Raw genomic sequence first — 109,950 nt, 5'->3', positions numbered from 1 at the left:
TCGCATCTGGGAAGGCGCCGCAGACCAGGGTGGGGGCAGAGGGCCCTCATGGAAAGCCCCACAGTTCCTTTTGTAACAGTGGGAGGCTTTCCTCCAAGTCGCCGATCCTCTGCTTCACTGGGACTAGGCGAGACAGCAACCCTGCCCCGATGGCCTCCTCCTCCGAAAAGTCCTCACCCACTAGCCCCAACTCAGGGGCCTCAGCCCTTGCACACACACAGCCCAGGTCTGACCCAGCCTCTTTCCGCCCAGCCTTTCCTCTGGCTGGGGTCAAAGTCTGTCTTCCTGGCTGTGAGTCTGTCTCCCACGGCCCCTGCTTGACTCACTGCTGTTTTCCTTTTCCCGCAGGCCTAGCTCAGCTGGGGACTTGGGAACCAGGCAATCCATGTTTGTGGCATTCAGGAATTAAATATGTGAGTTCAAGGCAGGGCTGGGTAGGGTCCCTGGTGGCGACTTCGGGAATGGCACTCTTGTCCCATTCCTGAAGTCTGAATTCCCAAGCCTGCCAGACAGATAGAGACCGGGGGCCCAACCCCCATGGTTCTGCCGGTTTTACTGTAGAAGGAAGCAAGTAAGGTCTGGGTGGGGAGGGAAGCAATGCCATGCCCAGGGGTTGAAAGGAAGCCAGTTTCCTGGTACAAGGGAGCAAACCCTGCAAGGTTGGGTTGAGACATGGAACCAGGGACTGCTGAGGGTCACCTTCAAATGAATAACCTGGGGCTTCAAAGGCATCCTACCTCAAGGTTAGAAGTTGTCATTTCTGTCTTTTGAATGGTTTCACTCAGTCGTGTCTGACTCTTTGCAACCCCATGGACTATACAGTCCATGAAATTCTCCAGGCCAGAATACAGGAGTGGGTAGCCTTTCCCTTCTCCAGGGGATCTTCCCAACCCAGGGATCAAACCCAGGTCTCCCACATTGTAAGTGGATTATTTACCAGCTGAGCCACAGAGAAGCCCAAGAACACTGGAGTGGGTAGCCTATCCCTTCTCAGCGGATCTTCCTGACCCAGGAATGGAACCGGGATCTCCTGCATTGCAGGCAGATTCTTTATCAACTGAGCTATCAGAGAAGCCCGTATTCTGTCCTTTAAGGAGGAAGAAACTAACTCTTTACCCCTCTTTACAGGACTAACTTTCCTCACCAGCTCTCACCTTACACCCACTCTTTGGGGTGCTCCATCCCCGGGAAGGCTGACTCAGCACCATGCCCTGGGAGGAGTTGTCTGTCTCCTTTTCCCTGGGGTTAGCCTCCTAGCCTCCTTCCCCACTGGGATTTTCTTTCAGTTGTCCCCGTCTTAGTCCTGGCCTTCTAGCTAGCTGCACTCTTTCCTCTACAAATCTTCCCCTAATGACATGCACACATCTGAGTGGCTCCTCCCAGCTCTCCCCAAGCCTCTCTACAATGATGCCTGAAGTGATGAGGCTGAGATACCCCTGCAGAGGAAGCCTGGAGCTCTTTGGGGCTAGCACAGCCTTTCCCCAGTTCCTGAGCAAGTTTATTATCCCTCCTGTCCCCGACCTGATCACAAGTGCTATGGGCAGCTCCTCAGTCACACTGGCAAACACTGAAATCTCAGAAGAGGTGACAATGTATTTTCAGTGTCTCCTTTTAAAAAAGAAAAATTATTTTTATTTATTTGGCTGCACTGGATCAAACTTAGTTGCAGCACGTGAATCTTTACTCTTCATTGTGGCAGGCAGGATGTTTAGTTGTGACACGTGAACTCTTGGTTGCAGCATGTGGGATCTAGTTCCCGACCAGGGATTGAACCTGGGGCCTGTGCATTGAGAGCTTGAAGTCTTAGCCACTGGACCACCAGGGAAGCACCAGTTTTTCTCTCCTTTTGCCAGAAACTCTTGGCTGCAGGTCAGCAGGTCTGATGCCAAGCCGGGTTTAGTCATGAACTTTGTTAGAATATGTGGCATAAATCGTATTCCCTAATATCTTACAGAAAAAAAAGCTTAATGAAATTTTTGGCCAACCCAATATGACATACAGGTGTGAGTGTGACCCTGGTTGCAGTTTATAACCACGTGGTGAGCTTTCAATGTTTCCTGATTTCCAAGTCCCACCCCAGTCCAGTCACGTCAGAACCTCCAGCAACAGGGACCTGCGTATCAGGTATCAGTATTGTTGTAAAAGTCCCAGGTAATTTCTAAAGAGCAGGCATGACTGAGCATTGCCGGTCTAGAGGTAGTCATGAGGGTGAGGTGGTCAGAGTTTTATCAGAAAGGTCACATTCCTGAGGACACTCAGCTATCCAGTGGTATGTAGGTCAATGTTAAATAACTAGCTGTCTGGTGGGGGGTGGGGAGGGGGACTCTGTTGCCACTTTCCATAGTGTAAATACTCCCACCATGTCTGAGATGTACACAGTCACACCCAATCAGCTCAACACAGCCCCACAGCTTTCCTTATCTCAATACTTATTAGCATAGAGAGCACCATAATGAATGCATCAGTGAAATTCATGGCTTATTAATTAGCACAACAAGTATTAGAAATGAGCTATCCTTTGATGAAGTTACTGCCATCGTACCTCAGAGAGATTTTAGGTTGGGGGTTCCAATATTGCAATAAAGTGAGTGACATGAATTTCTGTTTCTTAGTGCATATAAAAGATAGGTTTATACTATACCATTGTGTATTGAGTGTGCAATAGCATTATGTCTAAAAATGCAATGTCTATGCCTAATTTAAAAATACTTTATTGCTAAAGAATGCTAATCATCACCTGAACCTTCATCAAGTTGTAATCTTTTTGCAATAGTAACATCAAAGATCACTGATCACCATAACAAATAATGAAAAAATGTGAACTACTGTGACAATCACCACAGTCTGACACGGAGACACGTATGGAGCAAACGCTGTTGGACTTGACACAGGGCTCCGACCAGCCAGTCTGTAAAACATGCGTTATCTTCCAAGTGCAATAAAGGGAAGTGCAACAAAATAAGGTGTGCCTGTGGCATCTGACTTAAGGGTGATGCACTGGGCTAAATCCTTGAGGCATCCCAAATCCTGAGGGATTCTGGTCGCCTGATGTGACCCTCTACCTAACTGAATCCTGCCTCTAGAATATTGTATTTTTTTTAAGAGATTGAATCTTCTTTTACATTTTAAATTTTATTTATTTAGGCTGTACTGGGTCTTCATTGCGGCATGCCGGCTGTTTGTCGCAGGCTTCTCTTACTTGTGGTACGAGTGCTTAGTTGCAGCATGTGGGATCTAGTTCCCTGACCAGGGATCGAACCCAGGCCCCCTGCATTGGGAGCATGGAGTCTTAGCCACTGGACCACCAGAGAAGTCCCTGTTGTATCTGTCTTGAGTGGACCCTTGAGGCAAGAACACCTAAAAATACAGGGAGCTGGGGCTTGACTGACTTCACATAATGGATGAACTGGTTTTGCGGCTCCTTGCTAGTAAATGCTTGCTGTATAGGTGCTTACCTGGGTAGCAGGATTTGTTCTGATATCTAATTCATGATAACCTGGCAGGGAGATTGTAGGAGGAAATAACTAACCTCACCTTTAGTGGCTACTGCTGCCTATGAAAAAGAAACCTACCGATCATGCACAACCAACCTGGCTTGCATAAGTTGGCATCCATTCCTCTGTTTCCCCCTCTGTGAAACCATCAGTCTGGATTGTTTCTCTTCTAGTTCTAACAATCTTAGCTATAGTCCTCACAGACAAATCAGTCAGCAAATCAACACTGAGCTTCTCCTGTGACTCAGGCCCTGCCCAGGGCTCTGGGGATACAGCTGTAAAGAAGATAGACAAGACCGGCTATTCTCTTCTACTGGGGCATTGGAGGGGTGGGGGGGTGGGGATATGCAACATGTATGACCACTAATACAAGATAAAGATAATTTCAGGTACTGACAGTGCTAAAGATGCAGGAGAAGAGCTTCTGAGTGGAAGAAGCAACAGGTACAAAGGCCATGAGAGAAGCTGCAGCTTTGAGAGGGTCCATATGGCTTGTGCAAGGACCTCAGGAGAATATAATAGAATGGGGAGAGATCAGAGGCGTGGGAAGAAGCCTCACAACTTTTATAAACAGTTTAGATTTATTTCCAGGTTTAGTGAGGGCCACCGGTACTGTGTTAAGCAGGGACGTGATACTGAATCTGATTTAAGCTTTAGAAGGTTGCAGCTGGGACTTTCCTGGCAGTCCAGTGGTTGAACCTCCAAGTTTCCATTGCAGGGGGCACAGGTTTGATCCTTGGTCAGGGAACTAAGATCCCACATGCCACACAACCAAAAAAAATGAAGACAGTTTCAGCATAGAGGACAGACAGGAGGGGGCCAGGCCTGGGGGTGAGGAAGGCTGGTTAGGAAGCCTTTGCACAGGGTCAGTGTGAAAGGCTGTGGACTAGTGGTACACACTGGGAATGGTGACAGGTAGCTGCACTGGGGATGTATCTTGGAGACAGAGCCAGCAGGGTTTACGGACAGATTGGGTGTGGAATGTGAGGAAGAGAGAAATCAAGATACTCCCAAGTGTTTTTGCTTTGAGCAACCAGGTAAAGTTTGCTCCTATTTACAAATGTGAGGGATGTTATGAAGAATGCTGCTGGGGGGAAAGTGGGTCAAAAATCAATTACTTTGGCCATTTAATTTTTTTAGATACCTTTTCAAAACCCAGGTAGAGTTGTCCAGAGAACTCAAAAATGAGGTTTAAGTTAGATGATATAAGCTTGAGAGTCATCAGATCAATTTAAATCATTCCTCCAGTTCTTCCCCTAAAGTACTGCACATTTGAGTCTATTTATTTCTTCTGGAGGAGGGACTTTTGTTGTCCTTCAGGTTTTCCTTGACTCTTTTGGGGGCCATCTCATGGCTCAGAATTTAGGTCATTTCTCCTTCCCATCCCATCTTAACTCTCAAGGATCTCCATTTATTCCTGACCAGTTATTTATTAAGCATCAGGCCCTGAGCTGTGGGCTTTCACATAACTACCTCTTAATTTCTCACCACCTGTTATAGATATTGTTTCTCTCCAGGAAGAAAGAGGGGGATGCAGCTTTTCTCAGCTATACGTGACTGCACAACTCTATCTTCCCCCACACACCAGCGGTTAACATCTCAAACACTAGTATCTGTCAGTGGCTTATGGGACTTTTAAAACTGGGACAGTCCCAAGAAACCATAATAGTCCACCTGGGACTGGAGGGGTTTGGGTGCTAAAACTAGGAAGGACCAGTACAAAAGCAGGACAAGTGGTCATCCTATTTCTTTCCATCCTTTCCATCATCTCACAGATGTTCAGAGGGGTGTAGCCAGTGCGAGAGCTTCAGACTGTGCCCCCCAAAGTCAGAGAAGGAGGAAGGGAACGCTCAGGGGACAGGACCAGTGTCTTCAGGTTCTGAAGGCTGTCATGAGAGGAAAGGGAAAAGTTCGTTCTAAGGGATCCCTTGGGATAGGGACCAAGGAGACATGCTGAGTGTGAGTCAAGCTCCCTGAAGCAGCACAGCTTTGAGAAAAACACTGTGATTCAGGATTAGGGGGTTGGGGGTGGGGGCAGCCCTACCACATGCCAATCAACTCTGAATGAGGCACTGGGAACCTGAGTTATCCTCTTAGGACACCAATGCCATCTGTGAAATGGGACCCTTCAAGGTAACCAAATGAAATTATCAAGCACTGTACTTAGAACAAAGCTGGTCCTAAAGAACTGAGTCAGATCTGCCCACAGCTGGCCCAGTCCACTGGGGACAAGTAGACATGGTGGGGGGATGGGACCGACTTCACAGACCAGAACCCCTTCCCTTCCCTCACTGCCCGGGTGCTGACCCTGTGCCTGGTGTTCATCCTCCCAGGGCATTTATCCTCTGGCTGGTTTTCTCCTTCAAATTTTTTGGCGCCACCTGCCAGCACCGGGAGGCAAGCTGATTCCGTGTTTGTGTGCCTGATTACAAATGAGAAAAGAGGGCAGTTAGGACATCAATCCCATCCCCACCCACCACAGAGGAAATTAGCAGCAAATCAAGTCTGACAGTCATGATTCAAGGAGTGGCCAAGCTGGGAGGATCTTCAGATATCATCCGGTCCACCCCCCTCATAAATGAACAGAGGAACTCAAGCTAAAACAAGCTAGCATCCTGCTCACAGTTGTCTATTTACATCTAATGCCCTTTTCTATGTGTGTTATATTGCACAATAAAAGAAAAATGTTTTTTGAAAAGAAAACAGTTTTTAAATTTGAATATCCCCTATGACTAGTGAAGTCAAGTGTATTTTTACATGTTGATCAGTCATTTGTTGTTTTACAAATTTTCTGATTTTATCCTCTGTACACTTTTTCTTTGGCTGCGCTGTGAAGCATGTGGGACCTCACTTCTCATACCAGGGATCCAACCCACGCCTCCTGCAATGGGAGCACAGAGTCTTAATCACTGGACCACCAGGTAAGTCCCCTTTCCCCCTTTGTACATTTTAAAATTAAGTAATAGGTTCCTTTAAGTGGGCAACGCCAAGGGCTGACAGACTGGGGAAATGGCATTCCCACCTCTTCTTCCATAGGGGAGGGGCCCTTCCGGAGAAGACTCCAGGTTGGCCTCTCAGACAGAGGAAGGGTCTTGGAGCCGGCCACCTTCAGGGGCTGGCCTCACCGGGGCCCGGCCGGGCATTCTGGGAAAGCAGCCTGGGCACACTGGTGCTGGGCCAGGCCTGTGTGACTCACTGGGAGTGGCGGGCACCCGGGCATCAAGGCTGCAGCAGCGGTTCCACCTGTCATGCGGAAGAGCGGGGCAGCTGCTTCTGGAAGGCTGGGTGCTGCTGGGGGAGGGGAGCCTCAGAGGAGGTGGCTGGGCCTCCGGTGCAGTCAGAAGGTACCAAGACTGGGCCTTGGGGAACACAGAACTGGGGTCCGGACCTGATCCTGTAGCTACTGAGGAAGGGATGCAAGGCTTTTACACTCAGAAAACATTCATGGACCTGCTGATCTGTGTCAGGAAGGTTTACAAGCCACAGCATCCTGCCCTGTGCTGGTTGCTAGGGGACCCCCAGCAAGGGTAGACCACCCAGTTTACAGCTGACAAAGTGCTTTCACCCACATATTAGAGCCCTCACCACTCCTAGATTTACTTGGCTATTGCCTTCCTTCTGCACGGTTGTTGGCACCATGAAGCAAGGACCATCTCACCAACTGGTATCTGAGGGCCTGGTGGGGTGTTGGGCACATAGCTGCTCATTAAACATGGCAGCCGCGGATTGACTGTCCCTGGTCACCCGAGCCGGCTCTGCCTGCAGCTTCATTCAGATTGCAGGTTCCATCCTCCCTTGGGGCTTCCACCAGAAACCTAGTCCCACAGACATTTGATGTAAAACTTGTCCGGGGAGGAGCCAGTTCCCTTCTCCCAGACTTGCCGACTCCTAAGGGCTACATTTCCCTGTAGGCCATTTCAACTTCCTCTTTCCTGTTTGCTAAGCAATTTGCATCAGCCACAGCTCCTACTCTCCGTCTTACATTCCCAAGTCCCTCTCTGTCTGGCTCAGAGAAAATAGAAGGCTTTCCATTAGCAAAATGCCATTTTCTGTTACAAACATGTGTTGACTGAGGGATTTTTTTTTTCTTTTCCATGGGTCATCAGAATAGCCTTGTGTGCGAAACTAGACAGGGAGGATAATTCTTGCTTTATTCATGAGCAGTGTGCACCCAAAGGCACCAGCCCTACAGGGTCCACGCAGGCTAGGGCTGGTTTCTGCCTCCTGCTCAGCCTCCTCAATCGTCCCCCCAAACACTGGAGCAAAGTGGGCTCCCTCTCTGCCCCCAGCAAATGACCCCAAACCTTCACAAGAACTGCAGAGGAAGCAGGCTAGTCTGACTTCTGGAGAGTCAAGTGGGGGCTGGGGAAAAAGAACACTGAGAATTTAGGCTGCTAAATACTAGTTAGTTCGTATGTCGTAGGAACCTGTGTTTAAAATCAGCTGGGGTAAATGTTCATTGCAGCACTGTTTATAATAGCCAGGACATGGAAGCAACCTAGATGCCCATCAGCAGATGAATGGATAAGGAAGCTGTGGTACATATACACCATGGAATATTACTCAGCTGTCAAAAAGAATTCATTTGAATCAGTCCTAATGAGATGGATGAAACTGGAGCCCATTATACAGAGTGAAGTAAGCCAGAAAGATAAAGAACATTACAGCATACTAACACATATATATGGAATTTAGAAAGATGGTAATGATAACCCTATATGCAAAACAGAAAAAGAGACACAGAAATACAGAACAGACTTTTGAACTCTGTGGGAGAATGTGAGGGTGGGATGTTTCAAAAGAACAGCATGTATACTATCTATGGTGAAACAGATCACCAGCCCAGGTGGGATGCATGAGACAAGTGCTCGGGCCTGGTGCACTGGGAAGACCCAGAGGAGTCGGGTGAAGAGGGAGGTGGGAGGGGGGATCGGGATGGGGAATAAGTGTAAATCTATGGCTGATTCATATCAATGTATGACAAAACCCACTGAAATGTTGTGAAGTAATTAGCCTCCAACTAATAAAAAAATTAAAAAAAAAAAAAATCAGCTGGGGTGGAGGGAGTCATGGAATTCTTCTAGTAAAGGATCTCATCCTCTTCTATTTTTATTTTCATGTGAAGCCAAAACAACTGCCCCTAGAACATCCTCCAATTCAACACCGCTTATAATTTTTTTGGGCCACACCCAGTGGCTTGTGGGATCTTAGTTCCCCAACCAGGGATTGAACTCCAACTGTGGCAGTGAAAGCACCGAGTCCTAATCACTGGACGGCCAGGGAATTCCCCTGCTTAAACAACTTTTTATAACATGATGCAGAGCCGTATTTTACGTTACAGTCCAGTGTACAAAACACACAACCCAGCAAAAGCTGCGTGAGACAAAGGAACATTTGCCACAGGATGCATTCCTATATTTTCTATGGTCTCCCTTTAAACAGTAGTCATCACCCACTGTTTGAAATCACTAATTCAAACTGCCGACCAAATGCCTACAGAGAAGCCCTACCAGGCCTGTTTCAGCAAACAGGTAAGTTACACCTGGATTTATTATAACATTTGTTTATACAGAGACTACCCTGGTATTAAGCAAAAGCAAAACCCTTACAAACTTGGCTCAAGTGAATCCTGAGATTGCCTTGATTGAGCACTGAGTGCATATCCTCTCCCCCTACCTGCCACTCACTCTCTGGGTGACATAACAGGAAGCCAGGGAAGAGCATCTAAGGCCAGAGGGAGCCCCTACATCTCCAAGGACAAGAGAAGGTCTGGGGCCCTACCCTCCGGAGCCACAGTTCAAGGACCAGTGGTGGGAAAAAAGGCAGAGCTCCTTTTGGCACCATGTAGAAAGGAACTCCTGGTTCCCAGAGGTGAACCCCCACACGGTGGAACCCTAACTCTTCTCAGGGAGGGGGCTGCTTCTGCCCTCCAGCTGTGTGTGGTCCTGGGGGCCTGCTCCACCCAGCTGACCACCATGGACCAAAGGGAACTGCACTGGAGGACTGATGGATCCCAGGTGGCCAGTGAACATCTGAGGATGCCTCGGGTGGAGAACGGTGAAGGAATGACTGTTTGCCAGACCCTTGCTTTGCCAAAGGCCCAGGAAAGCAGAAAGGGCTGTGTCTTCCACCACTTATTGGCTTGGCACCACTCTGGACATGTCGACAGCCCGACCCCTAGGGGGACCAAGGGGAAAAAAATATGAGCAAGTAAAGAAAAATCACACTTGCTTAAAAGGACTCAGTAACAAAGGCAGGAAGCCCTAGGTGAACATGTAAATTAGAACTAGCAGGACAGACAGAAGAGAACTTCAAAGAAAGAAAAAAGGGTCATGGAAAGATATAGTTGGAGCACACACAAAAAGATTCCTGCAAACTAAAAAGTGTGACTTTCAAATATAACAATCCAATAGAGACAGTCCATGCTGCAAATTGAGTCAGTGGTCTAAAAGACAAACAGAGAGAAATATCTCAGAATTCAGAGGAAAAACACAAAGAGGTGGATCAGAAGAAAAAGATAAGAGATGTGGAGGCCAGGTCCAGGATGAAATGTGGTAGATGCTGCTGCTGACTAATTCAACGCTGTTCCCAACCTCCTCCTTCCTACTCTGACTTCACTGTGGAGGCTAGATATGTGAAATATACTTATTACCAGCTTCCCTTGTTGGAGACTGTTCTGGTTCATGGGCCATAGACATCCAGAAAGATTGTTTGTCTTTTCTGATATAATTAGTGTCGCAGTTTTTTCTCCTTTCTTCCTACGTAGAATGCAAACACAATGCCTGGAGCTGCAGCAGCCATCTTGTAACCACAAAAAAGAGGCCAAGAGAACCGAGGAGATACCAGTCGAAACCCTGATGCTGTCCAACAACAGAACCCAAGTCAGCAGCTGCCTACGCAGAGCCCTGTGAAGTGAGGAAAATAAGTACCTATTTATTCAAGTCATTCTTTACTCAACTGTTCTGCTACATTCTTACATAATATGAGAAGAAATTAAGAAATTATAGAAGAAAATTTCCCTGTGAAGAAAAATTTGTTTTCAAACTGAAAGGGCTAAGTATCATATTTAAAACCAATACCCAAAAAAAAAAATAAATAAAACCAATACCCTTATACACCTGATATAAATTTGTCAATTTATACCTGAATTACACAGAAAAAAGAGAAAAAGCTACAGAGAGCAGCTTTCTTAAAAGAGAAACAAACATCAAACAAACATTAGAGTTTTCATTTTTAGCTCTTGAATCTGGACACCAGAGAAGCAATGTCAACAGATATCGACAGGAAATAACAAATCAGTTTTAAATACAGGGTATTTTCCCCAGTCTCAAGTTCTCTGGGTAATTATTAGCCACAGCTGGGAATTTCAAATAGAAAACAGATAAAAACTGGCTTGAAGCCACCTAGGAAGCCCCCTTTATATCTATATTCAATTTAAAGAAGAAAATGGTTTTCTTCACGCTTCAAACACTGTAAACAGATAAACAGCAAAAATAAAAATCTGGGGCAATGTTCAAAATCATAAGGTGAATAAAACTTGCCTCTTGTTGTGACGATTAGTTGCATGCATGTTTCCACTCAGTGGGGAAGGAGGTGGTGGTAAGGGGGGTAAGGCAGACATTTGAAAAAGAAATAACAACACAGTGTGCTAAGTATCAACATTGGGAAGGAGCAGTTGCTTAGATCTGTGTGTGCAGGAAGGGTTCCAGGAGGCAGCAATGTTAAAGAGAGGCCTGCCAGATTAAGTGGATATTGCCCCAGTGAAAGGATGTATAAGAGGGTCTCAGAACAAGGGGAGAGTGGTTCCCAAACTTGACTGCAAACTGGAACCACCTGGGGATCTCTAAAAACTACTGAGGCCTGGCTCCCACCCCCATGCCCTCCCACCCCCCATGCTGTGCTTAGTCTCTCAGTCGTGTCAGACTCTTTGAGACTCCATGGACTATATAGCCCACCAGGCTCCTCTGTCCATGGGGATTCTCCAGGCAAGAATACTGGAGTATTCTGGGTTGCCATGCCCTCCTCCAGGGGATCTTCCCAACCCAGGAATCGAACCCAGGTCTCCTGCATTGCGGGCAGATTCTTTACTGTCTGAACCACCAGGGAAACCCAAGAATACTGGAGTGGGTAGCCCAGCCCTTCTCCAGGGGATCTCCCCAACCCAGAAGTTGAACTGGGATCTCCTGCATTGTAGGCAGATTCTTTACCAGCTGAGCTATCAGGGAGGCACCCATGCCCCCTACCTTCTGCCTTAACTTATCTGAGGTGTGATGTGGCAGCAAGCATTTTCAAAGCTCCCCAGGTGATTCTAATGAGCAGCAAAGTTTGGGAACCACAGGCCTACACCATGCTTGAGGCCAGAGCCTGTGGCTCTCTGTAGATGCAACAAGGAATTGGAGGCAGAGGACCAACAGTGGGAATGGAGAGAAGTGGATGGGTTAAGATTTAGGATGTAGAATGGACAGGAGTAAGTGATCCTGGGGAGGGAGCAAGTGAAGAAGCTGCTGACTGTGATGCCCAGGTTTCAGGCTTGGGTAACTGGGTGCATGTGGTCCATTTTCTGAGATGCAGAACAGCAGGAGAAAGGGGGTGCGTGCAGCAAGACCTTCTGATTAGAGGTGATGCATGCTTATTTCAAAGAGGTTTGGCTTAAAATATCTTAACCCTGGCCGTGTTTATCATCATCACCATCTTCCTCTTCATCTGAGTCTGAGAGGCTGCTTGAAGCCCTTGTGCTCACACGGATTAAAGTAATGATGTCGCCCTCTGGTGTCACTATCTGTGTATCAGTTGACACATGCAGGAGATGAACCCAGGACCTGGACCCAGGTAGGAACAGGGGCTGGAGGTGAGCAATCAGAGATGATCTCTTTTAGTGCTCAGGCCACAGTCTCCCAGGGAGCCCCATGCTTGGCCCGACTTGAATAAGGTCTCCTTTGGATAAGCCGCTGTCCCTGCAAAGTGCTCACCTCATGGAAGGAGCCCTGAGCAGAGGAAAGACCACTGAATGGCGCGTTTGCTGGTGGGGGCTACAGGCACAGCTCGGCCAGTACTGGCTCTCCACCCTGCAGTGAGCGCCTTACCTGGGCATCAGTGTCCTTAACAGGACGAGGTGCTCCTGGAGGACTAACACTGTATCTGTGTCAATGATCACAACAGTGGGCAAGACTGACCTTCTCTGCCTCCAAGGAAGAGACAAGGGGCAGTTCTCACATTCTCCAGAAAGGCTGCCACATGCCAGTGAGGAATAGAGAGCAAGTCTCCAGGCAGGCTTCTGGAAGAAGGTGGCATTCCATCTGGGCCCTGAAGTGTCTGTGGCCAGACACCCCACCCTTGGGACATTCAGGAGAAACTTGTCATCTCAGAGAAGGCCTGGGGTCGGAGAAGAAAGGGTATGGGCTCTGGAGTCAGACAGATCAGGCTTGACTGATGGTTCTCCCAGCTGCATGACCTTGGGCAAGTTCTTTAACCTTTCTGAGCATATAATCTCATGTATGAAATTGGGATATAATGAAATTGTTGTAGGAAGGGGGAGAGAAAGAGAAAAAAAGGGGTGGCCTTACAGACGTCTCCTGCCACCTGCAGACACCCAGGCGTTACGAGACTTTTCCCTGGGCTTCCAGAGAAGGGAGGACTGGAACTCGGCCCTACCAGAACCAGAATTCGAGTTCTCTGCCAAGAGGAGGTGATCAGTCTCCAATCCTCAGCTTAAGCTGAGGCCCTTCGACCAGATTCCTGCGTCCAGGACCGGGGGACTAGAAAAATAGGATAGGTTGAAAAGAGGGGTGAGAAAAGAGGGGTCAACAAAATCTCTTGTTCCTTACCCGGTTGGGGCACCCTGGCCAGTTGTCTGCGTCAGGAGAAGACCAGGGACAAACGAGTCCCAGTTGCGGCCGCTGGGTCAGATCCGTCGGCAGGCGAGCTGGTCCTGGAGTACCCCGAGCGGTCTGGATGTCAGCCCCAGTAGAAATGGGGGTGTCCCTTCATGGTCGCCAGTTGTTGTAGGAAGGGGGACCCCCTTCCAGGGCCCGAAGTTGGGCTCTTGTCTAACACTCGGAAATGAACTGTCTGAGGAGACACATGCTGACAAAGCAAGAGATTTTATTGGAAAGGGCACCCGGGTGGAGAGCAGTAGGTAAGGGAACCCAGGAGAACTGCTCTGCCGCGTGGCTCGCAGTCTTGGGTTTTATGGTGATGGGATTAGTTTCCGGGTGGTCTTTGGCCAATCATTCTAATTCAGAGTCTTTCCTGGTGGCGCACGCATCGCTCAGCCAAGATGGATGCTAGCGAGAGGGATTCTGGGAAGTGGACGGACAGGTAGTGTCTCCTCTCGATCTTTCCCAAACTCTTCCGGCTGGTGGTGGCTTATTAGATCTGTATTCCTTATCAGGATCTCCTGCCATAAAACAACTCATGCAAATGGTTACTATGGTGCCTGGCCAGGGTGGGCGGTTTCAATCAGTGTGCTTCCCCTAACAAAATGACAACAGGAAACTCTTATTTAGCCCTGTGCGCCGGGTACTGTTCTAAGCACTTTGCAGGTATTAACTAATTTAATCCTCACAACAATCCTATGAGATAACTAGCCCCATCTGACAAACAAGGAGGAGGAGGCACAAGGAGCTTACTTATTTCACTGGTTCAGGCCCCAGGCACACAGGCACGTGGTTGGTGGACAGTTACTGCTGTGACCACAGCGATGATAATCAATGGATTTTACTGGAACAGGTAAGCTTGTTGGCAGAGTTCAGTCTCCTGGGTAGGTCAGTGTCTAGGAAAGAATTTCAAGAGACAGAAAGTGACATTCTCCAGCAAGCATTAAGCACAATGCATGATCCTTTTATTTGTGACCACATCCCTGGGACTTCCTGAATGGGGACCATTGGGTAAGGAAAGGCATGGGCTCTTAGATCTGGCTTCTTCCTACCAGCCTCAGTGAGCCCCACAGTACCAAAACCCAGCTGGGTCTTAAAAAAGGAAAACATTTCCTCTCCCAACTGCCCATGTAGTTAACAGTGGTCATGTGACCTTGTTCTGGTCACATTATATAAGGGACATCTGCTGGGAGGGTCCTGAATAAAGATTTCCCTCCCTAACAAAGGAGAAATACCTGGAAGGGGAATTCTTTTCCTTCCTGCTCCCTTCCTGGAATGGGAATGCTGTCATGTAAGAAACTGCTACTTGGAGATGCTGCAGCCATCTAACAGCCAAGAGGCAAAGGTCAAGAAAAAAAAAAATCCTAAAGAACTTTGAAACCGTTGCACTGTTTAGCATGGAATCACTGACCTCCAGACTTCCGGTTATGTGAGAAAATAAGCCCCCATTTGTTTAAGTCACTATTGCTTACAGCAAAAAGTTTTCTACTATTACACCCAAGCTGTTTCAATATATTCATTTGTTTGCCCAATAATTCAGTTATTTAACCAACAAATACCATCTAGCACACACTGTGTGTCAATCATAATGGAGGGAAAGGAAGATATGACCATAATCAAGACAGATGGGATTCCTGGCCTCATGATTTCTTAGCATGGGTCAGGGTATTAACAAGAAGGAAAGCACAGAAATGCTACTGGAATGTAGAACAAAGATAGTCAACCTGTGTAATTATCAAGGAAATTCTTAAAGGATAGTGTATCATGAAGGGTTAAGTGCTGTAATAGAGCCTAACATGCAATGCCTTAAATAAGAGAGAAGTTTGTTTTGCTTTGTTTTTCTTTTTCATGCAACAACCCTGGGTTTTGCCAGCCATAACACAGGGCTGCCCTCTCTGGATTCAAAATGTCAGCTCCCGTTGTTACCATTTCCCATCCAGCAGGAAGAGGGGCGTGGAAGTGGAAAGCAGCCAACTGCTTCTCTAAAGATGAGAACTTCAGAATGGCCATCATCAAAAAGTCTACAAATAACAAATACTGGAGAGAGTATGGAGAAAAGGGAACCCTCCTAAACTGCTGGTGGGAATGTAAATTGGTGCAGTCACTATGGAAAATAGTATAGAGATTCTATTTAGAAAACTAAAAATTGAACTACCATATTATCCAGCAATCCTACTCCTGGGCATATATCCAGACAAAACTATAATTCAAAAAGATACATGCACTCCTATGTTCATAGCAGCACTATTCACAATAGCCAAGACATGAAAACAGCCTAAATGTCCATCAACAAATGAATGGATAAAGATGTTGTACAATATATAATGAAATACTACTCAGTCATAAAAAAGAATGAAATAATGCCATTTGCAGCAATATGGATGGACCTAGAGATGATCATACTAAGTGAAGTAAGGAAGACAGACAAATACCATATGACATCACTTCTAAGTAGAACCTAAAATATGACACAAATGAACCTATATATGAAAGAGAAATAGAATCAGGGACATAGAGAACAGACCAGTGGTTGGCAAGGCAGAGACAGGTGGGAGAGGGTTGGATTGGGAGTTTGGGATTAGCAGATGCAAACTAGTGTATATAGAATGAATAAATGACAGAAGTCTTATTGTACAGCACAGGGAATTAAATTAAATATCCTATGATAAACCGTAATATAAATATATGAAAAAGAATGTTCATATATGTATAATGAGTCACTTTGCAGTAGAGCAGTAATGAGCACAACATTGCAATTCAACTATACCTCAATAAAAAATAAATTAAAAAAAAAGATGAGGACTTACCTGGTGGTGCTATGGACAGAAATCTGCCTGCTAGTGCAGGGGGCACAGGTTTAATCACTGGTCCGGGAAGATTCCACATGCCCTGGAGTAACTAAGTCCATGGGCCCCAACCACTGAGCCTGTGGGCCACAGCTGTTGAAGCCCACCCACCTAGAGCCTGTGCTCTGCAACAAGAGAAGCCACGGCAGTGAGAAGCCCACATACCACAACTAGAGGAGCCTCCACTCGCCATAACTAGAGAAAGCCTGTACGCAGCACTGAAGGCCCAGGACAACCAAAAATTAATCAATTAATTAATTAAATTTTTTAAAAAGCGAGCTGTTTGTTTTAAAAAAAACAGATGAGACTTTGAAGTTGTCTGTAGACACATATAAATTGCTCCTGCCACATCCTATTGGCCAGATCTTAATCATGTGACCACATCTGGCTTGGAAGGGAGGCTTGGAAATACAGTCATAAGCTGGGAAGCCAGGTGACAATAGGTAACAACAGGGGAGGCTTTATTGCTAAAAGAAGCAAGGGGAAAGTGGTCCTTCAAAAGAATTAGCAGTAAAGGAATGAGGCTATTTTCTTCAACCCAGAGAGCAATGGGAATTCATTGAGGGTTTCAAGCAGGAAGTGCATGGTTAGTGTTTTTAAGAGATCACTGTGGCAGAGGATGGAGTGGAGAGGGACAGATAATACAGGGGGTGGTAAGTTCTCTCTGCTCTTCCAGGATTTGGCTCTCCATCTTGGCTGAAAGCTTCATGAAGGTAGAGACATGACGCTTTCTCCTAACTCCGGGATGACTGCAGGGAGTTTCTCAACTCCCAGTCCAGTTGAGAGACCCCCTGCAGGGCCCAGGACTCAGGCTTTTCAGCAGAAACCCTGACCCTCTGTCCCCCCCTTTTCCTCACTCATTCCCCCCTTCCTCACCACAGCACAATTGCCAGCACCAGGGTAGACACCAAGTCCCCTCTGTCTACAACAGCCAGGCTGCCTCTGGGATGACCCCAATCATTGAACTAGCAACCGGGTGTTGGGGGGCCCCCTCCTAGGCAAGCCTCGCCCACTTCCTCCTCGGCCTGCCATAAATGGGCAGATTTTGCAGAAGCCTGATGTTGGGAAATGAACCCGTTTGGTGTTAAGAGCTTCTGAGCTCTGTGTACACCAGCACCACGGCAGATGTAAACACTCACGGCCTCTCTTCTCTGGCTAGATAAACTTCAGGCTTTTAGGGGGAGGCACCACCCCATCACACTCACAGTGTTTAAAAAAGGTGTCAGCTGCAGCGCGTCCTCTTGGCAGACTGCAACTCTCCCTCTCCCAGCTGAAGTCCCAGATTCTGGGCCACTGATGCACAGGCCAGAGGGGTGGGGGGGCCAGAGTTCATCTTCTAAAGGGGCCAGCCTGGGACCCTCTGGTTTGTGGACAAGGCAGGGCGAACTGTGAGGAATAAATCCTGAGATGCTGTGGAAACCCTCAGCATCCTCCAAAAGCTCTGCCTGACCTACACAGGCATGTTTTTTTTAGTTTAAGCTTTAGATTCTGTGAAAATAAGAATGCTACTCCCATTATCCCTGACTGGGTTAAGTTCTAAACTTTATTCGTAATTTGTTATTCATGTATTCATCTGAGATTTATTGAGCACCTACTGTGTGCCAATGTGCCAGGTTTTACACTGCCCTGCCCACTCAAAGTTCCCTAAAATCCCATCACGGCCAATCCCATTAGTTAAAGGTTTTCACATCTACCTATATCTGTCAAGCATCTATCTCTCTATTAGATATGTATCTACTTATTATAGATAGATGCTTCCATGATGGCTCAGATGGTAAAGAATCTGCCTGCAATGTGGGACACTCGGGTTTGACATCTGAGTTGGGAAAATCCTCTGGAGAAGGGAGGGGAACTCACTCCAGTACTCTTGCCTGGAAAACTCTATGGACAGAGGAGCCTGGTAGGCTATAGTCCACAGGGTCACAAAGAGTCAGACACAACTCAGCCACCAAGCCACAGCATTATAGACAGATAGATAAACAGATGATATATGCAATATATACAATCTACCGTCCCTCACCCCTGAGTCATTTTAAATTTGATTCATCATTTTCATTCAGTCCACCTTTAGAGGGTACCTGTGATACGCTCGCTACTCTCCTGGACAAAAGACATAAACAAGACAAAGACACTACCCAGGCCCTGAGGAACGCCCCCGCCTATGTGACAAGGAGGTGACCAAGAAGCGGCTTCGTGAGACCTGCGGCCGACAGGCCGGTGCAGACTGTGCGGGACGAGGGAAGCCATCAGGAAGTGGCCCCCTGCACAGGCCAGAGGACCTGGGGCCAGCCTCCTCCTCTCGGGGGCTCCCCCTCCTCTTCTCCAAAGGAGGAACTAGATCAGGGTTCCTGTGTCTTTGAATTTCATGGACCAATAAAGCATCAAAACACCTAATTGAAGGAACCATACAGCTCATCAGCATGGTATTCCACTGAGTAAGAAACATTAAAGGAAAAGAAAAATCACGGAGGCAACTACCATCTGCCATCACCATTATTTCATGAAACAAAGGATATTTTAACCCCCAAAGCAAGAAGCGCATAGTTTCAGAATGAAGGCTGATTTTTCAAATGGGATTCATTTACCCAAATAAACAACTCCCCGTGCTGTCCTCGACCTCGTTTTGCCCAGCCCAGGTGAACTTCGCGGTGACCAGATGACCTGCAGCCACATGTGACCTGCTGAAGCCATGACCAGGCGACATGGCATCTCTGGGATGCTGTTGAGGGGCACCTGGGCCACAGCGCTTCCTGGAACCCCTTTCTTTCTCCCGTCCCTTACCACTGCAGCAGCTCCCACCGTCGCCTCCAAACACCCTGATATACAACTCCTCTTCCATTCTAGTCTTCAGGACTCCAGCTTCAGAACCACAATAGCACAAACCGTGAGGGTGACTCTAATGGGTCCTTCTAGCTCACAGTGACCCGACCTGGGGCTGTCCAAGGCCACTGTCTCACCATCACTGCTCAGCCACCCTCTTTGCCCACACCCGCTCCTCTCCCCTCCCTTCCCCAGGGGTTGATCCCACGGGCTCCTTAATAAGGAGCACTCTAAAGTCGGAACCAGAGTAGCCTCCCAGGAGTACCCAACCTGCGCCGCCACTCAGCCCATCCAAACAGAACCGGTGGGCAGCATTCTCCTCCACTTCCTGGTGGAGGGAACTTCCCATACAAATCCTCGAAGACCAAACTGGAGTCTGGACGTGTGCAGAGGAGCTAAAGGAATTCAGAATGTTTTCCTGTTTTGAGAAAGACCAGCCTTCATGTCCATTGTTTAGTGATGGACTTCACAGGCCAGCTCCGCACGCTCCTCTGTCCAGGGTGGCCCCACCCTCTCCTTCTACAAGGCACACCAGTACATAGTTGGAAAGCTACAAGAGCAGATGATTTAAGGGGGAAATAAAACTCTTAGATTTAACAGCTCCAAAACATAATCCTCGTGTAAATACTGGAGGTGGTGGGATGCTGGCGGGGAGGAGAAACGGGTACTATTTGGGGCTTCTCTGATGGGTGATACGCTCTCTGGTGTCCTATCCTTGCACTCTGCCTGTACCTGAAACTCAAATTCTCACAGCCTGAAGGAGGAGGCAGAACCACCAACAGAGGAGGTTGCCCCAGCTTACATCCTTATTTCTACACATTCTGCCTCCAAAACCCTGGTCAGTGGAGCATGAGACAAATAAGCCCTGAAACTGGAGTGTCTGTTGCTCTCCCGCCAAAAAACATCAGAGGCAGAGGTCATTCAGCAAAAGACAGTTGTCCAAACAGAGGCTGGTGGCCCAGTCCAGACAGGGAACAGGCCTCCCTCTGCCCCATGGCTTGGCCATGGGGTGGGAGCCATTGTGTCCTAAGCTGACTCTGGGAGGGCAGGAGGCCCAGGGTCCTACAGTATACACACCCACGGGAGGAGTAGGGGTCCCCGGAGGCTGGATGGAGTCCAAGGAGATGAAGCACACTTGAACCCTCCAGGCTTTAAGGAGGGACATGCCCTGCCCTTCTGAGGCTGCCGGGTCTTGATGGTCTACACCCCCACGGGTGTGCACAGGTACACAAATGTTCATGTGCTTACACATGCCTGTCACATACACGTATAGTCACTCAGACACAGCAGCTTCAGGCAGTGCCCGACACATCACACAGTCGGGGCGGAAGAGTGGAGTCTGCGGGCTGCCCCTCGGGGTTTTCTGGAGCTCACAGGAGAGGCAGTGAGCCCTGTCCTTGTCCTAAGACAGTGGTTCTCAAAGTGAGGCCCCTGGGCCAGCAGCATTAGCATCACCTGAGAATGCGTTGGACATGCTTTGCATTCCATCTTGGCCACAGAGCCCTGAGCAGGCCCCAAGGCTTCCCATGGGGCTGCGACTCCTTGTCACGCCTTTTATGCGTCAGCTCCCGTGCTAAGCAGACTTAACATACACTATCTCATTTAAAACTCACCAATGCACTGTGAGATGCACACTGTATCGTTCCTATTTTTTTTTTCAGGTGGGGAAACTGAAGTTCGAAAAGGCTTAGGAGTCCTTGCCTAGAGTCCCCGAGGCTCCCAAGCCTGTGCCCCTAGTCACATTCTAGATGTAGCTGCGGCCCTGCTGAATGTAAACACCCTACTGAGGACTGTGCCCTCCATGCCAGGCCCCACCTCTGCCACCCCCCACTTTCCCTGGGTCTCTCCCTGCCTCAGCAGCCAGTCCTAAATCTTTCCTAAGAGACGAAGCCGGGCCATCCACGCAGGAGGTGGGATGAAGGGTGGAGGCAAAGCCCCAGCTCGTGAGAAGACAGCACCTCTGCCAAGGCCCTTGCCGCCCCGCGCCGCACGGCCCCGCCCAGAGAGCAGCGGGAAGACCGCCCCGCCTGCACCCCAGCGCCTGGAGAGACCGCCTGCTGCACAACTGACCTGCCCGATCCAGACAGCTGCTTTGAACACCTCTGAGCCCTAATGGTCCCTGAACCACATCAGGAGGGACCTGGGTTCGAGTTTATCACCAACTTACTACATGACCTGGGCTGGTCCCCACTTGGAAACTGTTTTTCCATTTCTGCAGTGAAGACACAGGCTGATGATTTATGAGGATGCTTCTTACTCTGAGACCACGTCTTGGATTCTAGATATCCACGTGACATTGGAGAAGGCTGGCCAGGACATGGGAATCTGAAGTGCCTAGGGCTCTGGACCCGGCTCTCTGCTCAGCCTAACTCATCTCTGTTTCAGACTTGGGAGTGACCCCCCGGCTCCCTGGACGCTCCTGGCTCGGCACCCACTCCTTCTGCTCCCTGCACTCAGAGAGGATTTGTGTGCTCCCACAGGGCACCAGGGCCTGGAGGGAGCCAAGGAGCCTTACCCCTTGTCCCCAGACCCAGAGGCAGCCATGGGGGCCTGTGTCGTGACGACCGATATCAATATCTCATCTGGCCTTGACAGCAACGCCACGGGCATCACAGCCTTCTCCATGCCCGGCTGGCAGCTGGCACTGTGGACCGCAGCCTACCTGGCCCTGGTGCTGGTGGCTGTGATGGGTAATGCCACAGTCATCTGGATCATTCTGGCCCATCAGAGGATGCGCACGGTCACCAACTACTTCATCGTCAACCTGGCCCTGGCCGACCTCTGCATGGCTGCCTTCAACGCTGCCTTCAACTTCGTCTATGCCAGCCACAACATCTGGTACTTTGGCCGTGCCTTCTGCTACTTCCAGAACCTCTTCCCCATCACAGCCATGTTCGTCAGTATCTACTCCATGACTGCCATTGCTGCTGACAGGCAAGAAGGGGCAGCGGGGCAGTGGGGCAGCTGGGGGGAGCCGGCTCACTGTGTTGGCTTCAGAGAGGGCTGATAACACACCCCAGTCACACAGCAAGTAAGGGTAGAACCCAGGGAATTAACTGCCTCCTAACCTGTTCATGATCCTAAGCTATGCACCTGCAATAGTCTCACAGAGGACTGCGCAACTGAGACGAGAAAGGGTAAGGTTAGACATGAGAAAGAACTTTGCCCTAGATGGCTGTTCAAGGCTATAGGGGAAAAGCAACAGTGTTTCAGGGACCTTCTGGAGTGATCTTCTCTGGAGTTGATTTTTGTTTTCGTTTCTTTCTTTTACAAGGAAATTGCTTATATTGTTTCCTATTCCTAGATAGATTATATGAGGGGGGAAATTAAACACTGCATGCAGTTACCACATAATTACGATGGGGCCAATTACCTCCTGGGTGCTGATCTCTGGGGCTGCAGACTGAGCCTCTGCAGGGGATGGGGGCAGGAGGGTGGAGGAGTGATCAGTCGGCAGATCTTAAAGTCACCTAAGACTTTTTCATTCACCCGATAAGTATTTGAGGCACTGTTTCAGGCACTGGGGAACATACACCAGTGGGAAAAGCATAGTCTCATGGAACTTCCACCTTAAAGGTCAGGTGGGGGGTGGGTAGTATGGACTGTAGAGGGCAGGATGGAAGCCAGAAGTCCAGACAGGCAGGAGGCGGTTGACTAGTAACTCAGGGGAAGGAAGAGGGCGGCTCAGGTCCGGATGGTAATAATGGAGACTCGTCCACTCATTTCTTCATTCATTCTTACTTTCAGTGCCCACTATATACAGATACTGTTCTGCACATTCAGGTAAAAACAGATAAAGATGCCTGCCCTGGTGAAAATTTAAATAGAAACACAAGACTAAATAAATTATATATTGTATTTTGAGGTCATGAGGGCTATGGGAAAATATTAGGAAGGGGATAGGGGATTTGAGGCGCTAGGGTTTGTGTTTCAGGATGGGGCAGATAGTATATCAGATATCGTATCAGGATCAGCTAAAGGGTGGGATTTGAGCATTGTCTTATTGTCCTGGCCATTTCTCAAGATTCAGCTTAATCCCAGGGAGGAAGACTCAGAGGCTCATCTAGGACCAAGGTCATTTCTGCATATGTAGAGCACTTCCTCCACTTCAGAGAGCTGGTGGGCAGCTGCTTTGGGCTTTGTGCAGAAGACCTTTGGGCTCTGTTAAAGTGTCTGAACAGAAGAGAGGCTGTGTTGCTGAGGAACTCAGCAGGGCAGAGCTGCAGGACAATGCCCCAGACGGACTTCTGGTGTGGGCACACTGCCCTCTTGTGGCCTTCCGAGAGCATGTCCACGCTCAGAAGGAGGTGACGTGGTGGACAGAGGTTTAGGGCACTAGTGTGCCACGTGTCTACAAGACAGTCACCAGCCCGGCAGCTCTCTGCAGGTCACCATCTGGGTGCGGGGAATAGGACTGGAGAGTGTGGGCCTGGAGTGGGAAGAGGAGATGCAGGCTGGTCTGATGGGAGTGCACCCCCCACTCACACCGCCCTCTGCTCACAGGTACATGGCCATCGTCCACCCCTTCCAGCCCCGGCTCTCAGCTCCTGGCACCAGAGCGGTCATTGCCGGCATCTGGCTGGTGGCCCTGGCGCTCGCCTTCCCCCAGTGCTTCTACTCCACCGTCACCACGGATGAGGGCGCCACCAAGTGCGTGGTGGCCTGGCCTGAAGACAGCGGTGGCAAGATGCTCCTTTTGTAAGGCCTGGGAGTGGGGGAACATGGTGTGTGTGCATGTGTCTGTGTGTGCATGCATGCACATTCATGGGGTACACATGTGCAGTGTGTGAGTGCACTGGTATCTGTGAGTGAACTGGGGGTAATGTGAGCACAGTATCAACTAAAAGTGACACTTAGCACTCAGTAAATGTCTGGTCTGGTCTAAGCACTTTACATACATGAACCCATTTAATTCTCATAACAGGATGGGGATGTGTTATTATTATTCCCATTTCTCAGATGAGGAAACCAAAGCACTAAAAAAACTAAGGGCCTGGACCACACAGCTGCTAAGTGGTAAATCAAGGATTTAAATCCAGGCAGCCCTGCTTCAGAGCCCAGTCTCAACACTCTTGCTTAAATAAGGGGCGTATCAGGGTGGCAGAAACAAAGGGCAGATGGTGGAGTCTGGGATGTTTTCAGGAGGAGCCTGGAGACAGCCTTGAGTTGAGGCAGGCTAGGGGGACCATGGGCTAGGGGATGGGGCAGAAAGCAGAAGTCAGACACGGTGCCACCGCTGTGTGACCCTGGGTAAGTCCTTTCCTTTTCTGGGCCTCAGTTCGCCTACTTTTCACGTGCCTCTGTCATCCCCACGCACCCTGGAAGTTCAAAATAGAGGATAAAGAATTGGTTGAGGTTCTGGGGACAGTATTTGGGTTGGAATCCTGCTCTGTCCCCTGCTGGCTCAAGGATCCTTTGAGTCACTTAACCTCTCTGAGCCTTTGGCTCTTTCTCTTTCCAAGGAGATTCGCAGGAGCATCGTACTCAGGGGTTGTTGTGAGGCACTTGGTACCAAGCCTGCAGCAGAACCTGCGCCCAGTATGTGGTCGTTTAAACGGGAACAAACGAAAACAAACCTGCCAGACTTAGTCCAAGAAAAGCCTGGCTGCCGCAAGCACAAGGCTGCGCAGGCTCTGAGCCCAGAGCCGCCGAATCACGGCGACAATTCAGGCCCCGCCCCGCCCCCCGTGACAGCCCTCTCCCCACGCCGGCCCCCACCGCTCCCCAGTCCCGAGCACCGGCCAGAAGGCGCCATTCCTCTGAGAAGCCTGTTCCTGGGGACTGTTGTGTTTCGAGGGCAGGCCCTGCCATGGGTCTTTGACTTCACCCTGTACCCCACGTTCTCGGGACTCAATGCTCCCTGGGCGGTGTCCATGTAGGGACGCGCCCCTCTTCCTGGTTCAGGGAAGGGATGGGAGCAGGACATTTCGAGACTGGCCACTGGGCGGCGATGTTTCTCCACCTCAACATGGAGCTTTTCTCCTGGACGCACGGAGTGGTGAGAATTCAGGGTACCACCCACCAGTTTTCTGGGGTTGGTGATTTCTGACCCTGATTCAGACAACGGCAGAAAGCAAGAGGGCAGAGGTGGGCTAGGAGGGTATACTTTGGTGATACTTCGAATTCTGAGAAGATTTGGACGAAAGTTTGGTTTCTTGTGTGTGAGAATTTCTTATTCATTCTTGGGTTAGGGAGCTTCTGAGATTTAGATTGGGGGCTCCATCCTTACAGGCTCACATTCTGTGTGTATGAATCTGATAAAATGACAGATGCCCTCTCCAGGAAAATGCGCATACACTTGCAAAATCAAAATGCAAAAAAAGGCAGTCTCAGCTGTGAGAGAAGCCATTCCTGATTCTGGCAGGCCCTAGAAGGTGGTCCCCAAAGCTCCTTGGCACTCCCTTCTGGTGGGAACTTAGCCCAGAGTGAATCCCTATCCTGCACCGACCCCAAAAAAAGAATGAGACAATAAAGGGGGATCACTCATACTTGGGAAGCATGGTGGAGATTATCTCCATGTTTTACAAACGGGGAAACTGAGACTGAAGGAGAGATCTGATTGCCCAAGGTCATGCTTTAAACTAGAGGTTGGACAAGAACCCAGGTCTTCTGACTCCACAGGGCTGATTCTCAGTGAAAGGGAAATCATTTAGGTGTTAAGTCTGTAGAGCTGTTTCACATGACACAGACTTCCTGTGCCTCTCTGAGCCTCGGTTCCTGGATCTGGACACTGAGGCAGATGGCTCAGCTGATCCTCAAGGCCTATCTGTGACCTCACAATCAAAGGTGACAGGGGCCTGGCATTCACTGCTCCTCCTCTCCTTACCTGCTCCACAGTAGGATAGATGGGGATCAGGGTGTCTAGGAGGCCCCAGACATTTTGTTATTAGAAAGTCAAATTCTAAACTCAGGTTTTAGGGGAGATATTTAGGGAAGAACCCACCTGCTCTCCTCCCTCCAGGTGGCAGCACCTCTTGAAAGGGGCCCAGAAAGGCTGGCACATGTGGAGGAGAGAGGTGGCTTGGGAACACCTCAGTTTTCCTAGAAGAAGGTCACATGACAGAGCCAGGGGTCTGGGGTCCATTCACCAAATGCTCCTGCCGGGGTCTTGTCAGAGCATGACTGCAGCATCACTCAGAAACCAGAAGGGGCAGCATGCATGTCCTTTACCCCAAAGGAAATAAAAGGACCTCAACACAGCCCCGGGTGTCCTCCATGGGGACTGGATGAGCACCATCAGTGGTGTTCCAGGCCACTTGCTCACAGCAGAAAGTGTGTCTGCTGATGTGAGCCACGTTCCCAACAATGCTCACGGACAGGAAGAAGTGATCCGATAGCTTGAACAGTGTGGCCCGTCTTCACTCCCCATTTCCTGGTAGGGATGCTGGTGCAGGATAGAAACATCTACTCCAGGAAATCTATCTAGACAGACAGATGCAGATATAGACGATATACATAATCTATCTAATACATGTGTATATACACACATACAATGCATGATTCTGGAAGAAAATATTCCAAATCGTTAATAGCGGTGGGGGTGGGATATGTAATTTTACTTCCTCCTTTGTGCTTAATGGGGCTTCCCTGATAGCTCAGCTGGTGAAGAATCTGCCTGCAATGCAGGAGACTCCGGTTCGATTCCTGGGTTGGGAAGATCCCCTGGAGAAGGGAAATACTCCAGTATTCTAGGCTAGAGAATTCCATGGACTATACAGTCCATGGGGTCGCAAAGAGTCGGACACGACTGAGCCACTTTCACTTGTGCTTAATGTCATAAGTTTTTAACAAATGTATTGGTTAACTTTTTCATTCCTCTTTATTTCCTCATTTGATAACTTGTCTGCCACTTGGAAGGACTCAGAGCTTACACTGGTGTCCCCTTTGCGGAAGGGGAAGCCCTCACTGGGCACATATGCTAGTCGGTTTGCCTTAAATAAAAAAAAAAAAAAAAAAAATTAAACCAAGGTCTTGGGAGGTGGCCCCGGGGTAGCCTGCCAGGAAAACTCAGGGGCACCGCAAAGTCCTGGGAACTGAGCTCTGGCGGTCGCCAGGTGCCCAGGCCCTTGACTCTCCCTCCAGGTACCACCTCGTAGTGATCGCCCTCATTTACTTCCTGCCTCTCGTGGTGATGTTCGTCGCCTACAGCGTCATCGGGCTCACGCTTTGGAGACGCTCTGTCCCGGGGCACCAAGCTCATGGTGCCAACTTGCGCCACCTGCAGGCCAAGAAGAAGGTGAACTCCGGGGGCGGGGGACGGGGTCAGGGAGGGGTCGGAAGTCTGGCCCCGCTTCGGCATCGGCCGTTCCAGGCCCACCCCCGAAAGGGCGCCGCGGAGGATGGACTCCGCGTGTACCTTGCGTTTGTCCCAAGTCTCTGGCCAGAGCCTTCCTTCCTGCTTCCCCAGGCCGGTCGACTTGCCTTTGGTCTTTCTGTCGTGACAGGCACAGATTGCAGCGAGTGGGGGTCTTGCGGACCCATAGCTGGCAGGGTCTCTCCTAAGGATGGGGTTAGGAGCGAGAGCTCATCCACTCTCCAGGGAGGGGAGCTGCTTTGCTCAAAGAAGGATCCAGGACGCCTTTTTGAGAAGGTGGCCTTGAACTGGGCTTTGAGGAGTGAGGACTAAGAAGGAAAGACAGCAGTGTGAGCCTAGAGACCAGCCTGAGCAAAAGCCCTCAGGTAGAGGGCCCAGGAGTGCCTGGGTAGCAGGTGTTCTGGGGGTCTGAGGCTGTGGACGCAGAGGGGACCTGATTATTGAGGGCTTCTCAGGCTGGCATGAGGGGTGCCCCACCCCCATCCTCAGGAAGACTGGGGCTTGGGGCGTCCGGGCTGAGGAGTGACCCAAGTGTCTCCTGGACCAGTTCGTGAAGACCATGGTGCTGGTGGTGGTGACGTTTGCTATCTGCTGGCTGCCCTACCACCTCTACTTCATCCTGGGCACCTTCCAGGAGGACATCTACTGCCACAAGTTCATCCAGCAGGTCTACCTGGCGCTCTTCTGGCTGGCCATGAGCTCCACCATGTACAATCCCATCATCTACTGCTGCCTCAACCACAGGTGAGCCCTCACCCCAGCCCCTCTCCTCAGCCTGGCTCCGTCTGGACCCCCCTGCACAGCTTCACCCACCCCCATGGGATTGCCATCCTCACAGGGATCCCCCAGCATAATCCTCCCTCTTGTCTGGGCCTCACTCGAGCCCCACCCCCTCCCCAAAGCTTTGCCCAATGCCCAGGCCACAGCTTTCACGTCCGCCTGCTCCTGCTCTTTCTTCTGGGGGCTGCACCTGGGACAAGGAGAAGAGAGAAGCGGGGAGAGAGAGATGGAGGGAGGGGCAGAGAGGCAAAAGGACAGTCAGAGAGGGAGGAAGGAAGGAGCCAGGTAAAGGAGGGAGGGACTTCGCTACTTCCCTAGTGGTCCAGTGGTTAAGACTTTGCCTACCAATGCAGGGGGTGTGGGTTTGATCCCTGGCTGGGGAGCTAAGATCACACGTGCCTATCAGCCAAAAAAACCAAAACGTAAAAAAACAATATTGTAAGAAATTCAATAAAGACAGAAAAAAAAAAAAAAAAAACCAAGGAGGGAGGTACTGATGTTTTTAAGAGCTTTCTACATTGAGGACGCACTGAGGACTATCAGTGGGCGAGAACAGTGCCAGCCGCAGCAGAATGAAGCACTCAACCTGAGGCCTGGGGCCAAGGCTGGAGGGGAAACGGGTTGCTCCCTGGAAGATCACAGGAGGGGCTTTCAGGGGCGCTAGGAAATGACCTTGGCAGAGACTGCCAGGGAAGAAGGAGCCCAATTCTCACTCCCCGCCACTCTCGTACCTCTAGAGAAGTGGAGTCTCACTGAGGGACTGGCATTTGCTCTGGAGCACATGCACAGGCGGGAGATGCTGGGCCAAGCAGGAGCCTAGAACGGTGGGGCCAGGGAAGAGTCGGTGAGAGGTGAACACTGAGTCCTGGCCTTAACAGGGCAGTGATGTGAGTGACATTGACCCTGGGCCTTTTTTATTACCTCTCTGCACAGATATCCAGGTCATTCATAAGGCCAGTAGAGCCTTTGTTGCTCAGACATCCTACCCACCTGGGGCAGGCCAGAAGGAAGTGAGAGACTGACTTTTATCTTTTGAATGTTTAATAGGCATCAGAACCCCCCATTGTCTCCTGACAGGCAAGTATACCCCATGGACTGTAGCCCACCAGGCTCCTCTGTCCATGGAATTCTCCAGGCAAGAATACTGGAGTGGGTTGCCATTCCCTTCTCCAGGGAGAAACCTGCCTCTCCTGCATTGCAGGCAGATTCTTCACCATCTGAGCCACCAGGGCTACCCGTGTAATCAGATGGGGGTGTTATCCCCATTTTACAGGTAAAGAAACTGAGTCTCAGAAAGGAAGACTCTCCTAAACTCGTACACCAAGAATTCCATGTGTTTCCAAGGTCTGTAATCTCATCCCTACATCACACATTTTTCTCTAATGCAGTTGTAGAAGTGAGAACTTAGAGACAGGGACTGTCACATCAAGGAGGGCCCCCAGCCTTCTGTGTCTATGCACGGGTACCCAATGACACCGTCTGTGGGAGTCTGAACACGCCACGGCTCTATGAGTTGCTGAAACAACCTCTAATCGTTCAGTATTTGAAGACACCAGCCCTGCAGTAGGACTGTTCCTCCTGGTGCAATCTCCTCTTCTCCAGAAAATAATCTCCAGTGGCTGTGCGTGCCCAGGACTTTTCCAGGCCCTTTGGGATACCCTGGTGAACAAAAACAGTGATCCCTTTCCTCAGGGAGCTGACCTTCTAGGGGGAGCAGGTGGAAATAGACAATAAGAAAACCTAATGAGTCAATAAGTCACAGTGTGTATTAGGTGATAAATCCTATAGCAAAAAAAGAAAAACGAGAACTGGGTAAGGGAGGACAGGAAGTAATGGGGGAAGTAATGGGCATAAAGGTTGCAATTTTACAGGATGGTCAGGGTAGGCCTTACTGAGGGGCCTTTTGAGCAGACTTGAGGCCTGAGTGGGCCCTGGTAGCTATCTGGATAAGAGTTCCAGGCAGAGGGAACATGGCAAGGGGGAGAAGCAGGGAGAAGATTAGGCAGTTGCAGTAATCCCACCAGGCAAGAGATGGTGGGTTTAGATGCATGAGAAGTGGTCAGTCTGGAGATTGCTAAGGTAGAGTCAACAGAATTTGATGGAGAGGAAGTCAAGGATGACTCCAGGTTCTTGGTGGTCAGTTATCAGGAGCTGAGATGAGGATGACTGTCAGGGGCATGGGGGGAAGAGGATAGGGAGCTCAGGTTGGGACATGCTGAGTGCAGGTATAATGGACAATGGCCATGAAGCTCCCATAATAAAGGCATTTATTGGGCTGCACCATGGAATCTCTAGAGCTACAGGGGGGAGAACCAACGTCAGGTCCACGCTTCTGAAACACAGGACCTTGCATCTCCTGGGAACAGACCACTCAGTTGTTTGCCTCTGTCTGCACCACACAGGGCCTCATCTATTTCTGTTCCTGACAGGACAGTGTCTACCTTCTGCCAGCTCCATCTCACTTCTCCCACTCACTTTCTCCTTCCTCTGATCTCTCATTTACATGGGGACCCTCATGCTGCCATGGGGAAAGCTCACTTATTTTTTAAGCAAATGTCCCCAAACTTAGTAGTTCAATGTGCATATTTCCTTTCAAAGCAGTCCCCTTGGAGAGCATCCTCATTCCAGCCAACATTGCCAAAGCCCCAATTTCTTAAGATTCCTCTTTGCATACTCCTTTAGAAGCCAATTAACAAATCAAACAAGAAAATCTGTTGTGTTATAATTGTACTTGGTTTGTTTTTGTTTGTTTGTAATAACAAATGGTCTTGTCCAGCTTAATCACCCACTTCAAACTTGGACTTGGCTCCAGATTACTTCTGGCTGCTTCCAAAACCCCAGTCCTCTAAAGAACGTGTCTCTGAGCTTTTTTCTTTAATTTTTTATTTATTATTCTTTATTTATTTTGGCTGCCCTGGGTCTTTTTTGCTGCACACCAGCTTTTCTCTAGATGCGGTGAACAGGGACTGCTATCTAGTTGCGGTGCGCAGGTGTCTCATTTCAGTGGGTTCTCTTGTTGTGGAGCACAGGCTCTAGGGCGCTTGGGATTCAGTAGTTGTGGTCATGGGCTTAGCTGCACAGGCATGTGGGGTCTTAGTTCCCAGACCAGGGATCGAATCCTTGTCCCCTGCATCGGCAGGAGGCTTCTTAACCACTGGACCACCAGGGAAGTCCTCCAGAGACCCTGAACTCTTAGGAGTGAACTTCCGAAGCAACTTTCCTCCGAAGGGGAGATCGGCTCCTGGAGGTGGGGCAGCCACAGGGCAGTTTCCATACTGTTTCCCTCACTCCATTTCTCAAGATGACCCTCCACCCCTCAGGTTTCGCTCTGGATTCCGGCTTGCTTTCCGTTGCTGTCCATGGGTCACGCCAACCGAGGAGGACAAGATGGAGCTGACCCACACTCCATCCCTCTCCACGAGGGTCAACAGGTGTCACACTAAAGAGATTTTTTTCATGTCTGGGGATGTGGCCCCCTATGAGGCTGTCAACGGGCAGGCTGAAAGCCCCCAGGCTGGAGTGTCTACTGAACCGTAAAGCCTAGTGCCTGGCTGCAGGGGGAAGCTCGGCAACTTTGAGAAGTAGACAGTCGAAAGGACCACATCTGAAAGTTTGGCCCATGATTCATCCTTGAGTATATCAATGGAGAGACGAGATGGGGCCAGGAACTCTGCAGTGGGTACTACCTTTCCCAGCTAGCCCTTCAAACAGTGCTTCAGGGGATCCAATAATTCAAAGAAGACAGGGTGAGCTAACACTTGTCTAATCCAGGAGTTGCAAGGTCAAATGCCTTCCTGGGGCATACAACAAAATGAGTAAATTGAACCCAGTATAAAAGAAAAGTTGTAGATATATTGATAAAAGATAACTGACTTCCAGTGGTGGGGCAATAGGGAATGGCGGGGACTGTGGCAAACTGGAGGGCATAGGAATCCAAAGGGGACAGTAGCTGATCAGTTCTGGGCAAATGCTGCCATGTGACTGATCCTCTACATCTTTCAAGAAAAGCCCGAAATCCAAATTTGTGAAACTTCCAGAATTGTTAAATTTGGCTCACATTTTTATAAATGTTGTGTGAACCAAACAAAACACACCCGTGGACAGTACTCAACCATGGCAGTGATTTATTATCAGGATAAAGACACAAGGAAAGAAGCTTCTGAATTTTGCAAAGCCCCTAACCTGTGAGCCAATTCAGGGCTTCTCTGCTTTAGCATCTAAGAACCCAGATCCACCCCAGGGGAGGTGGTGGTTAAGGGGTCAAAAGGAGGCTCAGCTGGGTGGTCTCAAGACAAAGACCTTCACATTGCCTTCTTCTTTCAGTTGCAAAACTACTTTGCAGGGAGGCTGTGAGGATGATGGGAGGGATGCCCATAAATCATCAAGTCCAATACATGTTAAGTGCTTCATAAACAGCGTGTGTGCTCAGTCACTATGTCACGTCCAACTCTTTGCGACCCCATGGACTGTAGCCCACCAGGCTCCTGTCTGTGGGATTCTCCAGGCAAGAATACTGGAGTGGGTTGCCGTGTCTTCCTCCAGGGGATCTTCCCGACCCAGGGACCAAACCTGTGTCTCCTGCATTGACAGGCAGATTCTTTACCACTGAGTCACCTGGGAAGCCCTCATAAACAGCAGCCGTGACTTTCATTACTACCATGGCAGCCGTCTGACATGAATGCCTCTGCAAGTCAGCAACACAGCCATCGCCCTTACTTCTGCTCGAGAGGCTGGCAGGTAGAGAACACCAACTGTCCTATCCCCTAGAAAGCTCCAGGCCCAGCCGGGTCCACACCTCACCCCGCCTGCTGACTCACCTTCCGTGCCTCGGGCCCTTCCAGAAGAACCACGTAATGCTGTAAACGCACACCTAGAGTTTGATGTTACCTGTGTTCGCCACAAAATCACTGTGCCGTAGGCGCTGGCAGTGCCAATAAAGGGACCCTGGTCTCACCAACCAAGTGAACATGCAGTCAGTCCTGGGGTGACCATGGTCATGCAGAGGGGTGACCATGGCCGGGGAGGCTCACACGGCAGTGCAGTCACAGGTACCAGAATGTGGACGGATGTGGGGTCCACTGACAGCTTGGGGGAGGAATCCAAAATGGCAGCCACAGAGTGGAACAGCACCCTCGAGGCTGAGGTGGGGCAGGGATGGAAGGGTTGGACAAGGGCCAGTTTCCCATAGAAGGGGTTAGTTTTCGATGGCTGGGGGGGCGGGGGGCGGCGGGGGGAGAGCACCACAACCCTGCTACCCAGGGCTGCTGCAAGGCTTCACCTACTCAGGGCAGGGGGTCTCTTCATCTGTTGGCCTGGAGTTGGCGGACAGGATGATGAAGGCAGGACTTGCTCAGGAACAGCGGGAGCAGTGGGGGCCAGTGTTGCCCCGTCCTCTCGGGAAACCCAAACAGCCCCTGCAAGCCAAGCTTCTACTTTGTTCCAGCTACGGGTGAGGAAGGCAGGCTGTTGGAAGACAGAGGCCTTTACCTTCTGAAAGGGGTCAAGGCGGGGGTGCAGGAATCCCTCCCCAAGGCAGGCCCCTGGGGCTGCAACAGGGAGCCTGGAGGGCAGGTGCTAGAAGACATGGGGAGAGCACACAAGTCCTTGAGCCAAGAGAAGGCTGTGGGCTAAAGAACACAGCCTTCCTTTCAAACTTCCGGCCCAGAAGGCCACAAAACCCCCCAGGGTTTGGTTTTTGCCACATCCCCCAACATCCTCCCTGCTCCCCAGTCATTAAGCGTCACTTGGGTCTTTGAATTGGTACAAAGTTTACTAGGTCATACAACATGGCTCACAAAAGCGATGGGTAATTCCAATGAGCGTACTGTTTCTTGATTGGTTCCTTTTACCCGAATGGAGACAAGACACTTTCCCGCAGGACTGCCCACCTCCCCTCCCCAAGACAGACAGAAAGCAAGACTGTCACAACGTGGCTGTGACCAGTTCCACGGACACACAATTCGGTGGCACTGCCATGCCCAGATGGGACACCAGACAGCAGTGGGTGCGGGGCCGGGAGGAAGCGGCAGCCGCTGCACCCAGGGGAGGAGAAGTCCCGGCAGTGTCTGCTGGTGATAATACATTGCACATGGGGGATGGGTCCCCAGGGACGGGCAGCGGAGGCCCTTAAGGCCTGTCAGATGGTGTGACTTTTCATCTTGGGCCAATAAATAACTGTTGGACAAATGCATAAATTAGAAACGGACGCCACTAAACTTCACACGTGGGGAACATACGACGGGTTGAAATCAAATCATGCAGAGTGGCAGGGCAGGTGAGGAGAGACCTGGAGGGCAGGGAGATTATCAACAGCACACACTCTATTTTGTACCCTACGTTACGCGCCGTTAGTGGGCTTCTGGTTTCCTCCCTGCGGTGGTGCAGGCGGGCTCTGGCGCCGGCGTCTCCCAGCACAGCTCGCTGGGCAAAATAAGGGGTCGCTGCTTGAAGAGAGAAGTGCTGGAAGGGCAGCAGGCTGGGGGTCAGGACTCTTAGCTGCTCATTTCTTGCCGGAGCCGAACGCCCACCGCTGTGATGAGGGCAGCTCCCTTGCCGCTGCCGTCTTCAGATAAGAGGAAGGACACATTACACTTTGGTGACAGTTCCTTCACGGTTTGGTGCATGATTCTGGAGAAGCTGAAAAGGACAAAAAATAGAGATGGGTTGGTAGAGGAATAGGAGAGATGCCGGACCCACCTGAAGATGCTGAAGCAGCCAAAGGGAAGGAGGGAAGCGAGAAGGGAAGGAGGGAAGTGAGAGGGGTGGGGCTGCTCTGAAGCAGCGGAGACTTATTGAGAATGGCTAGGAGGAAAGCGGGTTTACGGCCAATCTGATTACAATTTGCAGCAGGGAGACAAGGAGAATCCAAAACGAGCTCCTCTGGACAGCTTCTGGGGGCAATGGCATGAGTAACACACCCAGACAGCTCCCATCCTCAGAGCCTGAGGATCCTAGAGGACCGAAATCCAAGAAGGGGGTGCAGAGACCTGGGCGTGGACCACTGAGGCGGGCCAGGCCGGGTCAGCTGTTCAGCTCAGCAGGCTTCATGGAAACAAACATCACCCATCCCTAGCTTGTAGCCCTCTGAGACCCTAGCCCATCAGCACCTGAAGCGGACGGGAGCCTTCCTTTCTGCCCCCAAGTGAAGCATAATCTCTAAATGAGAGGCGACTCTGGGTTCTTGCATTTTGTGCTGCAAATGAGATATGGCCAGGTGAGAAAGCTCAGGGCAGCGGGGCTCCTAGAGGTAATACTGCTTGCCCTCTGCTGAGTATCTGCTAGGTGTCCCACACTTTATATACCTAATGTCCAGTCTGCCAGTGGTTATTATCCCGCAAAGAAGAGGAGACTAGACAGAGATGAATCAGCTGAGCACAGCTTATAAAGGGTGCTGTCAGGATTAAACCCAAGCCTGTCCATGTTGGGCTCCAAAGACTAGCTCTAAATAAACACAGTGACAACAAGGACAGTGACGAAGGTGAAGAAACAGGTGGGGATGGAGCCGGACAGCCTGTTCCATCCCAAGCCACGGCCGTGAGGTAGGCAGGCACGGCCGTGAGGTAGGCAGGCAATGTCCATGCTGAGTTGGGTAGGCCTGCTTTCAAGTAGAGTAACATTATAGCTGGTTTACTTGGGAACAGTCCCAGTGTAATTGTTAGTAGCCCTCTTTCGACTGGCCAAAGTACCTCTGTTTCGACAATAATAAGGTCACTCCATTCATAAGAGCCCAGCTTTGAGACATGCGGCGGGTCAAAGAGCAGAAGGGCCCACCCCTTCTCCTCCAGCATGGGATGTGGGACTCCAGGCCAAAAGGAGGTTGATCCCACCCGCCTCCATGGTCCAAAAGCCCAGGGCCACGATTGCTTCTGCCTTCCAAGACTCTTGACAGAATCTGATGTAGCAGGTTAACAAGACAGTGGGTCCTCTCCCTTTCCTTCACTCCCTCTCCCCACTTCTAAAAAATTGCTTCTCCACCAGGCTGATGGGTAAGCCCGCGCCCACCCTTACCTGCTTTCCTGCTCCCCGCCCAGGATACAAGGGGCCGGGGAGGAGCAGCAAGCAGGAAATGTCAGGACCACAGGGTGAGCTGGCCAAGTTAAGCCACTTCTCTCTGCTGTCCCTTCCTCGTCCCAAACAAGCCCCGCCCTGACCGCACAGCCTGCAGGCCGGCTGTGTTCCTGGTGAGGAATTTTACTGGGCGGTGGGAAGTCACATCCTGGTGTCCCAGAACCAAAAGGGGCCTCGCCCACGCGCCCACCCCAGTGGAAGCGCACTCACTGCGGATGAAGCTTGTAGAGCGTCCCGTCCACGCCCACAGTCACGTTGAGGCGGTCCAACCCCCTGTTTTCGCGGATCTTATCCACCACGGCGGCCATGCCTGCGCCACACAGCTGCGCCGCCCTCTTGGACACCACCCCGCACACGGTCTTCACGAGGATACTGTCATCGCACGTGCTATTCAGGCCCAGCTGCTGGAGGATGGCCCGGACCTGCAGCAGCGCTAATCGGTCGCTGTGGGGGACGAAAGCCAGGAGGCCAGATGAAAGGGAACCCGCCGGAGAGCAGCAGGGGCCAGCCCCAAATCACTGAGCTTATCCACGAAAAGGGTCAGGGGGTTTTCTCTTCCCTTCAAAATTATATTTTTTTAAATGACCCTCAAAGTATTACAAGTTGTTGAAAAACTGGCAACTCTAGAAAAGTTAAAATTGGAAAATTAAAACTATCTACAACCCCAACACTGGGGAGAACACTATTAAGGTTTAAATGTATTTCCTTCCAATCTATTTTTCTTGAATATCATTAAACTGCGTTTGTTCTGATATGTAAATAGGCTTGTCATTTATTTATGTTTAAATTTTTATTTTATACTAGAGTATAGTTGATTAATGGGCTTCCTTTGTGGCTCAGCTGGTAAAGAATCCACCCGCAATGCAGGAAACCTGGGTTCAATCCCTGGATTGGGAAGATCCTCTGGAGAAGGGAAAGGCTACCCACTCCAGCATTCTGGCCTGGAGAATTCCATGGACTGGATAGTCCATGGGGTCACAAAGGGTCAGACATGACTGAGCGGCTTTCACTTTCACATAGTTGATTAATAATGTTGTGGGCTTGCCCTTTATATATGGTTTTCTTTCTTGCTTTTTTCTTCGTGTATCTGAGGGAGTTCCTACCTCCTTATCCAAGACCAGGATTGAAAAAGGCTGCCATAATATTCCATTCTGGAAATGACCATAATTTATTTAGAGAAATTTAACGAAATTTTTTGCTACTATAAAGTAACACTCTGGTGACATTCCTCTTTATAAGTCTTTGTGTGCAACTCAGATTTTCCCTTTAGGATACATTTCTGGGTCAAAGGGCTTTTGACCCAGAAGGCAAGTGCCTTTCTGAAAGTTGACGCTTGGTCTCCTGGGATATTTGTCTCCTCATGAGATTGAAAGAGCTGACAGTGAAACAAGGATGATGACAACAACAGTGACAAGAGCAGTGAGCCTTTTTTGAGGACTCGCTATGTGACAGGTGTTTACATATATCACTTCATTCCTCTTCCTAACAGCCAACTGATCCACATTTGATTGTTCCCATTTTAAAGATGTGGCAATTGAGGCTGGAAGAGATTGAGTGACTCACCCAGAGTTCACAGCCAGTGACATAAAGCAGGTCTCAGGACCAAACTACCAAAGCTCTCACCCACCATGCCACGCTCTGTATCTTGTCATATAGAATGCAAATGTTTTCTTTGGTTTGCTGTTTTGTCTTTTAAGCTTGTTTGATATTGTTTTTAACTTACAGAAACCATGCAGCTAAAATTTGCAATTTTCTCTTTATTATTTCTCCCTTTGATATGACACTTGAAAAGACCTTCCCCAGCACTTCACACCCATCAGGATGGCTATTATTAAAAGAAAAATAAAAACAAATAGTGTTGGCGAGGATATAAAGTTGGAGCCCTTGTAAATACTGTTGGTGGGATGTAAAATGGTACAGCCACTGCGGAAGAGTATAGCAGTTCCTTCAAATAAATAAATAAAATAATTATGTGATCCAACAATTCCACTTCTGAGTATACACCCAAAAGAATCGCAAGCTGGGACATGATCGTGTATTTGCACACTCATGTTCATAGCAGCATTATGCACAACAGCCAAAAAGTGTAAGCAACCCAAGTGTCCATGAATGGATGAATGGATAAGCAAAATGTGGTGTATACAATACAAGGAATTATTCATATTCAGCCTTAAAAAAGGAAATTCTGACACATGCTACAACATGGATGAACCTTAAAGATACTGTGCTAAGTGCAGTAAGCCAGACGTGAAAGGACAGATGCTGTATGATTCCACTTACATGAAGTCACTAGAGAGGTCAAAGTCATACACAGAAGGTAGAACAGTGGTTGCCAGGGGCTGGGGGAGGGGGATATGGAGAGTTAGTATTTAATGGGTACGGAATTTCAGTTTGGGAAGATGAAAAAGTTCTGGAGATGGATGGTGCTGATGGTCGAACAACAAAGTGAATGTATTTAATGCCACTGAACTGTCCACCTCCAAAATGGTCACAATGATAAAGTTAACGTTATGTGTATCTACCACAATAAAAAGGGCTTCCCTTGTGTCTCAGCTGGTAGAGAATCTGCCTGCAATGCAGGAGACCTGGGTTTGATCCCTGGGTTGGGAAGATCCCCTGGAGAAGGGAACAGCTACCCACTCCAGTATTCTGGCCTGGAGAAGGCCATGGACGGATAGAAGTCGTAAAGAAGTCCATGGGGTCACTAAGAGTCAGACTCGACTGAGCGACTTTCACTTCACCATGATAAAAAAGTATTAACAAGAAATATTCACTGATATTTTCTTCTCCTTATCTGGCTGCTATTTTCCACGCTTGGCTCGTGGGTGAACTGCGAATGAAGAGAGAAGGAAGTGGGAAACTTGGTTCCCTATCAAGGCCCCTCCCTCCCCTGAGGCTGTGAAATGCCACCACTCTGGGTGCTCAAGACCTCCAAGGTCGGGGCCTCGGGGTGGCTGTCTACAGCAGTGAGCACTTTACTGCATGGGTTCTGGTGGGCAGTGGGTTTCACCTGCAGGTTACAGACCCAGGCTTGGGGGACAATGAGGAGCAAGCCCTGGCCCAGTGCCGCTATCATAACCATCCTAAAATGTAGGAGGCTTCTGCACAAGCGCTTTTGCTGAGCACTTTCCTACTTTCTCCCACAGTACACTGTGCAAGATGGAGATGGTAGAGATGAAACATTCACTCCATGTGAGAAAAACAGGAGGAAGACAGAAGCAGCTCGCTGGGACATTGTGGGTGGTGAGCCCTGCATCCCCAGCTGCCTTTCAGAGGAGAAGAGGGTGAGGTCAGACCAGTGGCGCTTGGCTCTTTTGGACTCGATGCTCCTTCAACTCAAATATCTGTGATGCACCTTTCCTATCCTGAAATGTAACCTACTTACACACAGGATGATTTCAAACAAATCAATATAATGCCCTAACATACAGAATTAATAAAAGGGAATGATTTACAGTAAAATTATGGAACTTCAACATGCAACTGCTCAGGGTATACTACTCCAGAGAATAAGAAAACCCTCACAAATGGCCAAAATGTCCCCTAGATTGCCCACCAACCCCATCACAGCCCCAGGGCCAGGTCCACCTGTGACTTGAAGGCCCTGCCCACTCACCTCTCGATCTGAGAGAGATACTTGGTCTGAAAGAGGCCCCGGGTTTTCAGCGGCTCAGAGATCTGCCCCCGGAAGAGGAAGCCCCTCTTGGCGAAGTCGATCAAGATGTTGCGGACAATCTCACCCAAGTACATACCGCTGATCATCTTCTCATATCTGGAACGAGAGGAGGGAAGCTGGAGGATTTCTAGGAGGCCTCTGGACTCGCAGTAACCACGGGCACCTTCCTGTGCCTCACGGGCATCACCACCCCACGCACCCAGCCCTGTGCTCCCTGGCAGAGGCAAAGTGCAAGACCGGGAAGTGCTGAGGAATCCCCAACCCTCCCAGGATCAGACACGATACCTACCACCAGCCCTGTTTCATGCCTGGATCATCCTCTTCCTCACCCGACTCCCTGCCTTTGCCTGGTGAAATCCCACTCAAGCTCCTAGCTCTCAGTTCAACCATCACTGCTCCAAGGGGTCTGCCCTCCCCACGGTTCACCTGCCTGTCTCAGCTTCCAGGCACCCTCCCTTCTTTCCAACACACACGGGCCCTCCGCCTCTCGGCATCCCTGAAGTGAAAGCCTCGAGGGGACAGAGCGTGAGTATCTTGCTCAGGTTTGTGTCCCAGGGCCCAGCACAACACAGTGCTGCTCTCAGTCAAGCGCTCAACACCTAACTGGAGAACTAGCAAACAGCTTAAAGGGATAAGACAACACGGGGAATGTTTCCACCCGATTTTTGGAAGGTGTTGCCGCAACCCAGGGTGCTGGTCAAGCACCCACAGAGCGACAGAGCCACCCAGGCTGGGGGCCCCAGGCGGCCACCACACCCCTGGGGGCCACCTCTTCTTGGGGCTTTTAATTCCTGCCCTCTCCATGTCCAAGGGCCTCAAGAAATGACAAGGGGTTTAACTGCTTCCATGCACACACCCCATCTCAGGGTCCCTAAGCTGGGGAGGCTCCCCTGGAATCTGGGTACTCCAGAAGCTCTGGGGTACTCCACAGAAAAAACAACAACAAAAAAAACTAAGAAATAGCACACCTATCATCAATTCTCACCTAGTCTTTCTCAGTCCATCAAGGAGACATCTCCTTGGTGTGGAACATTTTGGTGCTGATATGGCTCTAACCCCTTCCAACCCCTACAGATCTCCCTTTTAACAAAGAGGGTCTTCCTGTAGAGCGTTTGGTGGGCACAGTAGGTAGGACTGAAATAACGCTCTTCTTCACTATATCCATTTGATGGTAATACTGGTTTTTTCCTCCCTCATTAAACTCAAGAATACAAGCTGATTTAAAGAAAAACATGCAGCATAGGTGGTATTTGGAGAAGACATAAATCTTGAGGTTAGCCGATCTGCCACTTAGGTTTGAGAGGTTCTACCCCAGCTCTTCGTTCTGCTCCTGGGGACGTGACTTAGACCACCCCATCTTGGCTGTGGCAGAGGATGGCCTGATCCCTGGGAGCCTGAGACAAGAGATCATTTGTCTCTTTGCTGGGAAGGGGGAACACTGCCATCTTGGGGAGGGTACCTGAAACCCAAGCTGCAAGGCTCCAAATAGCCACTAGGTGTTGCAAGAGGTCTGCTGTGGGAAGGCTAAACGGCAGCAGGCCTAAGCCTCACCCCTGACCTGGAGCCCCCCACTCCCATCCCCACCCCCACTGGCAACATCCTAACTTCCCTTGCCCATTAACAACTGCAAGTCAAGTGTGTTCTGCTTCCACTAAATAAGGGAACAGCCTGCTGACCAAGAGGTTTCTACTAGTCTCTGGGGAGGAAACAGAGCAACAGCAAGACCAGAATATTCCAGAATTAACATGGTCACTGAGAGGATGGTGTGACCACTGCCACCCTGTACCCAGAGGAGGCACCTGGACAGAACATCAACCCGGGCCGTCTCATACCACATGCTGCTGCCACCCCTAAGCTCTCTGTTCTCTTTGGGCCAAAAGAAAAGGTCAGGAGTTAACCTGAGGGACCACAGTCTCCAGGTTCTGTGCAAAGCCCCCTCCCACTAGAAACTTCTTCCACTGTAACAGGCAGGGGACTTCCCTGGCAGTCCAGTGGTCAGGACTCCACGCTTTTACTGCAGGGGGCCCAGGTTCAATCCCTAGTCAGAGAACTAAGATCCCACACGCTACATGACTCGGCCGAAAAAAAAACACAGGCAGAAACACAGCCACGTGCCCTGCCCACCGCCCCCCCCACCCCCCACCACCGTCCTGTCTCCTCTGCCAGATGAAATTACCTTTGCTTCCCAGAGTTTAGAGAAAACTCATCCACCAGTTTGTCATAGATTGTTCTGATATCATCCAGACACCCGTTGTCCCCAAAGGCACCCCACTCCATGTTGATACACATTTGTCCCTGGTTTCCTTCTAGCGTCTCGACGTTTTTCATTTCCTCCATGTAGCAGGCATTGCTGCCAGTCCCTGAAATACATAAAGTGGGGAATGAATGGCCATGTCACCATGCTTAGTGGGGAGGGGGATTGCAACTAGGCCTGCGGCTCCACCAAGGCACACTTCTGAGATGAACATTTACTTTCCCTACGTCTTCCAGGAAAATCTCAAAATATAATGGGAAAGTTAGAATGAAAACTGCCCAGAGCATTTGATTAACTCACTTTATACCAAGGCACCAATACTAAGAGCCTCATATGTTCACCTGTCCAAGCAGGGCTGCTGCTGCTGCTAAGTCGCGTCAGTCGTGTCCGACTCTGTGCGACCAACCCCATAGACGGCACCCCACCAGGCTCCTCTGTCCCTGGGATTCTCCAGGCAAGAATACTGGAATAGGTTGCCATTTCCTTCCCCAATGCATGAAAGTGAAAAGTGAAAGTGAAGTCGTTCAGTCGTGCCCGACTCTTAGTGACCCCATGGACTACCCTACCAGGCTCCTCCGTCCATGGGATTTTCCAGGCAAGAGTACTGGAGTGGGTTGCCATTTCCTTCTCCACCAAGCAGGGCTATGCTTACTTTAATACAAGATGGTGTTAGAGCAAAGGGATGCATCTTAAAAGTGGTGGAGGTTTATGCAGCATTCAGATTGAAAGGGTATTTCTCCATTTCTCTTCCCCCACCCCCCCAACACACTGGCCACAGATACAAACACACACACACTATATATATAAATATAAAATTGGGCTTCCCAGGGGGTAAAGAACCTGCCTGCCAAAGCAGGAGTCAGTCAGGAAGATCCCCTGGAGGAAGGCATGGCAATCCACTCCAATATTCTTCCCCGGAGAATCCCTTGGGCAGAGAAGCCTGGCAGGCAACAGTCCACGGGGTGGCAAAGAGTAGGACACAACTGAAGCGACTTAGCACGCATGCATATATAAAATACTATTAATACATGGAGGGGTTGTCTACTATCTAGCCACATATATCCATATATCTTTTCTTATTAAACTTGGTCATGGACTCTGCCTGGATAAACTCTCCTGTGTGTTCTACAATGAGGCCTGTGGTTAGTTCACCGAAGGACAGCGTCCTGAGCATGTCCAGGGTGTATTTCTAAAGCAATGGTTCCTCACCATTTTGTTATCACAGATCTCTTTGAAATTCTGATGATTCTCCTGAGAAAGGAGCTTCCCTGGCGGTCCAGGGAGGCTAAGATTCTGTGCTCCCAGCGCAGGGGGCTGGGGTTCGATCCCTGGCCCGGGAACTGGTAGTACTAGTGGTAAAGAACCCTCCTGTCAACGCAGGAGACATAAAAGATACGGGTTTGATCTCTGGGTCAGGAAGATCTCCTGGAGGAGGAAATGGCAACCCATCCCAGTATTCTTGCCTGGAGAATCCCATGGACAGAGGAGCCTGGCAAAGAGTCGGACACAACTGAATCAACTTAGCACACACACACTCCTGAGAAAAGGGACATTTCCCCAGGTGTAACCACACACTGTATACACACAGTCTGACAAATGGATTCCAGGGAGTCAGGAGCCTCTGATTTCCATCCCTGATCACCCAGGGCAGGGCTACTCAGAGTGTGGCCCCTTAAAGACTAGGGTTGGAACCCAAACTGTTTGCTGTTCTCATCCAGGAGGATTTAGGTACAGATGCTGGGAGGAAGTGTTCTAAAACTTTCATAAGTTTTAATCGCCAGATATCAAACTTGTGGTTGTTGGCTTTGTCTCAGTGAATGGATGGGAAATTTAAAAACCAACCAACCAACCAAGGAGTCCCTCACATAGATATTTTTCTATATACCGGAATCCCCTGAGGAGTTGTTAAGATGGATTTCCTGATTCAGGAGGTGAAGGGTGAGTCCCAAGACCCTGCATTTCTAATACGCTCTCAGGTGATGGTTATGTTGCTGGTCCATGGACCACAGGTAAGAGTCACAAGGCCCTAGAGCACCATGGACCCACCCTGGGTGGGATGCAGAGGTAGATGGATTTTCAACATCATTAAGGGACACAAAGACACCCCTACCAAGTAGACAAGTGGGCTCAGGTTGTTTTATGCCCTTTAAAGAAACTTAAGGAGAATTTGCAGATGCTTCTGTCTGTGTAACTATAAGCAGATAGGGTAGGCGTCCCCAGAAAAAGACAAACAGGCATGACTTTCTTGACATTAGTGAAGCCATTTTGACCTAATGAGTTTTGTGATCTAAGTTTGGCCACAATTCTTGCTCTTCAACAGGTCTCAGTAATAATGACCTTAAGGGACAAAAGAACAAACTATTATCAGGCAAGAGAAGTAACAATAGCAAAAATAATAAATGTTGTAAAGATTCCTAGTTCTGTTTCATGTTAAAGATTAGCCTGAAGCACTTTCCTGAGCTGTTTTGCAGACTTTAAACCCCCCTCAGGCACTTAACTGCCAGATCGTCATGTATGGATGAGAGAGTTGGATCATAAAGAAAGCTGAGCGCCAAAGAATTAATGCTTTTGAACTGTGCTGTTGGAGAAGACTTTTGAGAGTCCCTGGGACTGCAAGGAGATCAAACCAGTCAATCCTAAAGGAAATCAGTCCTAAGTATTCATTGGAGGGACTGATGCCGAAGCTGAAGCTCCAGTACTTTGGCCACCTTATGCAAAGAACTGACTCAGTAGAAAAGATCCTGATGCTGGGAAAGATTGAAGGCAGGAGGAGAAGGGGACAACAAAGGATGAGATGGCTGGATGGCATCCCCAACTTGATAGACATGAGTTTGAGCAATTTCCGAGAGAGAGATAGTGAAGGACAGGGAAGCCTGGTGTGCTGCAGTCCAAGGGGTCGCAAAGAGTTGGACACGACTGAGCAACTGAACTGACTGAAGGGATGATGATGTTGATCTTTCTGACCCTCAGGACTTAAATCAAATGAAGTCTGGACTCTGTCAACCTTTGCCCCAACTCTATACTGAATTCTCCTCTGCCCAAGCCCAAGGCATTTCATGAATATGCAAATACCCTTAGCTTAAAACTTCCCCAATTTTTCTGTCGTAGGAGACACTGCTTTGGGAAAGATCCCCAATGTTCTCCCACTGATCTTTGGTTTGGTTGTGTCTTTTGGCTTGATGCCCACCAAGAAGCCAACCCAGTTTTGGATTAACATCACTGGATTACTTTTGCTTTCTCAGTTCCCTTTTACTGAGAGGGTAAAATTGAGAGAAGAGGCCCTGAAATGGAAGGGGTACAAAGAAAACCAAAATATGCAAACCATACTTTTTGCTGGGGGAGTTCTGCTCAGAGATCAACTGATAGCAAAAGAGGGACTTTGAAGGCAGCAGAACCCCTTCTACACCTCCCCCACACCCCTGCCCCCACATCGGTGGGTCTGACTCAGGCCGGAAGCAGAGAAAGATCTGAGTCACTCTAGCTTTGCATTTCACACCTAAGGCCATTCATAAGCAGACAGGGGAAGGGACCAGGAAGAGAAAGCAAGCTTTGCAAAAGAAAGAAAGAAACAAAGTGCCCCAAAGTCAGGCCTCAACCAACCTTCCCCTGGAGCTGCTCCAGTCTTTTAAATCTCCACTGAAGCCAAAAGGGGATTAATAAAAGACAAGGTCTTCCTGGCACCAGGAAGGCAGCCTGCTTGGGCCTTCTCCCAATCGCCCAGGTCTATGCAGCAGGGTGCCAACCCTCTCTGCCCAGGGAGGGTCTGTAGGTGTTGACTAAGAAACTGGGCCTTTTCTCAGCATTCCTGAGACTAGGAGCAGGATCAGCTAGACAAATGGTTTTCTTGCAACCTAAACCAAGATGCTTCTGGAATTCTGTGCTCTCAAGGCCCAGACCCCTATTTGGATTATAAAGGAACAACCTGAAAAGCTAACCGATAATCCTTCTACCTATAACCAAGCAGGACCCCATGGGGCCTCCTGGACAGACCCTTACCCCACACTGTCTGCTTTAGCGCCTCTCTGAAGTGCCTAGATAATACGTCTGAAGGATGTTTCCTGAGTTGTTTTAACAGATGCTAAAACCCCTATCAAATGGAAGATACTAGCTACTTGCTGACCTTGGGCACACAGCCCACAGGCCTGCTGGAGCCTAAAGACTGATAATGTTAAGCCCTGTGACACCACCCTGCTGCCTCACCATCAACCAGTCAGAGAATTGTGCACGAGCTGATCACATTCTGGGACTCCCTACCTCACCTGGCCTTCTTTGGGACCCCATGAACTGTAGCCCACCAGGCTCATCTGTCCATGGGATTCTCCAGGCAAGAATCCTGGAGTGGGGTTGCCATGCCCTCCTTCAGAGGATCTTCCCAACCCAGGGATCAAACCCCCTTTAAAATGGCTTTGCTGAAACCAACTGGGAAGTTCAGACTTTTTGAGCACTGACTGTCCTGGATTCCTTGTATGGCGCCTTACAGTAAATACTGTACCTTTATCCTATGCTAATAAACTACCTCTTTTTCTATTAAAAAAAAAAAAAGTGGTTTTTCCTTCACCATATCCCAGTGTCAGTAGATTGGCTTTACTGGGTGGGTGGAGCCGGGTTTTGGCTCAGTAACGTGCCTCCCTCTTCAGCAGCTGGCGGGCCACTGCTGCTAAAGACCAAATGGCATCCAGACTGCCCTCTGGCCCTTCTCTACAGTCAGGGAAAGAGCAGGCTCTGCTTCCTTCCCAGCCGTAAACCTGGCCCTGCAACACCTGCCCAGGTCCCTCCATACAAGCCCTCTGAGTTGCCCTGCTGACCAGGCCGGCTCCAGGCACTCCCACCCTGTCCACTGGGGCCATCAGAGCCACCAGGAGCCTCAGTCCCGGAAAGTTCAGTTTCTGACAATCTGCTCGTGGTCAGTTCACAGCCTCGTGGGGTGGGTGTTAGGAGGGGAAACCTCTGGAGAGCCCTGCAGCCTCAGTCCACAAAGCAACTCCGGAGGTGTAAGGGGACAGTGCTAACAGACGTACGATGCCACCCACTGAGCACTGAGATGTTGACTCAGGCCCCACAAAACAGGAAAACCCAGCCTTCCCTGTCGCGGAAAAAGACCTTCCAGGACACCCACCTACGATGAGTCCAACCTCGCAGGTGGGCTCCTCGTAAGCACAGGTCATCATGGTGCCCACCGTGTCGTTGACCACAGCCACCACGTCCAGGTCAAATTCCTTTGAAAGAAAAAAACAGGTTTAGCTTTAGGGGAAGGACACGCACTGCCCAGCTTGAGGTCTGCAGGTTCACTCTGCTGCATGCCAGTCAGAAAGCCACTGGTGCGTCATCTGAAACTGTTTCCTTACCAGCCTGCAAAAGGTAATGAGATGCTCCTTCACTAAACATCTGCTATTAGAGGTGCATCTGAAGCTTGAACTCTGAAGAAAGGATGCATTCTACCCATTTCATAGATGGCATTGAGTACTAGGCAGCCCAGAGGGCAAGGTGGAACGGAGAAAAGCCAAGGGGTAATGGCCACGCAGCTCTTTGTCTTGGCAGGTAAAAATGATAGCTTTCAGAGGGCGTGATGGAAATACCAAATCCGTGTCTCAGAACCTGTCCAGACAAGCAAGTACACAAAGGCACATACAAGCGTATTTTCTCCGTGACTCAGGAGAGCCTGGAGAAACAACTGGAATGTAAATCAAAGGGGGCTATGGAAGACCCTATTCAGGAAAACCCTGGAATCCTGTGCAGCCAAGTGAGTGAGGTTGGGCTCGATGTAGTAACATGAAAGACTCCTGGTTTCATATTAAATGGAAAAAAAAAAAAAACAGCTGTAATATAGTATATATGGAATGACTCCCATTTTTAAAATATGTGTATATTTGTATACACATGGAAAGTACATTGGAAGAACACTAAGATTTTGTGAAATGGGCAAAATGAGTCATCAGATTTCTTTTCAATGAAACATTAACTGTTGTCTAGCATATTCTTCTAGGAACAACCGGCTCCTCTTTGTGCCCATTCATTTCAGCCTTCCTAACTGCCTGTGTATTTTATCTGCTCTTCTGAACTGGAGAGACTTGAATGGATTTTGTTTTTTTTAACTTCTTACTGATTCCCTCATTAACTAAGGAGCTAATTTTTCATTTTACATTTTGTCAATGTCCTCCAGCCAAAGACCACACCCACAGAAATGCACCCACAGTGGATAAAGCTGGGCTTCCTGGCTGGGTGGCTGCAACACAGGCAAACACATCCCATGGGGTGACTCAGAATGTGTCAGAAAGCACAAATATAGGATTTGAGCCTGTGCTGGTGGTTTTAGAGAGGATGCCAAGAAGTGGGGTTTGGCTCTGGACTGGGTGCTGTCAGGAGGCAGGGCCATCTCCGAGTGTCTGCCAAGTTCTGCTGTGATGATGGACTGCTTCCATCTCATCTGATTGCATCACTGTCGCAGGGGGGCTGTGATGGGGGCTGTGTCCCATGACAGTGCCAGGCTGGGCCCCGCAGTCAGGAGCTGCTTTTCCCTTTTTCAAGCTAGAGGAGAGCCATTCCTTAAACTATCCCTTAATAACGTGAAACTGTTCTGATCTTTTATTGCCATCAGTTGGGAGGAACGTTAGTACCCTTGTCACATACTTCTGTATCGACTGAATTCTATACAACACACAAGTACAACCTTCCTTGTAAAGTGGCTGGTGGGATCTTAGTTCTGCAACCGGGTATCAAACCTGTGCCCCCTGCAGTGGAACTGTGGAGTCCTAACCACTGGGTCACCAGAGAATTCCTAAGAAAGTACAATTTTTATAATCTGAGGAAAGGAGCAGTTCAGTGGTTAAGACTGGCAGTTCAGTGGTTAAGACTCCGAGCTTCCAATGCAAGGGCCGAGGGTTCAATCCCTGCTTGGGGAAATAAGATCCCACATGCTATGTGGTGCAGCCAAAAAATCAAAACATAACCTGAAAAAAGTAGTCAAGATTTTTTAAAACATCGTTTTAACAGTTACCTCTCTCCTTTTTATCGCCTCCCTCAGTAAGGTTGCTACATCGTGCCCCACGCAGTCGGTTGCCTTAAAACCTTTGGTCCAGGTGATTAAGATACCCTGCAACAAGAAGGGCACCGCAGAGTCTTGTCATTAATCCTTCCAGGCAGAACACAAAATGCCACTCCCTCCTTCCAGAGTAAACACCTGCTAAGACAGCACAGTGAGATGATGCTGGAACATCTGAGGCACAGACAAGTAGAATATGAGGAGTCCTCCCAGGCCTGCCCCCTCTCACAGTTCTCACAGCGGTCTGGTTTATGAGCCCCACTTCACAAACGGAGAAACTGAGGCATAGAAAGTTAACGCTGCTGCCCGTGGTATAACCAACTAGTTCCCCTGAAGAACAGTTTGCCAAAAACAGAAGTGGAGAAATGCAAACTTTTAGTAACTCTGTTACGACCTAAAGTCAGCTTTAGGCTTGACTGGACTGTAGTTTATATACCTGCTAGCTGTGTACTCACTATGATGATGGCACAAGTGCACTGCTTTTAAAAACCACCAGACCTTTAACAAATCACCCTTAAAAACTGCCAAAACCAAGTTTACATGGATCCACCTGTTGAGATCTCAAAGCCTTTAAGAGGGAAAAAGCCCCAAGTCAGCACTGTGACTGGATTAACTGGCTTCCAGAGGCAGGTGGCCCTAGCCAGCTTCTCAACTGCCAATCTCAACTGCTGCAAACCCTGGCCTAAGCCCCATGTGATGTGACGCCAGCACCACGGCTTCCTCCCTGGCCATACCCCTACCTGGGAAAACGCAGGCACCCGCAACAACAGGACGGGTCCTGCCTGCACGACTCTGCACAGCAAGCTCCTTTCACATGGACTGTCCCCCTGCCCCACCAGGACCCCTAAGCGTGGCGCTGGAGCTGCTGGTCTAAGGGCCGGGATGCTCCACTAGACTGGGGCCTCCCTGGGGGCAGGAACTGCCTGCCCAGTTCTCAGTCCTCAGCAGGTGCTCAGGCCTTGACCTTGAACTCTGTGTCATTCCATTTACTGAATAAACATTTATTAAGCATCTTTTCTGCTAGCACACTGGGCTAGGGCCTGTGGGGAACACAGATCCTTGGCTCAAGGATCAAATGACATTGAAGAAAAGACAGACACAGGAGAGCACAAAAACTGGGTAAAAAGTGCTACAACCAGGCAACATTAGAAGAAAAAGGGAATGCTGAGGAGGGTGAGATTCTTGTTGCCTGGAGGCCCAGAAGGCTTCCCAGAAGAGGTGAATGCTTTAAATGATAAAAGAAGAGTAGAGAAGAGTCTGAAGATGTTTTGGAGGGTATGGCGTAAGAGCTGGGTCAACCCTCTGTGACAGCTAAATTGTCCAGAATCGAGGGGTGACCCACTGTCTGGAGGAGGCTTCAAGAGCTGACCCACACTGGCCAAGAGTTGGTCAGCACTGCCCGATGTCTGAGGCCTGGAAAAAAAGAGACTCACCGCATCTAAGCTCGTCTGCTTGCAGGGAAACGAAAATGTGAAGCCCAGAGGCATTTTAGGGCCCTTGATGCCCATGTAGTCCAGGAAGTCAGAGATGCAGGAAACGATGTGGTCAAACAGCTTTAGAAGAAAAGAAGGGATTACTCATGCACCTCTAGTTTCACACCCTCAGTGCATACACACACACACACACAATGACACAGGCAGAGCCCTCCCTCGGATCTTCAGAGGGGCCTGAGCATCCTCAGCCCAGCATGGCTGAAGGTACCTGATACTTATGGGCTGCCCGGACCCAGCTGCACTGCAGCATGTATCACATGGAGGCTCTGGGGCTCAGCAATGCCACTGGCCAGGTGTGTGACGCACACATGCCTTGGAGCGAAAAGCAACACTATCTTACCTCCTCCCCAGTGCCCTGCATGATTTCAATGGGAATAGCATAGATCTTATTGTGCATTTCCACCGATCTCTTCTTCCCACTACGGATTTTCACCAGCAGGACACGGAAATTTGTTCCTCCAAGATCCAGGGCCAAGAAGTCACCGTTCTCTGTTGTAGTCAAAAACATCAAGCAGGTCAAGAAGAGTGAATTTCACCTCCTGGCAGCCAGAAACTTCAAACTTTCAAGGGAGGGAACCTCATATTAAACACAGGGGAGAAACTGTTAAGTCTTTTCTCAGCATACAGCCTAGGCTCAGAGAGGTGGGCACAAACTCATGACTACCACAGTCCCAAGTCACACTAGAAGACAAAAGGCCCCATGGATGAACCAATAGGACCAGCAAGGTCACAGTACAGGTTGGATGTGGAGCTCCAATGTGCCTGGATGTAAAACTCCCCAGGCCTCTGCGGGCCTCTCACACGCTCCACCTAGGAAGCAGGCACTGTTTATTCTTCTTCTGCCTTACTGTGTTTCGCAAAGGACCTACAAGCAATCTCAGGGCTTCAGAATCCGCCCAGCTCTGTTCTTTAAGCAATACTTTCTAATTCGGAGTCAGGGCTGTGGTTTTAAAGACAGCGCCTGCCTGGGAGTCCGGACCAGGGGAGGTCAGCTGCCTTGACAGTCTCACATGCAGCAAGCGAATCAATGGGAAAAATGGAAGAGAGGGACTTCACTGGTGGTCCAGTGGTTAAGACTTCACTTTCTAATGCAGGGGATGTGAGTTCGATCCCTGGTTGGGGAGCTAAGATTCCACATCCCTCATGGTCAAAAACACAAAACATAAAACAGAAGCAACATTGTAACAAATTCAATAAAGACTTTAAAAATGGCCCACATTTAAAAAAAAAAAAATCTTTTGAGAGGTTTGAGTGAGTTTCTAACTCTTGCCAAAATCATGCCACCCATCCCAGTGTCAATGTGTCCCCTGGAGAAGCCAACCTCCCAGCAGCCCCACAGTGACTCGGCCGCTGGTATGAGAAGCAGGAGGCACGTGAGCCCCCAGCTCAGGTCCTCACCAGTCCCATCAGGAGTGCTCCGGACGAAGGAGGGCAACATCTTGACCACAGCCTTGTCATGCGTCTGCTTGCCCAGCCCCAGTTCCATCTCGGCCCGCATCCTCTTTTTCACCTCCAGCAGCATCTCCTTGGTGAGACTGAAGTGGGCCAGGGTCTCCTCTATCTGTCGGTGCTGCTCAGCCAGGCGGTAGGCCACGGCAGTCACCATGGCGGCCCCCTTGCCACTGCCGCTCTCGGAGAGGAGGAAACGCACGTCACAGTCGGGTACCAGGCGCCGCAGAGTCTTGTGGAAACGCCGAGAATACCTGGGGGGCGGGGCGCACAGTGGACAGACTGAGCCAGACTGGAGGAACCTCTAGGATCCCTTTCTTTTTCCACACTTTAATTCCATCTTCTACACTCACTTTCCTCATCACTCAAGTCATACAACAAACACATCCACTGTAGACAAGTTAGCAAACACAGACAGGTAAATAAGGAAAACTGAAATCACCCATAGTCACACACACAAAGAGAGGGCTCTCCTTATTATACGAATATCGGGGGCCTTCTCTGGTGGTCTAATGGTTAGGACTCCATGATTCCAGTGCAGGGGGCACAGGTTTGATCCCTAATCAGGGAACTAGGATCCCACATACCGTGCAGCCAAAAAAAAAAAAAAGAAAAGAGTAACGAGTACAGAAAATTCAGGGTTCAAAAATCTGTTGTCTACCATGACAAGGAGATAATAGAGGACACTGGTTAAGAAAGAGCCCAGTGTTTAAAAAGTCAGACCAGAAGGGACTTCCTTGGAGGTCCAGTGGTTAAGACTTTGCCTTCCAATGCAAGGGGTACAGGTTAGATCCCTTGTCAGGGAGCTAAGATTCCACATGCCTCAGGGCTAAAAAACCAAGACATAAAACAGAAGCAGTGTTGGAGCAACTTCGATAAAGACTTTAAAAATGGTCCACATAAAAAAATCGTAAAAAAAAAAAAAGTCCCCACTTTCACACCAGGGGACCTGGGCCTGTTACTTAATCCTGGAATCAGTGCAGATGACAGCATCCAGCTGACAATGATGAGGAAGGAACTCAAATGAGTTCATCAAATGCTTCAGTGAATAACTGGCGCTAAGCAGGGGCTCAATAAAGAATTGCTCTTGTTTTTCATTTTCACTTGGCCCTTTCTCTCAGTCCCCAAGAGCTGAGATATTTTTTAGTGGTTAGAAGACTTTAGGACAAGACTCAATAAGACAGAATTTTCTCCAGGTTTGTGGTCTGTTGTAAGTATGGAAGGCTGCTTGCCAAAGGAAACTGGGAATCTAGAACCCCAAAGTGATAACAGTGGTCAATTCCAGGGGATGGGATCAAAAATGACTTCTCTCTGACATTTTTTGAACTATTTGAAGTTTCTATACCAAAAATATGTTACTTTGTATTTTAATCTGTATTTAATCAGTTATTTTTTTAAAAATAATGTTGCAGATGAAGAGTTCAAGAGATTGCTGGTGGTGATGGCTACACAACAGTATGAATGAACTTAAATTTACTGACCTGTACGCTCAAAAAATGGTTGAGACGGTAAATTTTATATTATGTATATTTACCACAACTAGAAGATTATTTTAATGTGATGTAAATGCCTAAGCTTTCTCATCCAAAAACTAGCCAAGAAATTTTTTTTTTAAATGGCTAATTGCATCGTCAAGAATTTTACAAATACTCTGAGAATACAAAGCAATAAAATTGTGAACCTGGCAGATAACAACAGCTAACTAGCTCAAACCCTATCCCCTCAGTAACACTGAATTATCTCAGTTTAAGTCAATCTTCATTTAACTGTTTCGAGACCTAGTATGAAGGCACAGTATCTGCAAGGCCACTTCACAGGCACATTATATATACAATAGGAGAAATATCTGAGGTCATGTATTGAAAAAAAAAAAAAACATCTTATAGACAGTCATTTTTTAAAACTCAATACCGGGACTTCCCTGGCAGTCCAGGGGTTAAGACTTCACCTTCCAGTGCAGGGGTGTGGGTTCAATCCCTGAATGGGGGTCTAAGATCCTACATGCTTCCTGGCCAAAAAAACAGAAGCAACATTGTAATAAATTCAATGAAGATGTTTAAAATGACCCACATCAAAAAAAACTTTAAAAAATTAATTAAAATAAATAAATAAAATTCAGTATATAAAGACTTAGAATTCACCTTTAGCCTTTTAAAAAAATACAAACCATGTTCTTAGTGGCCAGAGAAGGCTTCTGACACTAATGAGTACAACAGACAAGAAGGCAGCATCCAGGTGAGGACTACTGACAACCTAATCTCTCACTGGCTTGCAGATGCAAAGCGTCGACAAGCTGCCCATTTTTAAAAAGTACTATCCGAGTGTTTGGGGAGCTTTAGAAACTCACAGGAGCTTCTAACATAGGAATGTGGGCAGCACATGTATGTTCCAAACTACAGAGGATGACAGTCCCTGATTAAATGCAGACAAGTAAGAGAATTGAAGATACAGACACATTCCACCCAGTGCTCCTGGCAGTTAAAGAAGTCTCTAACAAGACTTATGAAATGAGGAGATGACAGAGCAGTGCAGAAGCAACACCAGTGGGAATCAGCTGAGAGCCAGATACTTCTCCAAGTGGGCAACTCTGATCCTTCCGTCCAACACTAGATATTGACTTGTCTGCCAAAAACTTTCACTGGGTGCAAAAGTCTGACCTCTGGAGACGGTCCTTCGCCAGGGCAGGTACTGAGCGCCAATGAGAGCAAAGGGGACTCACTGTGGGTGCGTCTTGTAAAGGGACCCGTCGACACCAACCGTGGTCCGCAGCCTGGCCGTGCCCTTGTTATCTCGGAGGCGGCTCAGGATGGCGCCCAGGGTCGCGGCCACCAGGTTGGCAGAGCGAAATGAGACGATGGTGCACACATGCTGAACCGAAACACAGTCATCATCGGATGGCTCCACTCCCAGGCGGGTCAGGATTTCTTTGGCATTGTGGAGGCCTTCCTTATTCCTGTGGGGTCAGAGGCCAGTACCCGTTAGTTAAGGACTACAGCAGGCGGTGCAGTGCTGTGAGCAGAGGGCGTGAAGGTCCTGGGGAGGTGAACTGATCATTCATCGTGTGTGTGTGGCAAGGGAAAAATCCCTGAGAAGAGGTCTCCTCCATAAGAGGTCGGAAAGCAGCAGGAGGAAGAACTGTTATGGTTAAGTTGTGTCAGGCACATGGAGAAGAGAGGCCAGGGCACATGGGCTCTCAGCAGGTGGAGGAATAGCTGCTTCCACCCCAAGGCTCAGTGCTTCAGAGAGGGGAGGGAGTCTGCTGGTCTTTGGGTGTGTCATATGCCCCTGGATTCTTACACATTCTTCCATGATTTTTTCAGTCAGAGTTTAATTTCCTGCATTTTTGTTGTTTAGTCGCTAAGTCATGTCCAACTCTTTTGCTACCCCATGGACTGTAACCCATCAGGCTTCTCTGCCCATGGGGTTTTCCCAGGCAAGAATGCTGGAGTGGGTTGCCATTTCCTTCTCCAGGGGATCTTCCTCACCCAGGGATCGAACCCACATCTCCTGCTTGGCAGGTGGATTCTTCACCACTGAGCCACCTGGGAAGTCCATAATTTGCTGCATACATGCTTTGTATAGCTTTTGTTGGATTTAAAGTATATCATGGAGGGTACAGCTTTATTACTATTGTAGATGCTGTCTTAAAAAAAAAAAACACATATACACACGTATTTTAAATGTACCATATTAAAATGTTAACAATGGGAAACACTGGTTAAGAGATATATACTATCTTTGTAGTTTTTCTGTAATTCTAAAAATAGTCTAAAAGATTTTAAAATATGTACATATTTTAATTACTGTCAATACATAGAAATATAATTAACTTTTGTGTCTTATCTCCAGATATCATTCCTAACCTCTTCTGTTATTCTAATCACGTGTCTAGAATATTTTGGTATTCTATACAAATACATCTGCAATTAATGACAGTTTTACTTTCTCTTTTTTTGATTCTTATGCCTTTAATTTCTTTTCCTTTTTTCTTTCCTAAAAAACTATTGGCTAAGGCTCCAGGACAATGCTGAATAGAAACAGGTGATACTAACACAGGGCGCTTAACTCGGTGCTCTATGACAACCCAGAGGGGTGGGATGGGGTGGGAGAGAGGTTCAAGAGGGAGGGGACATATGCATACTTATGGGTGATTCATGTTGTTGTCTAGCAGAAACCAATACAACATTGTAAAGCAATTATCCTCCAATCAAAAAAAAAAAGAAAGAAAGAAACAGGTAATACTATCTTGATCCTGATTTTAAAGAGAATGCTTCCAACATATCTTCACCGGTAAGACGTTCTTAATAGGTTTTTTTTTTTTTTTTGAGATAGGCTTTATTACAACACATATGCCTTCTTGAGCTAGTTGAAGTGGGTTTTGTTTCTTGGTAACCAAAGAGCCAACACCATAAACAGCCCCAGAGGAAGGCAGGCATTTCCTGACTTTGTCAATGATTCTGAGATAAGCCACAGGTCTCAGGCTCCCTCCCCTCCCAACAGCTGAGCAGGAGACCTGAGAAGGGGGATTGTTGGAAACTCAGTAGTGTGGCTCCCTACTGACTATAACGCTGCAGACCCTGAAGAAGAGGTTCTAGGACAAAGGCTGGGACTCAGAAAGAGTAGGTTCAGATAAACCCCTTTCCACTTATATCAGCATCTTCTCCCATAGCTAGAGCTATGATGCCACCGGCTCTGAATTTCCAGGACCACAGCATGGGCAGTGGGATGACCGCCTCATGCAGAAATGAAAGGGCATTTCTAGCATCAAGCTAACCCTATCTTTAAACAGGTGGCCTCATGTGGCTATGTGGAGTCTCCTGAACCAGGAATAGAACCTGGTGGCACACAGGACCAGCTACAGGACAGGTGCCCTTTAGACGTTGAGCTGCCTGGCTATATCAAGCTGCCTGGCATCAAGTCCACCCAAGGCCTGCAAATAACAGGCCTTGAGTGGACTTGAGACAGAGAAGTCTGGGTTTCTTACGTTGAGGTCAAAAGATAGAAGCCAGGTTGCTGGCTGGACTCTGTCCTTCTATGTCTATCTGTCCTATTTCATCTTTTAACCAATGTTTCTCAAACTTGTGCCAAGGACCATGTGTGGCTGTGAACAAGTGAAAGAATGGGGGGGTGGGAGACAGAGAGGGGAGTGGGGAGGGTGCTTCAGGCACAAGAGGATTTTGGGAAATGACCAGTTAACCAAAGTGAACTAGACTTTCTTTTATATGCTAATGAATACTTACACTTCTCTAAATATTTCCCAGTCCTAGAGGCCGCAAAACCCTTTCTTCGGGGAACACCTAATGATCCTGAGGTCAGTAGGGTTCCCTGGAACACTATCTGGAGAAGACCCTGATATCCCAAGGGGGAATTAACCTAGGCCTGAGCTCAATCAGTTCCTGTTCACTTCCAGAATCAGATGTAAGTGGGGTTGTGGGAGGGTGAAGGAGAAGGGGATGTTTTGGTAACCACACCATTCAAGAAGCATTTGCCTGACTGGTGCCACCAGGTGCCCATAGCGAGAGCAGCTCAGGGTGGGTCAGCTAAGTGAGAGGGGAGGCCAGCCCAGAAAGCCCTGACACTCCCAGCAAACCAGGACTCAAGCAGGTAACGAGAGACCAGTCGTTCTTCTCTGCCCCATGCCCCCCGGAAAGCCTCGAGGGGAGGCACCTACTTTTCGATGGCCGACACGTCACTGGTGTTAAACTTCCCTCTGGTGAGCAGCTCTGGGGTGATCCGCCCTTCAAATAAGAGGCCCTCCTTGGCCATCTTGACCAGGATCAGTCGGACCAGCTCGCCCATGTACATGCCACTGACCATCTTCTCAAATCTGCAGCAGAAAAGCACCAGGCACTTGTCAGTCCCTCCTACGTACTCACCACTATGGCAGCTCATGAGTGGTGGGAGAGATGTGAAAGGAGAGGAAGGCATGGCCTCAATTCTCACAAGCGCACAGTCTCACTGGCAGGCAAGACCATGCATCTGTGTGAGTAAACAGTGAACAGACAGTGGGGAACAGGGGTTATCTAGACCCCATACCCATTCCCAGGGTAGGAAACAGGAGGAGAGCACCAAGGGGCAGGGGCAGTCAGGGAAGGCTGCCTGGAGGTGGAGGGAACATCAGGATTTAGATGGAGGGTAATAAGGAGGGACCTAGACAGGAATGAGTAGGATACGATCATCTCGTGCAAAAGTTTATGCCTTACTTTTTATTTTTATTATTTTGGGGCCATGTCACTTGGCTTAAAGAATCTTAGCTTGCATGGATCTTAGCTCTTCGACCAGGGATTGAACCTATGCCCTAGCAGTGTAAGCACTGAGTCCTAACCACTGGTCTGCCAGGGAATTCCAATTACTGTACTTTTTAAAGGGTTTTCATCTTCACCCCTCTATCAGGAATCTCTCCAATTCCTGTGGCAAGGTGGTCAGGAAGTATTCTCCCCATTTCCCAGCTCAGAAAGTGTAGACGTCTTCTCTGAAGGAAGATGACAGGGCTGAAATGCAGCCATTCCCCATGGGACCTCTGTCGCTGGTCGCCTTCCTGGCACCCATGTTCTCCTTCTCCAACCAAGACAGACCAAGAAAAATGGTCTCCAAGAAAGTGCTTTGTGCAACTCACTCCTTCCCCACTGACCTGCCCTTACACTCCAGGAGAGGGCTCCCCGAGTAGCTGAAAACCAGCCAGCTCCTCCTACCACTCTGGCCACATTCAGCCACAGGCCAATCACAGTGGATCGGCCCTCCTGCCTCCCCTGGGAGGTGTGGTGGGCGGTGTGAGTGCTGTGACTGCAGCAGCCATTTCGAGCCCAACACTGCAGGAGAGAGGCAGCCAGGAACTCGGGCTCGGAGCCGTATCTGAGCCGCAGCCGGGTCCTGAGTCCTGGCTGACGAGGGGCCAGGAGGAAGCCCAGAGCAAGGCAGATCAGAGGCAGGTCCACATCCAGGCGGCTGGCCTCTCCTCTGAGGGAGCCCAGCTGGCACACCCAGGGCTGGCTGTGACACAGCAAAACAGTCTGTTCCACTCAGAGCCGGGTGCAGGAGCCAGGGATGCTGCTGGGACCTGAGCGCGCGGCCCTCCCCGCTGCAAATCAAGGAGTGGGGAAACACTAGCTCTCATTGTTCAGACGGGACCAGACAGGCCTGCCCTGGCCACGGCTGTGATGAGGATCCCTGGCAGGAGAGCGCCCCGCTGAGTCCTAGCTGCCCCGCCCAGCCCCTGCCCCAAGCACCTGTGGGAACAGCTTCAGTGCCACCCAAACTGGAATCTCAGAGCAGACAGGAGCCAGACTGCCTGAACTGAACTCCAGCCCTGCCACTTTATTATGCTACTTACCTTTTGGGGCCTCAGTTTCTTTACCTGCCTAATGGGGATCACACAGGGCCCACCTATAAGGTTGCTGCACAAAAGACAGAGGTGGATATAGGTAAAACGCTCCAGGGCTTGACTAACACTGAGCCACGGCCCTTGCTATGTCTCCTACCTAATGAAGCACTTTATGTGTATTAACTTATTTCATCCTTATTATAAACCTTATGAGATAGACATTATCATTATCCCCATTCCACAGATGAGAAAACTGAGGCATAGAGAGGTTGTATAACTTGCCCACAGTCATAGGGCTGATGAGTAGCAAATCCATTATTTTCAATCCAGTTAAACCCAGCCTCAGATTCCATGCTCTAAGCACTGTGCTGTTCTGTCTCTCCCAAGGACAGTGTCATTAAAAGTCACCTGTATTACTGTCATGCTGGCAGCCACCAGCCCCAGCCCAACCCAGCCTCTGCTTGTCTACCTCCAGCTCACTCCTCTAGGCAGCCTGCACCTCCTATTGGGCAAGTATGACAACAGGAAGGTTCTTCCCCCTTAAGGTGAGCTACAGTCAGCTTGGGCACCTCCCTACCATTGCTGCTGCTGCTTCTTTTTAAAATTATTTTTGGCTGCGCCAGGTCTTCGTTGCTGTGCCCAGGCTTTCTCTAGTTGCGGGGAACAGGGGCTACTCTCTAGTTGTGGAGCAAGGGCTCTAGTGCTATTGGGGTTCAGCAGTGGGGCACAGGCTTCGTTGCCCCACAGCATGTGGGATCTTCCCAGACCAGGGATCAAACCACCCCCCCTGCATTGGCAGGTGGATTCCTAAACCACTAGACCACCAGGGAAGTCCTACCCATTGCTTCTTGCTCTGCCTTCTGGAGACACTCAGAATGACCTGCTCCCCTTTCTACACGATGGTCTCTTAGACACATAGACACTGCCATCCCCCTTTTCAGATAAAGGAAGCCTGAGGCCAAGAATCTGTCCTTTCCCAGTCCCTAGAGTCCCCACTGGAGCAGCAGAACAAGGAAACAGCACTTCTCACAAGCCTCCAGCGAAACCCAGCAAGTCGTGATCTGCTGCTCAGCAGTCAGATACCTACGACCACAGGCCAGTGGGTGGCACCATGGTGTTGCAGCCTCGCTGCATGCTGGTGGGCACAGGCAGTGCTGTGGCCCACAGGGCCTGGGGGAGGCTGGGAAAGGTGGGCAGGGGATTGGGTGACAAGGAGTGCCTTTGGCAGCCAGGGTCTGCTCCGACGGGCAGCCCAGGGACGGAGGAGGGTGAGGTCTGTGGGCACCTAAAGAGGATTAGAACTGCTGAGAGAGTCTATGGAGCAGGCAGAGCAACAGTAAGGAAGGTGTTTGGGGGATGACTTGAAAAGAGGTGCAATTACTCCACCACCATCCAGGCCAGACCTCCCTGCTGTCACGATCACTGGTGCTGCTGCTCTGCGGGGCTGTGTCTCCTTCACGCTGAAAGATGTGAGAGGGAATCACAGGGGAATGGGATTCAAAACTCCTAACAAAGCATAAAATAAACCGAAGAGCAAAAGGCCTAAGAAGAAGAGGAGAAGGAAAATGAAAAATGAAAGAGGGTGGGGCTACATCTACAGTAGGAGACAGGTGTGGAACCAGGACAGAGGGCAACAGGGAGGAAGGAAGGCCATGTCTGATCTCTTTTATGGGAGAAACCTTCTAACCTGGGGGCTAGGGGAGGGGTCCTGAAGCAGCTGTCAGCAACGAAGGCAGGAGCCACAGAACCACTGTGCTGATACCCTTCCTGTCATCTGTATATGGTCAGTACTCAGTAAATGTAAACTTCAATCAAAACAAATGAGTGGATGCATAGTGGTCTAGAGCCCACCTGGGCACAGAGCCTTTAGACAGAGCTAACACACCTCTGTTTTTCAGCCCTGGTTAAAAACTGGAATCACTTGCAGGCTCTTGAAGACAGGCCTCAGCCCAGGCCAAGTAGAATTGGGAGGAAAGGCAGGTAGGGTGGGGAAATACCTAGGCAACAATATGTTTTTTAAAGGTCTCTAAGGAATTATTCTTTATTTTTTCTGGCCATGCCATGCAGCTTGTGGGATCTTAGGTCCCTGAGCAGGGATTGAACCTAGACTCTTGGCAGTGAAAGTGCAGAGTCCTAACCACTGGACCATCAGGGAATTCCCCTTTTTAAAAAAAAAAAAAATGTTTTAACGTAATTCTAGTGAAAAACATTCCTCTAGGGGACTTCCTAGGGAATTCTTCTAGGGAATTAAGATCCCACATGCCGTGCGGCACGGCCAAAAAAAAGAAAAACATTCCTTTAGACCATTCATGATAATTTTTGCTCATAAATGATGAAATGCCTCTTAAGACATTCTGGAAGTTCACTATGAAAAACATGTACTTTCCAGCAGGACAGAAAACCACAAACCTAAGCCAAATTAAACCTCAAATTAGGCCAGCTTTGCTCTGTCCCAGTGTCCTAGGGCCTTAATTTCCCCATCAGTCAAATGGAGCAAACACCTTTCCCTGTTACAAGGAAAACAAAATGGCTTTGAAGAACTTGACATTGTATAGAAGACACAGGGAAGACCCCCAAAATCAGGCAGATGCCTAGGAGGCCAGCTACAGTAACTTTGGCAAAAAACCTTCTGACCAACAGCCTATTTCTAGCAACATATGATACAACTCAAGATCTGTCATTTTTTCAGAACTGTTCTTACCAAGACCTGACCTATGGTTCAGTCAGCAGGGAAGATGAAGATGGACCTTACCCCACCTGTCTCACTCTTTTATCCACGTTCTTATTTCCCACCCATTTCCCAGCCACACTTCTTATCCAATACTCATCCTCCAACCCCCACCCATCCATCCATCCATCCATCCACTTATCCTTGCGTGTCCATCTTCTATCTGTCCACAATTTCAAATATGTTTATTGAAAGTCAACTGTGAGGCCAGTTCACATTTCAGCCTGAGGATACGGTTCAACTCTTTAGAGAAATTCAGAACTACATCAAAATGGATGACAGAAAATCCAGGTTTCCACCCAAGCCACGCAGGATCCCTACATTGAGGCCAAGGAAATAGCCAAGGCCCTGGGCCTTATCTGCTCAGTTATCGCAGGTAACTGCCCAACCTGCTCTGCTGAGAAGGGTGACTTCAGATTCAGTGATTGACAGTAACTACAGGTACATCATTTCTCATCTGAAACCCCTGGGTCACATTTGCTTGGGAAATGTGGACATTTGAGGATTTTAGAGATGTAATATGGTACACATGCCACATAGTACAGAATAGGCCCAGAGGTGCCTAAGGCAGGATTATAATCAAGCACAGATCTCCAGTGACACATATAAACATGCAAGTAAATAGCTTCAAGGCAGCTGGGGTCAGGTTTTAGAATTCGGGGTTAGGTCAATGGATTGAGGGGGAAAAACCTTTGGTTATCAGAGCTGGGGCTCTTTATTACCTAGCTGGTGTTTTGGCATGCAGAGCAGATGTTCAATGCTGGGTCTAAGAACTCAGGATTCTCCCAGTGAGAGACCTCATTTATTCACCACCACCACTCCCAGTGGAGGGAGGTTGGCCATTTATGCAATTCCATTAACTCAGGTGGAAAGCCCAATCAGGCAGCCTGGGGGATTGAGATCTTTTGGGTGACAGATTTCAAAATGACAAACTCCCTGACAGTGTCTCCCTGGCAAAGGATAAGGGCAATTAAGCTCACAGGGTCAATGAACATCTCCCAGCATGCTGACAGCACCCAACTCCAGAATAAGGCTACTGGGAGGTCAATCAAAGAGGGCAGCATGCTAGCATCACAGAGAAATGTGAATATGCACTTCAGGAAACAAGGAGCTCATAGGAAGCAATGCCCACACCAGCCTGAATGATATCACTCATACTTCTGTGGCCAGAGCTCTCCAAGGCCAAGACCAACTTGCCAGAGAAGACTGATGCTATGTTCTTTATCAGCTGTGACCCATCTGGCTTATACATGACATGGAAGAAGGTCTCCCCACAGTCTGCATGACTCACATGGCTCCCAACCACGCCCCTGCATGACAGGTATTTGCATATGTGACTTCCCTCCCCAGCTGGACCTTAAGTTCTGGAAGGGAAGGTGTTACTCTGTATCCCTGGAGCCTAGCACTGAGCTGGCACATCTCAGGTGCTCAAGAAGTGTGTGCAGAATGAATGGACACTCACTCACTCTGCCTGCTCACCAGACACCCCACATGCTGAGTGGCTTCTTCCACCCTCAGCAGCAAACCCTACTGAGGACATCATATGGAAATGTTTTTAAACCTTAGCTTCGGGCTAATGCTTCTGTGCTTTTAATTTTTAAAACATTTACAAGGACACAATCACAGTGTAATTAAACAGAAATTTGGGGGTGGAGTCGGGGGGGGTAAATTGGGAGATTGGGATTGATGCATACACGTTATTACTATATATAAAACAGATAACTAATAAGAACCTACTGTATAGCACAGGGAACTCTACTCAATACACTGAATGACCTATATGGAAACAGAATCTGAAAAAGAGTGGATAAATGTATCAATATAAGCGATTTGCTTTGTTGTATAGCAGAAACTAACACAACATTGTAAATCAACTATACTTCAATAAAAATTAACAAGGAGAAAATAATTTAAAACATCCTTTCAATGCTGCAGACACCAAAGCTGCATGTGTCTCCAAAAAAGTTAGATAACATACACTTGATGGGTGATCCTTTTGTGATCACCTGGCTTCCTGCCCCTCTCACCTTCCACCCCAAATCTCCCCTTAAGTGTCCCGTAGGTCCTCTATATGAGTAGTAAGAAAGGGTGGGACTCACAGCTGCTTCCCGGGGTTGAGCGACCCCCGGTCTATCTCCCGGTCAAACTCAGTGCGGATGTCCTCCAGGGCCCCGTCGTCCCCGAAGGCCCCCCACTCCGTGTTGATGCACATCCTCCCCTCGTCGCCCTCCACCAGGTCGATGTGCCTGAGTTCCTCCATGTAGCACGCGTTGGTGCCGGTACCTTGGAGAGAGAGACGAGATCAGAAGCTGTGACCACGCCACGTCACGAGAGAGATGGCAGCGCCTGCTGGAAACGCCGGCTTCGGGAAGGGACAGGGACGGGGTGGGCGTTACCAATGATGAGGCCGACTTCACACTGCTGGTCGTCGTAGCCACAGGTCATCATGGTCCCCACCGTGTCGTTCACCACGGCCACAATGTTGGCGTCATAATCCTGGAGGCAGAGAAGAGGGGGTCACTGCCCACTCACACGTGGAGCAGAGATCACCAGCCTTTAAGACAGCCTGGCTGGAGGGCTCCCATTTCATAGCCTCCACTGCTGCTTTCATCACTGTGGGCAAATTCACCGGATTCAAGCCCAGTGATCACATTATGGAGACAAAAAGGTGCCCTTCGTTATTTGGTTTACAATTTTTTCAGTGTGGAGTTCACTCACAGAGCCACAGCCCTGTGTAAACCATCCCAATGCATCCGTGCACCTTCTGCATTTGCTGCAACCCCGGCATGCTGCACTCGATCACGCCAGCTCCCTGCACAGCTGCCCTCCTGTCAAAAGGAGGCCAACCCCTGCCCAAGAGCTTGGCTCTTTGGCAGCATCTCGGACGGCTCTGCTTTGAACCAGCCGCGACCTTCCAGACTGTGAGCCCTCACTGCTCACCTGCCTGGGTCTTCAAGGACCCGCACCCACCACACCACCACCACCATGTGATGCCTCAGGCCATGCACTACTGTCCCCCGAAAGAACCTTAGTCTCACAGCCTTCTCCCCACACTCCCCCACCTCTGGGTGGTCAAGGCAAGTGGCTAGTGAGAAGTTACCCCACGCTTTTTGATGGCTTTTTCAAGAAGCTTCACCACATCGGCTCCCTCCACGCCGCTCGCTTTAAATCTCTTTGTCCAGGTGATCAGGATGGCCTGCACAGGAGAGCACAGAGGGGTTGGAAGAGGGCTAGGAGGCCTCCACAACCTCCAGGTCCCTGGGGAGTCTGCTCAAGGACAGTGACTAAGCTGAGGCCCAGGGGGGGACACATCACATTGGGTAACAGACCCAGACTCTTCTCTCCTGTTTATCCACCCACACAATGCATTTCTCTGGGGGCTGCCACAGGAAAAAAAAACCCTGCAGCTCACACTCAAACACAGTCCGTGGCTGGCCAGTGCAGTGGTGTCTCACAGCATGCAGATCTAACTGGTGTCAACTGCACAGCCAGACTTCATTTAGAAAGAGAAACACTGTTATTACCTGATCACCTTTCTGTATTTTCAAACCAGATCTTGGTTTCCACGGCCCCAAGGAACTTTTGTCAGAGCCAAATTTCGAAGAGAAACAAAATGCTAAGATAATTCTTGGCTACTGTGCTTCTAAGAGCCAAGTCCTGAGCTTAAAGGGTAACACTAACTGTGATTCATGCCTCTTCCGCAAGTTTGGAATGTAACTCCCATTTGTAAGCAATGACTCTATGATACAGTATAATCCATTTCCGTGTGTATATTACTAGAGAAACACTAAGGACAGATACCCAGTGGTTATTCACTTCAGACTATAGAAGCATAGGAATTTTACGTTTTGCTTTACACCTTTATATTATTTCAATAGTTTTACATATTGCGTCTGTATCTTTTTCTTTAAATCAAGGATCCAAGAAAAGAATATTGTTCTATGTGACTATTCTCCAAGTGCAGGAAGTTATTATAAATGTGGCTTGGTTGGGAAGAGCTGCTATTTAGGCCCCATCGTCTCCACGGTGACATAGGGATGGGGAAATGTCCACATTGGGCTGCCCTGCACTCCGAAAGCCGGGTAGCCTCCATGCAGGATGCATCAGGAAGGGCGGGCAGCAGCCTGCAGCTGACAAGGCATTCCAAAAGCCCCCAGACACTATTATCACCCCTTCGACACTCAGGGCCCCCAAAGCCTTGGAAAACACGGTACTGTGGAAAGAACATGGGTTGGGAATCAGGACATCAATCCTATTCCCACCACTTCTGTCCATTTCCTCGTGGGCAGTCTTCCCAGCTCCTCTGAGGGTGACTCTGTTCATCTATCAAAAAAGGCAGCTGGTCTAGACACTCTTGAAGGTCTCAGGCAGCCTTGAGGAGTGGCCTCAAGGAGAGGCCTCCGGATGGGTAATTAGATCCTGGGATCCACTGGCTTCCTGGCAGGCAGCATGCCCAGCTGAGCAAGCCCTCCCCAGAGAAGGGTCAAGGCTGGCAGGTGGAGGCCACCCTTCTGGCTCTTTCTCTGCCGGGCACCATCTGCTCTGCTCTGCCCTGTGGGGCTCTTGTGCCCCCGAGGATGCTCCCCATCCACTTCTGCCACGCCTCCTTCCTTTGAAGACAGCACCTCTGCCAGACAGGCCATATCTGTGTGCAGCTTTATCCCAGGGCCTAGCCCAACCCACAAGGATGGCACTCGGTCCACGGCCACTGATGAATAAGCAAACAGCCAGCAGCCACTTCATTCCCAGCCCATCTCCTACCTCTTCCGGTGGGAGCAGGGATGTCTCAACCTGTCTTCTGCCCAGGGAGTGTGGCTATCAAGCCTCAGCTCTCAAAAGCCGGGGGAAACCAGTCCTGACAACAGTCCTCATGAAAGGCCACTAACCCTACTTTGTTTTCTTTCACTTGCTTGAGTTTAAGAAACGGTTTTCTCTACCAAATGGCCACAAATACCATGATTTGTCATGAAAAATACACATATAACTAAAGCAACTGAAAAATAAACATGCTTATCATGACCTTACATTCTTTTCTACGAATGCTTAAAAAAAAAAAAAAAATACAAGATACGCAGACCGTCCAGTAAGAGAAAGGAAAAGGGTTCCTTAGCATTTCCCCTCTGGGGTGTCTGGGAAGCCTGATAATCCCAGAACGTCTTACCTCGTCTATTCTGGATTGCCGACAAGGGAAAGAAAACGTGAATCCCACAGGTAATTTCTTGTCCTTGATTTTTTTTTTCTCCATGAAGTCTCCCAGGCACTCAGCGACATGATCAAAAAGCTGGAGGAAGCACAAGAGAGCAGTTGGGAGGGAGAAAGAGGACTGGGCATTTCAGGGAAAATGTGAGGGATTCTCTGCCTGGCTACCCTAGCTGCCCATCCCCAAGGCACCTGGTGGCCAGGTGAGGCTTTCCCTGGAGTTACAGTGGTTAAGACTCCCCATGCTTCCACTGCAGGTGGGCTCGATCCCTTGTTAAGGAACTAAGATCATGTGTGATGTGCAGCACAGTCAAAAAAAAAAAACAGGAAAAGAGAAGCCAAGAAGTGCATGACTGACAAAGAGTCCCTTGAAAATAGCCTGCCTCATGGGCCAGCATGGCTTAGGAAGCCTTTTTAAGCCTTCACGTGGCCTCTTGTGTATCACCTGGGTACTAAGAGGTATCATCTGCGTACTTAGGAAATGTGAAAATAAGAGGAAAACAGTCCATGCCCCACAACACACAGGCCATGGACCGCCAGCAGCCACCCAGGCAGAGTGACCATCTGGCCCCTTCTCTCTAACTCCATCTCTCTCTCCCTCACTCTGTCAGTTCCAAAAGCTCTGTGAGGCAATTCCCCAGCCTCCAGGCCACTTGAGTGATTTCACAGTCTTCGAGTTATCCAATTTTTACTTCTGACTCAAGTTCCACATGCATGCAAAAAAAGTGCACACATCCTAAGTATAGGGTTCATCGAATTCTCACAATTTGCACCCACCTGTGTCAGCACCCAGACACCCTCCCATGCAGTCACTGCTACTGCCACCCAACCTCACAAGGCCAATCGCAAGTCACTCTGACTTCCAACACCCTTTGCATGGTTGTCTACTATGTATAAAAGGACAGCAGTATGCGCACTCCATGGCGTCTGCCTTCATCTCCTCTACGTTATGTGTGTGGGTCACGCACATAGTTGTGCGTCTCTACAGCAGTGAGATCCACGGCTGGTTCCCACTGCTGCACAGTATTCTATGGTGTGAATATACTACGATTTATTTAGTGAACTGCAATTTAAGTTCTACGACATGTTGTAGAACTTGCTGGCTCTACAACATGTTGCCAGGATATGCATATGTATCTTAGAATCCACTAGAAAGAAGTCAGAACACTGTTTCCCTAGCCTCTGTGTGAATACTGTCAATGACGGCAAGCTCATCACCTCTAAGGCAACTTTTTGGATTTCTCCAATACCTCCCTCTTTCTCTAAAGTATATCCAGAACTGAATATAATATTTCACATGTGTTCTGATTAAAAAAAAAAAAAAGCATAGCTGAATTAAGAACCTCCCTTTCTCTTAGCTCTCTACCTCTATTAATATAACCAAACCATATATATGCTCTTTTGGCAACTGTGCCACAGTCTAGGTAACCCCTCTTTTTTTTTCACATGGCTGTCATCTAACACTAGGCCTCCCATGTACATGGGATTGGCACAGCTAATCTTGAAGCTTCTTGAAGCCCAGAGAATGCAGCGTTTGCAGGACCGAACCACACAGTCACAGGAAGCAAGCTCAGCCAAGGCAAGGCCAACTCACTGAAGGCTTTCTCTGCAGGGTCCTTTCCCCCCATATTAAACTTATAGTTCTATTCAGGTTTGATTTTAACAAATGTGTCGAGGAGAGAGCCCACAGGAAAGGGTGGAGTCCATGGGGGTAGATCGCTCCCAAATGCCTGACGAGGGGGCAGGTCTCCTCCCCTCTCCTTCTCTTCCCTCCTCGCCTAAAGGTACTTGGGGAGGGTGCTGGTCCCCGGGCCGAGGGGGCAGTGTCGGGATAAAGGACCATGGAGGAACAAGAAACCAGACCAGGGAGGAGTGGGGGAATGGCCCAAGTGTTAGGGGAAGAACACTGATTGAAACCCCCCACCCTGGCCAGGCACCATAGTAACCATTTGCATGAGTTGTTTTATGACAGGAGATCCTGATAAGGAATACAGATCTAATAAGCCACCACCAGCCGGAAGAGTTCGGGAAAGGTCGAGAGGAGACCCTGCCTGTCCGTCCACTTCCCAGAATCCCTCTTGCTAGCATCCATCTTGGCTGAGCGATGCGTGCGCCACCAGGAAAGACTCTGAATTAGAATGACTGGCCAAAGACCACCCGGAAACTAATCCCATCACCATAAAACCCGAGCCTGCGAGCCACGCGGCAGAGCAGTTCTCCTGGGTTCCCTTACCCTCCTGCTCTCCACCCGGGTGCCCTTTCCCAATAAAATCTCTTGCTTTGTCAGCACATGTGTCTCCTCGGACAATTCATTTCTGAGTGTTAGACAAGAGCCCAGTTTTGGGCTGGAAGGGTCCCCCTTCCTGCAACACAAGGACCATTAGACAGAAGCCACAACTTTCTGATTCCAGATTGAATTCACAGACAGAACACAACTAGACCACAAGCAGCACCCACTTCCTCTCCCCGCCAGGGCTGCAGTTCGAGGGGAGAAGAGACAGTTTCACCAAAACCACGGTCTACTCATGTTGGGCCACTCTGTCCGAGCTCCCTGACAGGTAGAGGGGACAGAGGAAACCAAAATAAAACGCCGGATAAATTATGTAGGAGGAACCCAGGAAGGGCCCAGCCAGAGCTGGGCCAGGCATCATGGCTGCCCCAACAGCCACTCTGTAGAGTCTCCTTGAGAGGAGGCTGGAAGTCAATATTCCCATCCCCATCTTTCCCCAGATGTCCCTGACCCAGCCCTGCAGTCTGATCATCCTGCCAAAGGAAAGGAAAACTTGTCAGCTCTGACTTGGGAGCCTCTGTCCCTGAGTCCATGGTGACAGCGGCCACTCTGACCAAGGAGGCACGTGGCCACCCTCCCTGGGAGAACCCAGCTAAGTAAGCTTCCTGCGACCTACATATCTGAGCGACGTAAGCCCATTACTAAGGCCGACGGCTCGCCCCACGTCATCTGCCGGAAGAAGCTCCAGGCTCCCCGTGGCCCTCAGGGGAGCTGGCTGGGCGGAAGGCAGGCAGGCTGCGGGCAGGAAGAGGCCGGGAAGTGAGTTAGTTACATAGGGCTGGGGCGCTGGAAGCAGCCTCTGGATTGAAGTCAAACACACCCACCCCTTTGCACTCTGCTAAAAAGGAAATGCCATTTGTGGAATGCTCCAACCCAGGGGTGACAAGCCTGCTCAGAACAGACAGGAAGCTTCCCCCAGGCTAACCCGTGTCTGTGACTAACCAGAAAGGGAAGTTACCCAGCTTCTCTGCACTCAAAATTTTACTGACTAAAAACCATTTTTTTTCTTTCCCGATAACATGCACATTTATTTTAAATAAATTTAAGTTATTTATTTAGTATTCAAAATTCCCCAAGCTAAATAAGTGATGTTTTAAGAAGGTCACATTCATGTTTCTGAAATTATTAAAGCTTAAAACTGCGCTGAAACTTTCAAGATACTTTGTGTTTCTGTGTGTTATGTGTGTGTGTGTAGAGCAAGAGAGAAAAAAGGGTAAAACAAATAGTTAATTGAGAAAACTGGATAAAGGATATAAAAAGCTCTTTGTGCTTATCTTAAAGTTTTTCTGAAAGTTTAAAATTATTTAGAGTAAAAGGTTTTAAAATCTATCAAAAATCCCTGCCTATGTTTGAAAATGAGATCACAGCCCCAGGAATTCAGCACAATTCACAGGCTGTGAGTTTGAGCTGCTTCATGGGCAAAATGGGGCCCTTTGTGGACTAGACTATTCTATAGGTCAATAAGAGATATCAGAAAAATGGGCCACCATTATTTATTGCTAACCTCACACCAAACTTCTAGCTGAGAGGTTGCCGTTTTATCCCTATTTTTCAACTGCCAACCCTCTCCTCCCTCAATCACTTGAAACTTCCTCCTTGCCCTCACATTTCTACATTATCAAAAATTTTTAGTAAAAGTACAAATTAATTTATTAATTAATTAAAAACAAAGACCCAGTCTAAGAGTGCCCTACATTGCTAAAACTGTCACATCCAGAGCCAGACTGCCCAGGTTCAAATCCCAGCTTTATCACTTATGTGCTATGTGACCCTAGGGGCTGATCACTTAACATCTGAACCTCAATTTTCTCATCTGTGAAACAGGAATAATAATATCTACCCACAGAGATGTAATGATAATTAAATGAGTTAATCTGTATAAAGGGCTTATACCAGTGACATACACAAAAAGTTCTATGCAAGTATTTGCTCTAATAATATAACATTATCATTATTCTCATCAACATCAGCATCTTTTCTTTGCAAACTGCTTGAAAGGGGCAGCTGCAGAAACAGCTGGAAACAAAGTAATCTTGGAGCTGGGAAGATGGGGAAGGAGGCTGGAATAGACAAGGTCCTGGGGGCAGCAATTAGAAGAGTCATTAGCTTTGGAACTTTGAAACAATAGATATTCATGATGTGTGAGAAAGTATGATACACAACTGCATGATCTTAATTACACAAAAATGGATGCTTAGTTGTGTAAATACACAAACGAGACCTAGAAGGACACATCAAATGGTAAACTGCCCATGATTTTGGAGGACTGTGTCTTCTGCTTCTTGTGTTTTTTGGTTTCCTAGTATGCACACGTTAACTTTTAAGAAATAAATGTTTTTCTAAAAATCTTTTTTAAAAAAGTCACCGCAGAAGTGATGCAGCAAGTGTGCACCTGAAGGAGGGCATCCCCTTAATTTACAAACCCTGCTCCTAAAAAGTCAAGGCAACACTCACATGAATGCCCATGGGATGGGTGGGGGGGGGCGGGGGGCGGGGGGCAAGTCCCAAAGGTGAAGGCAGGAGGCAGAGGTGGCTCCTTCCAAGGGCCATGGGGAAAAGAGTGACTAATCAGTATTTGTTGGCAAATAGAAGGAGCAAGATGCCAACTGGAGGCTGCTGGCCACCTGCAGAAAGGAGCAATGTGGCGAGCACTGGGCGGGGTGAGGAGACCCACTGACTGGCAGCTTTCATGCACACACTGAATGAATGAGCCAATCTCTGCAGCCCTGTTATGGAGGGATAGCAGAGAGACCTCCAGGCACCGGCATCCGATGAGCAACGCACCCGTTTCAGTGGCTGATAAAAAGCGACCTAAGGACAGTGTCCCCATCAATGCTCAGAGTCTGAAAAGCTCTGAACACAACCCCCGCCCCTCCTCGGCAGCAGGTTAAAGACCAGGATTAGCCCTTTTCTCTGGTAGAAGGAAAAGGCAGAGTTTGCAGTAGGCCCAGCCATGGGAATTTAGCAACAAAGTGGAGTCAAGAGAAGGCACTGGGCTTCATCTCAAAGTCCAGCCCAGAGCCAGTAAGTTTTCTGCAGAACCTAGTCATGAACCTTGCTGTGAACACACCCTCCCTAAAACAAATATTTGGCAAGCTCTGAATAATACATATCCTGACAGCAGCCATGGCCTAGGAGGCGAGCTCTAAACGAAGGGGAGGGGTCAGAATATCTGCAGGAGACGGGGAGGAGCAGAACAGGACCAGAAATGACTGCAAGCCTGCCAAAGGCTGCCCGCAGCCTGATCACAGGGTTCTCAATGAGCCCACCACCCACCACAACCAGATGGGGAAGCAGGAGGGTGGACAGGCCCTTCTGAGCACACGCATGGCCTCAGCCAGCAAAGGAAGGCAGCCCTTCCGTTGGCCGGGGTTACAAGTGTGAGAGGAAGGGATGGTGACTTTCCAGGCAAGGCCCTGCCCTCGCTGCTTTCCACGCCAAGGTCTCGTAGGAGACTATTCAGTTGGGAAGCCAGGAGCCCTTTAGAATAGTCCTGGGGCTCTGAACTCAGATTCCTGCTGTCCCACAAGGTGACAGCCACAACCAACAAGGCTTAGGCCTTGGGGAACTGGGTGAGGAGGACAATGACTCAGAAGAAGGGCTCTCACCCAAGGGCTCTGCTCTCCCTCTGCTGGGGAACCACCCCAGGATCCTTAGGGAATGAATGCATTTACCCGCTGGGCCTCCTCTTTATACCCCTCACCTGAAAGGCCCAGTAGCCCCCTCCCATTCACCAGCTCATTCACACGGTGGGGATCTCTTCAGGCAGTCACACCCTTCCACCCAGGAGTCCTTCTCTATGTGTGCCTATGATGGACTCGTCCAGGGGCTTGGCCCACCACTGCTCTGGGGCTGGTTCCTGGGGATACCCTGGAGCCTGATGCTTAGGCCACAGGGGCTAGCCAGAAGGGAAGTAGAGACCTACCTGGCTTCCACTGCCATGCATGATGTTCTCTGGGGTGTCGTAAGCCTCAGACTCCATATGAACAGCCTGGTTCTGCTCGTGATTCACCTGCACCCGCAGAATTCGAAAGGAAGATCCGCCAAGATCCAGGGCGATGAAATCTCCCTTCTCTGTTAGGGAGACAATAACATCACATCAGATTCAAGTGCCCTGGGAAGGCCACATGCTTCACCCACTTCTCAACAGGGTCTGGCCCCACTGCACTGTGCTTTCGGCCACAAAACAGGAGTCATGTAGACCCCATCACTCTACAGCCCCACCTGGAAGAGTGGGCAAGAGAAGCCCTCTCCCAGCCAGGTGTCCCTAGGCAGACAGCTTCACACAGTCCCGCTCAGTCCCAACTGCAGGAGAACCAAAGTATGGACTTCATTAAAGTCCCAACCATCGTTCTCCAATTCTTTAACCCTTCTCACAAACGGCTATGTTATACATAAAGTAAAAATAAAAACAGCATTTCAACTCAGAGAAAACCCTACATCTGAGGTCTATTCCATGCCTTGAGTTCCTTCCCCATGAGACACCAATTCCAGCTAGCCCATAGCTCCACTGATTCCCCAGGGGATTTTTTTTAAATTGTAGTAAAATACACATAAAATTTTCCACTGCAACCATTTCTCAGTGTACAACTCATTGACATTAAATATGTTTACAATGTCACACAACTACCACTACCATTCTCAAAAATTTTCATCATCCCAAACAGAACCTCTATAACCATTAAGCAGTAATTCCCCATTTCCCCTGTCCCCAGCCCCAGGCAAACACTATTCTACTTTTTATTTCTATGAATTTGCCTACTCCAGATATTTCTCATAAACAAAATTATACAGTATTTGTCCTTTAGTGTCTGGCTTATTTCACATTGTATCAAGTCTCAAGGGTTTATCTATGTTATAGCCTATATCAGTAGTTCACTCCTTTTTCAGGCTGGATGATATTTCATTGTATGTGTATCCATTCATCAGACACTGGACACTCGTGTTGTTTCTGCCCAGGGGATGTTTTTAACAGAAGACCCTCCTGGTCACACAAGAGTAAACTGGCTTGAACTGGTTTTATTCCTCACGACCAATGTGAGCGTGACTGGGGTGGACCTCAGTGGGTTAGAGAAATACAACAGGCCTGCGTGTCAAGACTACCATAGAGCACCGATGGAGGTGGCCGTGATGAGAAACCAAACCACTAAGCCACCATCTAACAGCCTTTATCCTAGGTACCCTCCAAAATCAATGAAAATCTGTTAATTTTGCTTCTGATGTTACATTATCACTGTCTCACTATCACCTTATTTTCTTGATGATGACTTTTGAAGCATAAGAGTTTATAATTTTGATGAAGTGCGACTTATCTTTTCTTCTATGGTTAATGCTTTTGGTGTCATATCTAAAAATCCATTGCCAAATTCAAGGTCACAAAGATTTGTACCTATGTTTCCTTCTAAGAGTTTTATAGTTTTAGTTCTTACATTGAGGTATTTTATTCTTTTTGAGTTAACTTGTGTATATGGTCTGAAGTAGAGGTTCAGCTTCCTTCTTTGGCACGTGGATTGTTGTTGTTTTAGTTGCTGAGCAGTGTTTTTTGCGAGCCAATGGACTATAACCCACCAGGTTCCTCTGTCCATGGATTTCCCAGGCAAGAATACTAGAGTGGGTTGCCATTTCCTTCTCCAGAGGATCTTCCCAACCCAGGGATCGAACCCCTGTCTCCTATGTCTCCTGCACTCGCAGGCAGATTCTTTACCACTGAGCTACCAGGTAGCCACTGTCAAATAGCAACACCATTTGCTAAACAGACTATTCTTTCCCTCACTGAAAAGTCTTGACACCCTTGTCAAAAATCAAGTGACCATAAATGTATGGATTTCTGAACTCCCAATTCTCTTTTTCCCCCAGTTTTGAGATGTAATTGACATAATGAACGCTCAATTCTGATTCATTGGCCTGTATATCTACCCTAACAGCAGTACCACACTGACCTGACTGCTTCCGAAATTTGAAACACGGAAGTGAAAGTTCTTCTTTTGCAACATTGTTTTCACTATTTTGAGCCCCTTGATGTTTTTATTTTATTTTTTTTAAGTAATGGATTGTTGGGTTTTTTAAACTTCTTTTTTATAAACTGACACCCTCTTTGTATTTGATTCCAACAAACTTTAGGCTCTGACACACTGCTCTATTTCTGGAACTTAGAATGGTTGTTTGGCAGATATGAACACAACCAATATTGATACTTGAATTAATGAGGGTGGCAAAGGAATCGAGGAATAAACCAAAGACATCTACAACTGAATTTCTGTTCTTATCCTCTCAAGCTGTTTGAGGGAAAAACCACAACTTAGGATTCTTTACATCCGCCCTTGGTACCCAGGGTAGTTCAATAAGTGCTTGGTAGCTGCTTGATCACAAGGGCTGGCGGCCCATTCATTCATTCAAGGAAGTTTGGCTTGTTGTTCATTAAACAGGAAGCAGTTATACCACTGATTAGTTGTTTGTTTTCTTAGTAACAGCTTTACTGAGAAATAATTAAAATATCACATTTGATTTTTTTAAATTTTTATTATTTGGCCATGCCACATGGCTCAAGAGGGCATGGGCATCAAACCCATGCCCCCTGCAATAAAAGAGTGAAGTCCTAACTGCATGACTGGACTACCAAGGAAGTCTCCATCTATCACATTTTAAAGTGTACAGTCTGGTAAGTTTTAGTATATTTACTTCACCACTATCTAATTACAGAAATTTTTCATCATCCACAAAAGAAACTCTATACCCATTAGCAGTCACTCCCCATTTCCTCCCAAACTGCCTCATCCACTAACAACCACTAATCTAGTGTCTGTCTCAAGAGATTTCCTTATTCTGGACATTTCATTACAATGGACACATACAATATGTGGTCCCCTGTGGCTGACTTCTTTCATGTACCATAATGTTTTCAAGGTTCACCTGCATTGAAGCATATACCAGTACCTCATTCCTTTCTGTGACGAGTTATATTCCACAGTATGGGTATACCACATGATGTTGCTGTTTTAAAACTGCTTCTGTGGTCACAACAAACTGTGGACAATTCTTAAAGAGATTGGAATATCAGACCACCTTACCTGCCTCCTGAGAAACCTGTATGCAAGTCAAGAAGCAACATCTAGAACCAGGCATGGAACAATGGACTGGTTCAAAATTGGGAAAGGGGTATGTCAAGGTTCCTTGTCACCCTGCTTATTTAACTTGAATGCAGAGTACATCAAGCAAAATGCCAGGTTGGATGAATCACAAGCTAGAAACAAGGTTGCCAGGAGAAATGTCAATAACCCCAGATATGCAGATGATACCATCCTAATGGCACAAAACAAAGAAGAACTATAAAGCCTCTTGATGAAGGTGAAAGGAGAGTGAAAAAGTTGGCTTAAAACTCAACGTTCAAAAAACTAAGATCACAGCATCCAGCCCCATCACTTCATGGCAAATAGATACAGAAAAAATGGAAACCATGACAGACTTTATTTTCTTGGGCTTCAAAATCACTGCAGACAGTGACTGCACCAATGAAATTAAGACACTAGCTCCTTGGAAGAAAAGCTATGACAAACCTAGACAGTATATTAAAAAGCAGAGACAACACTTTGCCAACAAAGGTCTGTATAGTCCAAGCTATGGTTTTTAGGGTAGTCATGTACAGACGTGAGAGCTGGACCATAAAGAAGGCTAAGCACCAAAGAATTGTTGCTTTCAAACTGTGGTGCTGGAGAAGACTCTTTGATCCCTTGGACATCAAGGAGATCAAGCCAGTCAGTACTAAAGGAAATCAACCCTGAATGTTCAGGAAGGACTGATGTTGAAGCTAAAGTACCAACACTTTGGCCACTTGATGTGAAGAGCCAACTCCCTGGAAAAGACCCTGATGCTGGGAAAGACTGAGGGCAGGAGGAGAAGGGGGCGACAGAGGACAAGATGGTTGGATGGCATCACTGACTCAATGACATGAGTTTGAGCAATCTCGGGGAGATAGTGAAGGACAGGGAAGTCCGGTGTGCTGCAGTCCATCGGATCACAGAGTTGAACACAGCTTAGCAACTGAACAACAATGATCCAAAGGAAAGAGACCAAGTGAGAATGCTAGGAAGAAGGCGTCTCAGCTTTGTGAGAAATTCTGACCCTGATGTTATAGGTCATTCAAATTAGTTTAGGGTTTTCCCTGAGTTCCCATCAGAATCCTAATTCCAATAGTGCTTACACTACTACTGGGTAAAAAAATAAATTTGGTATGAAAGGGTTCCTTCTCAGGAGAATGAATTACTAGAACATCAGAAACACTATCTTCACTATCATTCATTGAGCCTGTCTGTTCTCCAACTGCTAAGTACTTCTTATGCCTCATTTTAATTTTAACCCCTCTCCACTCTATGAAGTAGGTACTATTATGATCCCCATTCTGCAGATGAGCAAGTAAAGTCTAGGAGGGGTTAGGGAACTTGCCCAAGCGCACAGCCAGTAAGTGACAGAGCCAGAATTTGAATCCAAAGCCTGATTCATAGCCATTGGATACAACGGCCTCTTGGACAGACCTCAGGAACAAGGATCCCCAGGGACAGCATTAGAGTGAGATGTCAGCACGTCAGGAATGGCTACATCTCTCTATAAACCACTTGTATACAGGTAAACAGTACACACAAAAGCAAACACTGTGCTAGGATAAAAATATGGGTGCTTTTCCTTCCTAACATTTTTATTTAATTAATTTATTTACTGTTTTAACTTAAAAAATAAAGCCAGTTATTTATTTCACGTTTTGTACCGGCTTTCATCATAACTTAAAAAAATAGCTTGAGAAATCTTGATAAATCAGTCAGGTCAAAAGTCTCATCTTCAGTTGAATCAAGGGACTAATAAGTAAAAGCAGGTTCTTGTGCTCAAGTTCCACATGATGGTGGGGGATCTCTTGCTTATTGGTGTCATTGTCAACACACAACAGGTAAGAGTTTTAGCCCTTTGTGCAGGAAGGAATCCGGTTTCAGGCAGTACCTCTGAAGCCCCAGGTCTCAAGTTTTCAAGCAGGATAAGTTAAATGATCTCATCTGCCTCTAGGTCAGGGAAGAACCTGGCCTTAGGGTGCATGGAGGCGGCCCACACTTCTGCAGCTCTGTAAGACCCCTGCCCCATCCCAGCCTCCCACCAGTCTGTCCACCCCATTTCTCCTTTTTTTTTTTTTTTTAAACAAACACAGGTCAATAGGGTTTCAGGGAATTAGGGGCAGAGAAGGAGACCAGAAAAGTTAGCCTTGAGATGATTTGTGAAGGGGCCTCTCCCTGAAGGCATTTTACAAGAGGTCACTGTTAAGCCCAATGCAGCCCCTTATCCTTTCCTGAGCAGTGACCCTGATTCCAGGGTGTGTCTGTGCTTGCTAAAAGAAATGGCAGTTGGCATCTCTTCTGTAAATCACATTTACAGCTCAGGAAATATGGGACAAATATTAACTCGCCTTCTCAACCTATGGATACAGTAGCTCCAACCAAACCTGCTGAATGACTTGCTCATGGTCACACCTGCGGCAAGGCCAGGGCCCTTCCCTTTCCTTAGTCACTCACATACTTCCAAATACTGGGATGCTCATTTACATATATATATATATACACGTAAAAGTTTTACCTTCCTCATCTGGGTGATGAGCAATTTGAAGGCAAGGGCAATTTAGCATGCTTGCTTCCTTCTCCCCAGTACTGAGTCCCACATACAGTAGGCAAATCAGAAAATGTTTGCAGCTAATTCAGTTAGAACTCAAGTTTAGTTTAAGTCCCTCAGTCGTGTCCAACTCTTTGCGACCCCATGGACTATAGCCTACTAGGCTCCTCAGTCCATGGGATTTTCCAGGCAAGAACACTGGAGTGGGTTGCCATTTCCTTCTCCAGGGGATCTTCCCGACCCAGGGATCAAACCCGGGTCTCCCACATTGTAGGCAGATGCTTTACCGTCTGAGCTACCAGGGAAGACCTACCTGGGTTAAATGCATGGTCTGTTCAGCCCTATCCCCTGCCAGGCAAAGGACACCAAGGAATGACTTCGGGCAAGGACAGCAAGGTTTCTGGAAAGCTTTGTTTGCTGTCTGGCGTCTCTTTAGATAACCACCCTTCCCATTTTTTCATATGAATTGGGGGTGGGGTTGACTGCCTAGTCCAGCTCCAGGGGAATCAACATGTGACCCAAGAGCAGTCCCCAACTTTGGCCAATGTGATTGGTTCAGGGTGGGCACATGACCCACATCAGCCAATCACCACCTTCTCTAAGACTACCCTGGAACCTCTAATTTGGAGATGAGGTGTCAGCTACAGCTGCTGGGGCTATCTCTGCCCCCATAAGGGAGAGGCAGCCTATGAATGAAGCCTTGATTAAGAGACAGATGAAGCCTTGGTTACAGGAGCCAACTTACAATTACATTTTCCATTATGTGAACCAAGAATTCCCTTTCTTGCTAGGCTGCTGGGTTCAATATTCTTTACTAGGCAATGGGCGCTCCAAATAGCAACTTGCCCTCCATAAAGGATGTATCCTCCCCTTTATCTGAGTTGGTCCCCCCAGTCAGAGCTATGGTGTTCAATCACCCAGCTGCAGAGGAACCAGAGTTGTAGTCTGTGGGCTCATCCACATTACGAGGGGTATTGGGGTGGGGGTGAGACAGCCTGCCTTCGCTTCCCCCCTTTTTTTGTCTCCTCCCTCCCATAACATCACAGGGATGCTGGCGAATTCTGAAAAGCTCTGACATTTTCCTCCAGGGCTAGACCGCTACATTTAGGTCTGAGGGGTAGGGGTCCTTTGACCACATCAGATGGGAAGGGCCTTCCAAAGTTGGGAAATTCTTTCAAAGAATTCTTTGTTGTTGTTCAGTCGCTAAGCTATCCCCGATTCTTTTGTGACCCCACAGACCCTGCCAGGCTCCTCTGTCCATGGGATTTCCCAGGCAAGAATACTGGAATGGGTTGTCATTTCCTTCTCCAGGGGATCTTCCTGACCCAGGGATTGAACCCACGTCTCCTGCATCGGCAGGCAGATTCTTTACCACTGAGCCAGCAGGGAAGCTCATAAAGAATCTTTAGAAAGTCAGTTATTAAGTTATAATGATGACCAGCAGAACAATGACTCTCGGTAACTCTCACGGTGGTTTGCAGTTTCCAAAGCACTTTGATCCTTTTGACAGCCTTGTGAGGCAGGCATAGCAGGACTGCCACACCCATTTTACAGATGAGGAAATGGAGGCTTAGAGCAGTTAAGTGACTTCTCCAAGGTCACACAGGTAATAAGCAGCAGAGCCAGAGTTTATCCAGTGGTCTGAAACTCTATTTTTTCCTTCAGTTTCAAGTTTAGTCTCCTTGCAGCAGTTGGCTTTCCTCTAACTTCCTCTTCAAATCTTTGGCTTCAACCTTCCTGCCTGCCGCTGCCGAGACTTCATCCTACATTTCCCATTTCCACTGAAGCCAAGAAGAACTGCTCTTCTATAGAAGGCTCATTAAACAAAGCAACTGAAGGGCCCCTGGCAACTCTCCACTTTCTAATGACAGCCATTATTACCAGCAAATAATGGAAAACAAACACTGAAACAGATGTCTCTCTTGAGTCCAGACCTGTGCTGGAATACAGGGCAAACAAAAACTCAGCGTTCATGAAATGCCTCCCTTTGCCTGCTCCGTGAATTAATCCTGTACACGAGACACAAAGCCTCCTGTCTGCCATCCTGCTAGCCGATGAGAGTTTACACCTTCATCAGAAACCCAACTGGAACGCTAGGCATTTAGGAGGTTTCATCAAATGGGAGAATTTCTGAGATAATCCAACCATCTTCCCACATAAGGACAGAGAAAGGTAAGTCAACAGCCCAAATGCAGTGAGAAAAGGAAATGTTTTCCTTCCTTTGGCTGGAAAGCAGTATATCTTAAGCCCCACCAACTTAACTGTGAGTGTGATAAGTCGCTCCAGTCATGTCTGACCATTTGCAACCCTATGGACTATAGCCCGCCAGACTCCTCTGTCCATGAGGATTCTCCAGGCAAGAATACTAGAGTAGGTTGCCATGCCCTCCCTCCAGGGGATCTTCCTGACCCAGGGATCTTACATCTCCTGCATTGGCAGGTGTGTTCTTTACTGCTAGCGCCACCTGGGAAGTCCAGGAAGAAGTGTGTTAGTCGTCCAGTCGTGTCTGACTCTGCGACCCCATGGACTGTAGCCCGCCAGGCTCCTCTATCCATGGGATTTCCCAAGCAAGAATACTGGAGTGGGTTACCATTCCCTTCTCCAGGGGTTCTTCCCGACCAAGGGACCAAACCTGGGTCTCCCGTACTGCAGGCAGATTCTTTACCACCTGAGTCACCAGGGAAAGCCCAGGACCACACCGCAAATCAAACATTCTAAACTTATCCTTTGGGCGAGAGCACAATAAGGAACCACAAAGCAGAAACAAGGAAATCTTCAACTCAATTTACCCTCAAGGAGCTTACAATCTAATTGATACTTACAGTATCCTGAGTGATAAATGACAAGATGAGAAAAAAAGGGGAGGTTTCCCAAGTGAGAACCAAAGTCGGGCAGGCCTTCTGACAGAAGCTGTATACAGGTGGGCAGCTATCCCCAGAAACTGGGCACCTTTGAACAAGGGTTTCTGTTTAGCCAAGTCACCAGCATAAAAAGGCTTCAGTATCTTCCTCCTTTATGTATTATTCATATCTCCCGTTGCAAAAAGGATATGCAGCAGCTAAAAGCCACTTTAGGGTTTTGTGTCTTTTTTTAACCTAATGTACAGATTACTTGAGAGCAATTAAAGAAAAAGCACTGCCCATTAAAATCGTCAAAAGGGGGGGAAATTAACAAAAATGGGCTGATAACATTTTCAAAAAAATCAATAGAGTTTCAAAAATCAACGATTTTCAGTAATCCAGTCATCAGGGTCAAGGTCAGCAGGAAAGGAAAGGTTGGTTTCTCCCTCTGACTTGGAAGTCACATCACCGTTTGAAGGGCAGGGCCACCTCTCCACTGCAGTGATTCCAATTTATCCTTTGGTGGTTTGGGATTACCACTAATTCTGTCACTGACTAATTATACAGGTGAAGCAGTAATTAACATCTCGAAAAGAGACTGGCATCATGGTTTACTACGAAGGAGACCTACATTCTGGCTCCTCCAAGGGACCTCGAGGTTGGAGGCACTTCCATCAGAAAGTGGCAGGGACTGGACTGGTGTCAGGTAGCCAAGGCCTTGGCATCAGTGTCAGTGTCTATGTGGGGCTGGAGGGACCATTCCAGGAGGAGTGTGGGCCCCTGGACACCTGACTTGAGCCCAGCCATGAATATTAGGAACAGTCATAGAGAGAAGAGCTATACAGTATATTACGGTTGCACGGTATCCACCCCCCCCCCCCCCCCCCCACCAAAAGGTATTTCTGTAGAAGTCCTAACCCTGGGTACCTGTAAACGTGGCCTTATTTGGAAAAGCGTCTTTTTAGATGATGTAATCGGATGAAGAGGAGGTCATGAGTGTGGGTTCTAATCTGACCGGTATCCTTATTAGAGGAAAATGCCGCATGACGACAGAGGCTGAGAATGGAGAGATGCAGCTACACACCAAGGAAGGTCAGGGACTGACAGCCACCACCAGAAGCCAGGAAGAGGCAAGGAAAGACTTAATCCAGTGTCTCAGAAGGAGCACGGCCCCATGGACACCTTGATTTTGGACTTCAAGCTTCCAGAACTGTGAGACAATCACTCTCATGTAAAGCCACCCGGTTCACGGTACGTCATTACAGCAGCCTTGGAAGCTAGCACAGAGCAGAAGAAACAGTCACCAGGAAGGGCAGAGGGAGGCGGAGCTGGGGAAGGGCGAGCAGTGCAGGCGGGGGCCCAGGGCCTCAGGGTGGGTCCCTGGGGCTCAGGGCTTCGGCGTCTCCCCTTCCTCCTCCTCCTGCTCTCAGCACTGCTCTGCGCTGCCGAGAGGCCCTGAACATTTAGTCCCATTCACTTCACTTCACCCTGGACACGAAGAGAGGCTCAGAAGGAGGCATGGGGCCCAGGCTGCTGGCTCCAGCTCCACAAACTCTAGGACAGCATTTCCCAACATGGGCGTAACCACCACCTACATCATCACATTTGAGACACCACTGATTGTGGACACACCGTTATTTTATGTAATGCAAAGAGAGTAAAAAGTGCTGCTCACAGTAATTTAAAGAGGCAACTACTGCACAATGCACTGCTAATTTCAGAGGACTCAACAAAAAAGACAAAAATAGGGTCTCAAAATAGATGAGATAGAGTAGTAAATATTGGGGAAAGAGCAAACAGGTTTGGGGAAAAGGCAGGTAGCCGGGTTTAACAGGTTTCCCTCCTCCAGGACTGCTCAGGGCCTTAGCACCCTGGTATCTGCTTCCGATTTCTTTTGTTTTCGTTTTGATTTCTCCATGCCACGTAATATATGGGAACTTAGTTCCGACCAGGGATCAAATCCAGGCCCCCTGCACTGGACGCACAGGGTCCTAACCTCGGGACTACCAAGTCCCTGCTTTGAATCTCTAAGAGGGATCTTTGGAAATGTTTTTCCCAAATAAGAATGCATTTGGAGCGCTGTTTTCAAATGGCTAGATTACTAGTGTATCTGGATCACACTTTGAGTCCCTCGGCCCTAAAAACAGTGTGTGAACGTACGAGGCAGGGCACCCCTGCTGACACATGGTCCATGGAAGGGAAGCTGGCTTGCAGGCAGCATTTAGGAGAGGGAAGGAGCCTCTCATGGGACATGCCAGCCAGGGGCCAGTCACACAGGATCAGGGGTCCCCCAAGCATCAGGCATCCTTCTGAGTTATCTAAGCAAAGCCAGAGCGGGGGCCCTGGGGGGCTGTCCCCCTATCTTACCCCCCTTTCCCCCCTCTCTCAGCTGACAGCATGCACAGCCACATCTCTCTTACAGAATTCAACTAACTCAGTAAAGACACAAATGCTTCTGGACATGGGTGCCATTCGGGGTTGGGAAAAGTAGGAGCAAACTACAAAGCCAGAGACATCAGAAGAAAATCCAGGGGACACTGTGGTCTGGTCACTCTGATGGCCAGAATCTCTTCGGTAGTCATAAAAGAGCCTAAACTGCTGGTAAGCAAGACCTCAAGGAAAACAAAAGGATAAAAGTGGAGTAGATTTTAAAAAGTCAAGAAACATGAGAGATACAAGGACCAGTGTGTGTGCTAAGCAAACCCCACCTGTGCCCACAGGGCACACAAAAGCACCCGCCCTTCCATGGTGTCCCAATCTTGCTCAGGATTTTAAAGGCCGGCTGCTGGCACAAGAGGACCTTCCCACTGCAGCCAGTCACTCCAACACGCAGTGCACCTGCCCATCTTTCATAAACATCAGCTGAAACAGCTGCAGTTTTCCTGATGTCCAGTTTGAAGGCTGCATATCAGATGCCTCAAATCACAGCTTTAAATGAGTCCCCAGAGCAGGGAAGAAATAGCAGGAAAGTGTAAGGGCCATACTCTCGGAGTGCATACTCAAAACCCCAAGAGAAACTTGACTTTCATAATCTCTCTCCCTCCCTTGCACACAGCAGGTGATCCCCAGCCTAGAGTACAGAACCCAGCTCAAGGCGGGATTCCTGGGCATGTGCTAAGCTGGGGTAGGCACAACACCCAACACTGGGTCAGCCAGACAGAACGACCTCCACTGAGCAAGCCAAGGCCAGGCTACGCCCTCTCAGCTTCCACTCTGCCAAGTGGAGGGACTGAGGCCACTCCCCTAGGGCGGGGGCAATGACAATCCTCAGGAAGCCCCCAAATGCCCACTGTGGGACATGAGCCACCAGATGCAGACCAAGAGGATAATTTCCCTTTTCCAACCCTAGTCCCCTCACCATTTCTCTGCTTGAGGGGCTACCCTGACTTAGCGTCTATGAAATTTGTTCAAATGGGGACCTGAATCTCCCCTCTGGGTCTGAGACTCACTTGGCCACTAGGATTGCTGCTTATCTGGGATAGTACAGGGAGGCCCTGGTGCCCTGATGGAGAGATTCTCCTAACATGAACTCTTGGCTTGTTCTGGAACCTTCCATGTCCTGGAGATGTAAGAGTAATTCACACAGCATCTGGAAGATCCATGAACACTCTGCTTTCTTTCCACAAGTCACTAGACAAGTCAGGAAGATCAGGGGAAGTTAGCCTGGTCCAAACATGGTGTCCCCTATCACATGACAGAATCTCAACGGACATAAATTGGATGGATGGATGGATAGGTGAATGGATGGATGGAAGAACAGATGGATGGAACGGTGAATGGATGAATAACTGGATGAGTGAGCAAGTAAATGACCAAATGAATGAAAGTTGGAAGGATGGTTTCACAGAGCCTTCAGCCCTGAGAGCCCAATCTCTGGGTGAGAGACTCACCTGAGCCATCAGGAATGGACCTTACAAATGTTGGCAACATCTTGACTGTGGCTGTCGGATTAAAATCCCGGGAGAGGCCATTCTTCATCTCCTTTTTGAAACGATTCATGATATCTAACAGAGTTTCATCAGAGAGCCGCATGGCATAGAGATACTTGTCAATCTGGAGGAAGGATGAGAAGAAAAGAAAGTGAGGCCAAGGCTAAGGAAGGTCATTTCAGCTCCAGTCTGGCTGGAGGAGGACAGGGCGGGCAGGGTAAGGTACCCATCTGTCTAAGATAATACAGCTCCATGGCTCTGGAGCACCCATGCTGGTCCATCAATGAGCTGCCATCAACCATGCTGCTCTGAGCAGGTTTGAAAATGCTCTGAGCCCTGGTTCCTCTCCTGTAAAATGAACGACACACCTCCAAGGTCCCTACCAACCCTCGAATATTACATGGAAACTGTCCTTTGATCCCCAAGTACATGCCAGAGGCACCTTAAGCCTCCACGTGACTCCTTCCCTCTGGCTCATCCTCACATGGATGGCAGTGCCGCAGAACAAGGGCTCCCAAGCCATCACCTGGGGCTCAAATCCCAGCTCCACCACTTAACAGCTGTGTGAATTTCAGTTTCCTCAACTGAAAAACTGAGATGATAAACAGAATCTACTTCGCGGAATGTTAGAAGATCAAAGGAGACAGAGAAGCACGTAGAACACAGAAAGTGCTCAATAAACATCAGCTGTTACTAGGATGGTGAGGCAGTGGTGCTGGTGGGTTTCCTTGGGCATGACTTCTAGGTGAATGGAAACGGTGAGCAAAGGGCTGGAGCCCTTCAGAACATGGGGCTTCAGGCCCAGGGCACAGAGGCCTTAACCTCACTACCCCCAAAAGGTCTGGAACAGCCCAAGTTCCCATGCCTGTGTGCCCCTGTCATGGGGACACCTGTCATGGGGACAGCATCTGCTCCATTCACCTTGACCTCCCAGGGCCTCACAAGGAGCCTCACACATAGCAAGCTCCCAGTCAATGAAAAGACAGATTCGTGACTCAATGAGGCTGCTGAAAAGGCCTTTGATGCTGATTGGCTTCTGAGAATGGGAACTCATGCTTACATTTCGGGGTGGCTGGAAACATTCAACTCAAGGACACAGAGTAATTTCTGCATATCTTGCTCTCAGGCAGCCTTCTGGCTCTGGACTCCTGCCTCCTGCTGCTCCTGGCCCCGCCTGTCTCCTGTCTCCCAGACAAGGCAGGAGTCCTCCAGCGTCCTCTGCGGCCCGTGCCCTGCCCCCACCCCCATCGCTTCTATCACAACCACCTTTCCCTTTCCCCTCCACAATAAAGAGAAGGGCAATCAGAAACCGCCGAGAGCTGGAATAGAAATGGCCAGGACACAGCCCCAGGAGACGTGCTCTGTTCTACCGCCAAGGCTGGCAGTGCCCATCGGCAGCTCTTGCTGCAAGTCATGGCGACCAGGTGCTGGTCGGAAGAGGCAGTCGCGCGTGCATGAGCCACAGGAGTGCACAGGGCGGGGGTGGAGGGGTGGTAGGGCGGCTACTGAGTGCAAGAACGAATCAGGGCACAAGCAAGAACAAAGGCCAAAGACGAGGGAGGGAGGGTGGTCTGTGCGATGATGGAGCACATAGTGCAAGAAGGAAGCAACTGTCAGGAGCTAAGCCGTGTGCCGCCTGATAAGACAGGTGGACAAATTTAGACTCTAAATGTGATTCTACCAAGTATTCAACAGTGAGATGTGTCTCGGAAAGATCAAGCTGTGTGCTGGGGAGGGGATGGGTGAGCAGGAGCAGAGAAGAGACAGTCACGACGCTGCTCTGGCATCTGCACGTGTTTTCCCTACCACACTCTTCACCCTCCTTACGATCATCTGTGTACTGACATGCCTCTCTCCTCTGATAACTCAGGAGTTTCCCAGGGAAAGGAAACATGTTGAGGAGACCTTCGGAACTACCCGGTAGTCTGGAACAAAGGAGGAATTCAATGAATGCTGGGCGCAAGAATACTTTATATCAGGGTTTACAGTATATCAAGTGCTTTCGTATCCAATACGTCATTTTACCTTCAAAAGGACCCTGTCAGGGGGACATTCTTAATCCCCATTTTCCAGTTGTAGAAATTGAGGCTTCAAGAACCTAAGTGGAGCCTACCACCGTTCCCACCCCTTGGGGAGTGGGAAGGCCAGTCCCCTCTACTGTGCGGGGATCAGGCCCAAGCAAAGCTGCTGCGACTTTCTAGCTGGACAGGGAGAGACTTCTAGAAACAGCAGGGCTCCACAGCCAGCCTGCCTCCTAACTCAAGGTGCAGCTCAGCACAGGGACAGTGATCTCAGAAGCCCAATGTCTTAGGACAGCCTGTCAAACCCAAACAGAGCCAAGAAGCTCATACAGTAAAGCAGGCTGGGGGAACAGATGACAACCTGGCCTTGAAGTGTTGAAGGAAGGGCCTTCCCCCTCTTGTTCATGTTCATGAATCATCACATGGTACAACTCCTCTCAGCAGAGATGTGGAAATCAGGGCCAGAAAAAGGGCACAGCCCAGGGCAGAGCTGAAACTGACTCTGAAGCCTCTAGGATCTCAGGTGGTACCTTCCTGGTCCTCAGATGCTCAGGAGGGGGTGTGAACAACAGCACAGATCCCGAGGCTGGCTGCAGTACCCCCCACACTGCCCAGCCAGGCAGGCAGCTGGTATGGGGCTCAGCAGACTCACATCATACGGACTGTGGCCCTTTAAGCAGCCCAGGAAGCACGGGAGCCACATCAAGACACACTTGCAGGATACTCCGTGGGAGCCAGAGTGCCCAGAACCTCACCAAACAAGGGGCCTCTTTCCTCCTGTTCATCAGATGAGCCCTGCCTGGCAGCTGGCTGGGCTGCCCTCTGTCTACCTGGGAAAGAAGCTGGGAATGGGCGGTGGGTGGAGGGAGGTAGAAAGGAAGTGGGTTCTCCTGCCTGTCTGCTCCAGAGCTCTGCAAGAACCCCAGTGTGAAAGCTGTTTTTCTTAGAGAAGGTGGGCCCAGAAGCCCAGGAGGGGAAAATGAGGGAGGGAAGCAGGGCCGGAGAAGGACAACTCCTGGCTTTGGGAGATTTGGCCAAAGTCATGGTCCTCTCAGCTTTTCTATTTCTGTCCCCTCTCCAAACAGCTCCAGATCTTTTCCTCCCCACTCTCTCTCCCTACCTCTCACATTTCCACAGTCCTTCCTCTTCCCTTAGGATACTGCCTCCAAACTCTGCTGCTCTGGCCAAACGCTGGCGTCCAACGCATCCCACATGTGCCTTCAGCTCCTAGCCCTACATCTTGGTGACAGGAGGGCACAGCACCTCTTCTGGTGGCTTCAAGCTGCAAGCCATCCGTCATAGGATGTCTATCACAGACACAGACAGAGGCTCCCAGGAGTCTGTGCTAGCAACTCCCTGGGCTCCAGAGAGTTCACGTTCACACTTGGTGTCTGACACAAGCATGCAGGACTCGGTCAGACTGGGAAGGAGATGGGGGCAGGGGTGCCAGGGTCCCAGACACCACACACTGGGCTGGATCCTGCAGACTCAGCTCAGAGGCAGGGGGAGATGCTGGAAGAGAACACAGCCTCACCAAGCCCCACTGAGCCATCCAGCCAGCATAAGTACCCAGTGGCTCCACACTGGTCTAAACTCAAAAGTATCTGTGCCCGACGCCACCTCCTGCTCCCAACAGACATGCATAAAAAACAACTCAAGACTGGACATGCCCAAGTGAACAAGCCAGTTGTGGCAGGAGGCACCGTAACTACTGGTGATTCGGGCACTCTGACCCCTCATGGGAAGGGGCACAGCCATGGAAAATTTTCCACTCCCTCTCTCAGCAGAGCAACAGATGTGCCTGAAGTGGCTCAGCAGAGGCCTGTGAAGTGAACGTCCCAAGTGAGATGTTTTACTTGCAGAGGAAACTGGGGAACAGGCAGTAAAGGGTTAAGAAGGACTCTTGCTTAAGGGCAGAGCAGAGATTTCAACATCAGATGCACTTCTCTTTCTTAAGGGGACTGACTCAGGAAAGAATGGGTTCAGGGTGATGAATATTATTTTAATGAGTGCTCACGTTTGCAGAGGATTCTGCCATTTATACACATGCCTTTCACATCTCATCCCATCTGGATGTCACAGAAAGGGAAGAAACGAGCCCATGGATGTCAGGTGGCTGGCATGAAGTGGGCGCTCAGTGTGGTAGTCCCCTTCTCCCAGCACAGTAAGTCAGTGAAGCAGGCAGGAAAGATATCATTATCTTCATTTTATAGCTGAGGAAACGGAGACCCATGACTCACACACAGTCACGTGGTTTGTAAGTGGCAGCTGGATCTAGACTCCAGGCCTTCCAACACCTCTTTTGGGGCTCCTCCTTATGGATTTCTATTCTTTCTCACATGTGGGAAGAACACAGGGCTGTGGATGAAGAGAACTGAGTTCAATACCTGCCATTTATTACTTGTGTGACTTTGGACAAGTTACTTAATCTCTCTGATTCTTGAGTTCCTCTTTCAAATGGGAATAATAATATTTTCGCTTCCCAGATGGCGCAGTGGTAAAGAATCCGCCTGCCGAGGCAGGAGACGTAAGAGACACAGGTTCGACCCCTGGGTTTCGAAGATCCCCTGGATTAGGAAACAGCAACCCACTCTGGTATTTTTGCCTGGAAAATTCCATGGACAGAGGAACATGGCAGACTACAGTCCATGGGACTGCAGAGTCGGACACGACTGAGCACACACGCAATACTTTCACCTCAGAAAGCTACTGGGAGGATTTTAATAATGTGTCAAAAACTCTTCCCAACCTTCCACTGAAATGACCAAAAGGGAATCCATCCCTCTCACTCGCCTGTCTAGCTCATAATCACACGTTCCTAATTCCCTTTATCTAAATATCTAGAGAAATGCATTGATTATCAGATATTACTAACCCATCGTGTAGAAAAGAAAACGAAAGGCAGGTGGTCATTTGCCTGAAATCATAGCAAATGAAAAGATTCTCACAAAAGTCCTCTGAAACGTTTGGATTGTTTTATTCTTTTCTTTTAAACTAACAGTAAGTTACATATACTTATTATTAAAAAACACAAACAATGCATAGAAGTGCTAAGAAAGAGTCTGAGTTCTTCCCTCAACCTCCCTAGAGAAGTTCCTTGCTAATACAGCTTTATGTTCTAGGGCAGTTTTCCTACTTAAACATCCACACATACAGAGCTTGGTTTTTTTATAAACACTTTCTCCCTTGAAACCTTAACTCCATCTCTGTTTCTTCTGGGAACTGCCTCTAAGACTCACACTAACAGCCAATTTAGATTTTTAGGACACTGCCTGGCTCACGGATACGGCATGGACTGAGCAGTGTAGACACCTACGTCAGACTCCAGCTTTGCCATCTTGTAGGCACCTCAGTCTTCCCATCTGTAATGTGGCTGTGTTCACCTGACCCTGACCTACGAAGGCCTTCTACTCTGCATGGTGCTTGTTCAAGTGCGGATTCTTAAGCTATCCTGTCCAGAGAAGCAGGGCAGGGGCCATCACATCCAATGCCCTCAGGAAAAATCAGAGTCTAGAGAGGCTGTTCAACTGGCCATGGTGACCACCTGGTGAGTCAGACGGTAAAGAATCTACCTGCAATGCAGGCGACCTGGGATCGATCCCTGAGTCGGGAAGATCCCCTGGAGAAGGGAATGGCTACCCACTCAGTATTCTTGCCTGGGGAATTCCACGGACAGAGGAGCCTGGAGGGCTACAGTCCATGAGGTCACAAAGAATCGGACACGACTGAGCGATGAACACTTTCGAGGTGATCACTGGTCAGCAAGAAAACTGGAGTGGACACCAAGTTCCTGGTTCTGTGTACCCTTCTTGCTCAGCCCAGGGCGAACCCAGCCCCAGGGTCAGAGAGCAGGGAGATGTGGGAAAACGGAGGCATTAATGCCACCACTCCATCCACTACAGAAGCAGTGTACAGGCTCCCTTGCCTCACCAAAAGCACACCCTCCAGCCTGATTATTCTGGAGGACTCGCTCACCCCCCAGCAGCCACCAGCGATCTGAACTCATTTCATTTTCCCTTTCACACCATCCGGGGAAAGATGCTCAAAGGCCATAGCAAACCCAAAGGTCCTGGCCTAATGGCACCCTCTGCCATGGTGGGTACCATCCCAAGTCCCGCTCTGGCAGGTCCAACCCCCTTCCTGCCTGCCCAGCCCCACCTCACCATTGAGGGTGGTGGCCCAGGAAACCTCCCTTTCTATCCTACTTTTGGCAGCTAGGCCCTGAGCAGGCAGGGCACTGGCCACAAAGAGAGACATTTCGGACGCCCTGGGTTCCCTACCAGAATCATCTGCCCCGGGCACCCTCCTGCCTTCTGCCCCACTGATGGGCCTTCCTGACAGATCCGCTTCCACTTGACTGCCTGGGCCCGTCAATGCCGCTCAATACCCCGCTCCTTTCTCCACACACACCTCCTCCAAAGGGCGGGGTGATCCACCCGCCTGGCACCAGTTGACACTCTTCTCAGCATCCCCTCGGCCCCTGTGCTCAGCGTGGAGGAAGCAACCTGCCCGGGGACAGCAGCAGTGAGTCCTCCCCGGGCACCGCAGCGACACGTGCATGGTGTGTGCCTCCCGTCAGACCGTGAGTGCCAGGGGTGCAGGGGCCACACTTCCAGGCCACTGGGGTCCCCACCCCCTCAGGAGGCTTCTCAGCTGGGCTGAATGGCTGCTCTCCTGGGTGAACAGGGGCCTCCAGTGACGCCTAACCCAGGAGGTCTTCTCGGAAGGGTTTGCTAGCTCAGATGAGGCAGGAGAGTCCTCCTCCCTGAATGACACAGCCCTTGTCCAGCACCAGCCCCTGACTTCAGCCTCATGGTGACTTGTGTGGAACCAACAGCCCCTCTGTGAGGGAGGGACTGCTCCAGGCGCTGTCCGATCCCCCCACCCCTCGCAACATCTGCACCCTGGGGTCCGGGGGGACACAAAAGCTCTACAGATAATCAGGAGTCTCCACTATTCAAGGTGGCCAGAGGCTGCTGAACACCTGAGAGAGGAAACGTGTTTAGGAAAATAAATTCCATTTTAGAGGCTTCTGAGTGAGAGCTGTGTGTGCAGACATCCCCAAAGCATCAGGGTCCCTTCAGCAGGTTCAAACATTGTCCTCAGAGGCTCCCCTTCCCAGGCCCTTTCCAAGGTTCAGATACAGCTCTCGGTCCTTTGTGCTTCTGAACGGTTAGTTCCATTTCAGTGAGCATGGACTGAGCACCCACTAAGCACCAAGCACTGTTCATACAACACTTCTGTTTAATCACAACAAATCAGGAGGAAAATGGGATCCCCATTCTTGATTTGGAAACTGAGGTTCTGGGAACTGAGATAATAGTAAGCAGCACTGGAGGCCCTGCTGGACACTTCCACCTGCCCTGATCTAAGCGGCACACGTGCATGGTGGGCTCTGTCAGCCCCGTTTTACATGGGAGGGACTTGGGATCAAGCAGCCAAGGGGAAGGCCCGAACATCCAGCATCTAGGATCTAGGGCGGCTCTGGCTTCAGACCCCAACCTGGTGCTCCCCAGACTCCTCTTGCTAGGAGGACTGCAGGAGGCCAGAGGTCATGCCCAACGTCCTCCTGGTGACCTTGGCTCCTGCTATGAGGCACTTTCTGCTGGGCAGAGACCAAGCCCTTGCCCAGGATGAGAACACAGATGTCATACTGAACTAGCTAAAAATAAAGGAGGTACCCAGTCCCTGACCGTGAACAGAACAGCCCTGGAATGTGGCAGGGCAAGAACAACAGGCTTCATTCTGGGCCTTGTGGTCAATGGCTTGGGCTGGAGCCAGGCTCCAGACTCACAGTTTCCAACGTCTCAGGTGCCTCCAAGCAAGGGAAGAGAAGATCCGAAGTATAGACAGCTTTCCTTTACCAGGAGACATCCAGACCCTGGAGTCATAGTTCCAAAGCACTGCGGCGGGGGCGGGGGGGGGGGGGGGGTGTCGCAGAACAGTCTGGAAAGCTAAGGACCTCAAGGCCTCCTCCGGCTACACGGATTCCTCCTATAACCCTGGGCACATCACTTCCATCTGTGTTTTTCCTATCAGTAAAAGAGCATCATTGAAAACTACCCTCTCGTTGTCACATACAGTGGGCACCGGAGCTCCATGACACCATGGATTCTTCAGAATACAAGCTTTTCAGAATCCTATGGTGGCCAAGCAGAATGGCACCCAGGATTCCTGCCCAGCTCGGGGGTCTGGCCACCTACCCTCTGTTATCCAGGAAGCTGCACTCCTTCTGCAGGTGCCTACAGGTGTGCTCTGGATGAACAATAATAACACCTGGCATTTACGTAATTCAGGACACTTTCCAAGTGTTTCCATATCCATTCTCTGATTTAATAAATAGGCAGTGAAACACAAACCACCTCATCTGACAGATAAGGGAACTGAGACCCAAAGAGCTTGATGCCCACCTAACAGTACTGCTTCAGCTACACGGATCCTTGAGAGAGAAAGGATTCCAGCCTCCTGGTTTTAAAGATGAGGAAATCAAGGCCCAAGGACCCCAGGAACCTACTGCTTTAAAAGAAGAGTGCCTCTGTCCAAACCTCTGAGCCATAAAATTCACTTCTAGCAGAGTGCTTCCAGCAGGAATATAATGCAAGGCACATATGTAATTTAAAATTTTCTAGTACCTACATTTTTTGAAAAGGTGACATTAATTCTAATAACATTTTATTTAACCCAATATATCCAAATTATTATTCCCACATGTAATTAATATCTTTTAAATTATCGATGAGATATTTTATATATATTCTTTGTCATACAAAGTCTTCAAAACCCTGTATTTTATTTTCAACAGCACAGCTCAAACCAGACTTGCCACATTTTAAGTGCTCAATAGCCACACATGGCTAGTGGCTCTTGTTCTGGACAGCAGGGCTCTAGCACTCCAGTCACATCTCCATCATGGAGCCTTGAGTGACAATTTCTGCTGGGAGGCCACTGCCAAGCACGGCTGTGGAAGCCTAAAGCCCTGGACCAAAGTCCTGGATCTGCATGAGGAGTGAGAGCTACTCACTAGGGTCTGGCACACCTGTGCCCCATCCCAGCTCTGGCCAACAAAGATCATGTCAATTCCACTTCCTGAGGCTTCCCTGCCCCACATGGAAGAGGTAGGAAGAAATACGTACATTCAAGCTTGCCGGAAGGGCTCCACCAAATCAAGCATGTAAAATTATTTCGAAAATGAAACAGAACTTAGCAAATGTGAGGCAGTGTCTTTGTTACAATGATGGCCTGGAGTCTCCTACTTGATTCATCGCACCCACCCTGGCAGGGTCCTGGAAGGCACTGGGGGACATCAGAGAAATGAGGTCAGATTGAATAACAAGGCTGCAGACGAACCCCACGCATCAGTCAATCAAGGAAAGCAGCTGCTTACAGAAGGGCCAGGCAGACGTTGGGAGAGAAAGCGAGATTGATAACGCCTTACAGGGAGCATAGGGAGGTCTTGCAAGGTGAGCACTGGCTGCCCCAAATGTCCTCTTTTACATGCAAACAGGATGGAGGGAGAAGGACAAATGGACAAGGGGTACAGAGAGAAATTTGAAAACCAGAGAAAATCCCTAACATTCATTGTAAAAGACTTTATTGGGTCAATTTCCTTCCCAGGTGGAAGGAGTTGGTCAACACTGAGCAGCATGGGGGTGGAGGGGTGGGGCGTGGAGAGGTGAGGGGTGGAGGGTGGCGACGGGCAGGCACAAACCAGGGTGCTGGTGCTGGGGAGGATGGGGAGGAAGGGGAGACGGGAGTCAGGGGGATTTTGAGGAGTCTATGCCCAGCTCTGCCTTGTCCCCAGTTCTTTCCTCCTTTGAATCTGTTTCCCTCAATAGCAAAATGAGAGTTGGATGTGTTATGGTAGAAAGAACATGGGTTTCTGAGTTAGGGGAGCTGACAGTGTTTCTATCACTCACAAGCCATGCGGTCAGCAAGTCCCTCCACCACTTGGAGCCTCGGTTCCTTCATTTCCTTCCTCGGGGGGACAGAAGCAGGGTCTCTTCCAGCAAGTCCACTTTTATACACATACCCAAGAGATGAAAGTATGTCCACACAGGGAAAACTGCTCACAGCAGCATTACCATAACAGCCTCAAAGTGGAAACAACACAAACATCCTGACCTAACAAATGTGTAAACAAAATGTGGTATGTAAGCACAAATGAATATTACTCAGCAATAAAAAGAATTTAAGTACACGCACTTATGAGTACATATGTATGAATGAACCGTAAAAACATGCTAACTGAAAGAAACCACACACAAAGGTCACATTATTACATAATTCTGTTCATAAGAAATGTTCAGAAGAAGTAAACTCATTAAAAAAAGAAACAGATTAGTAGATACCAAGGCGTAGGGAGCAATGGGGAGTTACTGCTTAACAGGTACAGAGTTTCTCCTGGGGTTGATGAAAATGTTCTGCAATGAGATGGTGGTGACAGATGCACAAGTTCATGAATGTATTAGACACCACAGACTTGCACTCTTTACAATGTGAAGTTTTGTGAGATGTGAATTATATCTCAGGGTAAAAAAAAGCAGGGGTTCTGCCAGCAGACTTGATGGGTCTGCATGCTGACTCTTCTGTTTATACCTGAGCCTCAGGGTTCTCATCCAAAAGCAGTGATCATAAGCGATCCCCACTAACAGGGGAGCTGGGGGGATGTAATGCCTTTGGTGCAGCAAACAGGACAGGCATCACAAGTTGGCTTCGGTTAGTATTGTGACTACTGATGGTTAAATAAGAACCATTTTAGGAAAGACAGGCCGCTAGCAGGCATTCAATGCGACCTTCCCTCCAAGGTCTCCTCAACGCCTCGGCGCCTGCAAGCCAGTAACTAAGCGTGGAATTGGATGAACATGATCCGACATTTTCTGCCTCTCACAGGGCTCACAAGACCTGCTTCTATTTGCGAAGGGCTGGGCTGCAGACTTCACATTTGTTTCCCTGCCGCGGGGGACACAGCCACCCTCTCCTTTTAGGGAAGATAGTCTGAGTCTGCCAGCTTTGAGCGTTCTCTAACAGAGAAACGTTTAGGGGGCTGATAAGCCAGCCCTGCCCACCCAGATCCACCCAGGAAAAGACAGGACGCGCGGGCAAAAGCACACTTGTGTGTTTCAATTCCCAGGAAAGTTTACAAGATTCACGCTAGAGCACAAGGGGACACAGAGAGTCCTCACAAGCTTGTCCTTGCACCCTCCACCCCCTCCGCATGCATTGTGGAAACAGCCGAGGAGGCGGGCACTGCTCACAATGAGTTTTCAGCCTCAGTCAGTAATACTCTGGCAGCAAGGGCTCCCTTCGTAAGGCAAACTAGGAAATGGCTATTTTTAAACCAAGCTCAAATGCTGTCATGTGCGTGGAAATGTCTGGGAAGAAACAGTCTGTTTTAAAATTGTCTATTAAAAATTTTAAAGGTTTTACTGCACCAAGAATTGGCCGTGGAACCACAGGAATCTGTACAAAACTTTGTTTTGTTTTTTCTATTTTTTTTAACTTTTTATTTTTTATAGGGGTATAGCCAATTAACAGTGTTGTGATAGTTTCAGGTGCTCAGCTATACACATACATGTTCTCCCACAAACTCCCCTCCCATCCAGGCTGCCACATAACATCGAGCAGAGCTCCTTGTGCTATACAGTAGGTCCTTGTTGGTTAGCCATTTTAAATATAGCAGTGCGTCCATGTCCAACTCTAAGTTCCCAGCTATCCCTTCCCCACTTCCTCCCCCTGGCAACCGTAAGTTCAGAACCTGTACAAAACTTCTAACTGGAAGCCTGATCACGAAGGCAACCTAGCAAAACATTAAAAATGGGAAGATATACACACTCTTCCACCAAGCAATTTCAGCCGTAGAAACACAGCCTAGAGCAACTTCTTTGTGGACAGAGGATCCCTATGGCACTGCAATTTAAAAAATCAGAAATTCAAAAGCACACCAAAAGAACTGATAAACTAGTTTAGTGTGTTCACACAATGTAAGAGCAGTTTAAATTGATGAAACAGAGGTACATGGATCAACATGGAAGAGTCTCAAATATACAATGTTGAGCTTTTAAAGAAGGCCAGTTGCAGAAGGATACAAACAGAATAAATAACACCATTTACAAAAGGTTCAAGCCATATAAAGTAACAGTACACAGTGCTTAACAGATACATGATATGTAATAAAAAAATTAAACATGCAGGAAATGATAAACACAAAATTTAGGACAGAGGTCACCTCTGGGAGGAGAAATGAATGGGACTGAAGAAGGGCATAGAAGCAGTTTCAGTTGTGTATCTGTAATAAAATTGCAATTGTGTCTGTTACTTTTCAAGCTATGCAGTGGATACACAAGTGTTTGTTATATTAGCTTCAATATTTTTTATGCACCTTGAATATTTCAGAATAAAGAATTAACTCTTATGTACTGATTGGTGGGGGGAGAGAATTAAAATACAGATTCCAAGTTAAATCACTAAAAACAACAGCCCTCTGGACCCCATTCCAGGTTTTCTAAGACCTTGAGAAAGTTACTTATCTCCTCTGGGCCTCCAGCCAGTCCCTGTTTCTAAAAGGGGAATAAAATCTCTGCCTTCTGTCCACAGGCAGCAGGATGTGCAGGGAAGGAGCAGTGAGGGGGACGGAGCCGCCCTGGGACGCTCGGGGATAACACTTCCTGCCGTGACAACCTCACTGAGGTTTCTGAAAGATCAGATGAAAGCACACACATGCCCAAGTGGGTGTCAGTATGTCTGTGTGTACTGTTAGATACAGACAGACATATATATCTACACACACAATCGATATCTGATAGGGCTTCCCAGGTGGTGCTAGTGGTAAAGAACCTGCCAGTCAATGCAGATGTTAAGAGACAGGTTTGATCCCTGGGTTGGGAAGATCTCCTGGAGGAGGGCAGGACAACACACTCTAGTATTCTTGACTGGAGAATCCCATGGACAGAGGAGCCTGGCAGGCTACGGTTCACAGGGTCACAAAGAGTCGGACACCACTGAAGCGACTTAACACATATGCATGTGGCGCCCAGAAGGTGTTTTAAAAATAGAACCATTTAAAAAAAGAGAAGGCAAAACTACATTTTGGTAACTATCCATTTGACTCACTCTTAGGAAGTTTTTAAGTATAATATTCCCATTTGTACATTTAGAGTCTAGCTTCCCCGCCACACCACCCCCAACTCCCCCCCACCCCTGCTACAGCGCATGTGTAATCTTAGTTCCCTGACCAGGGATCAAACCAGGGCCCTTGGCAGTGAAAGTATGGAGTACTAATCACAAGACGGTCAGGGAATTCCCTAGAGCCTGACTTTAAGCAACTCCTAGGCTAGTGATTTCCCACCCAAAGATCTGACCATGGCCCCCAGAGTTCTCATAGCATTCTATGCTTTGCACTTATCATATGTCAGCAGATAATTATTTATACTCCATGAGAAAACAGGGACTATTTCTTCCAGGTTTATAGTCATCACTCCAGCCTAGCACAGTACTCTGCACATAATAAAGAACTCAAACATTTTCTGAGGAAATGACTGCACTCCCATGATCAGATTTGACTCTAAAGGTCCTCAAATCAATTAAGCAGATGCTGGCGGTCTAGCCAGGACTACTTCCTGGGCACAGAGGTGTATGTTGGCCTCTCCAGCATCTCCCCCAGGGCCTCCTCAGGCATGTTCAGAGCTGACTCCAGTCGCTAATTCTACCAGGCAGGAACCCCTGACTACAGGAACACAGTCCTTCTAGGAGAAAGCTGCCCATGCTTTCTCCAGAAAACAGGAGGAGTGTGGGAGGACGGCACGGCACGGCCAGATGTGAAAGTCCCTCATACCCACCCGCACTCCCAGTTTATTCCCTCACGACAATCCCAAACTGTCAAATCAAAGGAAGTGTTGGGGATTTTCTGGGTGGAGAACTCCAAGGAACTTCCGAAGGGTAGAGGGGACAGGGGCTGTGTAATGAAGATTCCCCAGGGAATGAGGCTCTTACTGGGTATTTGCATTAACACTAGATCAAAAGGTGCAAGTGATGGTTTTCTATCACTTCTCTCTCACTCCCCCCACCCCACCCCCAATCAAACAGGAAACAGCCATTTTTTAACTGCTTGCTTTTGCCACTGGGACACTTGGGCCTCAGGGAACTAGAACTCGGCAGCCCGCTAACTGCTAGGCATACTCTCCTCCGTCTTTGCGAACCAAGCACTAGAGGACTTTGGACAAATCACACTTGTTGCTCATCTGCCTCTGGGAATTCCGTCAGAGCATGGGGATCCCTCCCAGGGAAAATCCACTGGCATTTGTCACCATTCTGACAACCCTGGAGGTAAGGAAGTCTAGCCTTTCTTTAGAGGCCAAGTTCTAACCTTGCAGGGCCCATCTTCCTTTCCTGAAGGAATAGAGCCCTATGTAACCCTCCACCTTTCTTCAGGCTTTTAATGGCTAACCCAAGTGGAGGAAGCAGGCGAGAGGAGAGGTATGTTAAAAGCTGCTTGGAATTCAAAAGACACAGGCTCTAGCTGCAGAATTAACAGATGGCTAGAACTCTGATGGATGGAATGCACACAAGCATCCTTCTCCTCCCAAAAGCAACAGAAGAGTAAAAGGGATATCCACGTTTTGTACTTTTGTACATTAGACTGAAGTCAGTCTAATGCCAGGGCACACTTTTCACTGTACCCCATCATCTAACACTATGCATACGCAGTATGGAAAACAGCGATCCATGCTGGGAAGCCAGATGCTTGAAGCATTTCAACACAGAATGTATTTATGAGGTTGAATTACTGATGTCCCATAAGCAACGGGGAGAGAAAAGATACCCTTTCATGATCACTTTGATATCCCAAGCAATCCCATAAACCTTCACTGGCACCATCTCCCCTTTCCCACCCCCAGGATAGAAGAGCAAGGAGATGGATGAGGATTTCTGGGGGATGCCAGAGCTGTCTCCAGTGCTCCAGAGGCCACCTAGGGCTGAATCATCATGGCTTGTCTTCACTGGGTCCTCATCCGGCTGCAAGTAGGGCCCAGCTCCACAGGAAGAACAGGGCTTGGAGTCCTGCAAGTGGAGGACTTACCTTGAACCCTACGGTAAGTGGTCTCTAATAATCCTGAGTCCCAGGAGAACAGACGCGCTCCCTTGTTGGAACTCCAAAGTCAGGTTGACTTTGCTGTCCAGCCCACCTTATCCCAGCAATAATGTCACTCACTTTGGGTGTGGGTCAGGAGCATCTGCCAGGCTCGGCAATGATAAAATGGGCGTCCTTCCCTACAGCTTAGGCTGTTTCTTAAAAACTTGGTGCCAAAGCTGGTAGAAGAGAGAGATACACCTTTCACACCTGCCAGCTGACAGTTTTTTATGTTAGAAGTCAGGGGAGGGAGATGTGTCCTTGTGCAAGAACACACACGCCACAAGCATACAAGTCAAGACCTCCATCCGACTCAAAAGAGCAGTTTCTTATTTGAGCTCCCTTGGGCTGGCTGGAAATTACAGCTTAAGAGAGCGGTCACGTAGAGGGATAAAAAAAAAAAAAAAAATTCCATTCAGACGTACCGCTCCAGACCTGAGGCCTATGAGCAAAGTTTCCGGTGGCCTCCGCGCCCCTCCCTGTTTCAGGAAGCTATGCGGGTCGCTCGGTCCTCAGATGAAGGGAGCAGCCGCAATAGCTGGGAGAGCTGGGGTGACAGTTTTCCCGGACCCCCGACGCCCTCCACCGGGAACCCCAAATAGAGGATGCCTGGCCTCCAGCCAGCACCCCCGCCTGCCGCGCACTCACCTCCCCAGCATCTCTGTGATCACTCCGCCCACGGCGCTAGGACCGTACCAAACAGGCCCTGCGGACCAGCCCACCAGTCCCCACATGGCCACCTCCCCGCATGGCCCGGGGGCCCATTTGACTTCCACAGCCCGTTTCAAGGACACTGCAGCAGGCAGCCCAGTCTCGAGGGTCTTTCCCCAACATATACACAGACGGCCCCAGGAAGAATCGAAGGGCGAAGACTTCCCCACCGCCCGACAATCCAACCAGTGCTGGCCTGAGGGAGGCTGGGCGCGGGAGGATGGAGGCGGCTGCGGCGGCGAGCGGATGCCGGAATGCAAGGCTGCGGGCAGAGCGCCGGACGGCGGCAGCGGCCCCGGCTCACCTTTTTGACTTGGTCATCCTTCAGTTCGGTGAAGTAATAAGCTAGGAGCTGCGCGGCGATCATGCTGGCGGTCGGGGGCTCGGGGCGACAGGCGGGCGGCCGGCGTCTGTCCTCCGCAGCCCGGGCGAACAGTGGTCCTCTGGCGGCTGCTCCGCGGCTCCTCCTCCTCCTCCGGCGGCTCCTCCCCCACGACCAGGAGCGCGGCTCCGGCTCACGCGCTCCCGGTCTGCGCGCTCCCGTCCGCGCGAGGGTGACAGTCGCCAGCCGGCCCACCTCCTCTGCGCCCATTGGCTGCCGCGCGCCTCGGCTGCGCCCGGCGGCGGCGGGCGGGCCAGGACCCGGGGGGCGCGGCGGCCGCTCCTCCCAGCGTCTGAAAGAGGGCGGGCGACGCTGCGAAATCCCCCACGGCCAGGCATCTCCCGGCACGTCCCCCACGTAGGGAGCCGGCGCAGGGGCGGGAGGTTTTGTCGCGCGGGCACCGCCACGCGTGGCGGCGTCCTGCTTGGGCGGGGCGCAGGCAGGGAGGCGGCCCGGCTGGCTGGGGAACTTGGCAGCCTTGCGGGGTGGGGAGGCAGTCCCTTCCTCGGAAATTAGGATTCGCCCCTGTTAGTTCCAGGGAAGGGGAAACGCCCTAAGGGGACTCGAAGAAGTGGGCGTGAAAAGCCAGCGGGGCCTGGCTTGGGAGGCTTGGCGGTCCTCGCACCAGGGCCCCACGCCTGCCAGCTCTCGCGGGTCCAAGGGGCCGAGCGCGGAGCCCCACCTGGGTCCTCACAGACGGGGCATCACCCCACTCCACCTTGGCCCGCCCGTGCGGCAGCACCTCCAGGCCTGATCCTCCGGCTGGCGGATTGCATTGCTAAACCAAGAGCGACGCCCCGCAGCGTCCGCCCCTGAGTCACCGGTTCTTTCAGCCGTCTTCCCCAAGGGCGCACGCCGCACGCCGCTGGGCGGGACTTGAGCTGCAGGCACTGGCCCCAGCCCCTGGGCTCCTGAGCACCCAGGCTCGGTGGAGTGTGGGGGACCGTTTAGGCGCCCCTCTTAGATGCCACCTTTTTCACTTCCTGAAGGAAGTTAGCCGGGTTGGGAGAAATCCCCGGAAAACCATTCGGCTCTAAAACAGGGAAGGGAGGGGCGGAATCAGAGGTGTTTGCGTTGCTACTAGGGCTGATGGCAGCTATAGGATTCTTAGATTAATTGCTTCTGTGTGCCAGACACCACCAGGCGCTTTACTGCCTTACGCGAGGACGCGAACTGAACTCAAAATACAGAGAAGTGGTTACTGATTCAGCGGGTGAGCAAGTGGGGGCTCACTGAGGCCATGTGTCTTGCTATACAACCAGAAAGCTGTAGATCTAGGATTAGACTTTGAGTCTGTGTGTTTTCAAACCAGTGCTCACCCCTGGGTTTTGTGTCCTCGCGGTGGTAGGTAGCCTCTCTGCCTAAACAGGCCATGGTCCTGGAACCAAGGCAGCAAGATGGCCAGTGTCCAGCCCTATAACCTCTACCCGAGGCCTGGATCCTGGGAGCCCCTGGCCAGGCCTGAGAAAGGTACAGTGGAGTCAGGAGGGGATGGTTTAGGACCAGAACACTTCTCAGGAACCTCAGGGGCATGATTTTTGCCATCATCAACTGAAGAAGATCTCAGTTGTGGCCCTGGAGCCCAGAGCTGTCAGTCCAGAGCATAACCCTCACCCTCTTGCTTTATGGTTGTGGCATCCAAAGTCACCTCTCTGAGCCTGCTTCCTCGTCTATAACATGGAGATACTAATGGCACCTACCTCCCTTGGTTGCTGTAAAATACTACAAATAAAACACTTGCTTATAATATGCAATTAATAAATGGTGAGTATTGTAAGATTGACTTGGAAGCTGATGAGGTTTACACTTTGAGGCTTCTTGCTCACATTCCCCTGAGTCTAGGCCCTGAGAGGGCCTACAATTTTATTTTGTAATTTTGAATTATTTTCCAAAGAGGCTCCCCCAAATTGTTTAAGCTACAAACCTCACAAAACGTGGCTCTGCCTCCTAGATGTGTGCTCAGTTGCTCAGTCCTTTTTGACTCTTTGCGACTCTTTGGACTGTAATCCTCTGTCCATGGTATTCTCCAGGCAAGAATACTGGAGTGGATTGCCATTTCCTCCTCCAGGGGATCTTCCTGACTCAGGGATCAAACCCGCATCTCCTGTATCTCCTGCATTGCAGGCAGATTCTCTACCTGCTGAGCTATCAGGAAAGCCTCACCCCCTGGATAGTATTCTTGTAAGCCAGGAACAGAGAGGTCTCCTGGCAGCCACCAAACATTTACACCACCTGCAATTCCATAAAGCAAAATTGGGAGGATGAGAACAATTTGGTTGTTCTCAAGTGCCATTCAAGTCTTGCAAATGTGATTCTGCCAGACTCACAAGGACCAAGAATTGTGCTTTGTTAATTGCTCTGTCTCACACTCAGCCCAGGGCCTGGCACTCAAAGATGGAATGAGTCCAGGGCAGTGATCAGGAGCACACATACCCTTTTACCCAGGCCCGACCAGCATCATCACCGAGCCCCCATTACAACTGAGATGTTTATCTGAGCCGGAGCCAGGGAAAAACTAACCCTTCTACTGGCCAGGCTACCCTGAGATGTTCTGTTTGCAGGCAGGGAGGCTGCCAGTACTTTCTCTTCTCTGCCTTTGAGAGAGAATCTGTTTCTTAAGGGGACTCACTCCTCCCCATCCCCAGAATGCAGCCAGGTCCTAAGGCCTATCAAGGTTTCCTGAGAAATATCTCTAGGCCTGCCCCGCTGCTTCTTCCCAACCCTCAGTCCTCATCAGCCCATGCCAGAAATATTACAAGTCTTCTAGCTGCCCTTCCTGGCTCCTGGCTTCCTGCCATCCAAGTCATTCTGAGGTCTGAGCCACATTATTCCTGCTAAAAAGCAGCCTAATCACATCATAACCATGCCCTAAATCCCTTGATGGCCCCCTCCTTCCTGATGGAGCCAGTTCAAACATCTCTGCCTGGTGTCTGAGGCCTTACGTAATCTGACTCCACTGTTCCCCACATATCTTTTCTCCACCCAAAGGAGGCCACTTCCCCTGTCCTTGGCCCACACCAGGTCCATCTTGTTTGAGTCCCTGAACTATTACCTTGCTTGCTCAGCCTTCTCCACTCACCTCCACCTGACCAGTGTCCCTCTCACCAGAAACCCAGCTCTCCCACCCTCCCCATAAAGCCTTCCCTGACCATGGCTACTCACTGCAGTTTCCCAGGCCTCAGCACTTCCACAGGGCAAACTCGGACTGTGGTCAGAGTCCATCTAGATCTAGACCAAGGCTCTTCTTTACAGAGTAAGAACGTGAGGAGCAGTAGGCGGTCCATCTTGCCCAGCGTCAGGTTGTGGTAGAGTTTGGAGCTGGGACTCAAACCCAGTCCGCATGCCCAGCCAGTGTCCTGTTCATCCTTTTGCACCACCTCACTGTGAGCCTGGCCCACAGATAAGTAACACTGAGTCATGACACTCTGCCTGATATTGGATGTCTTCTGGGGGCTGGGTGGCCTGGGGCTGGGCGGCCTTATCTGCCCCAATCAGACAGCTTCCTAAGGCCGGCGCCCATGCTGCTGTGTCCCATACTGGGCTTAGAATTTCCCCTTTATGTCATGCCATTTATCACCCCTTGTACGCCTTTATTATTCTGCCTCTTTTTTATTGCTGTCACAGATCTCTTGGACCCCAGTGAAGTCCTTTGCTAATTACTTTACAGACCCTGAGGAAGAGTAGCAAAGATCTGGATCATAGGAAGCCTAGTTCCATAGGTCTCCCCTCTAGATGGCCCCCCCTTTCCTGCAAGACTGCTGGGTTTCTCTGTTCAAGTTGGGGTGGGGGTAGAGGATCAGACTGCTGGATTACCAAGCCATGAAACACCCCTGCTGGTAAGAAAGTGAGGGCTACAGCTAAGTCAGAATGAAACCATTTGCATCAACCCCATGGGCATTAGGAACTTTACTCCAGAAATTCTCTGCAGAGGATCAAAGCTGTACCCCAGCATCTGGCAGCACACTTGTAACAGCGATGCTTGCGTAATGTTGACAGTTTACAGAGTAGTTTCTCATTTATTGCCTCATTTCTCCTGATAACAGGCAGGTGAGGTTAGAAGGGCAAATATCATTATCCCCACTTAATCAATGAGGGTTATGGGGTTTATGGAACTTGTTTAAGTTCTCAAAGAGAAAGAGAAAGCAAAGAAAGAAAACCCACACTAGGGCAGCATCTTGGAATACTGACAGTGGGGGGCCTGTGATGCATGCACAACACATTCTGAAAAGCACCACCAGGAGGGGAGACTGACCCAGTGTTTCTGTTAGTTAGATCTGTGGTGTTCAACCTGGGTGCCTAAAAGAATCACCTGGAGGGACTTCCCTGGTGGTGAAAGCAGTTAGGACTCAACACTTTCACTACTGTGGGCCCTGGTTCGATCCCTGGTTGGGGAACTTAAGATCCCTCAAGCCAGGCAGTGCAGCAAAATAATAATAATAATCACCTGGAGGGTTTTTATAAATGCTAATGTCCAGGCCCTAATCCCAGAGATGATGGCTGAATTGATCTGGGGTGCAGTCCAAACAGCCTTTTAAAGGCTCCCTAGGTGAATGCCAGGGACTGTCAGGAATGAGAATGACTGATTTAGACCCTAACTTTCTAAGGGGACATCTGAAGGAAATGTCTGAAATGAATTGATCGGTAATACTTTTAGCAGGCTCCCTCAGACACCGCCGGCCGTGGTTCCTCCAGGGTCCTAGTGATCCTGTTGATCTGAAGAACACTGGGATGAAAGTTCACTGTGACTTTCTCATCAACTTTGCACAGTTCTGCTTCTTGCATGAGAAGGGTAAGGAGTGGCTGGGGTCGTAAAATCACCTCAGCCTGCCTGCCTTCCTCCTTCATTTGCCTGAAGTGCTGCCTTCCAACAACCTCAAAACAGAAGTTACAAATTGGCAACTGCCAGGCTGAAACATCGTATTGGACCTACCTAATGCTTTATGTGCTTCCCTGGTGGCGCAGTGGTAAAGAGTCTGCCTGCCAATGCAGGAGACACAGGTTTGATCCATGGGTCAACAAGATTCCCCAGAGAAGGAAATGGCAACCCATTCTGGTATTCTTGCTTGGGAAATTCTGTGGACAGAGGAGCCTGGTGGGCTACAGTCCAAGGGGTGCAAAGAGTCAGACATGACTGAGCACACATACACAATGTTTTATATGTATGGGTCAACCCTTGAAAATTAGGAGATGTCACCTTATTTTTTAAGTTGTTTTAGGCTGTACTGCCTGGCTTGCGGATCTTAATTCTCCCACAGGGGTTTGAACCCACATTCCCTATGTTGAAAGCATGGTCTGCCCACTGGACCGCCAGGGAAGTCCCAGATGTCACTTTAAAATCCAGGTTGCTGGCATCTAAAGTCTAGCCTCACAGAGCCCATGCTATTACTGGCAACAATCAGCGGGCACTGAGCACCACTGCCCCCTTCAGACAAGGCCGAGGTACTGCAGCTTGCCCCAGACCCCACCCAGTCCACCTGCTTTACTGGTACACACAGTTGACTGGCTCCAGTAGGCATTTCAACTTTCAACTGATAACTGGAATTTACAGACCCAAGGCCTCAGGTGTCAGAGCCGGGACTGAGGTCAGAGAGGCCTCGCACCCCACATGTGTGCATGCATGCTCAGTCGCTCTGTCATCTCCAGTTCTTTACTCTAGCACCTCTTTTGCTTCACCCAAGTCCCAGCCCTCTCAGGTATCATCCAAGTCCCTGCATGCCTGCTTCTGTTCACCTCTGACTTGTTTACCTGGTTCAGAAAGGGCCTGAAACCACCCCCCACCTCCGAGATACCTTGTTCCACTTCTTTCCCCAAAGGCCTCTATTCTCCTTTAAGGATGACTCCCTCAGGGATGCCAAGGGAAGCCCAATCCAGTCTTGTCAATCCCTGGACATCCTATCCTCCGCCCACTACCTCTGAACCTGACGAGCCTCCTGTGCTTAAAGAATAATGGCCTGGAGGAAGAAGGGTTAACCAGGCTGCTGAGGCCTGCCTGGCCCCAGGCCTGCTCCTTATCTGAGGCCAGCTCCTTCCCCAAAGGACACCCATATCATGTTGGAACAGAGCAATCTTAAATCACCCTACTGGCTACCCTGAGTTTCCTGGGCTATTTCTCCCCAGTGCCCCCACACAAACCACCCTCATGGGTCCAAAAAAAGTTTCTCAATCCTGCCTCTTGGAATTAGCTCCAAAATATAGAGGGAAATGCTTACATGGGAGAGTCCATGTCAACACCTAGGCAGGGTTCCCAGCCTGTGCGATCACACAGGCCAGCCAATTAAACACAAACGAAACCTAGGCACTGGCTTTTTGTTTTGCTGAAAGATTTTTTTTTTTCATTGTAATTTCCATCTCCTCTCACCATAATATCCTAAAGGAAAATATATTTTAGCCCAGAGAAGTAAAAATAAGGGCTGCTTTTTAAATCGAATACTTTGGTTTTATAATAATGTTTACTGTTGTTTAGTCATGAAATTGAGGCTTCCCCAGTGGCTCAGTTGGTAAAGAATCTGCCTGCAATGTGGGAGACCTGGGTTCAAACCCTGGGTCAGGAAGATCTCTGGAGAAGGGAATGGCAACCAACCCCAGTATTATTGCCTGGAAAACCCCATGGGCAGAGGAGCCTGATAGGCTACAGGCCATGGGGTCACAAAGAGTCAGACACAGCTGAGGGACCAACACACATACAGTTGCTAAGTTATGTCTGACTCTTTACAACCTGTGGACCGTAGCCCAGCAGGCTCCTCTGTACATGGGATTCTCCCAGGCAAGAATACTGGAGTGGGTTGCCATTTCCTTCTCCAGGGGATCTTCCCAACCCAGGAATCAAACCTGTATCTCCCACTTGGCAGGCAGATTCTTTACCACTAAACCACCTGGGAAGCCTCCTTTATAATAATAGTGTTTGGATAGGATTTACTACATACCAGGTATTGTTCTAAAATCTGTTAACATGCTTGATCCACAGAACAATCCAATGAGGTAAAAACCAATTTTATCCCCATTTTATAGGTGCAAACACCAAGTCACAGGGAGATTAAGTGACTTCTCCAAGGTTACAGGGCTACTGACGGAAGAGCTGGGATCCAAGCCCAGGCAGTCTGACTCAAGACCACCCTGCTGCTCTAAGAAGTTGTCCTTATTTCTCTTATTCCATCCAAGCCCAGTGATGGCTCAGTCACAGCTGGGTCCAAGCACTTGAGTTGGGGAGCCTGTCTCCCCTAGTGTACTGAGCCATTCTTGGTTAGATGTATAAAACATAGCACATGGAGCCCGGCTCTGCAGAGCCATCTTATAAAGGGCATTTTCAGACCAAGTGCTGAGGCCGATCCAGTGACAGAGGGGCCTGTAAGGGGGGTAGGGAAGCAGCGGCCCCTCCCAGTGCAGTGGAGGTGGGGCATCTAGTTTGGTGAAAGGAGCTGAGTGTTCCCTGCTCTCTGAGTCTCCTATGGGTGCATCCCAGCCTGCCCTACCCAAAGAATCATTCTTGTTTGCCAAGAGCTGCAGCCTCCACCTCTCCTGAGCTCCAGATTCATATTTCCAACTGCCTGTAAATATCCAGTCCTAGCTCCCACAGGCACCTGAAACTCAATTCGTCTCCCATCACAGTCATTTCTTCTTAAATTTATTTTCTTCTCGGTTCCTCTCCTTGTCATTT

The 109,950-nt window shown here is 49.1% G+C and overlaps 2 protein-coding genes and 1 long non-coding RNA gene across 5 annotated transcripts; 1 reads left to right on the top strand and 2 right to left on the bottom strand.

Annotated features, from left to right (window-relative positions):
• Positions 1-20,933: 20,933 nt before the first annotated feature.
• TACR2 (tachykinin receptor 2) lies at positions 20,934-33,086 on the top strand. 3 transcript variants are annotated; one of them, XM_043925300.1, is made up of 6 exons: positions 20,934-21,969; positions 23,539-23,733; positions 27,118-27,271; positions 27,897-28,093; positions 31,450-31,560; positions 32,720-33,086. In XM_043925300.1, the coding sequence occupies exons 1-6, from the start codon at positions 21,578-21,580 to the stop codon at positions 32,736-32,738; spliced, it is 1,068 nt and encodes a 355-aa protein (XP_043781235.1). In that variant the 5' UTR covers positions 20,934-21,577; the 3' UTR covers positions 32,739-33,086. The 3 variants fall into 3 exon arrangements, with proteins under 3 accessions (XP_043781235.1, XP_043781234.1, XP_043781233.1); XM_043925299.1 differs by having other exon boundaries at positions 32,672-33,086; XM_043925298.1 differs by having other exon boundaries at positions 31,450-33,086.
• Positions 26,564-27,641, bottom strand: LOC122708786. Its single transcript, XR_006345315.1, has 3 exons — positions 27,392-27,641; positions 27,149-27,253; positions 26,564-26,966 (listed from the first exon to the last, which is right to left on the bottom strand). It is a non-coding gene; the product is annotated as an uncharacterized LOC122708786 (long non-coding RNA).
• Positions 33,087-33,880: 794 nt separating the features above from the next.
• On the bottom strand, positions 33,881-102,412 carry HK1 (hexokinase 1). Its single transcript, XM_043925297.1, has 18 exons — positions 102,219-102,412; positions 86,018-86,180; positions 73,571-73,719; positions 67,318-67,437; positions 65,257-65,352; positions 64,553-64,652; positions 64,256-64,439; positions 57,779-57,934; positions 54,827-55,060; positions 52,057-52,361; positions 50,999-51,147; positions 50,599-50,718; positions 49,121-49,216; positions 47,243-47,342; positions 42,049-42,232; positions 39,813-39,968; positions 36,407-36,640; positions 33,881-34,765 (listed from the first exon to the last, which is right to left on the bottom strand). Exons 1-18 carry the CDS (start codon positions 102,279-102,281, stop codon positions 34,621-34,623), a joined length of 2,754 nt encoding a protein of 917 aa, XP_043781232.1. The 5' UTR covers positions 102,282-102,412; the 3' UTR covers positions 33,881-34,620.
• Positions 102,413-109,950: the final 7,538 nt, after the last annotated feature.

This window comes from Cervus elaphus, chromosome 15 (genome assembly GCF_910594005.1).
Source record: "Cervus elaphus chromosome 15, mCerEla1.1, whole genome shotgun sequence".
NCBI classification, from domain to species: domain Eukaryota; kingdom Metazoa; phylum Chordata; class Mammalia; order Artiodactyla; family Cervidae; genus Cervus; species Cervus elaphus.
This window is presented reverse-complemented; position numbering and strand designations above follow the sequence as displayed.

What these genes read in the sequence shown, in the direction of transcription:
- TACR2 (XM_043925298.1), top strand. Translation starts at nt 21,578, where the DNA reads ATGGGGGCCTGTGTCGTGACGACCGATATCAATATCTCATCTGGCCTT. An exon ending in ACCTGCAGGCCAAGAAGAAG is followed by an intron (nt 27,272 to 27,896) that starts GTGAACTCCGGG and finishes CTCCTGGACCAG; the next exon opens with TTCGTGAAGACCATGGTGCT. An exon ending in TACTGCTGCCTCAACCACAG is followed by an intron (nt 28,094 to 31,449) that starts GTGAGCCCTCAC and finishes TCCACCCCTCAG; the next exon opens with GTTTCGCTCTGGATTCCGGC.
- HK1 (XM_043925297.1), bottom strand. Translation starts at nt 102,281, where the DNA reads ATGATCGCCGCGCAGCTCCTAGCTTATTACTTCACCGAACTGAAGGAT. An exon ending in GACGTGTCGGCCATCGAAAA is followed by an intron (nt 55,061 to 57,778) that starts GTAGGTGCCTCC and finishes CTGACCCCACAG; the next exon opens with GAATAAGGAAGGCCTCCACA. An exon ending in CTAAACTCTGGGAAGCAAAG is followed by an intron (nt 39,969 to 42,048) that starts GTAATTTCATCT and finishes CTCTCGTTCCAG; the next exon opens with ATATGAGAAGATGATCAGCG.